This window comes from Microtus pennsylvanicus, chromosome 8 (assembly GCF_037038515.1).
Source record: "Microtus pennsylvanicus isolate mMicPen1 chromosome 8, mMicPen1.hap1, whole genome shotgun sequence".
In the NCBI taxonomy this organism is placed as follows: Eukaryota; Metazoa; Chordata; class Mammalia; order Rodentia; family Cricetidae; genus Microtus; species Microtus pennsylvanicus.
In genome coordinates, this window is record NC_134586.1 from 34,967,036 (window position 1) to 35,111,214 (window position 144,179).

Genomic DNA, 144,179 nt, shown 5'->3' on the forward strand with positions numbered 1-144,179 from the left:
TCACAGAAGATGTGAACCTGTAAATTTCTTCGAGGCTAATGTTGCTTGATGGAACAAGATCCCCCAAAAGGTCTCCATGAACCCTAAAAACACATCACCCAACAAAAGCAGGAAGCAGTTTGGAGAAAATTATGCTGAAATTCCCAAAATTATTGTTTATAAATACTTATTTTAATTTTAAAAGGTTTAGTTATAAATGTTTAATGGCCACAGTCAATTTCTGAAAAAAATAAGGAGGATATGATATATAGAGATAAATACTTTACATTGGTATAGACTCTGGTCTATGGATAGAAATTTAAGGTTGATTTGCTACACTGTGTATATGTATTTCTCTCTTTTTAAGGTATTATGTTTGTGGAGCTCATTTTAAAATATAATGTATAATTAAGAAATACAGATTAATAGGTAGTCATCTAAAATAATCAAACTTTTAATTATGTTAGATTTTCTAGATATGCAGAGATAAATTTCAGTTAGATAGACAACCTTCAATACTTCATAGACTTATAGAATATGGCAATTAAAATATTTTAAGAACTTAGACTTTTTTCAACAGTGAGACACATCTGCTTCTGGCAGAACCAATTACTTCATGAGGATAATGAGCATCAAAGAGGCTCCTTATGGAGTTTGCTAACCATTTGGGCAAGAAACTGCTCATGCCTGGAAAGCTTGATGTTATGCTGTATGAACTGGACATACAGGACCCACAAAGAAATGACTGCTGAATTGCCTAAAGAAGGTAAGATAGTCCTTTAGGTTTTCTGATTCATGAAACAGCTTGCCAGACATTCTACAGGACATAGAAGAAAGTGACTGATAAACTGCAAATAAAGGTGAAACAGAATTTCAAATTTCCTGCTTTATAAAAATGTCTGCCGAAGGCTATGGGTCTGGGCTGAAGATGGATGCCTCAACATTACAGAAGAATTTTGTTTGGGTGACTGTCTAGGCAGCAAGAAGTCTCTGTCAATTCTAGAATTTTGAAAGTTGCCTACAATGCACTTCCTGTTAACATAGGTAATATTATATCCTTCTGGGGTTTTTGATGGAGTTGAAGACAGATAGCTATAGTTATAGATCTCCTTAGTTATGACAAAAGATAAATTCGATATAAAACTTTAGACTCACAAAAATATTGTTAACTGGAATGCTTGATACTTGTTTTTATATGTAATTTTACTATGCTAAAGCTAAAACTTTCCTTTTTAATTAGAAAGAAAAGGGGAGATGATGTGAAATGTTCTTCTGCATATGTGTTGCTTTGATTGGCTAATAAATTAAGTTATGTTGGGCAGTGGTTTAGCAGAGTAAATCCAGGCAGGAAATCTGAATAGAGGTATAGAGTAGGCAGAGTCAGAGAGACACCATGTATCTGTCAAAAGAGACAGATGTGGGAACCTTATGGTAGGCCACAACCTCGTGGCAATACATAGGTTAATAGAAATGGGTTAATTTAAGATGTAAGAGTTAGTTAATATGAAGCCTGAGCTAGTAGGTCAAGCAGTGTTGTAATTAAGATAGTTTCTGTGTGATTGTTCGTGTCTGGGCAGCTGGGAAATGAACACAGTTTTTGGTTACATCAAGTCTATGTACTTCTGGGGTACATTGTTTTGCCCTGTTTCCTATGCATTTACAAGGCTCGACACCATGTTTTAGCCAAGGGAGATGTTGAGTAAGTGCTTGGCAAGTGGATAAATCAAAGAACCATCCTACTAGTGAATGAACTGTCCATTGTTTCAGAAACAACCATATAATGAGTAGTGAGTACTGCCCAGTTAATAGCCATATTAATCATATGGTTGGTTGAGAGCCTAAGAAGCTGACAGAACATCTCAAAAAATCACTAAAGCCTTCCTGGAGAAGCAGTGCTTTGCAGTGCTGAGAGTTAAAGGCAGATGTAATACCTGGGACATGTTTCAGGTAGAAGAAGACAAAATGTTGTATGTTTATATGCTGTGACCCAAGATGTTACAGTCACCTCCTCTGAGGACAGGACCACATAGGAAATGCACTGAGCAAACTGCATCTTCTCCTCTGGCCTAAGGAGCATGATTCTCATCCAGCCTTGATACCCAAAGGTCCCCAGGATGCTTGCCCATCCACTCCTCCCCTTTCTGTTATCAGCTGAAGATGAACTCTACACAGCTCTCTGTTAGTGCAGCCCAAATCATTTCCTTCTAGGGCAAAGGCTCACACTGCTTTGGAGCAATATTTCATAATTTATATATTTGATGAAGATCCAGAGTCTGTGCCAGCAGTCTGCAAAATCTAACATCCTGGGATCCATTAGCTATGCAAGTCACTTCTCTATTTTAAAACTTTCCATATTTGAACTTGTGGAAGCCCATCTTTCCCATCTATTAGAGTTTTCCCACAAAATGGTTTGTAAGTATCCGTCATTCCTCACAGCTGAAAAAGAAAGGGCCGGGACAGTAAAATCCTTTTAGATATTTACTTCAGGGATTACCATTTTATGTAGGCCTTTAAAAAAACATTTGTCTTATCTTGCCAGTAATTAAAATATCAAGACAAATGAGATTTTAGTAGAATTCTAATTACTTCAAGATGAGCACTGGTACTTGGCTTTGAGCCTGGGTGCATGCTGCAGCTTCCCCAGGCCTCCTATGAGCCTCATTCCTTGATCCTGGGACTCACCCTCTGACTCTGCTTTTGTGAGGTGCTCTTCTCCCAGGGTCATTTGCTCTGACTTCAACGTGCCTTGTTCTTATTGTTTTATTTATATGGGCTGCCTTCTGGTACTTTGGCAAGTGGACTTGGCTCTACTTCACCCGGGAGGTTTTTCTTTCTCATAGCTGCCTCTAATAGGGCCTCTGTCTTTAAAAGGAACCCAGTTTCTTGTCACTTGGAAGGTAGATGGTTTTCTTGCCCTGTCCCTGGCCTCTCTTCTTAGAGATGTCTGTCCCTCTCCCTCTTTATCGAATAAAGTTTTCATAAGACTAGGCTAGCCTCAAGTTTATATAGCTGAGGATGACTTTGGAGTCCTTCTGCCTCCACCTCTTGAGTGCTGGGCTTACAGGCATGTGCCATCACATCTGGTTTGTGTGGTGCTGCGGACTGTTTAACAGTCCTTTGCGCATGCTAGGCCAGCTCTCTATCAACTCAGCTTCATCCCCAGCTGCTATAGCTGTCTTTACTAATCTTCCCATCCCCAACAGAGGTTGGCCTCCTGGTGATGATGAGACACTGTTAGAGTATCATAGGGCTCTTGGCATAGGAATGGGTTGAGGCATAAACATTTAACCCAGAGTAGCTGACCAAAGTCATTTATAAAAATCCATAAAAAGAGACATTCCATTTGCACTGGGATCATTGGCTCCAAGAAAGATCATGAATCTATATGGTGCTGGCAGCCATGCCTAGGACACTCTGGGTGAGCATGATGGAGAAGACCAAAGGCAATGAGGAGAAATATCATAAATCAAAGGGATAGGTGGAGGAAAAAAGCTGAGTCTAAATTTGAAACTTGAGCTTCTGGATCTAGTTGTTCCTAAAGCTGGACTTTCTCTTGAAGCTGGACTTTCTCTTGAAGCTTGACTAGAAAAATAGATTCTAGAATGTACATCATCTCTCACCTTCTTTTGTGTATTTATATTGACTTGAACTAGGCTATCTTCTCTTATAACAAGAGATATATAAACATTATTTCTTCTAGCCATAAATCCAAATCTTTTTTGTCTATGGAGAACCAACATGACCTCAAAAAGAACAAAGAAACATAATGCCAGTGTCTGTAGTTCCTATTTCAGAAAAACCAGGAGTTTGAACACAGGATCTCTTTACATCTGACTAGTAGTATAGGACCCACTGTATACACTGACTGAAACAAAACAAAGCAAAACAAACTAACTGGCCAACCTACCTACCAACTAACAAACCAATCAACCAAACAGCCTATCTACCAACCAACAAACCAACCAGCCAACCTATCTACCAACCAACAACCAACCAACCAACCTAGATACCAACCAACAAACCTACCCCCTATAAACAAACCCTACCACTAACTAACTAACCTACCTACTTATCTACCACTAACCAACATACCTATCAACTAACAAACCAATCAACAAAACTACCTACCTACCTACCTACCTACCTACCTACCTACCTACCTACCTACCTACCTGCCAACCAACCAACCAACCAATCAACCAACCAACCAACCAACAAAACCAACCAACAAATAAACAACTCTTGCAGAGAATGCCCAGTCCTCAGCAGAACCTGCAGTCTTGGCTTGTAAGAAGCAGAGGAAGCTGTGACTAGGCATCTCCATGGCAATGGATGACCTTGTTATTCTCAGAACCTTCTCATGTTGGAAGACAAGCTTTTGGAGCACAAGTGGGATGACCCAGGGAGTCCTTCTCTCAGTGTCACTAGTGCTTGTGTGTTTATGGGACAGATTTGATGATAAATTGGAAGGATATTTAGGGCAGTGGATTTTAGATGCCCTCCTGCAAGGAAATGGTATGCGAGGTCACATACACACTAACTTTCAGCATGCATAGTTGTACGCTGTGCCATGAGGTTCCAGGTGACAAGAGGTTGTAGGCCCATATTTCTGTATGGCACGAGAGCCATTAGCCCGGTCTGAGCTGATCACGTAACTCTGCAGACAAGCTGTCTCTGTTTAACAATAGCCAGGATGTACTACTCCTAGTTTCTTTTGTTATAAATGTAGATTACCTGAGAAGAGATGTTGGCTGAAGCTGATGACGTAAGAGTTAAGATGTTTGGTGCTTCCTGTCTTTGAAATTTGGAGGATGTCTTATAGAGATGCTAATTCATGGCCTAGCTGACTGCTAGCATACAGGTAGATGCAGATGTGAGTGACTTGAGCCCAGGCACCCCGTTGCCTAGGAGACAGCCTAATGTGTTTTCCTGCTCAATTGATGTGATGGTATATAAGGTGTTTGGTGAATAAACGGGAGATCTTGGGAGAGAGATCTGGCCCTTCCATGATGACCGTGTAAGCTGCGTCAGTTTATTCCTCGCAACTCCATTCCAGTCTAGTTAGGGAATCTGTGTTGGACCCACACGGGCTTCGACAAGAGGTCACATCCAGGATGCTGCTCTCTTCAGATCATTTCATTGTTGTAATAGTTATTTTAGTCTTTGTACAAGGTCTTGCTCTGTGGTCCATCTGTCCTTGGACATTCCTGTCTTCCTCTTTCAAACTTCCAAGTCTTCAGGTGTCAGGCATGTGCTACCACCAGAACCTTTTACACTTTGTTCTCTTTATGTTTTGATGGTCTCCTACATATATAGATGTGTTGTGGTATGTTTACCTGGTGTGGGAAGTCCTTCTGTATATGTGTTTACCTTTATTGGCTAATGAATAAAGCTGTTTTGGCCAATGGCTTAGCAGAATATAGCTGCTGGAAGAGATCTATAGAGAGAAGAGTAGGCGAAGTCAGGGAGACACCATGTTGAAGGAGAAGGACACGCTGGAGCCTTACCTGGTAAACCACAGCCTCCTGGCAATACACAGATTAATAGAAATGGGTTAATTTAAGATGTAAGAACTAGCTAGAAATATCACTAAGCTACTGGCCAGACAGTATTGTAATTAATATAGTTTCTGTGTGATTATTCAGGTCTGGGTGTCTGGGAACGAGCGAGTAGTCTCCACTTACAAAGCATAGCCTCCGTTTACATTTACCCTCTATCACCTTCTCATATCCGCCTTACTTGCCTCGTCTGTGAGGCATATTTTCTCAGCCAGTCCCTCTGTGACTATGCCATGAGAGAAGAAGATTTCTCCAGTTATGATTAACAGTCACTAGATGCTTAGGAAGGCCGTGGGCTTCATGGCTACTCCATCCATTCATGATACAAAGTTGGGGCACAATCCATAGCTGGTATCCAAGGTATATCTATATCTATGTCTACATCTACTTCTATATCTATATGATGTGAGATTCCCCTCTGTATGCTGTGAATACCATTGGTTAATGAAGAAACTAGATTGGCCTTATAGGGTAGATAAGCAGGGAAAACTGAACTGAATGCTGGGAGAGAGGAGGCAGAGTCAGAGAGAAGCCATGTAGCCCTGCCAGAGAGAGAGAGAGAGAGAGAGAGAGAGAGAGAGAGAGAGAGAGAGAGAGAGAGAGAGAGAGAGAGAGAGAGATATGCTGGAACTTTACCAGGTAAGCCACAGCCTAGTGGCGATACATAGATTACTAGAAATGGGTTAAATAAGATGTAAGAGTTAGCAATAAGAAGTTAGAGATAATGGGCCAAGCAGTGATTTAATTAAAACAGTTTCTGTGTGATTATTTTGGGGCTAAGCAGCTGGGAACCAACAAGCAGCCTTCCTGCAACATATATCTATATCTATATCTATATCTATATCTATATCTATATCTATATCTATATCTATATCATCTATTCTGTGCATTCTTGACCTCAGGAATTTGAAATATTCATCTTCCCTAGAGACACCTCAGTAGCACAAAAGTATCTCTCAAGCATTTCTGGTGAACTTGATGTCAAAATCATATGTAAACTCATTATTTTCTACACTGAAAAATTAATTAAGAAATCTCTATTGGGGACTGAAGAGATAATTCAGTAGTTAAGAGTGCTTGCTGTCCTTGTGGAAGATCAGTATTTGGATCCCAGTACCCACACTGGGCAGCACACAACTGCCTGTAACTAAAGCTCCAAGAGATCTGATGTTCTCTTCTGGCCTCTATAGGTACCTGCACTCATGTGCACATCCTCACACATGATATACACATACATACTATCAAAAACCAGACTCTTTTGCTTTGTCAGTCATTAAAGACAATCACATGCCTTTTGTACTGTAACGATTACTAGTTAATGATAAAAATGATAACAAGTCACTGTTCTATTAGTTTAGTACACTGGACTTATGATCATTAGTGTGTATTTCTTTTACTATAAAGTCCCAAATTCATCATGAAGTGGTGGCCACATACACCTGCAGCAGCCTCAGCATCTGCTTTCTGCTTATCTAACTCTTGTCTGCGACAGGAAGTCTGGTGCATTCTCTCCAGGATATTCAGTACTGATGCATCTCTGAGAATGTTTCCTGGTACCCAAGTGACTCATGCCTGGATCAAAGCCTCATGCTGAACACCATCAACATTTTAAAATCTGTCAATCAAACAGTTTAAATGAACTGGAAAAATATAATGGCTTCAGAAATGTGTAGTCAGGTAAGTAAATTGAAGTGTGACCCTGGACTGCGATTTTTGTTTTATAAGCCATTATTGTGACCATTGGTGATGGTGGGTTAGGTCTGAGGATTCTAAGATAGCAATATTTGTGCATTCATTGCCTGATTCTGATGGCTGGCTTGTGGGATAAGAACATTCTTGTAGGAAGTCACATGCTAACATTCTCATGGGAGGCTATGGGTGTGATTCAGTGGTAGCACTTGCTTATCCCAGGGAGGCCCTGGCTCTATCCCTAGCGTGGTGAAGAAGGTTCAGGTGTGGTGGGGCCTGATGTCTGAAAAGCTTTTTAACCATTCTTCATTCCCTTCTCGGCACTTTTCATGTAAGTTTAAAGCTCTAGAAGCAGTAGAAAAAGAAAGCAACAGCAGAATTCCCCAACAAGGCTCTCTGTTCATTAGGGAAGTTAAGAAGCACCTTGGTGGAGAGGCCACAGCCAGCATCAAGCCATTTTTTCCCCTGGGAACAAAGCTATAAGAGCCACTTTATGTCACAGGAATTACCCCACCCTCACAAAGTAGGAAGCAGGGCTGCTTGGGAATAGGTGCATAGCCAACAGTGTCTGCTTCAGTCTGAAATCTCTATCTGTGATCTCCATCAGTGGGAACACGGTGCCTTTAGCAAAGTGAACCACAGCAGATCCCGGGCTATTTGCGCTTTCTGTTCCTTGCCAGGCTGTGTACAGAGGGCGAGGGAAATCGTGATGGTGAGATTATTGTAAGGAGGGCCATGGCTCATTCCACATTGCAAACATCTATCAAAATGTCACATTTTGTTCCCCATAAAAATGCACAATGCTTATTTGCTCATTAAGAATAAAATAAAATAAGAAAGAAAGAAGTTTGTAAATGGAGCTTTTCACCAACAAATAATTGCAGTTTGATAAGGGTGCTAGAGTGCTGTTGGCCTGGGGCTGACTGAGTACACAGACCAAGGGGCCAAGACAATGGAGTGATGAAGTTGGCAGCCACTCTCTCTGCTGATTCAGGGATGATACGATGCAACAAGGACCGTTGGGCATTGAATGCTTGTGTCTTTCTGATGCTGGTGCAGTGTCCCTCAGCTCCAGGTCCTCCTAGAAGAAGCAGAAATTAAGCATAATTAAGAAACCTGATTGCAAGTTAAAGAAATTTCAACTTCTATGCAAGAATCAGGGAGTTCCTGATTGTTCTTCAAGGCAAGAGTACACAGGAGAAGTGTGTGTGTGTGTTTGTGTGTCTATGTGTGTGCTAGTGGCTTATCTGGAAGTAGTGTAGCAGTGTCGAGATACTAAGGTCCGGCCAGAGAGAACATGAAGAAGCATTGCCTGTCTGCTAGGATATGTGCCAGGCAGGATATGACATTGGAGAGAATGGTGGAGTGGCATTGGACTGAGTGATACCACCAATGCAAAGGCAGGGCTATTTCTGGACTAGAGGAGCAGGGGTACGCTCCAGGAAGATATACTTGATGTCCTCCTGGTATGCAGAGGCAATCTAATCATTTTGGGTCTCAATAGGACAGATCATGCATCTCACCATCTCCCTGTCCATCTCTCACCAACTCTGGCTTGAGTATGTTTAAATGCTCCCATGGTTCCTATGACAGGGTCTCAGCTTTTATATTTCTCACTAGGGAGGAGCAGACTGGCCTTGTTCACTCTTCTTTTTGTGTTTCTGTCACACATTGTGCAATCCATCCTGTCTATGCTTCGTATTCATCCCTGTATTTCCAATATCAAAAACTGGGCATAGAATAAATGGACAAGGCTTCCTTCATGGGGTCTTTGTACATGATATCCATCTTTAACCCTTGACCCTTCTCTCTCTTTCAGATCAGGGTCCACTGTCGCAGGGGCACATTTTCTTTCTTTCTTTTTTAACATTCCTGACTAGGCCTAGTCTCTTTTTTCTGTGTGTGAATCTTCCTTTTATAGCTTGTACAGTAACTATAGTTTCACGTTGACCTGTAGATGGGTTTTTCTGAACCTGGTCTTCATAATCTGTAAAATTCATGGAAGAAGTGGCCACTGTTTTGGGGGGAGAGATATGCCCTGCACACAGCAAAGGACCAACAACCATAGTGCATATTGAACATTTCTAGGATGGATGGCTGGATGGCTGGCTTGCTGGCTAGGCAGATGGATGGATGGATGGATGGATGGATTGATAGATGAATATGTGATCATTCTTCTGTACTCAGGGGAAGTGTCTGTGAAATGGATGATGCCCCAGGAGCATCTTGTAAGGCATGCGAACTTTCAATAGATAACCAACTTGACCTTCAGGTAACTAAGAAGGAGCTAAATCATGGGGTGGGGTTTGTACCTATGTAAGAAAAAGAGGGAAGTACTGAGTTCTGAGACTGGAGACAGAGGGACCAAATTTCGGAAGGTTTCAAATGCTATAGTTGAAACCTGGTTCCTAATTTGACAAGCACTGAGGAGCCATGGGAGTTGATTGAGGACAAAGAAGTGCTTAGAACTTGTCTTTGAGATGGCCCAATAATGTTCAAAGCAGGGGTATGGGGGAGATGTGATGGAGGTGATACCCATCACTGTAGGAGAAATCCTAACAGTTTCATCAGAATTAAAAAGCACATAAATGGACTGGGGCAGAGAAGAGTCAGGGCAACAGATGGGAAATTTTAAGGAGAGTACTGATGACTAGAACGTGTACCCCTGGGGCCAGTGTCTTTTTCATTCTTGTATATCTGGTAGAAAAAGAAATGGTACTTAGTAATTGTGGGAAGAAAATAAATTTGAGGACTGAAAATACTCAGACCATAAAAGGGAGATAAAATTACACCCGTTGAACTTTGTATTTGGCTCACAAAATGTTCAGTTGGCAACATGTGAAAATTGAGAGATTTTAAAAGATTTATGTTTACTGGGCACCATGTATGTCCCACCACTGCTGCAGCTCCCAGCACTCTGCCAGGTCTTGCCCCCAGAAAGGCTCACCTGTGACCTGCTTAGATACTAGGACTGATGAGTTGAGCCTTTGACTCTAAAAAGATCATTAGCTCCAGTGACCCACATGCCTGAAAGGAATGAGACTGTTCAAGTAATTCAAGTAATTCCTCTCTCTCTCTCTCTCTCTCTCTCTCTCTCTCTCTCTCTCTCTCTCTCTCTCTCTCCTTCCCTCCCTCCCTCCCTCTCTCCATCTCTGTCTGTCTGTCTGTCTCTCTCTCCCTCCCTCCATCTCTCTGTCTCTCTGTCTCTCTGTCTCTCTCCTCTCTATGAGACTGTTAAACAAGGCATCCTATGGGATTGGAATTTCCTCCGAGGAACTTATCCTGGGAGAAGGAAAAGGCTGAATGAAGTTTGATGCCAGCCAGGGAGGGAATCTGTCACTCGGAGAGATTTCACACAGTGCAGAGATGACTTGATCTGTGTAGAGTCAGTGATGATGCATCAATGGCTGGGGCCATACCTTGGCCAGAGCTGCTTAGTTATGTACACTTCTTACATCCTAATTAAACCCAAGACTCTTCTAAGTAACCCAAAGATGGATTTTTGTTGGGGATTGCCAGATCTCCTTGTCCCTTTTCCATGTGTGGTCAAGTTAAACAATTTTTCTTTTTATGTTTTTCACTATTAATTTGGCTCATTTAATTGGCTTATTGAGGATGGATGGCTGAGCCTGGCTTGTTAGTGCTGCCAAGGCCCCAATCCTTAATTCTAGTAACATTTTTACTTTTGGATACCATGAAATATGGATATGTGTTTCTATCAGATATTTGAGAGCATGGGAAGAGCAATGGAGGAGAGGAATCTGGAGTCTGCTATAAGCACGTCTTATCATATTAGTATAAGATTATCATTAGTGTTTACTCATCTCCTGGCAGTACCAGATCAGGGTCTTGGTGATAACCACCTTTTCCAGAATTAGTGTCATGGTATAAATAATTAGACAAAATGTGTGTAAGTGTGAAATTCATAAACCTTTTATTGATATGTTTATCATGCCAACAGCATTATTTATTGCAGATTCAGATTCCACTTGAAAAAGAGGCAAACAAAAGAGAGTTGAGATCCCATCCTGCCCCTTGGAGAGATCCCTTGTCCAAGGGAAAAAAAAGCACAGCCTACAGCTACTTCATTGGATCCCTCAGAAATGCATTCTGGGAGATTTCTCTTAGGGTTCCCTTGCGGGACACCAGCCTGTCTTTTGTTGGCTGCAGTTGGAAAACAATAAATTCATTCTAAGACTTCTTAGAATCCCTCTGGTTTCAAAACTACGGACCCCCAAGGATCTACCACCCCTCAACCTAGAATATGCACTGCTTGCTGGCTGTTGCATTCGCCCCAGAGGACTGCTTCAGTCTCTTGGTGGGATCCAATAGACTCTGGCTGTGGGTGGGCAGCCCTTCAGGAGCGTTTGGACTTGCTACAAGTGGGGCACAGGAGCTGGCCCTTAGTGACAATGTATGCTCGGCCACTCAGCAGCTGCTCACAGCCCTCACAGATGAAGTGCTTCCGATGCCAGGCCAGGTCTTCCACGCGCTGGTAGTCTTCTGAGAAGATGATCTAAAGAGAGAGAGACAGAGGAAGAAAGGCGTGACTGAGGTTCTGGCCCTAAGTAGAGACAGTGTGTAGGGGATAAATTATGGGCTAGTTTAATTCCATCCCATGCTGTACTGTGACCTTTAAATGCCCCCACGAAGCACTCTGACATGATCTGAGGGTCATGGCTGTGTCTCAGTTTTTCAGACATGAAAAAGAAAAACTCTGCCACAGACAGGTTTTTATTTATCTGTCAGTGAAACTTTTGGGGCAAGTCCAGAGGACAGTTATTTTCTGAGCTGGGATTAAATAACTCAAGTGACCCTGGAAGACAATTAACAATGGGGAAGCAGACAGTGGCCATTTCCTAAGAACAAGAGACCACGGGTGGTCTGTTGGACCCAGAATAAAGTGACACCCTAAAATAACTCCAGAAGCTGAGAAAAGTCAGAATGGAGACCTGATTTAACGGGCTCGGAGCACAACAGGACGTGAGCCCGAGCTGTCACTGAGGTCTTTGACAGTCTTGTGACTTGGCAAATTATACCCACTTCTCTGTCACTCCATTTACATATAACCTCGCTTAAAAAATACTGTTGTATAAGGAGTCAAACTTGATTCTTCATACTTGCAGAGCAAGAGTTGACTCGCTGAGCTATCAGGGTGGCCCTTCTATAGCCAAACTCCAAAGCTCTGAGATGGTAAGCATGTGTCACCATTCTCAAATCAGGCCCATTTTGTAGAGGAGAAAATCTAGGCTTTGAGTACCCAGTGAAGTGGACCTCAATTTTCTTAAAGAAGAATACACTATCAGCAAAGCCACACCTATTTGCCTTCGGGTTGCGCTGTCAGCATGGCCACTCCCGCTTACTCCCATCTGCCTACCCTGACTCTCACCTCATCGCAGCCTGAGCATCGGGGTCGTAAGCTCTCACAGTAGTGGCGGCCGCACCAGGGTGCACCATCCTTCCAGAAGTAGATGAGGTCGACCAGTGGCTCTGAGCACTTGATACACACAAAGCAAGTGGGGTGCCACTGCTTGCTGTAGCCAGCCCTGTCAGCATAGACCACAGGGCTGTCAGCGGGAGCCGCTCCCTTGCAGAGCTCACAGACCTAGAAAGGATAGGAGAAAGAGGGACGTGTGATGTCGGTTTGAATCCCAGTTCCATCCTCTCTACCTCCTGTGTGACTTCGGACGAGTTAAAAGACTTCTCTGTTCTTTGGTTTTCCCATTTGCGAAGTGGCATAAATATATATTCTATATCTGAAGGGCTAAATAAAGTGACTTATCAAGCCCTGTGAGCCTCAGGTTGATTAGTCTCACCACCCTTGTGTCCTTGGAGTTACTGAGAGTTTCACAAAGTTTTTGTTGAAGGGGAAAACAGTGATAGTCACCTTAAGAGAAATGAAAACTGTGCTTCCTCACAATAATAGAAAAAGCTTATATGGCATGTTAGCATATCTGTTTTATGTCTGAAAACAACTGTATTTTCTAAAACGAAAACAATTTAGTGAGAGGAACAATTCAATATCTTTTAAATAACTCACTTAAGATGGCTGGATTCTCGTAACTACTCATATGTTTGTATGCCTTGTGCCGTTTTGGTTGAAAACTGTACAGGAACTCTGGCCTCACTCTGATAAGTTGGACTAGGAAGGGAGGAGTATTTTAATAGCTGTCCAAGAAAACAGGATGTGCGTCTTTGACTCTACATCAAAATTTAACAAGTGCCTTTTCTCAGAAGTTAGTCATGGACCTGAGATGGACCCTGGGTAAGGGAGCTTGCTGCCAAGCCTGATGACCTGAGTTTGACCCCTACGACCCACACAGTGGAAGGAAAGAACCGACTCTAACAAATTGTCCTCTGATCATACGTGTGTGACATGTATGCTGTGACACATGCGTGTGTCTCTCAAAAATATCAGCAAAAAATGTCACCACATATAGTATAAGGTCACACTTATATATATATATATTATATATTGCTCAACTTTAAATAGATTTCTTGTCCTGCATTGTCTTCTGATCAGCTTTTTGTTCTTGAACAGTTTGAGATTTACAGAAGAAAAAAAAAGCAGAGAATTCCCACACACGACATTCCATTTTTTCTGTTCTTGATTGACTCGTATTAACCAGGTACCTTTTCAATGAGCTAGTGGTTAACATGTCATTGAGGAACTTCATTAAGGTACCTTTAGATTTCAAGTGACCTCTTTCCTCTGTTCTGGGACACCACACTTAGCCTTCTGCTTTTGCAGGCTCCCCTTTGGGGGAAGGGGTAACAGTTTCTTAACATGTCTCTGTGTTTGTGGAACCTTGACAGTTTGAGGGAGCCAACAGACCTGGGTTCTGGGAACCACACTTGATTCCTCTGAAAGAGCAGTAAGAGTTCTTACTCCAGTCCCTACAGTAGACTTTTAACATATACCTCCCTATCTAAAGATGGCAAAATATAAATATTTTGGGAGTCAGATATTAGGTAAAAATGTGTGCCAATTGCAATCTGCTTGATGTCACAATCATGGGGTAACACTGAGATGAGGACCCCAGAGGCCAAGCAGGCTCTCCTCATCTACTACCAGGGGCATATGCTGTCACTATGCCTCCCAAGGAGGATTGCTGACTTTTGCTGAAGTAGGATGTTGATCTTGACCCCCTGGTTGAGAGTTGGTTGTCAGGTCTCTCCACAGCAAAGATGTGTTCCTCTTTCCATACTGCTCTTTTTGCAAGAAGTATACTCCATGTTCCTCATGTAATGAACCTTCCACTTTCTCAGGGTTCAAGTAAATACATATACTATGTGGAATCATATAAAACGTTGACCTCACAGGTTCCCCTAAAGGTATTTTGAGAACCATTGCATGACTTATCTCCTGGAGTTGTGAGTGTTGGACAGCATTCTTCTTACATACCAATCTACCTATCCATCCACCTATCTATCCATCCATCCACCCACCTAACTATCCATTTATCCACCCATTCATCCTTGCACACCTCCCTCTCTTCCTTCCATAGTTGTAACTTTGTCTTTTCCATTCTCTCAGGAATGGGAATTTGACAGACCTACAACATAAACTCTCTTGAGCCATTTTAAATCTTCTTCTCCTCCCTAAAGCCCTAGGATAATGATGGCTCTCGTGTCCCTAGGGCACATCTGTACCCTGCAGTGTGCTTGGGATGTTTTGCCTATTATGAATAACCTCACACATAACTGGTGGCTGTTTCTGAGTTAGGAAAACGGTTATTTTCCCTTCCAGAGACAACCGTGCCTCTGAGAGACTCGGTGACATGCTCAGTGATGCCCAATTTTCAGAAGACAAAGCTGGCATAAGAACCTAGCCAGCCTCCTCCACAGCTAGGTCTGTGGACTATGCGCTGTGGCTTTTACAGCTGGGGTCAGCAAACAGCTGCCTGGGGCTCCTCCAGTACAGCAAACATTTTATCCTCAAAAAGAACTCCATTCCCTTATTATTAGACCTAGGGTTTAAAAAAGACCCACATTTAAAGGCTACATTTTCAATTGCGTGAATAAATATGTCATGGAGATTTGTTTTCTCTCTTGTTGTGTAAAACGCTCACAAAGTGCTTAATTTTGGCTGTTGGCTCAGGACCCTACAATGTTTGCTGTCTTTGGTTTTTTTTTCTTCAGATGCTAATTTTAACTTACTAAATCCTGTCAGCCCCACTCCCAAATATTTATATTTTGCCATCTTTAGTTTAGGAGGTATATGTTAAAGTCTACTGTAGGGACTGGAGTAAGAACTCTTACTTCGCTTTCAGAGGAATTAAGTGTGGTTCCTAGCACCAAGTTCTGTTGGTCACAATTGCCAGTATCTCCTGCTCCAGGAGACCTTATGCCCTCTTCTGGCCTCTGCAGGCACATGCACACACATATGCATAAATTAGAAAAAAATGAAAGTTTACTATACTTTGGAATCAGAATATTCCTTACAGGCCCTATGTTGATGGCTTGGTTCTCAGCCTATGGGTATTATTGACGAGAGGTGGGGCCTCATAAGAGATCAGAAGGATGTGGCCTTGAAGGGGATGGTGGGATGCTCATTTTTTAACTCCTCTGCTCTCTGGTCACCATGTGATGAGCAGTTTTGTTCCACTACCATGATTCATCACCTGACCATATGCCCAAGGTGACAAGGGCAACTTACCATAGGGAGAAACCAAGGAAACTGTGATCTCAATGAACATTCTTCCCTTGTTAAGTCGATTCCTCCAAGTGTTTGTTAAAGTAACAGAAAACTGAACACTATTTCTATCTTATCTCTTTTAGTGATCTACTCAATATACTCTTGCACACTGGAGAGGAAATAAGAAGTAAAATGATGACAATTAGGATAAGGAAACCAAGTGAGACCATGGAACATAGCTTCCTGGAGCACAGTAGGTACCGAGTTAATATCTAGGCATGGAAGGCATTTGGTTATCTGGATGGATCTGAAGTGGACCCTCACTGACTGATAACAGACTTTAGAACATTCTAGTTTTTCAGCTTCACTTCTCTCCATTGAATGAAAGTGGGGAGCCCCTCAGTTAACTGAAAATGCTCTACCTCTTCCCATGACCGAGTGCCACCAGCCTGGGACTCATCAGAGGGTCAAAATCATAAGTGGTAGTCAGCTCTAGTCTCATACGCTGCCTGCTTTGCCCACTTGGGCCCTAAAAACCACATGGACAGGGCTGCTGGAGCATGCTGTGCATTTTCTGCCTAGCGTCTACGTTTTGTAGAATGAAATTTCCAGTCCTTTCCTCCCACACGGAAGGGACTGAATGGACTTACTGTTGGCTGACCACACACCAGATTCCCAGATGTTGCTTAACATGGAAGGAGAGGACAGGGATAAAGAAATGGCCTGGGGATGCTGGCAAGCACCTTGATGGCACACATAGAAAGGAGCTGCTGATATGGGCTTTTAAGAAAGGCAGTCTGAGTGGGTGCTCAAGGGTGACCCTGAAGTCATGTGGTAGATGGAAACTTTATTTGGGAGCCAATAGGAACCATTGCAGGTTCTGGAGGCCAGGAGTATGGGGGTGTGATTTGAGCTGTAGGCTAATAACCAGGGCAGGGAGCAGGAAGAAGGTCAGTTTCACAGACCTTGGTCACAGCCTGACCATCTAACAGTGCTTTGTCAGGTCCCTGCCTGAGGAATGTGCTCTCCGCCATGATTTTTGGGTGGCAGTTACTACCCTTCACCAGCTCTTTTTTTTTTTTTTTTTTTTTTTTTAGCAAACAATGTCATTGTCAGTTTGTACAAACATATAGTATGATGAGCCCCTTCAACATGACTGTTTGCTCTTTCTACCCCTGGGTGGCCTCCTCCTCTTCCTCCTCCTACTTCTTCTGTCTTCTTGGTTTTCTCAAAGGCTGGGGACTCTGGGGTTGTCCGGGTCTGGCAGTCTCATGGGCTCTCAGCCACCAGGTACAGGAATGAAGGATCAGACCCTACACCTACTTGGGCATTATGATCCTGGCTTCCCCGACCACCATCGTTGGTGAAGCTCCAGGGTGGTGGGGAGCCAAGCCCCGGAGTCAGGTGCCAGCATGATTGCGGTGTGACTTCGGGCAAGCTAGCCTCTTTATGTCTCAATTTTGCCATCTGTCAAATAGGGACAATGTTAGCAGCACCAGCATTTTAGGGTTATTGTATGAGTTCAGTGGATTTACTGGGGAGTTTGAAGGGCTCATTTATTGTCCAAACTGCTTCTCTCATAGGATAGAAAGTTGAGGCTCAGAGGGGTTAAATAACCCCTCCCCCCATAAGATGACCATGCCAGGGTGAGATCAGGGTTGGAGCTGCCTCTTCATTCCCATGATGCTATACCATGTGGACTCGCCCTGGATGCTCCTCCCATTCTTTGCATTTCCTGTACCCTTTGTCTCCAGCTGAGCAAGGTCAGAACTTCCACCCGGCTGATCGTCTTATGTCACAGTTCCATGCCCACTGACTCTTAGCCCTGGGCTTGTGGTCACGCTCTACTTCTCTAACCCTACCTGTTGGAGACCCTAGTTACCAGGCTTATTCTGCCTCATGTCCCTTGGAGGGCTTGCAGCCACACACTCTTCCACTCCCTTTCCCTATAGCAACTGATTCAGCAGGCCAGGAATTTGCAAGGTTCAAGGATATATGGGTACTGCCCCTGGCTGCACAGTGAGAAACCACCATGGAGAACGAACACCTGAGTGAGCTTTGTGTAAAGTCTGCCCTGTGGCTTGGGGACTACAGGCTAATTTGATTTCCTGGGGACGTTTACATTTTAACACTTTTCAAGGAAGCCCATTTGGCCATTCCTTGGACTTTTTGGTAAAGGAGGCGGGCAGAATTTCCTTGGGACTAGGGTAAAAGGCATTTAGAAAGTCATTTATCTTGAGCCTGGCAGCTGTATTTTGCTCCTGTTCCCAAGTGCCCAAACTCAGCTTGCTTGTGAGAGTGTTCCCAGTAGCTGCCAGAGAACCTTGTCTGCATAGCACTTTCCCTTGGGACAGGGGATGTGGGACAGAACCTTTCAGAGGTAGAATGAGTAGAAAGGAGGCTTTTGTCCATGCCCGTGACTTTCTATGACCTACTCACATAGTGCAAGGTGTTTAATTAAATAGTCAAAAGCAGTGTTATAATCCCAACACCCAGGAGACTAAGGCAGAAGGATCTCCACAACAAGCAAGAGACCATCCAGGGCAACAGAACAAGTAAATCAATAGGAAAAACACAAGTCCCCCCCCCCCAAAAAAAAAAAAGTCAAAATGAGCAATTTTGAGTATTCTGTGCTTGGGCCTAGGCAGTGTTTAAACATCTGATTTGAGAAAGGCAAGGGCGGTCCAACAAGATTGTTGGTAGCTGAGTCTTTGGGTCATGGGCTTCTTACTTTGGGATGTGTTCAGCTCACACTGGCATAGCCTTAGATATTCTTTCAATCAGCAGGACATCCCTTTCCCAGAGGAATCATGTCCCAGCCCAGTGTAACAGAATTGGTGGAGTGCCACCATAGCACATAAAGCAGAAGAGGGGTCGTCTTCTTATGACAAGGTTAGGTCATCGGAAGTGGAAAATATAAGTTGCCATGCACCCAGCACTGTCGGCTATCAGCCTTCTGACTCAGCAACATAGTTCAGCAGTCTTGGTGTTCACTCTTACAATGCTATGGCTGACCAGCAGCTGTGCCCCACTGCACTGTTCAGTGCCATCAGAGAAAACAGTATCTCTGGAGAATCTGGGAAAATATCAAGCTTCAAGACTCAATGTCACCCAAATCCCTTCCCCTTTTTTGTGATAGTGTCAATTTGTACAATCTTAAGCAGAGCTGCCACAAGTTAAGGATCACGTATGTAGCTTTTTCCTGGACTCTATTTCTAAAGACACACCCCGAGGACTCCTGAGAAGACAGAAGTTATAGCATCTGGAAGCTTCCATGCCAAGGTGATCATCACATGGAGAAAGTAGAGGAAGAGTCCCAAGGAGACCCTGCCTGACCAACCTAGCTGTGTGTTTCCCCCAGTACAGACCCCTGCCCAAGTAAAGCTGAGTGGATAGAGCCAAGATATCCCTATGGGGCTCTGGTCAAATGACTGATCTGAGAACAGGAATGATCTCATTGACATTAGCCACTTGGCCAGGACGGCTTGCTCCACAGCATAATGAAAGGACGACACTGAACAGGGACAACAGGGACACATGGGGTCATGTGGTTACAGCAAGACAGAGTATATCAGGTCATAGTAGGTTCAGGACAGTGGCCAAGGGCCACGCAGCTATTTAGAACTGTACCTAAGGACCAAGGTTCAGAGGGACTCATGGGCACAGAAAAACCTCTCTAGCCATAGTAATCTCTGCCTTGGGCTTGTCGGAAGCACATCCCAATCCTTCTGTCTCTCTCCTGGAAGGCTCTTATCCGAAAGCCTACCCAGTCTAAATCCAGAGAGCCTCGTGAAAATCTTACCATTGCACTCCAGTAAATATTAACACAAGGCCTTGAATTCAGGCACTGGCTTCACTCCCGTGCAAACACTCAACAACTTATTTATAAACAGCATCTCCCATGTCCTCTTATGGTGCTTAGTCCCCAGCTTTGCCTCTCAGCCTTGTGTCTGACAGATGGTACCACTCCCCCCAATTTTCAGACCTGGCATCGTTTCTGCAGGCTTAGCTGTCTTGAATTCTGTTTTCTTACACACTAATCTTCCCAAGACCACAGAGGGCACTGGAGGAGCATATTGAGTGCACAATGGTTAGGGCCCCAGGCCTGAAATGTGGTCAGTACAATGGCTTCATTCCTAGGGAAGCACAGGGGAAGCTGGGGCTTGTTCAAGCCTCAGTAATGGTGCTCTCTGGCTTGGAGGAAACTTGTTACCCATGGTGGCCATTACTGCTAACAGCCGTTTTACCAAGAGTGTTTTCTTGGAGCAGGTTGCAACTATGGGGTCTTTGCCCATGGAAGCTAAATATCACTGAGATGGGCACGAAGCACATAGACTTACTCTCATGATAGAAACAATAGTCTGCATTTATTCTCACATAAGTTCAAGGACCAGCTTGCTATAGAAAGTAAGTTACAAGGGATCTGATGTCTTCTTTTGGCTTTGACAGTCACTAGATACACACATGGTGCACATATATATGTGTAGGTGAGCATCTATACACATAAAAGTTTAAAAATAAATTATTTTAAGCTTGGAAACACACACACACACACATACATACGTGTGTGTGTGTGTATGTGTAAAAATTACAGGGTAATTTTTAGGATTAGATAAAACGACTTGGAAATTTCCTGGCATGGTACCTGACATAACTTAGGTAAAGAATGGCAGCTCACAATATTGTCACCTGTTGATTATCATCACCAACATCATCAGCATCACCATTTCATCATCATCACTAGGACCCTCACTGACACCAGGATCAACATTATCATCACTAGGACCATCGCCACCATCCCCATCATCATCACTGGCACCATTATCATCGCCATTGCTATGGTCATCGCAGTCTTTATCATCTACACCATCTTCATCACCATTCCTATGACCATCCCCACCATCATCACTAACACCGTCATTAATACCACCATCACAATCAACATCATTGATTAGCCTACGAAAGCAAAAAGCAGAAGAAAAAAGAAGAGAGACAAAACCCAAAATAGGGAAAATCTGAAGATGTTTTTTCTTTGCTCAGGATTAGCAAACTACATTTCTCCATGGATTAACTCCAGACCACTGCCTGTTTTTGTAAGTAAAGTTTTATTGGCTCACAGCCAGTCACTTGTTTAGATAGAGTTTATAGCAATGTGCTACAGAAGCTGAGTTGAGTAAAGGCGACAGGGACAGTAGGGCCTGCCAACTTCTATATATTCTCTCTCTGTCCTTTATTGAAAATAGCTTACCAGTGGCTGTTTTAGTCAATGGAATATTATGCAGCCCACTCAAAAGAGTGAAGAAAAATGACTGTAAAAGTCACATGGTCATATGGGAAAGTATTTATAGTATAAAAAGTGGAATAAAGGGATTTTTTTCCCTTGGAAAAATGATCTTTTTGAATGTCATTAAAATATCCCCACTGAGAAGGAAGCAGGCAGAGGCTGAGGAGCCTGGTTACCATGGTGATCTTGAGGGCTGCTCCCAAGTTCCCACCTATGGGTACCTGGGTCAGGGAAGCTGAAAAGACCAAGGTTGGCTGTGGCTTGGTGGTCTCACATGGATCTCCGCCACTTTATTCCAGCTCAGAAAGAAGTGGCCCACAGAGGGGCTGGGGTGGCTTCAAGTCCCCAAGCAGAGCTGGCAGGAAAAGCAGCCAGCCTGCATAGCCCACAAGCCAAACATCTGCTCCGACAAAGACTTGGAAGTCCCTTGCCCACAAATATGTCCCTTTTGGGATGGGCCGCAGCCTGAGCTGCCGGCAGCTGTAAGTTTCCATCTGAGAGGCCGTCCTATGTAGGAGGGTGGGGTCCAAGGCCTTCTGTGCCTCCCTTTGCATTTTTGTGGGGAGGTGGAGGAAAAAGAGTTTGCCTACTTCTGGCATCCCACTGGGTATCTCGGGATCTTAGGAATACATTCTCAGGACTGTGGGGAGCCTCCATTCCTCTTCATTGACTCTCTGTGGCTTGAGGTTTAGGGATGATCACCTGACCTGAGGAAGGGGCAAGGTGATGGTGGGAGTGGTGGGGGCCTGTGCTAAGAACGGTCAGCATCAGAGCTGAGAGTACGTTTCATCCTCTGTTTTGGCATCCTCTTCCCTTTCTTGGGTTTCAAGTGTGGGATGGTGGAAAGGCGGAAATGCCTGGGCACAGTGACCATGCTTGAGAACCCTGTATATTCAATTTCTGAGGGAACATTCACTGAGCTCTCTAAATACAGCGAAACTGCCTGCAGAACAGTAAGCAGTCAGAGCAAGCAGGCTGTGGCCCATCCAGCACAGACATTCGTAAATTCTGCCCTGCTGGGAGAGGTGAGGGTTGGGGCTCAGAGGGTGGGTGAGGGGCTTTGAGCAGACTGGTAGAGTCCAGTATGTTGCTGGAGTTCACAGCCCCGGGTCAGAGCTCCGAGATGCTCCTGAGACCCATGAGGAGAGACTTGGTCTGGGGCAGGGTGTTCTTCTGCTCTTCAGCACACAAAGAAAAGGGCCTTCTCAAGAAGGCCGGCCTTTGAGGGCTGTCAGGTGCTGTGGCTCACTCCAGACATTAACACTCAAATGTATTTTCCTTTCTAGGGGGCTCCGCTCAGGACTGCTCACACCACACTGCTAGTGATGACAAGACCTGGGTTCGAATCAGCCTACCACTCCTTAGCAAACTACCCTGGCTGTGTCCTAGGCTTTTTATCTGGGAAATTGGTCTGATAACCTTAATCCATCTCATGGTCATCACAAAGACTTAATGACATTTATTTTGTAGATTTTAAAATTTCTCCAAAGGCAGTGTAGAAAGTACTCTGGCATGACACTCCTCTGTGAGAGTGGAATGTTGGGGGTGGGGAGAACTAAGCAGTTTAATGGTCATTTGATGTGGGATTCCAGTCTGTATGCTGTGAATATGTTTTATTACCATTGGTTAATGAAGAAGCTGCTTTTGCCTATGGCAGGGTAGAATATAGGTAGGAAAACTAAAGTGAATGCAGGAAGAAAGAAGGCAGAGTCAGGCAGATGCCATGTAGCTGTCCAAGAAGCAAGAGGTAACAAAACATGAGCCTTGTGGTAAAATCTAAAATAATAGAAATGGGCTAATTTAAGATGTAAGAGTTAGTTAATAAGAAGCCTGATCTAATAGGCCAAACAGTGTTATAATTAATATAGTTTCTGTGTGATTATTCGGGTCTGGGTGGCTGGAAAACAAAAGAATAGTCTCCACTTACAGCCATTGATGCTATAATGAGGTTTTAGAGGAAGGTCATAGCTTAGCATATGAAGCCTTTGGGGCAATGAAGGCTGAATAGCAGCATGCATTATTGCATGGTGGGAGATCTTGAGGGGAAGAGGATCATGATTCAGTGTCAAGGGCAGTAGTGGGTGGTAGGGGGATCAAAAATAGTGTTGGATTCTATGCTTGTGTTTCTAGAATACAATGCAAAGTACCCTAAGAGTACCTAGTAGTATTTTTTTAAGGCAGGAATCCTTTAAGGTCACCCATGCATCCATGCATCCATGCATCCATCCATCCACCCATCCATCCATCCATTTATCCATCCATCCATCATCTGTCCATTTATTCATTCATGGGCTTCAGAGAGTGGTACAGGCCCACACTTGGCAGTGAGGCTGCTTTGAGACACAGCTTTATGGCCTGCTTTTCTCCTGAGTTGCCTTAATTGTGACTCTTTCTCCTGCTTTGAGGCGACAGACAGAGAACCCAGTTGTTTTCTTTTGGGACAAATAGCAAGCAGGGCACTTTAACTCAGCATCTTCTGCATACTGTTATGGAAATGGGATCTTAGACAATCTACATATTGTTTGTGCACCTGAAAGTCTACAATTCACCTGACTCTCATGAATATCAGGCAACTGTGTGAATTTAAAGAGATCCTGAAAGTCTGAGTAAAGCTTTGTGCTTAAGCCCTGTGAAAAGGGAATGCCACTATCTTCTTAGGCAAGACGCTATCCAAATTGTTCCCATCTTCCAGAGCCCGAATGCAGCTTGAACATTGATTTACTTGTTGAGCACCAGCTGTCTACATCAAAGATACCCACTGTAGATGTAGAAATGAACAAGCTCTCAGAATCTACAGAGTGGGACAGATGTGACCCCCCACTAATGACAAGTGAGTTTCCAGTTAAAACTGTATTTGGGATTGGGCAGCAAACTACATCTTTCAGAGGCATCAGACAAATTCATCCAAACAGTTTCTTCCTCATTCCTGCTCATTCCTGAGTGTGGAATATGCCCCTTAATGGCCAATATTGTTACTTAAATGCTTCCAAAATACCACAGATATTCCCCAGAGTTAAGTACAGGCATCTCAGAGCATCTTTGCTCTAGTTCCATGTTGAGCAAACATGCGGGGTTTAGTCAAGGACAAGACATGCTCTCAGAACAGCATCTCTCCCCTGGGAGAAGTCACAATGACATCAAGAGATTCTCTTCCAAGTCGGAATTCTTTAAAACTTGCTCTTTAAGGACAGACAGCTATTAAAGGGTGGATACCGGGCAGGATTGGGGTGGTGTGGGGGAGAACAGTTTATAAAACTAGTAGCTACTATGGTAACAAGATTTAGTTTCTTTGAACAGTCTTTCACAGATGTGAGTCTTTTAAGTATTACTGACAGGGCTTGGAGAGATGGCTCCAGTGCCTGAGTTTAGTTCCCAGCACCCACATCTGTCAGCTACAACCACCTGTAATTCTAACTTCAGGGAATTCAACCTTATCTTCTGGACTCCACAGGCGCCTTCATTCCCACATATATACACCTAAACAGACACACTATATATATGAAAAATATGTCTCACTGCTAAATAATAAGGAAAAACTCAAATCTTGGAATTCTCAGCTAAAAGACTATGAGGCTGTGACTCCTTGGATGGCAATTCCAAGTTGGGTCAAGTGGGGTAGATGGAACTGGGAGGTACTTAAAAAACCCACAGCCAGGAATGACAGGGTAGCCAGGCTCTTAGGCCATCTTTCTGTGGGTTGCTTGATTTACGAGAAAGACTGTTAGCCTCTTCCCTGCAAGACATATATCAGGGACATGATGGCTAATCTTGGTTGTCCATTTGGCTAGATTGAGGATTGTCCAGGGGATTAATAAAGCACTCCTCTAGGAATGTTGGCAAGGGCTTTTCTAAAGACCAGCACATCATGAAGGCCTTGACCTAGTAAATATGATGACATTGTTGGGAGGTGACAAAAGGTAGGAAATAAGGCCAACTGGATATGGGAAGTAGTCACTGGGGACCTGTCATAGAGGCTAGATCTTGCCTTGGTCCCTTCCTCTGTTCCCTCTCTCCACTTTCTGTCAACTGGGTGCTTCCTATCCACCTATGTGATCCCTCTCCTATGATGTTCTGCTCAAGCATACAGTGCCCAAAGACCACTGACTAAACCCTCAGAAACCAAAAGGCAAAATAGAACCTTCCTTTCTCAAATTGCTTATGTCAGGTAATCTGGCCACAGTGATGATGACCTGGTAAACAAAGGGGTCCCTGTGCTGGGACTTTTAGAGTCAAATGTTAAGTAGGGGTAGAAACATAGTGGCCATCATCCCCATGGTTCCACTCTTGGCCTGTGGAATAGCTTGAAGCAAATCCATCCACAGGAATTTCACCTCTGAAACCATGGTTTCTCTTTTGTATTTTCTCAAAATGCCCCCACTCCCACCTCCCACCCCAGGTATGTGAGTCTTTGGTACTGTTGCTAGGGAAAACTGGTAACCACACAGCTAGAATTATGTCCTATATCTGACCTACAACTTTCTCCTTTAGATCAAGTCCTCAGCCCAAAGTTCACACCAATGTGGGAGCAGTGACCTCCCCTTTGTTTGACTTCCTGGGGCTCAACAGATACATACATGAACAGTGTGAAACTCACCCTTTTTGGTTTCCCCAGGTTGTCATGCCATCATGTACATGGAACTGCTTTTACTCTTCCAATTGTGCCTTGTTTTTCTGAATAAGCTGGTTTTTTTTTTTTTTGTCTTTTTCGAGACAGGATTCTCTGTAGCTTTGGTGCCTGTCCCAGAACTAGCTCTTGTAGACCAGGCTGGCCTCGAACTCCCAGAGATCTGCCTGCCTCTGCCTCCCAAGTGCTGGGATTAAAGGCGTGTGCCACCACCGCCCGGCAGCTGTGTGTTTTTGTAAATGATCACTCCTTACGGGGGTACAAGGCTCTTTCTCAAAGTCTATGGTTTCTGTGTTTCTAAGTTATTTCACACATGTCAGGTTGAACCTTACCACATTCTCAGAGCCTGGCCCTACCCCAAGGGAGCCTAGATGCTTTTCTATAAGTTGTTACCATTTGTTCATTGGTGGCATTTTCCTAGAGCAATAGTTCTCAACCTTCCTAATGATGCAACCCTTTAATATAGTTCCTCATGTCGTGGTGACCCCAACTGTAAAATTATTTTCACTGCTACTTCTCAACTATAATTATACTACTTTTTATTGATTTTAATGTAAATATTTTTGGAGATAGAGGCTTGTCAAGGGGGTTGTGACTGTGGAGAACCCCTGTTCTAGACTATTATCCGTTCCATGGCACTAATCTGGTGGTATTTTCCATGAGTCACAAGTACCTGCCTCCTTCACTGAACACGAATAAACACACGAAAAGAGGAGAGTATGGCAAGATAGGGCCCTGGCAGCATAGCTCTGGCCTGGGGAGCTTCATCCAGACCAGAGGAGACAAGGGACACTCACATATTCCACTTCCTTGGATGGGTCACCCAGGCTGCCATTGGTGGTTGGCGCAGTGGTCTCTGTGCCCTCTGGCTTCTCCTGTGTCTTGCCTTCCTCTTTGGGCAAGCCTCCCTGGCCTGGAAGGGCCACTTCGCCCACCCCGAGGGCCTCACTCTTGTACTGCTTGACGAAGTCTTCCATTGCTTTCAGCTCACTTTCCACAAGTCCACGGCAGCGAGAAGGGTCCTGGTCATATATAGGGAGCTGATGCATGAGCTGACGTCGGCGGTAGAGGGCACCCTCAGTACCTGTCACAGGCTGCTTCTCCTTGGGGATGAGTTCCATGTACTGCAGGCCCTAGGGGGATGGAGTGGAAGAGATAATATCATATGGCTGTAGTTCATGGTCATAGAAGCTAAAACACAATCTACTTAAAACAAAATTGATGGGTTTCCACTGTGACCTGGGATTGAAATATAAGTATGTTTTCCCTGCCCATATCCATTCCTTCCTGCATGTGTTATGCATAAGTATGTATATTATGTATATATGTATTCACATGTGTGTACATGCATTCAGAGTCCAGAGGCCAACCTTGGCTGCTGTTCAAGTGCCATTGTCCTAGGTAGCGTTAGCTGTTGACTTGACACAGCCTAGAACCACTCCTAAAAGAGTCAGTTGAGTAACTGTCTTTATCAGGTTGGTGTATGGGCATTGAGGGATTGTCTTGACTGTTAATGGATGTAGGAAGGTCCAGCTCATTGAGGAAGGTACCATTCCTTGGGCAGATGCCTGCATAAGCTAACAAGCAAATTAGAACCCGTAGGTTCTGCTTTGAAATCCTCCTTAAGTTCCTGCCTTAACTTCCCTTAATCATGAATTATGATGTGGAAAGTATAAACTAAATAAACACTTTCCTCCCCTAAATTGCTCTTGGTTGGAGTGCTCTAGAACAGCAGCAGAAGGTAAATGAGGCCATCCATTCACCTTTTGTTTGAGACAAGGCCTCTCATTGGCCTTGGACTCACGACATAGGGTAGATTGGCTGGTCATCAAGCCCTGGGGATCTACTTATCTCTGCCCTTCCAGAACTGGGGTTCCATGTACCACCAGGTCTGCTTGTTTTTTTTAAAAAGTGGGTTCTGCAGGACTGAACTCAAGTTCTATCCTTGCAAAGCACGCACTTTAGTTACAGAACTGTCACCTTAGCCTCGTCGTGTTTATTTTCTACCTTAGTTTTTCTTTCACAAGTCACAAAGCAACACCTGTCTCTTATCTCCAGTAAGAATACATAGGTGAGAGAAAGAATGCAAAGGAGAGATGCACACTGTGTCACTTGTATGTGCACACTCTGTCGCTTGTATGTGCTGAGATGCTACTGGATCTTTTCCTTGGCTCTAGAGGCATGGATGTAAGCCTGTGTCTGAATTCATCAACCTGTAGGCCCAGGGGATCCCTGCTCTGTACTATGCCGTCCTCTGACTGACACAGAATTTAAGAACTCTCTTTGGAGATTTTACGAAGCCAGCACACATACCAGGCAGGTGCTCTACCGTGGTGCTACCAGTGTTGACAGGTGAGAAAGAGGCACAGACTTACACCTGTTAGCTGGCTCTCCATTTGCTCACCGACTAGGCACGGCGGGGCTGGTAGATGACTGCATTATTTGCTGCCCATTTCCCCATACGCTACTGTGATTTTCACTTTGGGGTGACACTAGGAAGAGAAGGGGTATCTGTCTGCTCATTTCAATTTCTGTCAGAATGGAAATGAAGATCAATCGGCTTTGTCACCTGGTGTGAAGTGATTGTGACAAGTGAGACAGTTAACAGGCATTGCCAGCTTGACTGGATTTCGAGTCACCAGGGAAACACAATTTGGGGTGTGTCTAGGAGAGTGTTTCTCGGAAGGTTTAACTGAGGAAAGAAGGTCTACCCAGAATGTGGGTGGTACTATCCTTCAACTGTGGGTCTCAGAGAGAAAAAAAAAGCTAGCTGAGCACCTGCCTTTCTCTCGCTCTCTGCTTCTCGGCTGCAGAAGTGATGTGACCAATCTCCTAGAGTTTCTGCTGCTTCAATTCTACTCTGATGGGCTGTACCCTCAAACCATGAGACACAAGAAGCCCTTTCCTCCATTATGCTATGTTTAGTTGGTATTTTGTTTCAACAACATGAAAAAGGAGAAAAGTAAGTTTGCTTCTTCCACCAAAGCAAAGTCACTACTTTCAACCTCTTCTGTGTTATTACTTGCTGGGCAGTAACCAGATGACAAAACCGTTACAGAATCATGGCAGCAGAAATGCAGAGAGGCTGACCTCACTTGACCTGGACCTACAAGGGACTGTCTTCTCTCTGGTCCTACAGTGGATGTGCTTTATTGCTACTTCGGCTGATGCTCATAAATGAAAAATCCTGGTCATCTCTTCTGTACTTAGAAGCTTTGGCCAGCTTCATATGTGTATATGTCTATGTGTGTGTGTGTGTGTGTGTGCACATATGTGTTTACCTTCTAATGTAACCATCTACTCTGCAAGGGCAGTTGTCCCTTAGAGTTTAGCAGCAAGAATGAAGGTTCTGGATTTATCCCATCTTAGGTTGAGATTCTGGTCCTAGGCACGCTAGCTTCAGCCTCCTTGACACTCTCTCTGTGCACATATTTCTCAGTTGTAAAGTGATCACCGAGCAAGTCCAGCAGGCTCTGGGATTCGGTGACAGGCCTACAGTGCCTACATCATGCTGCTAGCATCCTTTCCCCTGCTTTCCTATCGGCGGCTTCCCTCCTTTGGAAACACACCTCCAATTAGCTGCCGTGTTTGTCAACAGTGTGCAAGAAGCTGCTGGAAAGCTCACTAAAATGTAGGCTAGCAAGCAGCAGTCCCCAGTTCCTCGGGGCAATCGTGGCATCCAAGAAACTGCATGCTTGCTATGAGCCTCAGTCACAGAGGCAGAAATGTTAAGACCTGACACTACTGTCATGGTTTGAATGTGGAATGTCTCCCATGGCTCATGTGTCCCAAAACTGGGTTCCCTGCTGGTGGTGTTACTTTGGGAGAGTTGTGAAGGCTTTGGGAGGCATATCACATAAGGGGATATGCCTCGGGATTTACAGCCTTCGAGTTCCAACATTCTCTCTCTGTTTCCTGCTGTACCGTGAATGGCCATTGGCCATACGCTCGCACTGCCACAGGCAGGAGCCATGCCTGCCACCATGCCTTTCCTGCCTTGATGGCTATACCCTTTCAAAATGTGAGTCACGATCAATCCTCCTTCTTGAGCCGATCCCGACATTTGTTCTGTCATAGCAAGAAGGGGAATGCTGACCATGACTGCTTCTCAATGAAACCCCAGCAAGAAACAAGTGTGTGAGAGGAATCAACCGGGACCCCAAACACCTAGCAGGAGAACGTAGGCAAGGCAAGTTCCTGGCGCTTTGGGATTTTGGAAACACATGAATTCTCCTAGAAGAAATGCTGTGACTATTAGTAGCACCTCAGAGGGGCTTGTGTGAGCTTTTACTTGCGAGAGGCATTGCCACAGAGTCTCATTTTTGGTGAAAACAAAACTCATTTTAGATTTGCCAGCTTTGTGGGGTGGATTTTGTTCCCTTCCAAATGGAACATTTTGATTTCATTTTCCTCATGGGCAAGACCCCTGATTAAAAGAAAAATCAATCTAGTTTAAAATAGCTTTTCTTAGAAAAAGTATAATTATATCATTATGGGACTATGGTATTTCATGATTTGTTAATTTTAAAATATGTGTCAGCACCTCTAAGAGTAGAATCGCCCGGGTCTCAAGTCACTAGCACTCCCCCGTCTATGTGACTGGGTAATTATCTGGATATTAATGTATTTACAGATGACTATGGTTTCCTTCACAGCCAGAGCTCTGCTTAATAGGTCTCAGGGATGGGGAGGTTAGAGGGGTGACAAGGGTCAAGGCCACAGTACAAGAAACTGAGAGGCAAGTTGCTTATTCTGGGTGACTTTTTTATCTCTTCCCTGTACCTTATCATCAACTTGCCTGGCTCCCACAGGTCCTCCTCTGTGAACCCAGCTGGCCCAAGTCTAGCCCCCATTCAGAGCTAGAATCACTTGGAATTATGGGGGATTAACATGTAAACTTCCATTGAAAACCACAGTGAGCAGCCAAAGCTGCTATCAGATGCTAGTGAACAGGGGTGTCACACTGTGAGTGGCGACTGTCCTCAGAGATGAATGAGTTAGGGATTTGTTTTCCTTCTTGGTGCTATTGGGTGGTGGTGGACACTTAAAACAGGTGGAGTGTAATGTAACCTTGCAGGCCCCCTCTGAGTCTCAGTTTCCCTCTAGGTACCTGACTGCCATGACAGTATTTGTCCAACCCGTTGGGAAATTATACAAGGCTATGGGGTGAAATACTCTTAGTCTGGTTATCAGTGCATAGCAGTGCTTGATACAGGGGCACAGACAGGCTGATGGCCACCAACTTGGAGGGCTGATAGAGTTCTCTAGTTTTCATTTTCGTAGGGAAGGATGACGGGCAGCCAGATTCTGCCCTACTTCCAAAATTTAATCAGGCTCGACCACTTGGAAATGAAAACAGAGAAGGGAGGGTGAACTAATAGAGTGCTGGCTAATGCCAGAACTGAGACCAGTCAGCTGCGGAGCAGACAGGAGGGCTTTGTAGTCAGGCAGTTTTACAATGCAGCCTTCACCATGACCCTCTGATGGCTGCCCCTGATTAGACGGGGAGCAGCATATCCGGGGCTTTCACCAGCTGCTTCCCGATACCTCAAAGCAGCTCTTTATGACTTGATGGCTTGTGTGCAGCTGACTTTGTGAGTACTAACTGATGGTTTGCATACCCAGGGAGCTGAGGGTAGACCGGATTTCCGGATCCCTTGGCATGCCCTGGTTCTGCCACTGCTTTGATGCCATCATCAGCCCCTGCTTCACCTGGACAACTTGCAAAAGCCACTCTTTGTGTCTTGTTGTAAGGGAATCTGCCTTGCAGGTGGTGGAGTTCATGAACACTTAGTAGGTATTCATTCATTCATTCATTCATTCATTCATCTAAGATCAAGGGGCTTCCCTTGTCTGAGGAGGGAGGATGGCTCCTCTGTTTTTCCATAGGCTTGTTGAGGGTTCCAGATCATTGCCTATGGAAATAAACATCTTTCAGAGAAAAAAAAAAAAGAGCATTCAGAGAACTGTGATAAACCATGCCCCTGTTCAGAAATGAGGAGCCCCAAAGACACAGTGAATGGCCCTGTACAGAACTGGAAATCCCTCAAGAGTTCATATGAAGACCTCTCTGCATTCTGTGAACGAGAAAAACAGAGGCCTAGACTGTCTTTGTGTCATTACCGGACAAAGGAACAGAGCTAAAACTGTGGCCATTTCTACCTCATCACTGAGTTTCAGGAAACCATGACACAGCTCATACTTAACAGAGTAGGAAAAACCAATTCTTACCAGTTTCTGGGTGACTCCTGGAGGAGCCCACTCATAGGTTATGGTGTCAAAGGTGGGGTCTTTGCCGGTGGCGATGGGATTGGTCATGATCATGCGGTTCCTCTTATAGATGCGGATGCCGTCTCCACCTTTCACCCGGGCAGTGAGAGTGGTGTACTTGGAGTCCATCAGCAGGCGCCCGATTTTCCGATCGTCATCCAGGTCGGAGCTCAGGCAGTGCTCCTCCTGGCTGCACTTACAAGACTTGCATATTTTCCTGGGGGACAGTAGAAAGAAGTGAGGTCATCCTCCAGAGATGACATGCTTTGGCAGTAACATTATCTATCGTTTTGTACCCAAGCACAGAGTTTCACTTTATTAACCTTGAAAGACTGACAGCAGACAGGCAAGGTCTTTGGGACAGAGAATAGCATTGGGGCAGCACACTTGTCTCTTTCTGTCTCGTTCTGGGGAACTCAGAATGCAAATATCATCTGAGAAGGTTGTGTTCCATGTTTGTTGTAAACAAGAGCTGCGGTTTCCTCTTGGTGGTTACCATGGCAAAAACAAATTTATTCAAAATGGATGTGTGTGGAGTGTAGTTTGAACCTGGCCCCTGACTTTCTTTTTACAAATAAAGTTTTATTGAAACACAGCATATTCATTTATTTGTATGTCTACCCTTGGTTGCTTTGGGGGCTAGAACAGCACAGTTGAATAGTTACAACAGAGGCCTTCTGATACTCAAAGCCCAAAATATTTATTACTTGGCCCTTTACAAAAGAAAGGTATGCTAAGTTCTCCACTCTTAAGGATCATTAAAATTGTCTCCTGTGATTCATGAGCTGCATAAGCTCTGGTTGAAATTCTTCAGCATGCCCACTGAAGTGAGATCTGGTGGGAATTTTCTTCAGCTTTGTGGACAGAAGCCAGGGGGAAGGGAGTGAACTGAGTAAAACCTTCCAGCTGGGGAGATTGATGTCCAGGGAGGGTGGCTCTGTCAGGGGCCCAGGAGGAGGAAATACATTCTGGGCAAGTTTCAAGTTCACTTGAAAGCCCTGGTGCCTCTCTCTCTGACAATTAATAAAAGAAAGTGTTTGACTGTTTTGTGTCATGCTGTTAAGGTTTGGAACTCCAAGAGAGTTCCGGGGTGTGAGAAGGAAAGTGTTCTCCCCTCCCCTCACAGGTCTGTCACCATAGGTTTGCTGTACGGTGTCTCAGACGCCCCAGTGCATGCAATTTAAGAGACTGTTTAAAAAAATGTGAGCAATGTTAAGACCAACGGCAGGGACTAGGGCAACGCAAGGGGGCTTATCTGTGGATGCATTATGGGGTCCAAGCAACGTGAAAGAGCCCTGTTTGCTTTTACACCTGGCTGTCACAGGTATCAATGGATAGACAGTCTTACAGCCATGGTCACTTGCTTCAGATCATGTCCCTAAGTTGGTAGTTAGCAATGTTGGCAGTTTTTATCATCGTGGTTGGAGGCAGGGTGCCCCTGTCATCTAGTTGATAAAAGCCTTGGATGTAGTTCAGCCTCCCTCTTGCTGCCCCAGTACTTCACAAGCCTGTGGTGTGGGTGGGGTTGAAAAGCGCATTTCATCTGAAGAGGAGGTTTAACTGGAACCTCCAAGGAGCTCACAACTGGCAGGACAGGAGAGGGAAGTGTAACACAAAAGAGGAGAAGGCTGAACAGCAATAAGTTACAGGGCACGGGATATTTCTGCCACCCTTGACTCACTCCCAAATGTGAGTAGGTAGGACACAGATGTGAGTTTAGTGCTCTGTGCTCTGGAGTCTTGTAGGGTCTGGAAACCCTTGAGTTAAGGAAGCCTGGAAATAAACCCTATTTTTTTTTTTTAGCATCAGGTTGCATCTTGTTGGAAGGACTGTTCACATCTGGGCTACTGCACATCTGGGGTACTGCCACATGAGAAGAGTTAAATCTATGACCTGAAGGATTCATCCCAGCACCATGGAAGACAAAGGACCTTAAGAGCACCACAGGGTGCACATGAGAAGTCTTTTCTCTTTGACCCCACAGGAAGGAGTCTCCTGTTATGTGCAAGTGGACATCTCAGTCACAATCCATTGGATTCTCTCACCTCTCCTTATGAGAGGCAGACCAGAAGGCTGCTGATGGATGGTGTTAGTCATTTTCACTTGAGAGCTAACAACAGGAGAAGTGGAAAGAAAAGCCCAGTGTGTTGCGACACAGGGCAGCCGCGTCTCCAAGTCTTTTGCGTTCTACTTGGCCCCCTGGTCTCTCTATACCCTACTTGAGGACCTGGATGTGGAGCTGCTCTGGGCTGCTTTGGTCAGTGTGGGATCCCAGGATGCTACTCCAGTCACTGGGAATGCAAACCATTTGAGACGGAGAACATGAGGATAATCTTTGGGGATGTGTCCAGGATACTTCCTCTGATAGTTATGCTCTTCTTACTGCTGGACACACTGCTTCACTGTGACAGTTGAGGCAGACACCTTCCCACTCTGCCCTAGATCTTGTTAGGTACCCATATTGTGAGGGACATATACACTACCCCAAAGAACCTAAGTAGCATTAGTGTGGCCAGTTCCTCCTCTCTTTTATGAATAGATATGGGCTTTCCTTTCAAACCAGATTGACTGAAATTAAGTTATTTAAGTAACTGCTGTGATTTGAATATAAAATATCCTGCATAGACTCAGATGTTTGGATAATTGGCCCCCTAACTGATGATGATGTTTATGGGGTTATAAAACTTTCGGAAGTAGAGCTTTGCCAAAGGAAGAGTATCACTGGGGGCGGGCTTTGAAATTTTATAGCCAGTCCCCACTTCCTGTTTTCTCTCCATTCTGGACTGCTGGCACAATGTGATGGGCCAGCTTCATGTTCCTGCTGCCACGCTTCCCCCACCAAGATGGGCTCTATACACCTTCTAGAACTGTGAGCCCAAATGAACTTTTTCTCTTAAAGTTGCTTTAGTTGCTGTATTTATCACAGCAAGAGAAATTAAACAAATGCAGCATCTTCATAGTTGGCTGTCAAAACTGGGACATGAAGATGTGTGGAAGTGTGTCCTCCCGGGATGCTGAGACAGCACTGCATCAACATGGTTGAGTTTAAGCTCCTCATGCAATGCAAGGAAGGCTGGACGGTGGTGGCGCACGCCTTTAATCCCAGCACTCGGGAGGCAGAGGCAGGCGGATCTCTGTGAGTTTGAGGCCAGCCTGGTCTACAAGAGCTAGTTCCAGGACATGAACCAAAAAGCTACGGAGAAACCCTGTCTTCAAAATCCAAAAAAAAAAAAAAAAGAAAAAATTAAAAAAAACAATGCAAGGAGACTTAATTTCCTAGGAAGCATGAAGGATAGGGCCAGATTGCTCTGCCTCCGTAAACAACTGACTACCAAACCACAAACACTAAGGGATTGTAGGTGGCAGAAACCCAGGACTGACCCTTGTGCACGGAGCGAGCATTTACTCCCGGTCTCAGGAAGTTTACAAAGTGATCCACAAAGAGTTGCAGAGATTCCTCAATATTGTCTGAGACCGATTTAAAAAAGGAAGATGAAAGGAAGATTCAAAACTAGTAGAGTTGACATGGTGGAGAGGGTAACTTCCCTTCAGACTACAATCTGCTCAAATTGCTAAAACAGGAATGGATGGAGTCCTTGCTGCTGAGATCAAGTCAGCTGAAGAGCGACGTTATAAGGGGACAGAGGCCTGGGTTATATGACTTCCAAGGTCCCTTCGATGTGGAAGACCATGTGGGCTCCTCTGAGGCTAAGGCTGAGGCTGGTCAGGAAATGGAATGGAGCAAAGGAACGGGGAAGTGCTACAGAGCTCACAATCCACCATAGTGCAGATGTTTACGAGCTTGAGACTGCATTTCTTTCAGGCCTAAGTTCAAATCACGTCAGTTAGCGAATTCTCTCCAGTTACCCACCTTCCCTGTACATACTTGCAGAAAGGAGAAATATTATCTAATATATGATGTTGATTAACATTTCTTTATAGAAGAGTTTGCTTATTAATAAGTAGGTTGTTTTCTTTTGAGATAGGGTCTTATGCATAGCAGATATTTTGCAACGACAATCTCACCATGAATGTTAACATCTTAGGAAAGCCCTGGGGAATTTTGATCTGCATTGCATGTCCAAGCTATAATAAAACACTGATAATAAAAGCTCTTGGTTTGCTATGGTGGTCTATGGAGTGTGGCCTCTATCTCTGTGGTGGCAGACACAGTCACCCAGTTTGTGCCCTGCATAACTCTAGAACAACTGTCTGCCTAGATACTGGCATGATGATTGCCTGGACATTATGTTTGTTGGCAGCCTCCACATTGTTTCAAAGTCCTCAGAGATAAAGGAAGAAAGAAGACAAATTCCAGAACTCTAGCCAGACCCGACACTCCTCATGGAAGGATAGGAATCACAGGTTCTGGTTTCCCAGTACTGTGGATGGAATGCCTCTGACTACATGCACGCGTGCATGCCTGTGCGTGCATGTGGGTGTGAGTGTGTGTGTGTCTCTATGTGAAGTCAGAAGGCAACTTTCGGGGTCATTTTTCAGGTGCCGTCTTTCCTGTTATTTGAGACAAGGCTTCTCATTGCTTTAGAAGTTGCGAAGAAGTTCTACTGGAATTTGCTGAGGAGACTAGCTGGGTGGCCAGGAAGCACCAGGGATCCTCCTCTCTTTGCCTCCTCAGAGACATTTGCCTTTCGGGAAGGGAGATCAAGTCCTCATGCTTTCAAGCCAAGCACTTTCCTGGCAGAACTCTCTCTCTCTGCTTCTACTTTTGGCCTCTATTTCAGGAGCCACACCTAGGTTAAAATCCACCCCAGAGATGCTACTTCAGTGAGGTGAGACCAAGGCCATCTTCAGACCTGAGAGTCGACAGCCCTTCCCCCTAGACATCCCCAAATCCATCTTTCCATAGTCATCTGTTGTGGCTTATATGTAAAATCTCCCCACTAGGCTCCTATGTTCAAATGCTTGGTCCCAGCTGGTAGCTGTTTTATGAAGTTATAGAAACGTTAAGAGGTGGGGCCTTGCTGGAGGAAATGGGTCCACAGGAGTTGCGTCCTTGGGGTTCTCATAGCCAGGCTCTCTCCTTCCTGTCTGGCCTTTGCTTCCTGTTCCACCAAAATGCAAGGAATACCAATGGCACACTCCTGCCATCATGCCTTCCTTTGCATGGCTAATGGTGTCCCCTCCAATCACTAGCCAAAAGAAGACTCTTCCTTCCTTAAATCACTTATTGTTATAGATGTTTGATCACAGCAAGAAAAAAAAATTCTTGCTGGATCAGGCTTGATAGCATCTACCTTAAAATGGTTTCTGAAATGCAAAGCAGCTTTCCCTATCTTTGCTCCCCAAGTTCTTTACAACATTATCCATCCCTGAATCAGAACAAGAAGAGGGCTTCATTCCCCAGCTGCCCTTCCTAGCATGCATCCTCCAACCCCGTGCCAACAGAGAGAACCACCCACATTTTTGGAAAGGACAATCAAGTAACAAAAGCAGGCAGAGTCCCCTTGAGCAAATCCATTACCTCCACGAATGAGGCTCGAAGCCGGAGCACATTCCCTTGCACCGCAGACAAGCTACACCCCTTGCCGACTGCTGCTGGCCCAGGGACATCTGGAAAAGGAGGCACAGAGAGGGTGTTTTCTTTCACATTGACCTCTGGGAGACTTGGCATAACAGCAAAGGGCCTGCGTGGGGTTCAAAGGGCTCCTGATCAATACGCTGCCACTCACTGTTTACTGGGAACAGAGAAGAACATCCGGGAATGGGGCCATAGGCGGCAAGTGTTGAAGGGTGGGGCCCTTCCTAATAAAAGCTCTACTGGGGCTCCCCGCCAGGCTCCAAGGCTGTCTCTGAGTGCCAGGGCTGTCTGGAAAGATTGCTACGAGGGGCCATCTGCTTCTTTCCCCACCTTCACTCCTGTCTTAATCTGTCTATCACTGGAATGGAATCTTCCAGCGTCTCCTTCATTGCCTTCTGATTTATTGATAGGATGTGACCGAACCAACACTCCAGGCACAAACAAAGGAACATGCCTTAGCTGTTTATGGCTCAGAGCAGGACTTAAATATTTTGCTAATGTACCAAAAACAATCTCATGAGCCTTTGAAATCTCCTCTCCCGGGAGGGAAAACACACAAGGCAACTTTTGTTCTTCATTACAAGCCCTAGGAAACAGGAGTGCCTTTGGCTGCCATTGCTGCTGTGATTAGATTCAGTGGCTCTGGTGGGGTCCTCAAACCAGCAACTTTACTGACAAGCTCACCAGAAATGCAAAATCCCTGGCCCCTTTTTATCACACTGCCCTTTAACAGAATCCCCAGACATTTATTACATTAGAATCGGAGAGGTGGCGGGTTAGTGATGGATCTGCAGGCTGAGAAACTTAACCTAGCTTTCCCCTGGCGATGGGGGAAGGGAAAACCTGGTAGAGGTGTGTGAACCATCTTGTTCTTATCGGAAGCAGGCAGGGCTCAACCCATTAGAAATATAAAGGAATATGTTCTTCATCTTGACAAATGCACAGGAGGCATAGCATTTGCTTAGTGTCCACTCTGTGCCTTGCATGGGGGCTTTAGTATTGGAGGCTGTATGCCCAAAAGGGATGCACAAGCCAGGGGATCTGGAGAGGGAAGCTCATACTTCTCACTCAATTTTGCAAACCGCTGCTGAGTAGCAGCGAGGGATAGGTTGCGGTGCCAGACTGTGATTTGGACATAAATGTCAGAAGTATTGAAGAAGGCATCAATTCTTAAACCCATATGGGAGGAACAGGGAGGCTTCTTCAACTAGGCCCCTTGGAGATTTAGACTGTGTAGGTTGAATGGACAGAAAATGGTGGAAAGGGAAGCCTGGCAGTGGGAAGAGGCAAGCTGTGAGGAGAACAAGTGGTAGAATGTGTATTGTGCTGTCACAAATTGAGTGTGCTTCTGGGGACTTTTGTGGTTCACTGTATTGTGGTGTGTGTCACACACACACACACACACACACACACACACACACACACACACACACACACTCACGAAGGCCAGAAGACCATGATGGGTATTGTTTCTCCACAGGCACAACCCACACTGTTTATGTGAAAGAGTCTTATCCTGTGGTGAACTCACAGCACAGGCGCAGGCCCAGGCTAGACTGTCTAGAGAGCTCAGGGTATCTATTTGTTTCTGCCTTATGTACTACCACACTGGCTTTTGTTTATGTGGGACCTGGAGATAAAACTCAGGTCCTTGTGCTTGTAAGGCAAGAAATTTTGGGACTTTTCTATAGCCCTCTGTTTGGTTTTAAAAGCGTGTGTGGAGGTGGGGGAGGGGAGGGACCTGGTGAAGTTTGTAGGTGAACCTACCCTCACTGATCCTTTACAATATCTCCCTCCTGCACCCACATCTCCCAACAGTTAGACCAGCAGTTTTGTGGGCATTCAGAGGGCAGTGTCCTTATATTTGTGTCTGATTAGTGCTAAAATCATGTTATACATGCCCCCACCCCTGGAAATGGGTCTTACTATGTGATCTATTCTGGCCCCAAGCATGAGATCCTCTTGCCTTAGCCCCTTGAGGGTTAAGATTACAGATCTATGCTAAGTGTGAGCATTGAGATGGTTCAGGTCACTTACTAACCATTTTCTTAAGTTGGGGGCCGCGTTCCATAGACAGAGCTTTGTTCCTTAAGTTATTGGCCTGTGTCTGTGCTTGCATCCACCTCTCCTCGTCCTCCTCCCCACACCTCAAATTATACGAGCTGAAATATAGCAATCTTTCCACACTTACTACTCGAGTGGTTCCAAGTGTGCTTAATTCACAAATAAGGCTTCATTGTTGGAGTGTTTCAGCTACACCCAGAGGCCTGGAAAGAAGTCATTCACGGAAGCATTTCCTAAGTGGCACGGCAGGCCTGTGCAGAGCTGATCTTCTAATGAGGGGCTATTTAACGGTCCTCCCAGAAGAGGATTAGTTTTGAGGGCTGATCTGGAGCGGAGCCTCAGTGTGGCTGCTAACTCCCGTTTGGTTGAGAAAGAGTGATGTAAGACAGGGCTGTTCCTCAGCGTGACAGCCTGTGATGTGGTGACCAGACTCCCTGTGCTAGGTCTGGCATTTATCAGCTATGCCTGTAACTGGATGCAAGCCATTGTTCTGCCTAGATCAGGTTTCTGCTTTGTCAAACAAGAAAACCACCTGGGTGGGGCTGCCTGGCTTGTGTCCCCCAGAGCATTCATTTGGGAGATGTTACAGAGTAGCTCATGGCAGCAGAGTGGAAGTGAGGATCACGTGAGCGAACACAAATGGCGGGCACCGGACGTGCGAAGGCGGCTAACCTTTAAGTTGCCAGCCTGTGCTAGCTGGAACAAGAGAGTAGGAGAGTGGGCCCCTGTTTCAGGGAGAAGGGCCCTGGTGTGGGGTCAGGCTGGGCTGGTTTTAGTGCTACTTTTGTCCTAATCTCTTATTGTACAGGACCAATGGCTGGGTTTGTTGAGTCTTTCTCTTCCTGACCTACTGGGATAATAGGAACCCAACATGCCTCATGGAGTTGCCAAGAAGGTTAAATGAGACACTGGGAAGGATTTAACACACACTTATTATGTACTGTGTATTTACTGTTGTCATTAGATCTTGTGAAAGACAGCTCAAAAGACCTTGAATTGAATGTTCTGGAACTTTCTTTCAAGCTTTCGCTTCCATGGGGACTTCTGGGGGAACTAATTTTGGAAGGGCAGACCCCATATGTTTTTCATTCTCTACTTTTTTCCTTACCTATTTGTTGTCTCTGTGATTTGATTTAAAAAAATAAAAAAAACAAACAAACAAGCAAACAAAACAAAGCACAAGGCCAAAGCAGGCTCCATACTTTGTGATTAAGCAAGGCTGATTTTAGCCTTTGTCCTTGAGAAACTCTTTTGGTTTTGTTCTGCTTTCTATTAATTAAACTTGTTTGTTGGCAATCTCATACACATATAATGAAAGCATTCTCCCTCACCCCCATCCTCTCTCATCTCCCCTTCTATTAGGTCAACCATCCCCCCCCCCCCCGCCCTTCCCTACCAATCTTTTTCCCACGTCACATCATTTTGTTTTGTGAGCTAGAGTTTTAACCAGGGTTGTGCGTGTATAACCATTGTTTGAACCTGGTGGGTACACAACCGAAAAGAGTGAGACACCACTTCCTAGACTCTCTCAGTAGTTGATAGTTCAGCAAGAGGGCCAGGGCTTTATGAACTCCTCCCCCATTTGTGGCTGGCTGCACATAGGCAAGGCTCATGCAGGCCCAATGCAGGTCTCTGCAAACGGCTGTCATACTTGATAACCTCTTTCAGCAAGCCGTTCCTAACGAAGAAAGGCCCCTGTTTTCAAGCATGTGATGATGGAGGAGGTCTATCCTTGGGCCAGGTAGTCATAGCTATGTAGGCCCAGGATGCAGAATGTAGTCTCCAGCAGGCCAGTGGGCCAGTTTCCATGACAACAAAAGTTCGAGGAAAGCAAAACAAATAGCCTTGCAAGGAAGAGCTACATTTGGGCAGTCAGGCCATGCATGTAACTAGTTTTCTGGCTGACTGTTCTACACAGTAAACAGTCACTTGTTCACTGCATGCCGTTCACTGGAGCCAGGCAGACCCAAGGATCTTCAACACAGAGGAAATGATGACCTTGTTGATTGAGGAGGGGGAGGGGAATTAGCCCGCAGCAGAGCTCCAAATAAGAGCCTCTGGTTTATAAACAGTGCCCGTCTCTGAAGGAGATGCTGTTGACGGATGGCACTGTGTCTCCCAGCCTCTCCCAGGAGCTGAGTATAGACGCTTAAGGGGACCATCCCTTTAACAAAGGTTTCTTAGAATGCAGCATCTAATCAGCCTTTTCTCTTGAGGGAAAGAAAATACATTTTGACAACTGTTTTTGGCTCTGGTTTGGTAGGATGTGGTACATGTAATATAAATTCTTAGAATTGAATCTTGCATTTATTTTTTATTTTCCTGTTTTTTTTTCCATCCAAATCAAAGCTTCCTCTCCCTCCCCTTTTCCCACTCCACCCTACCTCCTTTAAAGACTTAGGTCTTCAAAGGACTTAGGTAGTTACTCGATATATAGGGAGCAAGAGACAGCCTGGGGTCTCTAATCTCCTTTAAACATTTGCTTTTTGGTGAACTTCTAGGGGAAGTCTCTCTCTCTCTCTCTCTCTCTCTCTCTCTCTGTGTGTGTGTGTGTGTGTGTGTGTGTGTGTGTGTGCACCCACGCATGTGGCAGCCAGAGGCTGGCACGGAGTACTTTCCTCTACTGTTCTCCACCTTCTTCTCTGAGCAACTGTCTATCACTGGAACAGCAGTTCACTAATTCAGCTAGGGTGTCTGGCCACTGAGTTCTGGGAACCCTCTTCTCCCCACCCTTGCCCTCACACCAGGGTTACAGGTATGCATCACCGCTCTTCACTGCCTGGATGGAATGTGAGTGCTGGCAATGCAAACCTGGGTCCTCGTGTTTGCTACTTTATGGACAAGACCATCTCCTTCACTCGCCAGGAACTGTGCTAATAACAAAGTGTTAACGCAGAGAATAATATGGGGTTGGGATGGAGAGGAATTTAAAAGGGACGACTGCAGTGTTCAGGGTGAGCGTGGGGATTAGAAAAGAGGTGTCCTGCTCAGTTTCTTTCTCCTTGCGGGACTCGCGTAAGATGAAAATGGCAGGAGGATACTGGTTTGTGGCTCGCCTGATTCATGTATCATGCAGTGGCATCCATTTCCCTCAACTCTAAGACTTAGTTACCCTGCATGCTGACTTGCAGTCATGGGTCCTGGGAGATAGAAATAACCTCTGTGTTTTTGAAAATTTCACTCCTCAGATTGTGATTTATTACCCTGTAAGACATTTAACTAGTTTTGTAATTGGTCACCCACCTTGTCCTAACATTAAATTACTATCTAAGACCTGGCTCCTTAAAGGGTTTTTGAGCTGGTCCTAAAATCTTCCAGGTTCTTTCATGTATGAGGAGGAGGCTCTCGCGATTATGGAACGGTCACAGTCTTACCCTCTGACAGTGGTCTATTTGTGCCTGCACATAACCCCGTGACTCTCCTCAGTGCTTCCTGAGGCAATATCTTTCAAATGAATGCTGGATTCGATCTGTCAGGGGATTGTTATAGGTAAGTCCTATAAATACAGGCCATTCAGGATCACTAGCTAACCTATTAGGTTACTTAAGTTGAACTCAAAGAAATTCCACTAGCAAACAGGGAATGAGAATGGAGATAAGAGGAGCAGGCTGAAGTTCTGAGAGGGTCCAGAAAGAGCAAGTATTACATTCAGCTAAACCAGTCCTAAAACCACCCCACTACTGGAAATAGTCCAATACCCACAGCACTGCTCTCCGCCAAGTGCCTTCACTTCTTTAATCACTCTTTGTTCACCCCTAGGATCAGCCTTTGAAGACTGCCGTTACTCCTAGTCTGCAGAATGTTCAGGAATATGGCCTTCTGGAGGAGGGAGGGGCTTCTAAATCCACTTCTGTGTTATGCTCTGTTTTTCTCGATGATCATGAATGTAGCTAACATTTATTGATACCCTTTTGTGCGAGCAAATGTCTAGCATTTACATACTATACTATTTCATATAAGCATTCTTCCAACCATACCAAAGAGGTCCTTTTTTATTACTTTCATTTCTAGATATCAATACTGAGGTCCAGAAATATCGAGGCTCTTATGGAAGATCCAAGAGTTTATGTGACTGAGCCATGATGCTGCACCAGGTAGGTTTATGTATGCTTTTAGCTCACCTGCTATTGGTCATCCCACCAAGAATACTATACTTTACATTTTAAAAGTCGGGGCACACCCCTTATCTTGCTTAGTCTTCATAGTGATCCCAGAAGGAAGGTATTTATCATTTTGCTCATGAGAAAAACAAGTCCATAGAACTGATGGGGCTTACTTCCTAAGACATAGTTCATACTTGGATTATGAAAACCCAGGTCTGACTCTCTACCATGCCAGAAGTCTCCAGATCCCAGACAGCTTCCACTGAAGGTGTCCTTGATTCTGGGAATCTGGGAACAAAAGGAGGAATGCAGGTCTGTAGGGTCATGAGGTCGTTGAGAAATAATAATTTGAGATATGTTTGTACATTTTTCTATGCTGTGAAATGTTTGTTTAATGATGCAAAGATGTGTTGCTTTCTTTTATGTTGCATTTGTTTAACTCTGTGAAGCTGTGTTACTATGCCTTTGTAAAACACCTTACTGGCCTAATAAAGAGCTGAATGGCCAAAGCTAGACAAGAGAGGAATAGTTAGAGCAGCCAGGCAGAGAGAATAAAAGGGATGAGGGTGAGTGAGAAAAGAAGGAGAGCACCAGGGGCCAGCCACCCAGCCACACCCAGCCACAGCCATGTAGTAAGAAGGGAAGACATAGAATAAAGAAAGGCAAAAAGCTCAGAGGCAAAATGTAGAGGAAGAGAAATGGGTTACCTTAAATTAGAAGAGCTGGCTAGAAGCAAGTCAAGTTAAGGCTGGACATTCATAAGTAAGAATAAGTTTCTGTGTATTTTTTGGGGGGGAGCTAGGTCTTCGGTTCCCAAAGGCAACAAACAAACAAACAAGCACACAACTACATGAGGTCCTAGGAAAGTTTGATTTAGGAGAAATAGAGTCGGGCTCAGATACAATTTCCTTGACCTCAGATTTCTACCACCTTCTCTTGTTTGGATCAATAAACTGAAAGATGTTCAAGGCAACAGATAGACTTCAAGTACAGAGGGAAAGGTCATAGTTAGAGGAAGTGTATCAGAGTCATGGATCACATATATTCTGCCTTTTCCTAGAAGCCTGGAAAGGGACCAGGTTGCTAATACCTAGTACAGCATCATGGATCTGGAGCTTGATCTTGGACCCACATGGTGGAGATGGTGGGACAGATGGTGGTTTGGGGACTACGTGCTAAAAGTCTACTGCTCAAAATTGTTAGTGCTTAACAAAAATAAGGGCTAACAAACTTTCTCCTTAGCCAAGAAGGAAGTCATTCCTGGATTCATTTCCAGCTCTTAGTAAGGATCCTTGGAGTTTGATGTCATTGGATGAGGTTCATGCTACGAGTTCAAATATATCCATTTCTATTTCCGTTTACTGTTGCCACTCAAATTCCTTTCTCAGTGCCTTTGTACCTGGGTCTCTGGAAGTCTTCAATGCACATTCTAAGCTTCTTTTCATAATTATCTAGCCCTCAGAGACCTTCAAGCCTACAAGTGGCTTGAGGTTCCACCTTTCTTATAATATACAGGAATAACAGCAGTTGTAGTAAGTGTAGTTATTCTTCATTACCTCTGTAGACCATAACCATGGATTCAACCAACCTTGGATTAAAATCTTGGATAGAGGCCCTGGTGAGATTGCTCAGTGGTTAAGAGCACAATAACTCTTCTAGAGGATCTGGATTCTGTTTCCAGAGTCCATGTGCAGGCTCATAACCATCTATAATTTCAGTCCCAAGGATCTGGTGCCTTTCCTGGCCTCCAAGGGCAATTCACACACATTGTGCACAGGCATACATGCAGGCAAAGCATCCATATGCATTAGCATAAATAAACACTAATGAACCATGGATAGAAGAAAATGTGTGTTTGTATAGATTTTTATCAATTTCGCATAGTATGGTACTGTATGAGATGTTGAGAGACAAGCACAGACCTTGTGCAAGGTGACACATTGTTTTCCTATAAGGGTTCTGAGAACCCTTGAATTTTGGTATCTGAGATATTCCCATAACTGATCCCTTACAGATACTGAGGTACAGACGTATTAGGTTTAGAGTTTTCTGGACAATATGCTGCAGCAAGTCTCGGAGGCAGGTGTATGTCAAGGAGTAGTCTCCTAGTTGTGGTGGTAACCACAGTGGCAGCACCTTGGAACTTGTGAGTCCTTGGGAATTGTGTGTGTGTGTGTGTGGTGTTTGTATGCATACCTATGTGTGCACATGTGGAGGCAAGAGGTTGACTTTAGACTTCTTCCTCTATCTCTGTTATATTTTTTGGGACAGAGTCTCTCACTGAGCCTGGAGCTTACTGCTTCTGCTACACTGGCTGATCAGTGAGCTCTGGGGGTCCCCCGGTCTTGCCTCCCCAGCACTGGAATTACAGGTTCACACAACAACAGATGGCCTTTTTACATGGATGGGTACTACAGATCTGAACTCAGGTCCTCATGAGTTTGAGGCAAGCACTTTACTAACTGAAGCATCTCTTCATCCCTGCTGATCTTTTAATACACCCAAGGCCTAGACTGAAACACAGGCCTTGGTCATAGGTGTCATTATATTTGGAAGTTCCCCAGGGAGTTCCAAGGTATAGACAAGATTGGGAGCCCTTCCATCTCAGCACAGTCCTTCTGTCTTAGTCCAACCCTCAGATGCTCCAACTCAGAACAGTTCTTCAGCCCATTGGTTTAATAATTTTCTTTCCTAAACCCTTGGATACAGTTGATAGGAATATAAGTTATAATAGTAGAATAGCCATTATGGAAAGCAGTATTAGGCTCCCAGTACTAGATATCTGTATCTATATAGCTGGAAAGAGATTATATATATATAGTGAACTATGAATGAAATAATGAAAGCGGTCACTACTAGAGGAGGTGGTTGCATCCCCATGTCTATTGCAGCTTTATTCACAATAGCCAAGATAAGGAATCAAGCTAGATGTGTGTCAACCAGTTGATGAATAAGCAACAGAATGGTGTGCGAACTCCTCCAGTAGAATGCTGTATATGTCATCCTTAGTGCATCCTTAATAAAAGAAATCCCAGGGAGACGACTTAGTGGTTAAGGGCACTTGCTACTTTCCAGAGGACTTGAGTTTCATTCACAGCAGTCATATAGGGCAGCTAAAAGTAGCCTGTAACTCCAGCTCTAGGGGATCCGATGCAATCTCCTAACCTCTACAGGCTCTGCACATGCATGCTCATGTGTGCATGCATGTATGCATGTGTGTAGTACAATAAATAATTAATATTATTTATCATCAATTGTTAATTAGTTAATTAATAATCAGTCAATAATAATATCTGCTGGTTTGGGCCACTCAGATGGACCCAGAAGCATTAGGTTAAATGAGTTAATCCGGGCACAGAAAGGCAGGGATTGCTCGTTCTTATGTAGGTATCCTAAGAGGGTCCCACAGAAACAGAGTGGATATTGAGTGCCAGGGTCTGGGTCTAGGGAAACGGGGAGATGGTCCTAAATGGGCACTAAGTGTGAGCTATACAATGAGAGTGCATCTGGGAGATCTAAAATACAGTGTTTTGATTATAATTTTGTACTTAGAATTTGCCAAAGCGTGGATCTTAGTTACTTTCATTACAAGGAGAAAGGTAACTGTGGGGGAGGTTCACGAGTCAAGGGGTTCGAAAATGTCCACAGAGACAGGAACGCAAACTTGCAGGCCTCATGTACATATAATCTGTATGCCAGTTCTACACTGAGGTAGTTCTACCTCGGTGAACTGTGCTTACATGTTAAACACGACATACTGATGTTGGGAAGGACGACAAAGAGAATCTGATTTTACCCCAGACTTGAACTGTACCAAAACTGAATGTGCACAAACTCTACTGAGGAAAATGAGTAGATGAACAAAAGGATGAAAACTAAGAAATTCCAAAGGAATGCTCCTTATACAGAGTAAAATATGTTTTGTGCAGCATTTGTTTTAAAAGCTGCATTTTAGAGCTAAAGTCAGACACAGCAAGGGACATCTGTAACCCCAGTGCTGGGGGTGGGGTAGGGTGTGGATCTTAGGAGGCTTTCTGGCCAGCCAGTCAAGCTAAAACGGTAAACTCCAGGTCTACCATTCTCAGCTACATAAGGAGTTTGAAACAAACTTGAGCTAAAGGCCTTGGTCTCAAAATTAATAAAATAACATTTAGGGAGGTGAGAATTTTCCTATTCAACTGCAGGTGGTCCGCAGAATAATTATGACACATATGAACCAACTGAACTAGAAGGAAAACAGTGATGCTTTACCCTGAAGCCCAGGTCAGGCATGGCAACCATCAGCTTCCCCCCCCCACCCCCCCGATTGTGATCCTCGTCTGTTGCTTCAAATGTCTCTAACAAACAACACACAAAGTTTTCCACTCCTAGAATTCTAAGCGCTGGACCAACAGAGCTAATCTCAGTTTTTGTTTAGTCTGTGAATTTTCAGCCTCACTACACAGTTCAGTGAAAGGATATCAGAGCTGAAGCGATTTATTCTCATCCATAATTATCTAGATGAGAACCTAAAATGCCCTGTATGGAGAATGTAGGAACCCATGTTCACACACAGGGGAGGGCGGAGGGAGAGGAGGGAGAGAGAGGGAGAGAGAGAGAGAGAGAACCAAAGATTGCCAAGAATGCTGTTATGTGTCCCCTAATAAAGACAAGGTCTTTGCCACTGTCTTGTGAGATTCAGCATTGTTCTAGAAGTAATTGGCATGGTTGGCTTCCTTGTCATGGTAAAGAACTCAGGTCAGATAATCATTCAGCTAAGGAGAAAGATAGCAGCCATTTCTATGCCTCCCCTTAGCTGCTGTCATGTTCTGAGTCAGTTCCCTCAAAGCCTGCTCAAGTGACTGATGGAACCCTCTAGAATACAGCTTATACCCACTCCTCCCATATTTGGGAAAATACTATTTTTTTTATGGCCATGGCCTAAAGTTTTTACTTGGGTATTTTCCAAAACCTGGGGAGTTGAGTGAAGAACAAACCAGAAGATGAACAGAGAATAACAATTCTTGAGAGTGGAAAAGGCAAGACTGGGAGAATTCATTTTGCAGTGCATTAGAGGAAAACATCTGGATACAAAGGAACACTGTTGTGTATAGGATCCACCTCCCTCCATACCCCACCCCTGGTCAGCTTTCACTGGGGCACAGGATCTGTCTCATGGAGGAGGAACTGGTCAGTGGGCATCCATACAGAAAAGAGCAAGTCCAGACTTAGATTACAGTGTGCTCTGAATAACTTCTTCTTCTTCTTCTTCTTCTTCTTCTTCTTCTTCTTCTTCTTCTTCTTCTTCTTCTTCTTCTTCTTCTTCTTCTTCTTCTTCTTCTTCTTCTTCTTCTTCTGTTATTATTATTACTACTGATGCTGTGCTAAGGCCTTGCACTTGGTGGAAAACTTACTTCTTTTTTAATTGTTGGGATACTTTAGTGTGGAAGCCTAAACCTTTGCCAAGACCCCGGAGGTTCTTGGGTAGAAGAATGAGAGAAACCTTCTCAGCCAGACCACTTCCTCCCAAACACCGCACCTCTTAAGAAAATAATAAAAAGCAGTGGCTCTCCATGCAAACTTGCAGTCATGGAGCTCATATGAGCCCAGTTTGGTTACTTCCTTCTAGAAGAGTTTCTCAATCCCCTCTACCCTAGAGCTGGGGAGGTGTGGGGGCTGCCATTAGCCTCAGGGAGGATGGAGGGTCTCAGTCAGTGGCAGCCTGGAGAAGAGACAGTCAGCACATTCTGGGGAAAGAGGAAGGGCTGTGGCTTCCCTGTGTCTGGTTAGAAGGACAATTACTGCATTTGGTACTTAAATTCCCAAGCTAGGTCCATGCCAGGGGAGGTGTTAGCATCCTGAAATGACAGCAAAGCCAGACTTCCTGAAAATGCTCCTCTTCAAGAAGGGCAGTCCATGTACCATGAATGACATGATGAGCTCAGTTAAGTTGCACTGAGGTAGAACAGGCAGACTGGAATTGCACGTATGTCTACTAGTAATGTCTACCTCTCCACACAAGCCCTAGGCTATAACAGAGAAAGTGCTTGCTTAACCAAAGTAGGAAGTTATCTATTCCGTTTTCTTTCTTTTCACTGTCATTTTACTTTGTACTTTTAGCTCCTGTATTTTTAAAAGATAGGGAAAATGATAAGACCCTCACCCAAGGTTTTACAGTTCTTAGAAAGTCCTGAGATGAGAGACACTGAGAAAGGAGAGCTATCAAAATTCTATGAACTGATCTGGACAGATGGATCCTCTCTTCTAGGCCTTGGCAAGAGCCCTTGAAAGTACATGCCTATATGTGGTCATCAAAAGACCCCTGAATCTTCCAGAGGTCAGGAGATTGGGGTTACTTTGACAAAGGTATTAGGGCAAGGTGCAAAGTTTCAACTCTTATACTGAGAAATTTGTTGCTGAGCGACCAGCTGCATGAGACAGCACATGGAAAAATCTAGGAACTCAGTCGTCCAAACCTTGGACACAGCCAGTTTTGTTTAACTTTCTATTGGCAGGGTGAGAACTGCAGTGATGGAGGGAGAGAGGAAGCCAGCCTCCTTGGCGGCCAGCAGCTTGCTGATAGCCCATGTTTACACACTGCAGTATCCAAAGCAGGCCCACAAATCTTATTTCTTGATACCCCACTGGATTGATGGGACAAGGTTTGTAAGACTGATCTCACATTTTCCTTTGGCACCAACTGCCTTTGAACTAGCTACCAACATTGCATGGGCTAATATGAAAAGAGAAATGTACAAGGCAAAGGGTCTTCTCATCAGTATCTTCTTCGTCTTACCTCTCGTGGGGGTTGCAAGTCTAATGCAGCCCAGGTTAGCCTAATATTCCCTGCATGGAAAAGGATGACTTTGAATTAGCTTTGACTCCACCTTCTGAGTGCATCACCATTCACGGTGTATGTTGTACTGGGGAATTGAACCCAGGGCTTTCTGAGTGCTAGGCAAGCACTTTATCAACTGAGCGACATCCCTACCCACCAGAGGACTTTGTTTTAAAAGACAGTATCTTACGCTGCAGCCCAGTCTAGTCCGGGCTATAGCCAGGCTAACCTTGAATTTATGCTAATATTCCTGCCTCAGTTGTCTCATGAACTCTATGATTACAGGCATTCACTCTACTATATCCCACTTGGGTGTTTGCTGTTGCTTTGGGTAGTGCTGGGGAATTGAATTCAGGGCCTCATGCAAGCTAGACAAGCCCTCTACCACAGATCTCCTAATCTATACCCTGACTTTTTTTCTTTTTAAATTGTTTTATTGAGCTATTCCCCTCCTTTCTTCCCTCCTCACCTTCTACCCTCTCCCATGATTCCCATGCTCCCTATTTACTCAGGAGATCTTTCTACTTTCCATGTAGATTAGATCCATGAATGGCTCTCTTAGGGACCTATTTGTTGTCTAGGTAGGTTCTCTGGGATTATGAATTGTAGGTTGTTTTTCTTTGCTTTATGTCTAAAATCCACTTATGAGTGAGTGCATATTATATTCGTCTTTATGGGTTTGGGTTACCTCATTCAATATGATGTTTTCTGGATCCATCCATTTGCCTGCAAATTTTAAGATGTCATCATTTTTTTCTGCTGTATAGTACTCCATTGTGTAAATGTACCACATCTTCTTTATTCATTCTTTGGTTGAGGGGCATTTAGGTTTTTTCCAGGTTATTTCTATGACAAATAATGCTGCTATGAACATAGCTGAGCACATGTCCTTATGGTACGATTGTGCAGCCTTTGGGCATATACCCAAAAGTGGTATTGCTGGCTCTTGAGGTAAGTTGTTTCCTAATTTTCTGAGAAATCATCATACTGATTTCCAAAGTTGTTTGCACTTTCACCAGCAATGGAGGAGTGTTCCCTTTACCCCACATCCTCTCCAGCATAACTTGTTACCAGTGTTTTTGATCTTGGCCCATCAAACACCCTGGTGTTTTCTAATGGATCTTGTGAGACACTTCCATCCCCACAGCATGGGTATACGTTATGAAGAGGAATCCTAGAGGTAGTAGCTGACCTGGCACTTCTGATCCCTTCCCTGGTGCTTCTTCCTCCAATGCAGCCCTACCTAGGAACATTTTCCTTCTTTGGCTCTGACCTGCAGCTTTGTGGATAACAGAGCACAGCTATACGGCCCTCACTATGACCCAGAAGTTGATCGGACTCCCTTGAGAATCTTATCCAAGTAGCTTGGGGGAAGTGAAGATAAGAAAAATAAGGTCCTTTTATGGGATCCCTTCCTCCCCCACACCCACACTTTATAAATGAGAACAAGCTGCTGGGGTTTCTGGGCCTGATGTCTTCAGGTTACACTCAGAGTCTAATTCATCTCATGGTTCTTAGATTTCAACTCTTCATAAACTTTGTTTCTAGTATAACTTTTAATCTTAAGTTTGGCTATATCTGTTCATTATACCTTCCAGTTTGGTGAGACACTTGTGTATTTAGCATTGTGCTATCTTAATAATGTAATCCTATAAGAATATAATTTCATGTGTGTGTGTGTGTGTGTCTGTGTGTGTGTGTGTGTGTGTGCGTGTGTGAATTCTAATTTTCAGGATGATATGCTTTCATTGGCCTTAGCTTAGGAAAGGGGCGGGGGCTGGAGAAAATCAAGCATGAAGGTTTTAAATCTTGCCTGTCTGAGTCTTAATACCTTGAAAGGAAACTTGCTGTTTAAATGTGTTTTGTAGCCCAGTTATTAAGTCTGCAGGTTTCACTATTCACTCCTGCTAGGAACCTCAAACTTAAATTGTAGGTTAGCTTATTGACAATGGAAGCTTTACACACTCACACACACACACACACACACACACACACACACACACACACACACACAGCACACCACACACACACACCACACACACACACACACACACACACACACACACACACACACACATGAGGCTGCCTTTAGGGAGGTGTTTCTCTGGTTTCAAAGGACACCATCTTATAAATGACTCCTCTTCTCTCTTTTTTGCTGACATTTTTAAAAACTGAATATCAAAGACAGCTTTTGAGCCTAAATATTTCATCCTTCCCTTGACTTCTGCACTGCATAAGGACCTAGTTGTACCCTAGGTACAGTTGGCTTTTGAATGTAAGAAAGCTGTAGATCTTTAGAGCTGAAAGGACCTTAAGAAGGTCATATGTCAATTTTTTTTCTAAGTCTAATTTTATAAAGCAGAAATTAGATGTAGGCATGGTGGCTTATTCCTATAATCATATACTGAGAAGGCAGAGGCAGGGGGCTCTATATGAGTGTGAGGCCAACCTGGTCTACATAGGGGGACCGTGTTTCAAATAAACAAACAAAAGCCAAACAAATGGCTTAGGGGGTAAGAGCAGTTGTAACACAAACTTTATGACCTGAAAACCGATTACTGGAACCCCTGGTAGAAGGAGAAACCAACTCTCAAAGGTTTTCTTCCAACTCCCATGTGTGTGCTGGAACATGTGCACACCTGTACTTATAAACACATGCATCACACATACACCACACATGCATGCACACACACACCCACATACCACACATGCATGCACACTCACACCCACACCACACACACACACACACTCCCACACCACACACACACACACACACACACACACACACACACACACACACACACACACACACACACACACAAATAATGATAAATAAAAGTAAGTAAAGACAAGCATAGAAAAAAAACCTTACCAATCAACCAAACAAGAAATGGACATTAGAGGTGGCCATTCACCTACAAACAACTCACTGTCAAGGTCTCACCTTTGAAATTTACTAGATGTGATTCAAATGAGAAAATCAAAACTATAGAACGCAAGGTAGTTTGCGGAAAATTTCATGTGTTCTTGTCATGTGCTCTTGGAGTACTTGTGCCTTTCACTTCTTTGTGGTACCCATCATGGTGAACCTCATCTTCTGCCCACTTTGATGACCTTTAACAACTCTTCCTGCTAGATTGCAAGTTCTAAGATGACAGAGTTTCAGGAGTCTAGTTCATTGGTCTACTGCTAGTCCCCAGAATGCCTTGCACATGGTAGCTCCTTAAAACACACTTTGGTTTAGGAAGTCCCTTTGCCAGCACTCTCAGTTTTTGTCTTTGTCTATGTTTCTTGGCATCAAAAACTAATACATTAGATGGTCCTTTTCTGTGACATTAGTCAGAGCCCTCTGAGCCCTGCTCAGCTGTCCCCTCTTCTCCCTGGTACTAGCACCGGCTCTTCTCTCCTGTTGGACTCCATCAAGTGGTTTCACCTCTCCCTTGCAGCTCCCGCCTCTACCCTCCTCAGATACTGGACTCTTGCGTGTAGACACATGAAACTGTCCCTTTTCTTCTTTGGCACCTGATCTCCATTTATGCTAGCTCCATCTATCTGTCTAGGCACCTGGGTCTAGTGCCAAATCTCAGCCAACCACTCAAGGCCAACTTGGAAAGAGCTGCTCCCCCTCCTTGTTTCAGAGATGGACGTTTCCTCACAGAGTGGTCCATTTCTACTTCAGGCCGTAGCTTACATGCCAGTACCCAGAATGTAAGAGACACTGCCTGGACAGGAAAACGCATTTGTCACTGTCTTCTGGAAAGTGACTTTGCAGGGAGGGAAGAACAGAGCATATTTCTATATAGAGACTCTGTCCCAGACTTTTCTAGGAAATAGAATATAGACAAGTACTGGGAAATAGTGAAAACCCAGGCCATCTGAGAGCGTTGTTAAATTGTGCAGGCTTTCGGTGGCATTTCTGGTCTTGGCGCACCAGCTCGGGATTATCTCTTTATCCACTCCTGCTGTGGGTGGCTCACAGAGTGTTGGGGAAGTTCTGTGCATGCTGGTGCTTGTGGCATTAAATGTAAACTCTGGATACTATTCGTGCTACCATGTAGCTCCAGAAAGTTCTTTCTGCCCTTTCAATCTCAGACTTTTGCGATTTCATTATACTTTTTCCTTTCTGGACACAGGATCTCACGTATCACAGACTGGCATTGAACTATTGGCTCTGTAGCTGCAAACCGCCTTGGACTTCAGATCCTCTTCCCCTGCTGGATGCTGGGATTACAGGTTTACATCACCACATTCAGCCTTATTAGACGTTTTGTATAATAGTATTGAGAATGAAACCTCGGATCCCATGTATAACAGGCATGCAACTCTACCCTTGACCTAATTCCCAGTCCTTTCTCATCTTTGAATAATGTGAATTATAGTCTTTAGCAGCTCCATGGCATCATTGTGAGAATCACACATAATGATACATATAAGATGTTTTGGGAAAACACAAAGTGTTTTGGAGATCGGGAGAAATCAAACCTCAGCTGTTTACAGAACCCCGTCTTCCTTCTTCATGGCCTTTGTCCTCTACATACCATCTGTGTGACTATCTGCTTATTTATAGTTACACAGATCACTTTTGGAGAACTTGTTTCTTGAAAAATAACTTTACCCCTGAAATGTATTTAAAATAGAAAGCAGCCGTAAGACATAGCAAATGGGGACGGGTTAAGAGTACTGGCTGCTCTTCTAGAGGGCATGGGTTTGGTTCCTAGAACCCACATGATGGCTGATAACAATCTGTAACTCCAGTTACAGGGTCCAACTCTCTCCTCCTACCTCTGTGGGCACCAAGCATGCAACAATATTCAGACATGGAAGTAGATAAAACAGTCCGTATACATAAAAAAAACCAGATAAACCTTTAAAAATAGAGTGAATAATGAAACAGCTTCATTACATTCTAATTCTATAAAATTTCCTTCTAAGCACTTTGGGTTGGCTCACGTGACTTTAGCATAAATCTAGTTAAATGTTTGAGAAGTCAGACATGTCAGTACCGGAAGACTTTCTTCCCAATAGAATCAGAAGTGTTTGTGATCTGAAGGGAGATAGAGTCTGGTCAATGTTCATGTTTGTGTATTGACTAAATTCAACCCACGAACAAATTTATATCCTAGACCTCAGGGAACTGCAAACATCCTAGGGAAGGAGGGAAGATCTAGGGCTGAATTTCCTGTCCTTCACCTTTGTCAGCGATTGAGCCTGCAACTGAAGCCATTCATATCATGCCTCTGAGCCTGAGTTCACCCTCTTGTAAAAGCAGATTCCTGTAAAGATGCGAGAAACTTTGACCTGATGCAATGCATAGCCCACTGCCGGTGCTTCGCCAGAGAAGTCAATATTCTTTATTCAGGAACAAGGATTCTAGTTTACCCTTTCATGAGGAGGGCAGCGTAGGGTTGAGAAGCCTGGGCTCTGAGGAGTACAGGATGGCTGCTAAGAAGCAGAGAAGACGGTTTGGGAGACATCTCTTTACCAGTAAAGACAAGAGGGCTGCTGCCTAGAATGTGAGAGTCTTGAAGTGTAATGGGTAGAAAAAACAAGAGGATAATGAAAGAAACTGGTGTAAGAGTGTAGTGGTTGTTTATGGATGTGCAGGTACATGTGTGTATACATGTACATATGAGAGAGAGGAGAGGGAGAGAGGAAGAAGGAGAGAGATGGGGAGAGGGGGAGAGAGAGAGGAAGAGGGGACAAAGGACAGAGGACACCCTGGAATTTCATTTCTCACCTTAATTTTGAGATGGTATATCTCACTGGGCTCCAACTTGCGTAGGCCAGGCTAGTTGGTCAACAAGACCCAGATACACCTGTCTCCGCTTCCCCACTACTGGGATTATAAGAGCATGACACCATGCCTGGTCGTTTTAAAAGACATGGGTTCTGGGGATTGAACTCAGGCCTTCATGTTTGCACTGCACCAACTAAATTGTCTCCCACCCCTGCTCTTTTTAAAGTAAAATTTTAAAACAACAATTAACTGAGCAAGCTCACTCAGAAAAAATTTTAATAGTGTTATCCATGCTTTCAAAACACTTTTCACCATGATCAGTGTGGTATTGAAGGCTTGGCTAAAATTATAAAGCACTAAGCCGCATTGATACTAAGCATTAAAAAAGAAAAAGAGGGTGGAATGCCAACTTCTAGTCTTCAAGATAAGAAGAAATACTACGGTCCAGAGCCGTCTCAGCATCTCCCATACTTCAAAGACACTGCAGTTGGCAGTGATTCCGCTGTTTCTCTAAGCTTGGTCAAGGTGGCTACAGAAAGACAAACTTCTGCAAACCCTCACAGATGGAACATTTCTACTGGCCTATTTTGGTATAAATATTCATCAAGGGGTAGAAAATTAAACTAGATATGGGTCGGAGCTAGAAGCCGTTTGGCCTCTATTTCAGCCAGCCTTCAGTCATTCTTCAAGAGGGCCAGCTCTTCTAAGATGTGACTGCTGTTGTTTGGAGACCAGGGCCAACTGTCTCCCCAGCCTATGGAAATCCCTGGAGTGTGTCTTCAGGGGACCTTGGGCTGGGAAGCGATGGCTGCTGGATTCACAGGAAGGCCCGAGTTGGTTCTCAGGAAACTGGAAATATATCAAGGTGGGGCTCGTCTGCATCCTGTGGCCATTGCTTTCATAGATAAGGGAAGATAATCTGACTTTGGACACAGTCATTAAAAATTCTGAGTTCGGTTTGGCATGCATCTCACTAGTTTCCTTCTTATCTTAAGATATATCCTGGATACCACCAAGGACAGCATCAAGGTGTCTGCCTCCCTCTACCCCTGCATCCCACGCCTCGTTTGCTGGTTCTGGTTTTAGCTCATGACTATAAAGGCCAGAGAGTCGGTAGTGCGGCATGGGGCCCCACCAAGGGAGAGGAGCATGGTTTTCTTTCTCTCTTATACATCTGTATCATACCCTCTACTGTGATGCTCCCTTTTTCTCTGGAATCCTCTCAGGAATGACTGTCTCTGTCAGGAGAAGGGGCAACTCTCCCGTTCCCTCATCTCCTTCTTGCCTGACTTTTCTCCATTCCACTGCCTTACTGCTCAGCCTTCCTGTGTTCTGCACTAACAGGGAACGCACAGAGGGGAGAGAGCACAATCAGGATATTTTGGTACAGGCATTAAAGCAAGCAAGTCAACAACTGCAGAAGTCCCTGGACCATTCTGAAGGTGACACATGTGTCCAGTGGGAAAGCAGATCAGTGTTAGGAGTTCAGAAAAGAGAGGGCCTGGTCTGAATTGCCTGCCTCACAGAAGATGAGTGCATAGAGAATAAGTCCCTCTCAACAAGAAGGTGTGTGTACAAGAAAGTCTCTCCGGGTAACTGGTGGCAGATCATTCAGGGCAGGCTGGCCATTGTCAGGTCCGTGAGAGAAGAGGGACCATCACTGAAATGGTAATTCCAGACTAATGGACTGGAGATCTAAAAGCCCCAGCAGCAGCTCCTTGAGGCAGACTTCTTCCTTAAAGTGGTATCTACTAGGATGCTACAGGAACTCAGCCCTCATTCCTACGGTTCCCTAATCATCTGCTCACAGATCTATCTTTATTCTTAATTATTGTCTCTTAAAACCAAAGCGAAACTCACACAGACCTTTCCTCCCTTTGTGCATGTATGATGTTGCCTGGGTGCATGCTGTATGTACATGTGTGTCCACGTGTGTTTGTCATGGCATGCATGTGGATGACAGAGGGCAGCCTTGGGTATTGGTCCTTCCCTTTCTTCCTCCTTGAGAGACAACAGAGACAACGTCTCTTGTTCACTGCTGCATATGCCAGACCAGCTGGCTGGCGAGCTTCTGGTTCTCCTGGACCCAACCTCATCTTCCAGAAGGATCACAGGGATTGCAGATGGGTGTGCTACTGTTCCTGGCTTTGGAGTTTAAAAATATTAAAAAATCTCAAGTATTCACTTGATTACTTTACATGTATATTCCCTAAGATCACTAACCAGATAAAATAAAGAAAACCTACATTCCAGAAAGTTTCCAAGTTCCCCTTTCTTAATAATAACCCTCTCTCAGAAAGATAGCTACTATTCTGAGTTCTAGCACTGTCGACTTCTTTTTCTCCCTGTCTTGAACATCATATAAAAGATATCCTACAGTACTATAAAATTTTGTTTCTTACTCCTTGTTTGAGGTTAACCATGTGGTTGTATACATTAGAATAAAAAAATTGCTTAGTAGTTTCTGTTATCTAAATAGCTATTCTCATGTTAATGGGGGATTTGAATTGTTTCCAATCAAGGTCTATTGCAGGTAAAAATCATTCCAGACACTTTTGTCTAAGTTTTATGTTGGACACCCATGGTCCTTTCTCTTAGACATATATCTCAAAGTGAAACTGCTGCAGGGGTAGCAGTTAAACCCCATGAGAAGCTACCTGCAGCTTCTGGTAGTATCATTTTATTTGTTTTATTCTCCCTGACAACATCATGTGACTTCTAGCTGCTCCCAGACCTGATAATATCTGACTTCATTTCAGCCTTCCCCAGAGTATCCAACACAATCTCATTATGCTTTTAATCTGTATTACTAATTGAAATAAAAATGTCAGACTCCCTTTTCTGCATGTACAAGCTATTAAGGCCTGTTCTTGATGTACTTTGTCCAGTCTTCGCTTTTAGGGGCTGGAGAGATAGCTTAGTGATTAAGAGCACTTGCTGCTCTTGCAGTTGACCCAGGTTCAGCTCTCAGCACCCACAGGGCAACTCTCAGCTGCCTGGATCTCCAGGCTCAGGGGATGTGATGCCCTCTTCTGGCCTCTACAAGCACCTGCATACACATGATACAATACTGATATGCAGGCATCCACATATATGTTGATCATTTAAGTAAAATGATTTTTTAAGTTACACATTTAGAATTAGTTTGTGGAAGATATCTATATAATCTGGATACAACTCTTTGTCAAATGCATCCATGTGTGTAACACATGAAACATGTTCTTTTTGTGCACTACCTTTCATCTCTTGGTAGTATCTTTTAGAGAAAGCAAGATAATTTTGATTGACAGTTTCTCATTTATTTGTTGCATATTCCCTCCAGACGAGAAGTCACAGAGGTACACAGTCTTGTATTGTACCTCTATTCCATTCTATTCTATTCTATTCTATTCTATTCTATTCTATTCTATTCTATTCTATTCTATCCTATCCTAGTTCTAGTTCTAGTTCTAGTTCTATTTCTACTCTACTCTACTCTATTCTATCCTATTCTAGCATTCCATGTGGTAATAAACTATGAACACCCTGTAATTACCTTGTGCAGGGGCTTGAGCAATGTCTTACTTGGGATGGTATTAACTGTGCAAGAATGAAGGTTTGATTCCAAGCGCACATATAAAATCTTGGTTTGGTGGTGCATGCTTCTGGGGAAGTGGAGATAGTTGGATCCCTATGGCTCACTGCCTTACATGTACATGTATATTTGCACACACACACACACACACACACACACACACACACACACACACACACCCCACATGACAAACTCTGTGTTATTTCTTTGATTTAACAGGAATTATTATTTCCTTCCTTAATCTTCTCAGGTTTTATGTTCATAGCTTCCCCACCTTTTTGTTAAACTGGGAACAACAGTGCCGAATTTTCTTAAGTATTGCCCAGGAGTGTAGGAGGTTTTCTCTTAGTAATTCATCGGTTATTATTATTATTATTATATTATTATTGGAGTTTCCATTTTAGAGTCCTCTCCTAAGAACAGGATTGTTGGTAGCACAGAAGTACATGAAGATAGACAGATAAAATCCCTCCCAGACAGAGAAATGACACAGCTTGCAAAAGTGGTCCCCAGATCAAACTTCAAGGAAGTCTGTGGAAAGCTTATGCTAGGTCTCCTAGAGCTGGAAGGTGACCCTGGAAATGGAAGCCTCGGCTTTCAAGCTGACTAATGTGAAAGACTTGGCATAAGAACTGGAAATAGAGTTTTAGGAAACAACTGGCCATGACCTGGAAGCAAAGAGAGCTGCTGGGGAGAAGCTATAGAGTCAGAGGTTCTAGTTCAAGAGAAGGAAGAGCTTTCTAAGGATCAGAGAAGTTAGTAAAACAAGAAAGCAAGCAAACAAAAAGCAGATCTATTCATGAGCTATTTCCACGGCTGCCCACGTCATCCTGCACTGATGGTTTTGGTTAGGCCGAATAGCGTTTTGTTTTTTGAGTCAGGGTCTCTGGTAGTCCCGGTGGACCTCCAGCTTATTATTTAGTTGAACTTCTGATGCTTCTGTCTCTACTACCAGAATCACCACACCTGGTTTATGCAGTGCTAGCAATGGAACCCAGGGCTTCAGGCATGTTAGCAACTGAGTCACATGCCTAGATACTGTGGCACCCTGATTTCTCCGATTCCTCTTCCTCCTCATTGTCTCTGTGCTGGGCCTGTCCATGCTAGACAAATAGTCTACAAATAGTCTGCTGAGCTACATTCCTGACCTATTAGTACTTCAACAAACTAGCATTGGGACCTTGAACAAGTCACTTGGCCTTGCTAGGTCTGTGGCCTCGTCCATCCAGCAAGAAAACTAAGACTCTCTGAGGTCTTTACCACCCTTTAAAAACTAATTTCAATTGTGTAAACGCAGAGCACAGGCATTATTCAAATAAGAAAACAGTGATTTTTTTCCCCCTGGGATGGTCCTAACCCTGGGCCCCTGGAAAGGTAGAGGTGGTGATTACAAGTCTAATTAGTTACAAATCTTATTCTGGGACTGTGTTTTCCTCCTGAGCTGTTGGGGCCTGTCGGCTGTGTAGGAGGACAGACTTGAGTTCCTCCATTAAATCTTACCCCTTTTTCAAGTCCTTGCAAATATAACTATGATGACTGTGTTTTCATTTCCCAAAAACTTGGCAGCAAATCATCAGGGTTTTTTCCGGGTCATATAGTCACATCCACCACACGTAACTAACAAAAATCAAGAACAGTCAGCTAGTGACGTTTTTATATTCAACCCTTGTACATTTCACTGTGTTTTGTCACTGGCTCTGAAATGCTTTAAGAAAGAATCCAAGTCAGAAGTCTGAAGAACGAACCATGTATTAGAAACCATTGTGATGTAAGATGCTGAGACTTGAGGACCAAGGATCTGCCTTTTAGAAGGCTGATTGTCATCTGCAGGGTGTATTAAGATATTTTCTCCATTGCCAATGTGGCCATCCCTACTATCTCGCCAGCCCGGTTGGTCTTCAATGAGAAAAAAGGAACACATTTTTAGATAAATAAAAGACACACAGCTGGAACGGAGCACTACAGCGGAATGCATTTCTTCACAGTTTGAGACAGCTGCTATCCCTAAGTTAGACAGCAAGTGTGATGGGGAATATTAGCATCAGATCTGGAAGGCAGAAAGCAGAATTGTGGCCTGGTCTGTGTCCATCCTCATCTTTCAACACACCATTCAAATTGCCTTCTTGGGGAGACTTCCCTGACCACTCTGGGGGAGATTAACTTCCTCTCATCTTCCTCAGAATCACTTTTCTACCTCCAGTCAGGACAATGCTGGGATGCTCGGATGGTTTCTCTTTGGAAATCATCAAGTTTGTGAGTCCTTTTCTTCCACTTCTCCACTCCCAGGCCAGCAAGTAATAACTGTGTAATACAACAAACTAAATGCTCACTCCTTTATCTCCTTTCCCTTCTTCTACCCTTCCTTCCTTCCTTCCTTCCTTCCTTCCTTCCTTCCTTCCTTCCTTCCTCCTTCCTTCCTTCCTTCCTTCCTTCCTTCCTTCCTTCCTTCCTTCCTTCCTTCCTTCCTTCCTTCCTTCCTTCCTTTAAGGTAGGACAGTCATCTGTCTATGTGTTACTTTCATTGGTTAATAAAGAAAACTGCCTTGGCTTTTGATAGGACAACAGCTTAGATAGGTGGAGTAGACAGAACAGGATGCTGGAAAAAAGAAGCAGAGTCAGGCAACCGCCATGAAGCTCCAGCCCAAGATGGATGTGGGTTAGAATCTTCCTGGTAAGCCACGACCCCATGGTGATACACAGATTACTAGATATGGGTTAAAACAAGATATGAGAGTTAGCCAAGAAGAGGCTAGATATAATGGGCCAGGCAGTGTTTAAATGAATACAGTTTGTGTGTTGTTATTTCCAGGGCTAAGCTAGCTGTGCGGAAGCCGGGAGGGATGAAAAGGAGGCCTGCTTGCCTCTCACTACCTTCCCTTTCTTCCTTCCTTCCTTCCTTCCTTCCTTCCTTCCTTCCTTCCTTCCTTCCTTCCTTCCCTCCTTCCTTTGACAAAGTCTGACAATATTGCCCCAGCAAAACTAGTACTTGTTATATAGCTTAGCCTGCCCTTGAAGTTGTGGCAATCCTCTTACTTCAACTTCCTGAATCTTAAGATTGCAGGTGTGAACAATCATGCTTAGCTTAAAAAAGAGTAAATTCTTATATTTGATCAAATCAAATGTGGGTAAAAGAGTTTCAGCAGCATAATATTTTATTGTCTATTTAAGATTTCACTCTTGTAATTTCTTCTAATGGTATGATAGCTGCATTTAACATAGTTGTTATATGTCAAGTGCTATGCTAAGGACTCAAAAGATCATTGTAAAGAAAGGGGTTTAAGATACATTTACTGATGAAGAAACTAAGGCTTCTTTCAAAAATGACTTACTCAAGACATAATAAAATGAGTAGCAGGTCTCAATTTGAGTCTTCTTTGTCTACTCTATTACCACACATATATGAATATATGCTTTTACATATATATGTATATATGTGTGTATGCACATAAGTATATATGTCTAATGCTGTTAAAGTTTTATTTGTGATGGGAAGGGACCTCTTGGCTATCTGATTGGAAAGCATCTCTTCTCACAATACTGTTTTAAATGCACAAGTTAAAATCCCAAAGAAAGTCAGTATTATTGAAATTATTTAAACACAAAAATTAAGAGCTGTGGATTAATAATATATGAGCCACTTCAAATATTATTAGGAAATATTGGTGGCTATCATCAATATCTTTTCAGAGGAAGAGTGAACATAAATGATGTATCCAAATTCAACTCAGTTAAATAATCACTGATATCCATTGGTATTTAAGGCCCAGGACTCATAAACTTTCAGGGCCTTTGCCTTCATTCCTAATAAGGAAGTCCTATCTTTCAATGAGAGAGGAAAAATATAAAGATGCAATAGTTTGGCTCACCAAGTTGCCTGGTAACCTCTGGTGTAGGCACAGATCTCTCATTAAAAACACATCTTTCTAATGATTGAGGAATATAGTTCAGTGACAGAAAAATCTGTCTAGAAACCTCAGGGCCCTGGGTATGATCCTTAGGACTGAAAAATAAAAGTAAAATGATTTGGCTCAAGATAGTGGCACACACCTGAAATTCTGGAACTTGGATGACCGAGGCAGAGAAATGAGTCAAGACCAGCCTCAACTAAAATGGGTGAGACCCCATTTGAATAAAGAAAAAGAAAAGTATCCCTGCCTTTACCTACCAAGGGGATTCCAAAAGAATCTCCCTTACATCGATCCCTACCCACTGTCCCTCTTGTCCGAGTCAAAGTACTCTTAAGAAGGAATCTAGATGGCTGCGCAGCCAGCTGAGGTGGGGAACGTAAGAGTGCCTTGGGAGGTGGGTGGCTGTCCTCCAGGATGGGGACAAAGCTGGGATCTTCTTTCCTTCTACCTCCTGTAGCCAGCAGATTACTTGAGCCTGTCACCTTGATGGTCAGGCTCATGAATCAGTAGCTAGAAATGGCATTTAGTCATGTGGCCCAAATAGATGCTGTCTTCTTAAGGACAGGTTTCTTATAGGGCATTACTCAACCAGTAGCCCTTTCTCTGTTTTTTTCTTAATCCTTTGGTGCCCCTGAAATCAACACAATGAAAAAAAAAATACAACCCAGGGAACAGCAGCCTTTGAGGACATGTACTTAGACAGACAATTGGTCTACTTCTCTATCAGCATGAATGCTAAAACTAGGTACTGGTGGGACCCAGGAGCTACTTTTTAACTCTGTTTCTGATGGTTGCTTTCCTAAGAGTCCTGCTTAGGATATAAAACGTGGGTAAAGAAATGACACGCTCCACTGTTAAAGTAAGGTAGCATGTTCGGGGTTCCTCAAAGGTACACAGTCTGAGAGATGTGAGGATAGCCAGGAAAAGAGGATTAGGGTGCACACATACACACACACACACATGAATGTGTGTGTGTGGGGGGGAGTCAAGAAATACATAGAATCTAGAACATCAATACTATCGTGCCTTTCTTTGATCATATGAAAAATGAACTCCAGATTCGAGTAGGCATGGTAGGAATCCCAGAGCTTTTGAATTCATTGTATTGTATAGTATGACCAGATAGTGGATGAAACCTAGTAATTGTTAAATAAATATTTGCACAGAAATAGATAAGTGGATTTCCTCGCCTTTGCAGGCAAAGGATCTTAGGGTGAGTGCCTGGTAGGGTCACAATGGTGGGGTTGGACAAGGCGAAGTCTCCTGTTGAAAGGTTGGCAATGAGAGATTAAGACGGACTGCTGCTATTTCCATGATTTTGCATATGGTGCGGCCTGAGCATATTTATGGCCGGATCAAGTTTAGCTACAAAGAGAAGGTCCTGCAATCTGATAGCTTACAAGCCGCCACATGTGATGTAGGCAAACTGAACTTGCTCTTCCAACATTCCAGCGCTTAATGACCTATGAGATTTTTGCTTTGTGCCGATGAGAGGGAATGCCAATAACAGCAAGGGGGACAGGTTTATTGCTTACTTACCTCGTTAAACTAGCTTTTAAATGGAGAACTACTATTAGCCCGTGTTCTAAAATGAGGGGTTAGATGTTCAGCAAGGATAAATAACTGGGCAAAAATTGTGGACCTGGTAAACAACAGAATTAAGTTTTATCTCTAGATCACTATGGTTGAAATATGTGGGTCTCCCCACCCAGTGTGTACATGTATGAGTATGTGCACACATATACATATCAAGTGTTTTCTTTAGGAACTCTCTGCCATATTTTATGAGACAATATCTCTGATTGGGACCTAAAGGCTCGCCAAGGGGTCTAGACTGATTGGTCAGTAAGTCCCAGAGATTCTCTTGTCTGGGCCTAGGACAGCTGTAGGAGTATAGGAGAGACCACCATTTGAGTCTCTTCATCTCTTTGGCACAATGATTCATTTGCATTTGTCTCCATAGACAGTTTTGTTTTTTCACAGGATCAAATGTTTTAAAATAATGGAGAAAAAATTCAATCTATGAACAAACCACACAGATTTTCAAAAGCCGCCTAGGCCTGGACATCCATAGTTTTTGCCCTTTAAAGTAGAGAGTGGCTAATTTGATTTCTTCCCCTTTAGCAATATTATGTCATTTTAAAGCATGTCCTTGTGGGATCCTGGGCTGTGGTTTTCTTGTCCTGATTCATATATTACTGGGCAAAGCATGAGTCAAACTGACCAAGCATGTTGAGATGTACATTCTCCAGGGAAGCTAATGCTCACACTAATATAGCCTGGAATCTTTGGGTCTAGTATCTCCAGGATTTATTTTAAGAATCAGGATAATAGGGTAATAATGTGATTCCTTGAATGGTTCCTGTACAAGATTCTTAACTATGGAATATCACCAGCCTTCTAGAAAATCAGGAAGAATACAGAAAGTTCATGTTGTATCCCTAGAAATGGCTGGGAATCGAAGAGGATGACAGTATCCTCCTGGGGGTGCTCACATATATCACAGAAGAACAGACGCCTGGTGACATTGGGCAACTTCTGGGAAGTTGTTCCCCAGACTATCACCGAGTTTAGTGAGCTGGGAGAACTTAGTATATGTGTGAAGCTACCCTCTTTGGATAGATGAGCTTAGGCTGTGTGATCTGAGAGACCCGGTTTTGACTTCTTAACCTGTTAAACACATGGTCTAAATCCACTCAGATGTGGAAAGGACACTTTTGTATTCACTTGGTGATTTTGATCATGTTGTTGTCGGAGTCCATGGCAGGCAACCTGAGCATTCAGGAGGGAGTCTACCCTTTCTCTCATTTACTTTCCCCCAAACTTGTCTGTCTTAACAGAGAGCAGACAAGTCTCCTGGGAGGAAGGAATCCAAACAGTTGATAATAGTAAGAACAAACACAGTCTTTTTGAGGGGGGGGGGGGAAGGTGGACAGGTTCATTTCTCAGAGAAAAGAGCAGACTCCAGCTACAGAACTGATGTGAGAATTTTGCGCTTTGTGATTGCCTTGTCATTTCTGAATTTGTAAAAGCTGGGATCTGGGCTGACAGAGCGGCTCAGCAGGGAAAGGTACTCGCCATCAAGCCAGATGTCCCCAGTCTGAACTGAGAACCTATGTAACAGAGAGAAGCAACTCCTGAAAGTTGTCCTCCTACATGTGCGCTATGACATGTGCACACCCCCCCCCAAATAAATAATAAATAAAAATAATTAAAAATAACAGATGTCTCCCTCAAGTATCTAACCTTTGAAACCAAATATAGATGTGTCAACTATTAAAAAGAATCTCAGCTTCCACAGACCCCTACTTTACCTTTGGCTCCGAGAGAAATTCCGCAGATGGCATTTCCTAAATCTCCAAGAAATGTATGCTATTGACATGCATGACACCAAAAATGTTCTAAGTGTAGTCAAGGAAGCCCCCTGATATTGACAGGAATTTTAGAGAAGTGGCTTTTGACCCTACACCTGTCAAGGGGGCGACAGCTGCTGACCAGATCCTCTTGCTGTAATATAAAGGAAGAAGAGGACAGTCTCAAAGGAAAGTCGTGAAGGGCAGCAGTTGTCTCTTCCTCTGCAGTGCTCTAGAAGGCTCCTGGACAAGTCTGCTTTCCTGAGAATGGAGCATTAGGCCTGTTTTGCCACAATCACTTGTTTAGGAGATGGTCTGACGTAAAAGGCAGCAGAGAATGAAAGTAGAAGGAAACTGGATTTTTATCTAACTTCTGCCACTTCTTAGGAAAATGATCTGTGCAATAGTCCTCCAGTGAGCAAATGCCTGAAAGAAGAATAGTGGCGACTAGTTCATTAGTTCATTGATTTTGAGGTGCTTGGGGTAGCATCCAGGGTCTCAAGTGTGCTGGGCATAGGCTTTACCTCTGAGGTGCATTCCAAACCCACCACAGGCCTGTATTAACTGCAGTGATTCAGCCACCTGCTAGAAAAAATGAATGTTTCAAGGGTGCTGGGTAAGTGGTGGTGAGATAAGAGCATGCCAGGCCTGCTGTGAGTCATGGCGAGTCTCTGCTTTATTATACATAGGCTATTTTGAATATGTGAGTCGGGAAGGCAGGGTGATTCTTCCACCCCAGGCCAGCACTAGGCTTCTTCTGGAACACAGTCGGCTCACTGGCGTCTCCTCCTGAGAGTGCTCAGAGTACAGGCACAAGAGACACGCAGGAGCTGGGTGGTCTGGCTTTCTGCTCAAAGGAGCTCAGCTTGCTCTTGTCCTGCCTCAGCAAGCCTGCAGTCATGTGCCCGGAAGACCTCGCTCCCACCTCCGCAGGTGGCTGATGCCCTGCTACCGCAGGTTACCTGGGATCCCCTTGCTGAGCCTCTTCAGACACACCTGTGTGTTAGAATGAGCACCTGCCCTGTGCAGAGTCACAGTTTTCCCAAAAAGACTTAGAGAGGGCTGGCGAAATGACCCAGCCAGTAAAAGTGTTTGCCCCAGCAGCCTCACTGTCTGAGTCTGATCCTTTGTACTCACAGTGGAAGGGGAGGACTACTGCCTGAGGGTTGTCCTCTACCTCTGCACATGTGCTGTGGCACACACACACACACACACACACACACACACACACACCAATAAAATAAAAAACAACCTTGGTTAATTTCCCCCTTTGAGCTCCTTTTGGGGACAAGCTGTTTTATACACCTATGGGCATACCTCCAACGTGTTGGCTATTAAGGTCTTTAAGTGACAGCTTAATATGTTTTTTAAGAGTGGGGGAGCCAGTGACATTCTTGAAGAGTCCTGTTTGTGTTGGACTGGCCTGCCCAAATCATGTGCCAGAAATTTTGCACACGGCAAGAATTAGAGGTGAAAACAGGAAGGGCTTTGGATGTAGATGAGAACAATCCTGGATCGCCCAGATAGCCACGAAGCATATAATGTGGAGCAATAATATGTAGAGAAAGATGTCTAGTTGAACCTGGACATAAAACTGGTTATCCCATCTCTTACTGCTGCGTGGGTGTTATGTGGAGTAACAGAGCTCTTTAGAGCCAGCACGTTGGCACATGCAGCAGTTTTGAATCTCTAATCTAGTCCATTCTAAATCCCTACAAAGGTCTTCTGGCTATCAGGGCATCTTTCAGAGCCTATTAGGCTTCTAGGCACTGCTCCAGCAACCCCTGGTCAGTACTTTGACTCCTCTGAGCCTCAGTTTCCACATCTAAAAGGTGATGAAGAGCTCCAAGTGCTACCCACCAGGCCCCCAACTCTATATCTCTGGGGTGAACTGCTCACTGAGTGACCATCCAGGTTCAGAAGGAGAGACGTGATTCTGCATGGACGCACTTTCTATGTATCAGGTGAGAATGGAAATGAGATCATTGGTCTTTGCTCCAGATTACTAAGGGGTGTGGGGCACAACTGCCTTAGGTATAGCTGAATGCAAGTTTGGTTACTATTTCCTTGGGACAGCAAAAATTAAAGCATGTACCTTCTTGTATCCACATGCTTTCAAAATGAAAATCACCACTAAACATCCTGATAGCTGATTTTGTGTGCCTCTGTGTGTGAATATATTATACATGTCCACATGTGCACAGGGGTGTGTGTGTGTGTACAAGTAGCTGTGGTGGGTGATGACCTAAGACCAACCTTGACTACTTTTTTTCTCCAGAGCCATCCACTTTGTGTTTTTGAGACAGGGTCACTCACTGGAACCTGGCCAGCAAGTCCCAGGGATCTGTCTGTCTCTACCTCTCGAGTGCTGAGATCATACAGATATGCCATGACTCTTTATGCGGGCACTAAAGGTTGAACTCAGGTCCTTATGATTGTGTGGCCAACACTTTACCAAATTAACGGTCTTCCCAGTCTCACTGATTTCTACCAAGTGCTTTGCTGCTTCGCCTTTAATATATATCACCTCACTAATCATCACAGTTAGTGTGAGAAGTCAATGCCATTATTGACTCTAGGACACCAACACCACCAACACAGAAGTTAATCACATTGCTCTAGTGCACATCTAGTAAGTGGTGGAGCTGGGATTTGAACTCAGATCTGATGCCCAAATCTGTGGCAGTAGAATGCTTAATAAGCATCAGAAGAACAAATTTGTCCTAGTGATTGGTTCCACCTAGAGACAGGCATTTGGCCTTCTAGGCTCTTTTTCTGCCAAGGAATGTTGGCAGTTTCACCATGCCCAGGGACCTGCCTGTCCTGGGGGGAATATCTTCTCTTCCAAGAGAAAAGCAAATGATGGCTCAAGAGCCAGTGGCTTGGGATTGTTCCCCAGCCTCTGCCCCTGTGAATGAGAGCATGCACCCCACAGCTAGAGAGGCCGGCAGCCTGTCTGGGCTTAGTCACGTGATCTCCAAGGCCACTTCAGTCTGGGATTTTATATTTTCTCTTGAAGACCTTTTTATGACTTCCCAGCTGCTGGGGATTCCCACCCCTCCCAGTCCTTGGGGGACAGGGCAATGGGGACACCGCAATCCATTTCACATTCTGTAAATAAGCCCTTCGCAACTCGGAGTCTGAAACTGGTTCAGAATATCTAAGTGTGATCATGCTCCCCGAGGCCAAATGTTGTAAACCCCCACAGTTGCGGATTTTTAAAGTAAATATGCAGTAAACTCTTTCAGTGTGCTGTTGATAGGGCGCAGAATTTGGCCACTTCTGCACCATTCAGCAAGGCCCTCTTATCTCAGGCTCCTTCCCTTCCCTCCACTCTTGAGGTTGAAGACATTGGTTAATCCACCCTGTGGTGATCTTCCCCAATGGTTGAAATTCCAAGAGGTAAAAAAATAGCAGCCCTTTCATCTCTGCCCGCTTCATTCTTTCTCTAAGCCTGTAATTGGATCTAAATGGAAAATAAAACCTTTGCAGACCAAGGAAGTTGGCACTAGGCAGGGACAAGAAGAGGAACATGTTCCATCTCTGACCCAGAGAATCACACCCTCCTATGCAAGGGACAATCAAAACAAGGCTCTGTCCGATCATAGCCTGAGCTTTTGATGAAGGGAGGGGGTGCTTTTATAGACTTCATCTCTCATTCTATGATGTCAACCAGCTTATAGTAACACACTCCCAAATCATTTGACCTCTCTGAGGACAGAGAAATGCTGTCACACCCCTGCATTCTGGTACTTTGACCGAATTTGGGACAGCAATCCGAACATTCCATACCACAGCGCTACAAGTGGAGAGATGACCCCACAGGCACTCTGAGAAGTCACTGTGGGCTTAGCCGTCAGATAGTCTGCACTTGATTTGTTTTGAATCTCACTGTAGGCATGTGATGTAGATGCTAGATTGGAGCAGAGGTGAGAAAGGGTGAAGCCTGTCCTCAAATCATTGAGAAAAATACAGGGCAGTAAGAGCAAAGCCTGAATACAGCGGGAAACCACCAGGTATTCCCCTCACTCAGGTCTCATGTTCTGTGAATTCTGGAGGAGAGGGGACACTTGATTCTGCAAATAGTCCGGTGAATGCATCAGGGAGATGCCTGGATTAAGTCTGATTTGATGCCATGTGCAGAGGGATTCACTAGGCGGAGGATTGGGAGGGCAGGAGGTCTGGGACTTCCTCTCTCTCCCTCTTTTCTTCGTGTCCTCTCCTCATGTCTTTCTTTTTTTTTTTCTCTTGCCTCTCTACCTCCCACAAAGTGTCAGCAAAGGAGGACTTTGCCCTGTAAGATGAAATGTTCTGAAAGCAGAGCTTAATAATGGCTGCTTGGGGAGATTAAGCTACACCGTCAACATTGCTATTAAAACTGTTGGTCTGTCTCTCCTCCATATATCATAAATAGGGAAAGTGTGACTTGTTCGCTGTTGTACAGCTAAATTGTGGCAGACCCAGGGCCAGGGTTTGAACACTTCCGCCCCCAGGAGCTACCTTCCTGTGACCCTGTACTTCCTATTTCTCCATCTGGGAAGCATAGGTTTGTCACTGCTGCCTCCCTGTCCCCTATGTCTTCTCAAAGTCCAGTCTGCTGCCTTCAGGGTGCCTCAGGTAAGTAGGCAGTCAGCTTGGAGCTGTAGGCATAGCTTCTGGCCCCTCCTGCAGCAATTTACCCGTGACCTTCTGGGCTCTGGGCCAGCCTTTCTTGAAAGGGAAACGTGCAGACCCTGGGGACAGAAATTAGTTCCCCATGCTAGAACGGCTACCGCTGCCAACGGCACCAAAAGAAACTGTTCTGTGTTCTGGAGAAACCACACAACTTTGGGAGGGTAGCAAAGGGGGAGGGTGTGTATCACAGACTCCCAAACTTCACTAAAGCCACACCAGGAAAGCAGAGAAGCGGCGGGGACAGGGTGGGGAAAGCTAGGGCATTTCCCATGATCACAAACAAGCGCTTATCCCTGCGTCCTAAATTTTTACTTTAATTCACCTTTAATCAGCGTCAATAAAGAACCAAGACTCAGTGTAAATACTTTTCTTAACAATGGCTTAAAGAGTGGATTTGAGGGATGCGTCTGTTAACTCAAGTAAGTATAACCACCTAATTCTGCTTTTTGTGCCTTGTGTGGATTTGACGCATCCCTTGGGGTGTTTCTAGGTACTCTGTGCGACTGAGAGCAAGGGGAATGAGAGGATACACCAATACAGAGGGATCTCGGCTCACCTTTTGTACTCTGGGGTTGAGGTCCTTAGCCACCTTCGCCATCCTAGGAATGCAGAAACAGCTCCTGGCTTCTCAGACAGGGGCGGGAGGGTGTGCAGGAGGGACACTGCAGCTGATGGGTCAAGTTCAGGTTTGTGCGCTCAGTCGGCTGCTCTGGGCTCTGCACAGAGCCGCCGTCTGCTTTAATTGGAGAGCGGGACTCCCTCTAAAACGTCCCCAGCCAATGCGAGTGGGCGCCCATTGGGGGCCAGCCAATCAGAGCAAAAGGCTGCTCCCCTCCTTTAGGGTGGCCTCTGCACGGAGGCTGAGAATGCAGCTAAGTTCTACCCTGACGTCAGTGCAGCAGGCGGCTCTGCCACCTAGGGCTCACATCTGTCCCCTAGGCGGCAGGAATCCCTTTCCACGCCCTTCTCCTTTAAAGGGCAAGGAGCAGAGGGAGGGGCAGATGAGACCCAGGCAAATCCATTCAGGTCAAAAGAGAGAGCAAATAGAAAAGAGCCAAGGTATTTTTAGAGAGCTGGCTCCAAAAATAAATGCTGAGCAGTGCTCTCTGCCCACCCTCTTCCTCCTTGTCTAGGGGTACAAGAGGCACGTGGTCAGCAGAAGCCTGGATCGACCCTAAGCTGGGTAAGGTCTCTAGTTACCAGAGAGAAGAGACTTTAGTAAATTAACATTTCTTAAAAACAACAATAATAACAAAAAAGTTTAAAATGACTTTTTAATAACGTGTTTGGCCTTCTCTTCTCAGGGGAAGAGAATACAATATGTTTTTACATTCTCTCTCTCTCTCTCTCTCTCTCTCTCTCTCTCTCTCTCTCTCTCTCTCTCTCTCTGTGTGTGTGTGTGTGTGCGCGCGCGCGTGCGTGCGCGTGCACATGTATATATAATACAACACTTAATGTGGACTTCAGGGAATGGCTTGGAGAAGTCAGTTCTCCCCTTCTACCACATGGATTCCCAGCATCGAACTCAGATCATCAGGTTTGGCAGCAAGCGCCCTTACCCAGGGAGCCATTTCAATATTATAGCATCAGAATTACTTCATGTAGTATGATTATCATGCCAACTAGGAAGATGAGGAGACACCAAAGTTGCACTCTGCAACAAGACTTGACCTAACCTGTGAAGGCGAGAACAGAACTGGCCCCCGGGGAAGGAGCTCAAGACTGTAAAAGACTGACTGTGAAAATTCGTAATTTTTACATAAATTGAGTCTTGCAGGTCTGGATGAGCAAGAGCCTATCTGATTTTTCTCCTCCTTGAAATGAACTGTCCACGTTACATCTGATAACAATACCTGTAAGTTGGCCAGGATTGCTTGGCTATGCCAAGCTGTTTCTGAGTCCCCAATGCTGTCTGAGGAAGCTCCCAGACTTGGATTTCCCTGTCCTCTTTTATATGAGGCAGTCTTCCTTTATCTTCCATGAGATGAGGTGGTCTTTCTACAACCCACATTGGCAAGATTGCCTACCAGAAGCCAGGGCTCCAGTATGTTAAGTGGAAGATTGGTTGTAGGAGGCCCAACACTGACCTTAAAGTACATCCTTTAGTGTTGATTCCTTGGGGGTTGGGACTGTGGGTCACATACTGAAACTTCCTTATCAGAAGCTTTCTGTTGCCTAATCCTTCATCTTCTTCAAGAATCTCAAATCATCCCTACCCCTTTCTGACTCAAACGGTGATTCCTCTTTCCTATTCCTGGAAAAGACTATGCATTGGTGATTTTACCTCCTCCCACCCCTGCCCTAAGATGGCAGAGAGCCTATTTCTTTCTCACAGGTTTCTGCTATAATTAGTTTTGTTTATTCCTAGCTCTAAGTTCAACTATCAAGCACGTAAGGGAAGTTGAGGGCCCATTAGTTGGATAGATGAATAAAGATCTGGTTCTGGTGCGTCTCTCTCTTTCTCTCTGTCTCTCTGTCTCTCTGTCTCTCTGTCTCTCTCTCTCTCTCTCTCTCTCTCTCTCTCTCTGTGTGTGTGTGTGTGTGTGTGTGTGTGTGTGTGTTCATGAGGAGACCAGAGGACATCATTGGCTATTGTTTGTCAAGGGCTGGCAATCTATGGCAATGTCTCTTACTGGCCTGGACTTTGCCCAGTAGGTTTGGCTGGTTGGCTAGTGAACTCCTAGGGATCCACCTGTCTCTGCCTCCCTATTGCTGGGATTATGACCATGCTACTACACCAAGCTAATTTTACATAGGTTTTGAGGATTGAACCCAGGTTCTTGTGTTTACTAGTTGAGAGTTTTACAAACTAGGCAATCTTCCTAGCTGGGATTCTGACTTTTCATTAACACTCATCAGGCTTTGTCTGCTTTGTTCAGACTCCCAAGGCAGGCTCCATGTAAATATTAGACATCCACCTGGTCAACAGAAGCCTGGCCCTGGATGGAAGTTTTCCCATGAGCGACTCTCTCAGTAGCAAATTCTCAGAACAACAGTGCTAAAGAAAGACATCATGTCAGAAGTTTTCATGTCTCAGAGCAATGCGAACAGAAGCCAGGAGTGTAACAAAGGCAAGCTTTATCCCTTTCCGACCAGGCAGAGGCCTTCCCAGTGAAGTCACCGCCCCCTCCCTTTCCAGGCACTTTTCCTGTCTCATCTTGAGAAATCATTGTTCTGGGGATCATGGTAACTGCGTTAATTTGACACTGATAGGTTCAGCTACATTCCCTCCACTTCTCCTTACCTTTACCTCTATTTCCAGGTACATTGAAGGATGCAGATGTCATAGTATACTTCAATGTACCTGGAGACAGAGGTAAAGGTAAGGAGGTAAGGGTCTATTCTCAGAATAGAATACAAGAGCTGCTGTCTTCGGTGCCCAAACCACTGTTTCCTAGAGAAATACTATGGGCAAATGACAGATCCCTGCTGTCCTCTAGAACCTGTCCCCATTCCAGCTTATAATGCCAATTTCTATCATTCAAGTCCTGGAGAACCATGCACCAAAGGAGCTCCTATAGCCATGGACTTGTATGGCTGCTAAACTATTACAGCCTGTTATCATGGAGAGATTGTGACCACAGTAGCTCAGCATCATTGCAGCTTTGAGATATCTCCTCCTCTTCCTCCTCCTCCTCCTCCTCCTCCTCCTCCTCCTCCTCCTCCTCCTCCTCCTCCTCTTCTTCTTCTTCTTCTTCTTCTTCTTCTTCTTCTTCTTCTCTCTTTTTTCTTCCCCTCTCCTTCTCCTTCCTCCTCCTCCTCTCTCCCCTTTTCTGTGTATGGCGTATATGGGTACATACATGCCATACATGTGTGTGGAGGTCAATGGTCAAACATGTGTATGCCATATCCTTTTTTTTTGAGATAATGTCTCTTATTGAACCTGGATCTTGACACTGGACTGGGTAAGTCCCAGAGATTCTCTGTTTTTACATTTCTAGGGCTGGGATTATAAACATGTATGCCTCCATGCCTGGCTTTTCTCATGGGTACAGAGAATTGAATTCTGGTTCTTTTGCTTGTATAGTTTTATGCCTGTATGTACTTTAGGGATGGAATTCTTTACTTCTTTGGGGAAGAAAATAGAAATCTGGAAATGTATTTTTTTGGGGGGGTAACAGTAGAAAGGTCTGATTTTCTCAAGGTTCATTGTTTTGAGGTGCTGGAAACACCAATTCATTCACAAAGGAGTCTCAGGCACCTGCCTTAATCAAGCCCTGGCCTACTTGCTGGGGATACTCCATACATTAAAGAAAAATCCTTCTGCTTGGAGATTGTTGGTCCAATAACTAACACTAGGTCACTCTACCTTTTAAAACTTATATCTTACTAGATCTTGACCACTCAGAAAATGAAAGTTCAAAGGCCTTTCTTTATCAAAGATCACAGAACTAGAAATTGCCAGCACTGAAATTCAAATTCACAGTCTCAAATTTTAGGTGTTTTCACCTGTTCCATGTAACCTTCCCCTGACCCTGGTCGCTATTACAGAGGAGTGAGCCACTCTCAGGGAAAGGTAAGTACTTGGTTCAAGACAGTTCTATTCAACTAAAGATGCAAACACTGAATTGGGAGCTAATGTGGGCTCAGTCCTGAGGTTGAGCACACAATGGTAAACACAGCAGGGAGGGGGTTGTCCTCACAGGTTGCTCTCTAGTGGATGGACGCGATTTTCAGCCAGTGACTAGATATTTAGTTAATTAATTTGTTTTATGTGTATGGGTGTCTTGGCTGTGTAAAGTGCAGGTCTGTGGACCATGTGCATGCTTTATGCCGTTGGAGGCCAGAAGAGGACAGCCAATCCCCTGAATGAGTTATGGACAGTTGTGAGTCTCCATACGGGTGCTGGAATTTAAATCTGGGTTCTCCGGAACAGCATCCAAGCGCCCTTACCAACTTAGCCATCTCATCAACCTCTTCTGTTATTGTTATTGCTTTGTGTTACATCTTTGAAACATCTTATCCTCTCGGTACATCTCCCTCAAGATTAGCCTTACTGCAAAGGTTCAGTGGCCTCATGCGGCCAGCAGGGCTTCACTGCAGACTAAACAAAAGAAATTTAGCTGATAATAGACATTCCCCCATTGCCACCTGGTGAAATAATGGGCTATGAAGTCAGTTATGGATGGGTCTCCTATGGCCTCTGGTGCAGCTTGTACTAAGAGAGATTTTTGCCAACGTTACAAAGGCAGAGGGACGTTGAAGCAAGATTTGAACCCAGATTTCCTGGAGGCACACCAGATACTTTCATGCATCCCCACTGATTACAGTGTTTTTACCATTAGGGTGTAGTAAACATGGCCCAAGCTGTCTCCATGAGTGAACACGAATAATGACTTTTATTTGGTTATGAATTTTTTAGAACATCCTGTATTCATTAAAAACATCTACCACTTAAGGATTAGTAGATATAAATAATTCACAGACCACATAGTCTATTTTAATTAGCTGTTATAAATATGCATGAGTGACATCTGATAGCTTAATTTGTGTTAATTTCAACCCACATTTGTGCCATATATTTTGTGACTTGTCCACAACTTAAATTTTTTGGTTTCTTTCCTGCTATTTTCTTTTTACAGGAACTTTAATTTTAGAATAAAGATCTAATTTTCTCCAGATTTTTGGATAACCTCCCAGATCAAGAAAAGCTTTGCCTATAGGGTCAAAACATCTGGATTAAAAACCACAATTGTTGGATCCAACCAGCGTTCTGCTTCACAGTCTTTGACAGGGGTGGAGAAAGACATGAGGCGACTCTCTTTGAAAAGTACAATATGCCAGGAGCATAATGTTGAGCCTGATTCTGCTAACATCACTGAGCCTGACCCCCACCTTGCAACTCAAGTTTGCTGTAAGTTACTAGAAGTGACTGGTAAATTTGTCCTTGGTGTCAGCTTTGCAATCTACCTTAAGGTGCAATAGTAGCCTTTGCCCATTTAATCGGGTAAAGGGTATACAAAAAGAGAACAGGATGTATACCTAAAAATAGCTCCGAGAAAGGGAGAGAGGGAGAGAGAGAATGTGTGCTTGCTACAGCTCTATCTACCATGGATGAAGAAGTTAGAAGCTACTTGAGAATCTCATGGTCTCTTTAAACGGAAGATAATGATGGTTGTTGCCCTCTTACTGCAAATGCACGTACATTTTTCTTGCTCCATTTTCAGTACACAGAAGTTTAAAGTGGCTCGCCATTCTGGTACCTGCAAGTTACTTCTAACAAATACAAGATGGTGAAGGGGTTGGGAATCATGCCATGATTATGTTTCTTCTGGCACAGATAAGGGATTTTGCAGCTGGAATTAAGGTCTAGAATAAGCTACAGAGGGGAGCCTGGGCTGAGCCTAGGAGAAGAGAGCCCACTGCTGACAGAAATAGCCCTTCTTTCTGTCTTGCTGGATCTGAGGAATCAACCACCATCAGTTCTACATCTGCAAGAAAACGACTTCTTCCAACAGCAGATGAGCTTGGATGAAGAATGGAGCCTGTCTCCTGTCTCAGAGGAGGTCTTCTTGGATACCTCATGCCAGCTGACAGCTGGAACTAAGTCTTGTGAGGCCCTGAGCCAGGGACCCAATTAACCAGTTAAGTGTGCCTGAACTGCCCCCCCCCCAAACCATTGTAACAATGATTTAGACGTCTTTTTTACCCTTTCTCCTGTGTGTGTCTGCGTGTGCGTGCATGCGTGAACATGCTCCTCTATGTTGGTGCACAGCCTGAGGGGCTCAGAAGACAATCTCAGGTATCAGTCCCCACTTTCCCACTTGAGTCAGGACTTCTTGTTTGCTCCAGCTTTAGCCAGTCTAGCTGCCTTGCAAGGTTCCATGGATTTTCCCAGCTCTGCCATCCACTTCACCAAAGGGGCATTGGGATTACAGATATGTACTACCTTATCTGGCTGGCTCTTCCATAGGCTCTGGCTACCTGAATTCATATCCACACACTTGCTTGGCACATCTTCTCCCACTGAGACATCTTCCAAGCCTCCGACTTAAAAACAAACAAACAAAACTTTATGATAGTATGGAAGTGATGAACTTGACTTCACTGTTTGAACATTTATCTTTTCCTGGAGTTATCAGTTGATGGTCCAGCAGATTCTGCTGATGCTGGCCAGAAGCCTACAGCTCTTGGTCAGCCACACAATCTCAAGAGTGAGTGAATATCTATAATTGCTGAGCTGGGGCATTTATTTAAACTATTCATTTTCAGTTTAGAATGAATTTGTTGTGTTTACTTGAGATAGGTTGCGACTGTTGATGTCGTCAACTTGACAGAAACAAGAATCACCCAGGAGACATGTCTCTTCACATGTCTGTTAGGAATTGTCTAGATTAAGGAATTAAAATGGGAAGATCCATTGTAAATGAGGATGACACCACATCATGGGCTGTATATACTCTCAAGATGTATTCAAAGGAGATAGCCAGCTGAGTGCTGACAGTCATGACTCTCTGCTCCCTATGAGCAGCCACCTGAAGCTCCTGCCTCCAAACCACCCATGCGTGATGGACTGTACCCATCAACCCTTAAAGCAGAACAAACACATCTTCCCTGACATTGACTCTTAATGGTAATAAGCAGTAACTGACAGGGCTGTACCCCACTGGAAGCCAAGGGATGTGTAGATGTGAAAAGAACATGAAGGTGCTGGATCTTTGCTTATCTTTTACACCAAATAAAAGACCCAAGCAGCATCATTCCATAATCATTGAATTTGTGTTAAAGCTTTAGTTTTCTGTTACTTCTTAGGAAGAACAAGTTTGCTTTGTCTCTCTAAAAGTGACACTCCTGTGAGGTCTTATATCTTCCTTGGGCAGAAAATCATGTGAATGGGGTACCCATTCTTTTAATTGATTGATTTAGTTCTTTTTTTTTTTTCAGTGCTGGGAATGGAACCTCATGGACTTTCACATGCTAGTTAGATGTTATTCAACTGAGCCATATCTCTGGCCCAAGTATCTCCTTAAACAGCTTCCTTTGTCCTTAAGTTACTCTGTTAGTTACCTTTCTCACTGGTGTAACCAAATACTCAGGAAAGGCATCTTAAGGAACTAAGCAGATAGTTCAGTTCATAAACTTGATTGAGATGGGATAGTTTGTTTGTGGGCCTGTTAGTCCAAAAGTGTCTGGGGGGGGATTTCTCCTGTCTTTGTCAAGAGAAAGAGTTCTCACTGTCATGAGAACCTGAGTTCATATTCTGGGCAATGCATGCCTCAATATTAGGGAGGCAGAAACAAGAAGATCCCTGGAGCTTATTGGTCAGCCAGTCTAGCTAACTTCTGAGCTCCAAGGTTAAGCAGAGACCCCATTTAAAAAAAATCAAGTGGAGAATGATTGGTAAAGGCACCACCATGGACCTCTGATGGCCTTCATATGTACACATAACTGCATGAACACTCATACACGTGCCCTTGCCAAGCACGCTTGCGGCTCTGAGTTCCATCTCCTACACTCCAATAAGCAGAAACAGGCAAATGCTGGTTCTTATATGGCTTTTTCCTTTCCTCCTTTCCTCCTTAAACATTCAGAGTGGCTCTTCCTACCTGAAAGAGAAAAAGTCACAGGAAGGAAGTAAACACATGTCTATCTTGCTTTGCATCTGTAGTGTTTGATGAGTGAAGTTCTTGAGATGACCAAAGGCTGTCATTTGTATTTCCAGATAGAATCTAGAGCTCAGCCACGTCAATTTAGCTGCCAAAGGCCTCCCAGCTAGTGGGGGTACAAGTTCACACTGGGATCACTCAGGGAGTCCCTGATTTCTGGGTGAGAACCTTCTGGGCAAGGATGGGTCCCCCAAACTTTGGTGTTGATGTTTCTTGCATGGCCCTTGACTTCATCTTCTCTTCTTCCTCTAGCTCTGTGCCCAGAGGCAGATCCTCAGACTCCATTCATGTGTACTTTGCTGTCTTCTCATTGGGTCCAGCCAGTGGTAGAATATAAGTGCATATATTTATTCTCCTCTTGTCCTCCCTTGGCAGGATTTTGTGCTAGCCATGTCCCCCTCTGTGATGGTTAGTTATACTTGTCTACCTGACAATGCAGAATCACCTAGTAAGAGAGACTTGAAGTTGTGGTTATGAGCCATTAACAGCTGAGCTATCTTCCCTAACCTGAAAGAGTATTAATGAAGAATTGTCTAGATCACACTGGCCTCTGGTTCATGTCTGTGGGGGCTGTCTTGTTTATGTTAATTCATGTGAGCAGACATAGTCCATTTGGACAGAATCATTCCCTAAGAAGTGGGTCCTGTGCTACGTAAGTGTAGAAGGCTAGCTGAACACTAAGCATGCATGAATTTCTTTCTCTCTGCTCTTGACTGTGGCTATGATGTGATTAGCTGCTTCAAGTTCCACTGCCTTGACTTTTCAGAAGGCATAGACTTTAACCTGGAATTATGAACTAAAATAAGCCCTTTCTCCCTTAACCAGAACACCTACATATGCATAGTTCCCACGGAACAGTGATAACTCTGTTGCTTTGCCACTTCGGTTTTCTGCTTTTAGTTATTGCTGACTTTGGGTGCTCCCCTTTTCTTTAAGAAACTACTGGCCCCTTTTTCCTTCTTTATAATAAATCCCTTCATTATTTCCCTTCAGCAATCCCTTCTAGGATTCTAACTGTAACTCCGACCCAAAATGCAATGCTCCTCGTTTGGCTTGGTGTCTGCAAGCTCTTTGGCAGACTCCCTGTGATCTGTTTTGGATTCTTTGTGTTCTCTGTTATATATGAGTCAAGATAAGGATGTGAGGCTTGGTGATCAATGGGAACATGACAACCAGTTTGAAATGCTGGGAAGGTAAGGTGGGAAATGAGGTACCTTATAGCTTGGCTTGCTGGTTGCTTTGAAGTCACAAGGAAACCAACTGTGAAGTTATTCAGCCTTGGAGCGCTACTTCAGGCATGTAAGTCTTTTGTGCTTCAGTTTACCTATATTAAAAATAATGTAACTGGGTCCAGGATATGGCTAAGTGGTGGATAATTTGCCTAGCCTGCTGGAGACCCTGGGTTCCATGCCCAGGATCGTAAGAGAAAAAAAGTAGCTGGTTTGTAAACACAGCATATCTAGTGCAGAGACAACGGAAGGATGTGAAGAGCTTGGGAGATGCAGGCAGCTGTCACTGTCACCGTTTCCATGAGGCACGGCAAATGGCACCAGGGTACTGCAGGGTACCACCAGGTACCACAAACTGTAGCTCCTGGCTGATAAGGCCACAGGTGTACAACGCCTTCTTGCTCACCAAGAGTTTCCTTCCTCCTTTATAGTTTTCTCTTAGCTGAAAAATATTTTAATCCTAGGCCGTTAGCCTTATACTCAGGAATGCCTACACACAGAACCACTGTATAAACTCGGCTGAGGGTGTGCGAGGAGAATGTTATTAAAATAACTGTCAATAAATTTGTCTGCTTTGAGGAGTGGATGTGGGAATGTGGGGCTTAGATAAAAGCTTGGCATTACTGTCCATTTTTTGTTGCTATAACAAAATGCCCGAAACAAGGTAATTTATAGAGGATGGACTTATTTTAGCTGGTGGATTTAGGAGATGAGAGACCTAGGGGCGGGGGACTGCAATGTATTCAGCACATAGAAGGTGCAGGGAGCTTCAGGATACATGATTACACTGTGGAGCTCATTGTGTGGTGAAGCAGAAAACACCTCAGCTCTGCCCCCATTCCCAACTTCTCTCTCCTTTTTTCTTCCTCAATTCTGTCTCCCCTTCTTCTCACTCTTACTTCCTCCCCCTTTTCATTTTCTTCTTTCTCCTCCTCCTGTTCTTTTTTCTTTTTAATTATATTTAATTATTTAGTCTATGTGCAGAGATCTGGAGACAACATGTAGGAGCTGATTTTCTCCTTCTCCTTGGTGCATCTTGGAAATCAAAGCCATCAGGCATGACAGCAAGTACCTTTATGTACAGAGCAAACTCATTGACCCTCCCTTCTTCTTATATGATGCCACCATGGGGGTCTGTTAGAGGAGGCCACTTGTTGGTTCCAGGCTACTCAGCCCTGAAATAATCACATGGAAACTGTACTATTTAAAGCACTGCTTGGCCCATTAGCTCTAACTTCTTATTGACTAACTCTTACATATTAATTTAACTCATCTCCACTAATCTGTGTATTGTCACGTGGCTGTGGCTTACTGGGTAAAGTTCTGTCTGGCATCTGTCTCTGATGGAGTTACATGACTTCTCTCTGACTCCACCTCCTTTCTCCTACCATTCAGTTTTGTTTTTCCAGCCTAGCTCTACTCTACCCTATTAGGCCAAGCCAGTTTTCTTTATTAATCAATGGTAATCACTACACACAGAGGGGAATCCCACATCAGGGGTCCCATCCTTCTGATATCAATTCCGTTTTGATTTCATCTTGATTCTTTGGGGATTAGATTTGGGTATGAGACACCGGGGCTATCAGTGAAGTTTTCTGGACTGACTGAGCTTGAATCATTCTGTGATTAGCTGGCATGCAGTTTGCAAACAATGTGTAGAAAATACTTGCTTATGTTCAATGTGACCCAGTGGGTGGGAGATGTTGTCATGACTCACTAAGGGAAAAGAACATTCCGTAAGATTAAAGTTCAGTGATAGAGATCCAAATTCCTACTCTAGGAATCATTATGAGCCTTGGGGTCTGGAGGGGGTAGTGGTAGAGATGGATTAGTTTAGCAGGAGCTGTCTCATAGATTTTCAGTGGCTTGGTAAAGAGAGGACCTACCAACTTCAAAAGACATATTCAAAATAGTTGATATCAAGTGTGATTTCTGGGCCGCTGCTGAAATGACATGGCCAGCTTCTATCCATGCAAAGTTTCCTATGGTAGCTCCTTGAGGAAAGTGATCTAGTTCCCATTGCACTGAGCCCTGGTATTCAAGTTTGATTTCTGTTGCTGTGCAAAAATACTTTGATCAAAAAAACAGCTTGAGGAGCAAAGAGTTTATTTATATTTTCAGTTCACAGTCCATTTGAGGGGTAGTTCAGACAGAAACAGGAGGCAGGAACCATGAAGGAACACTGCTTGCTGAATTACTCTCAGGAGCACTGTCTGATAAAGCTCCCAATTGCCTGCCGAGACCACGGTACAACCTACAGTAGGCTAGCCCCTCCTCTTTCCATTAAGATTATCAAGATTGTTCCTCACAGACACTTTTATAGACCAACCTGGTAAAGACAGTTACTCAGTGGAGACTCATTTCAGGTGATTTTTGTGTGTGCTGAACAGACAGTTAATGCTAACTAGGATACCTGGAGACATGAAATAATTTTCCCATGGTCATGTAGCTGATTGAAAAGCCTTGATTTGAGCTTTCATGTGTCAAGATTCCAGTGTTAATACTATAAACCACAGCTAAAAACACCAGCAGCCCCTCCTGAGGTACTGGCCATGTGTCGTGATATTTCATTTGTATTTTAATAAATAAAGTCTGCCTAAAGATCAGAGAATAAAATAGCCCCACTACTTAACCTTAGAGATCAGGCAGTGGTAACACACACTTTTAATCCCAGTAGCCATATTCGTTTGCCACAGAAACCAGGTGATAGTGGTGCATGCCTTTAATCTTAGTACTAGAGCAGAATATAAAATGGGAGAAGACAGCTCCCATTCGGTCTCCTTCTGAGATTCCTGAAGGCAGGATCGCTATTTCAGACTGAAGAAGAGGTAAGAGCCAATGACTGACTGTTTTGCTTTTCTGACCTTCAGGTTGAACCCCAATATCTGTCTCTGGGTTTGTATTAATAATACTACAGCCATGTGCCAAGCAAATATAAATATACATATTTATGTATATATGATATTGAACCATTGCTTAGAAATGAAAATCTTTTCTCCTTCTTGCCACTTTCCAGCTATGGGCTGATTGTGAATATCCCTCAGTTGTCTAATTATGGATACCATTTATTCATTACTGTGCAGGTAAGAGTGTGCATGCATGTATTTATGAATATCAGTGTGCACATGTGTGTAAATGTGTGAAGAGGCCAGAAGTTGGCCTCAAGTGTCATTCCTCAGGACATCATCCCCATTGTTTTTCTGAGGCAGGGTCTTTCACTGGCCTGAGATTTGCTGATTTGGCTAGGTGGCTTCTCGGGGATCTGCCTGTCTCTCAGCCTGTCTCGAGGGCTGGTGTTACTAGTACACACCATCACACACACACGGCTTTGGTTTGGCTGTACATTCTGGGGATTGATATGAGGTCCTTGTGCTTTCTCAGCAGATGGACTGAGCTATCTATTCAGCTCTAGGGGACTGTTTAAAATAACATCGTATTTTTGAAGTAATCTGAACACAGGTAATGGAGAAAATCCAGCTTCTTAAGAGATCCCTCATCTATGAGAGGTAGAGGTAAATATTGTTGCATTCTTCACTCTGGGACAAACTGAAAAGACAGAAGGTATAAAAATCAGTATGCGGATACCTTCCTTGATAGCTTTCTCCATGACTGCACTTTCCATCCTGTTTGCCATATTGGCATTTTAATTTTCCAAGGCATCCTGAAACTTTCACCTGGTAACACCTCCCTGTGAGATGCTGCTAAAAATGCCTATGTGAATCATCTGGTCCCAAGAATGGCATGCACATGCTCTGTGGCTATCAGAAGAGGTGAGGTATCACCCACGAACTGGCATCACTTATGACTGAGATTCATTTCTATGGCTGGGCTTGAGGACCAAATTAGACTCTTGTTTTAAATGAGGGGATGTCTGATTTGGTCCACATTATGGCTCAACTCTGGATGTCCTCCACAAACTCAGCTGGTCCCCAGCTGGTGGTGTGGTTTGAGAGAATGCAGGGCCTGGTTGGTGGAGGTGGGTCATTGAGGGTGATCTTTTGTGGGTTGTGGCCAGTTCTGCTTCCAGCCTAGCTCTCCGCTCCTCGATCTGTGGTTCCTGCCCTGACTTCTTTCGGTGATGGACTGTGATGTAAGTTATATGATGACGTAATTCCTTTCTTCCCTTAAGTTGCTTTTGGTCAGTGCTTCATCTCATACCCAGAAATGAAACTAAGTCACACAGTGATGAGTCAAGTGTGTAATCCAGCCATTTCCTGTCGCCCAGCTTTCTTTAGGGATTAGAGTCCCTGTCTGAGGATCCCACACTGGTCTAGTCCTTTGTGCCCCACTCCATGCTTCAGCTTCCCTTCACCTTTTTGACTGTTGGATCACCCTGACGACTGTTGACTCTGGGTCCTCTCCAGTCTTCCTTCCGTTGGGTCTGACAGATGCTGGGGAGGAAAGTGTGGCTTTTCAGTCAGGAATGCCTAGGTTGTATTCATGATTTTCTGCGTCTCAGCTATTCAATCGTGGGCACTTTCATTTTATCCTGATTGTTCCAGCTGTGGAGTGGGACTGTAAGCCCGGGATGGACCCACTGAGAGGAGGGTGGGCATACAAAGTACCCCACTGCTGTTGGCCTACATAATAGCCATATGACACCATGATTTACTCTTTTTCCAAAATTCTCTTCTCTTATAATGTCCACCCAGTTATTCCTAGATTACAAATGGCTTAGAATAGCATTTGCCTCTATTGTTATCTTTCTCCCTAGTGCCCAACACCGCAACCTTGGCCTGATTCCCCAAGATGTTCCTGTACACACGGGTATAATAAGCAGTGGCTTCCGCACAGCCACCCAGGAAGCGACTGCTTAGTATAGTGCAAAGTACATTGTATTGGATACTTAATGCTCTAAGAGGAGACAGAGTTGGCAGAACCTCCAGGAATCCTGTCTCCCACATCTATCTGTGTCACCTGGGTAACATCTGCCATCCTCTGCTTGAGGCTGTCTGTGAGAATCCCTCTGCTCACTGACCTGTTCCAGGTATCTGGGGTCTCTCACTGTTGCTGGAGAATTGTTCGCAATGCCACTCCACTGTGCCAATAAAGACACCTTGAATTAAGGATAGAATCAGTGATTGGCTGACCAGGATTATCCATAAAGATGTTGGGGGACTAAGAAAGTTGGATAGACAGGAACAGGAAGAAAGAAGGAGGGGCTAAGGGAGATTTCGGGGTTTGGGATCAGAAAAATGTGGAGAATAAGGTCAGCTGATTGTCTCTCTGCTGTCCTTGGATTTATAAGGTTTTATCTCAATTTTAGAGTTTTATTAACACTAGAACAATTTAGGTAAACATAACATCTCACTATTATAAGTTTTCTTCTTAGTATGAGCTGACCTCTGCTGTACCAGTCTGTCTTTTGGGTCACCAACAAGATCCCAAATCATGACACAGAGACTTATTAGTTATGAATGCTCAGCCTTATCTTATGCTTGTCCCGCTAGCTCTTATAACTTCACTTGTTTTTCTTCATCTATGTTTGCCTCAGGGAGTTTTGCCTTGCTTTCCTTCTGGATATCTTGCTTTCACTGCTTCTCATGTCTGGCTGACTGGTGGCTGCCTGGCACCTGGCCCCAGGTGTGTCCCTCTCTCTCTTACTCATTTTCTTGTCCTTGTTCTCTTATTCTCTTTCTTTTTGAGACTAGATTTCTCCTGCTATTTATTCTGTCTGCCAACCCCAACTATCCTTTCTCTGCCTACCTACTGGCCATCCAGTTCTTGATCAGACGAATAAGGTGTCTTAGGCAGGCAAGGTGAAACAGCAACAGGTCTGTAAGTAAGCATGCATCCTTACATCATTAAACAAATGCAACATAAGCAGATAGAACACACCTTTACACAGCTAAAGTAATGTTCCAGACCTCAAACGAGTGTAACACATCTTAAACAAATACTCTACAAAAATCTGCCTTTCAGAAAACGTCACTCATCTGTCCCGTTCCTGCCTTCATGGTGTATCCGAAAGGCTTTGTTCTTATGTACGTGAAGATAGTGAATCTACTAGAAGACTGCGATCAGGGCTGGGGAGACAGCTCAGCTGGTAAGGTGCTCACGTTGCAAACGCAAGGACATGAGTTTAATTCCCAGAACTAACATATAAAATAGCCAGGCATTGTGGAACTTACATGTAAGCCCAGTGATAGCGAGATAGAAGGCAGAAATAGATAGATCTCTGAGGCTCACTGGTCAGCTAGCCAAGCCTACTAGTTGAGTTCCTGGTCAGGGAGAGACCCTGTTTCGAGAGAAAACAAGATGCAAGGCATTCAACAAAGAGCGACTGAACTTGTCTACTCTTCTCCATACTCATGCACACATATGTGCACATGTACTTGCACACTGATAACCATGCATGCATGCATGAACACACACACACATGCATGAAAAATGTGATTATGTCTTCAAGAGGTCTTTCCCCCTATTTATAGAATATAGAAATAATTTTCTTTCTTTTAGCTGTCAGGAGATGTCCTCCAGGTATGTATATATAGTTTTCTTTCTCTTAAGTGTGTTCCATCCCACTTTGGGTGACAAGGGCCATTTTATGATGTGCAGAGTTGTAAGAATGTCTGTTTATAAGACAGGCAGACTTGGTTCAAATCTCTGTTGACCACCTGCTCAGTTCAACTACCTGTGAAATAAAGGCAGCCTTATCAAGCTCCTGGCACTGGGCATGTGGGCCACATGTACAGATGTCTGTAGAACATGCACTGCAATGCTTCACTTGGGAAATGCAAGTGGTGGCTGATTTGCTAATTGCCAGGTAGGGAGTGGCCATCCTGTTTGTTTACTTTAGGAAAATCTCCTTAGTGACCTTTAAGGCCATGCTCAGCATACTCAGCGTGGGTGTGCGGGTCTTCTTTCTTTGTGAATAAAGTGGCATTAAGTGTCTCCCTTAAACCCATTATAGTCACAGACGTTTAGAGGAAGTTTGATAGTTCAATGTTCACTTTAAACCTATCAGTTCAAGGCAAGTTGCAATTAAAAAAAAAATCATTCAGACTTTCTTTAGCTAACCCTGGGCACTGTAGAGACCTCTGGGGAAGCAGTGGAATGCCCAGACAGTCGTGGGCAGTACTCCAGAGCAGCTGAAAGATGAGTGTGTCCATGGCTGATGCACAGACTATGTAGACACCAAATCCCCCTGACAAAGTCCAGCAATGCTTCGTCGATGATCATCCTTCTCGAAAGACCGGATGAGCTCACCCAGAAGAAGGGGTAGGTGAGAGATTTCAGGAAAGATTCTTAGTTATCCAAAATCAAGTTGTAAAAACTCTGGGGGTTGAGGGCTCCTGTTGATGTCCCCACTTGTTGTCATAACCCCAGAGACATGGCTTGCTGGTGATGTCATCTGACATGAATAGATGTGCCAAAGCCAGAAGCTGCCAGACAGATCCTGGATTGTGATGGAAGGTGAGAGGGACGTGCAAATTGTGTACCACGTGAGCATGGAGTGAGTCATGCTTTCCTGTAGGGCATTATCACCTATCCCAGCACTGACTGCAACTCCTCAAGATATTCAAAAATAACCATCATCTATCTCTGAACAACTCACTCCAAGCTGAGATCTAACATTTAGTTAGGCTCATGTTGTGTCATGAATGCAAAATACCTTCATCTGACTCAGTTCCACGGGCATGATCAACCCCAATCTCATAGTTCATTCATTATTTCCATCAATGGAAACAGCTATTCATTCATCTGGTCTAACATTGCTCCATGCTTCATTCCATCTGCCATTTCATGGGTCGGTCCATTAATTGTCCAGTCTTTCACTAACTGGACAAATAACTTTTGTGCTTTCTTTCTGTGTGCCTTGCTGTGCTGAGCACTGGGCAGGCAGCAGTGAACTAAGGCAGATACAGGACTGGCTATTCTGGAGAAGACAGACCCTGTAAACAAGTAATTGCAACAAAAGGTGATGAATGGGGAGGATTGTGACAGGGAGGGTAGGAGCCTTGCAGCAAAAATTCACTTTGGCAAGAGCTTTAAAAGTTTTCTATTACCCCAAAGTTGAGATTCCAGTGGCTTAGCTTCTAGAGTGTCTACATAAATAACCGCGAACACTCCTTAGAAAGAAGAGTGAACATTTGTGCAGCGTGTGCCAGGTGGCTGGGCATAGAGCCAAAGCCTCTACCAAGATAGTCACACTTAATCCTCCCGACAATCCTGAGTCTCCCCATTTTGCAGATGAGGAAGCTGAAGCTCAGAGAGAGCAGCAGCTTTTCCACTAGGAGCAGAGCTCTAATGAGTGGGATTTCATTCTCTTTGCCGTACCAGTCCCCTGAACTGGAAAAGCTTGACAAAGGGTGTCAAGAATTCGGGGTAGGAAGCATCTTTGGACCTTCTTAGTTTCCTCCCAAGATCCCGCAATAAGGTTTCCATCCCACGAGGACAAATGTAAGAATGTAGGTGACCAGGCAAGAGAGTATTTTTGGGGAAAGCCATGTTCTGCCTCCCAGAAAGCGTGAGAAAGTTTGTCGGGAAGTTCCTTGCAATCATGGAGAGTCCTTAAGCAATGCAACCCAGAAACGAATCAATCTTAGGCTCATGTGCACATTTTGGATGTCGCTAGGATAAAGTAAACCAAACTAGAGAGCTTAATGTCCACATGACATCTCCATTTGGTTGTAAAGCACTCTATTACACACGCTCTCTTTCCTTTACAATGATAAAAAAGGAAGTGAGTCAGTCATTTTTACAAAAATAGTCCTGCATTTCAAAAGAAAACAAACTTTTCAAAGAATGTAGGCTTCTATTTTTTTCCCCTTAATTCCTTACGTCTCCTTCCGTCAACTTAGTGATAGGGTCCATCGGTCCAGATGTTTGATCACTTTTGAGCTAATTTGGTGATGTTCACATTTAATTTAGAAATGACTCATGCACAACATGAGTAGTTGCCTATGTCTGGCCAGAGTTAGGGACAATCACCAAAGATGAGAGTGACTAGGGCTTGCCCGTGAGTGACCTGTCTTCTGTTATTTGAGATGTGACTGAATGGCTGCAATGACAGGGGTGGCGTCAGTGTGACTGTGAATGCCATGGTTAGTTCTTTTCGTAGCTGCTCTTATGTGTCCCATGTAGGCTGAGGTGTATCTGTCCTCATGGGCACTGCTCACCCAGTACTACGTATTCCAAGGAAGACTGAACAATATGTGTCTCCAAGGATCTCCTCGTAGGTTCTTCTTGATCATTCTGTAGTTATTGAAGACTTAGACTATCAACTCTCTCCAATGAGGGGTTTCTTTTTGTATATGTATATTTATGTGTAGGTTGTGTGGGGGCTGGAGATCAACCTTGAATGCCATTCTTCAGAAGCGATCCACTTTGGATAATAGACAGGGTCTCTGTCAGGGACCTGTGGCATACTGATTTTGCTAGGTTGGATGGCCAGACAGCCCTAGGGAGCCCTTGTCTCCATCTCCCTATGCTGAAATTACAGATGTTTACCACTACTCCTGGCTTTTTACATGGGCTCTGGAGATCAACCTCGGGTCTTGGTGCTTGCAAGGCAAGTCCTTTGCCAACAAAGCTGTTTCTTTGGTGCTCTAGCTGGGTTTCTTTACCTGACTTCTCAGTCATCACTGAAGTCGTCTCTCCTTAACAGCAAGCCTCAGAGTTAGCTAATCTACGTCACGGTGCTATGGCTACAGCATGCCATGCGGGTTGTTAGAACTACTCTGCCAGTGTAGTTTTCCAGTAACAGCCACCAGCATGTCTGTTACTATGAAGATGTATGATTTGAAATTTGATGCCATAGACACTGGTTATGTCCTCTATCTGTCCCACCTCTTCCCATCTTCCCTCCAGTTCTGTATAGTACATGCTGTTGAAGAAGAGATCAAGGGTCACATGAGCAATGAAACTCCCTTGGGATCACACTGGTGGCAAATTTTAGAGGCAACATCTAAAATCACCTTCCATGCTCTTCACCTTGACAACCATATTTCTTGGCTTTAACATATATCCTAGATGGTTTTAATCATTGTTTTTTTTTAAAATCAATTTGACATAAGCTAGAGTCATCTGAGAAGAAGGAACCACAACTGAGAAATGCCTTTGGTGTGGGAGGTCCTTCTGTCTATATATTGCTGTTATTGGTTAATGAATAAAGAAACTGCCTTGGCCTGTTGATAGGGCAGAGCTTAAGTAGGCGGGGAAAACTGGACTGAATGCTGGGAGAAGGAAAGCAGAGAGAGAGCCACTATGGAGCCGCAGCCAGAGATAGACATGCTGAAACTTTGCTGGTAGGCCACGACCTTGTGGTGATATACAGATTAGTAGAAATGGGTTAAATTAATGTAAGAGTTAGCCATTAAGAAGCTAGAACTAATGGGCCAAGCAGTGATTTAATTAATACAGTTTCTGTATGATTATTTCGGGGTGGGCAACCGGGAATCAACAAGTCAACAAGCGGCCCTTCGCCAGCATGCCTTAACAGGACTTCATAGGATTTATCTGCAGGCAAACCTGTGGGACATTTTCTTGATTAATGATTGATGTAGGAGGGTCCAGCCCACTGTAGATGGTACCTCTCCTGGGAAGTGGTTCTGGATGTATAAAAAAGCAAACAACAAGGTGAGCAATCCAGTAAGCAAACACTCTTCTATGGTTTCTGTTCCATTTCCTGTCTTCAGGTTCCTGCCTTGGCTGCCTATGGTAATGAAATATAAGATAAATAATCAGTTTCCTCCCCCAAGTTGCTTTTTGTCATGATGTTTTATCACAGCAATAGAAACTCTAAGAAATCATCTTTTTTACCACCTTGTATTAGCTGTGTGCTTGTTTTCCTAATTTTATTAACTCATGTGGGTATGGCTGTAGGAGGAGACTTTGATCATGTGGCATTTTACCTGTCACTGTTTGCCATAGTATAAGTAATTCAGTAAAATAAATTCCATGAAATTAAATTGAAATGTTTGCACTTGTGTGGACTCAGAATGGAGAGTAGGGGAAAGTTCTGGATTCTTCATGGCTGGCCTTTTCTTTCTGAATTTCATGAGGGTGGGAATCATTTTCATTTAGTTCTCAGTGGCTACATGAGTTTTTTCTTAACTCTTATCATAATTTCAATTGTTCTAAAAAGGTTTTTCTAGGAATAGCCTGAGGGCAACTATAAAGTTTTCTGTAGGATTCATTACATTAGTTGAATAACTGTGATCTCAGACTGTGGAGGAGCTGTGGGTACATTTGGGAATTAGAGGTCACCCATGGTTTCCAACTATGTGGATACTTCCCTGAGTAGTGCTTCCCAGTATGACCAAGAGACTTAGGAGGGATTTCTCCAGTCCTGGGGACCACAATCTGGCTCTCCTCAGCCAGAATTTAAGGACTTTGAACTCTAGAAGCCCTGTGTAATGGACCATAATCCCACTTCAGAGATGACTACGTCTCTTTCATAGGCCCACCACAGTTTACCCTAGGGCCAACAAATAACTAAGAGCAGGCCATCCTAGTGTGTGTAGATGAAGTTTGAACCTCCCCACCTATGTAATATCCCTTAAGATACAGGGCAGAGTTATAAGTTGAAAGAAAAAGTGAAAATCAACCAGAAACTAGAGAGACACTCATGAGCTTGAAATTCAAACCTGATTTCCCATGTTGCTTTGAGATCAGTTGTCATGGGCGGGAGGAGAAAGCATATTTTTGTTTTACAGAATGTTAGCTTGATTTACAACTTGCACATATTTGGACATATATTATGTGGACCCTGCTTGTACCCATTTGCTCCAGCCCTCAAGTGGTAGGGATGGGCCTGTAAGCCACCACTATGTAATTAGCTGTCCTGGTTTGGGACTCAGGGGGTTTTCCCTGGGATACAGGATTTAAAATGCTGATAGAGAAAGTCCCAGACAAATCAGAGGGAGTTGAGTTATTCTCTCTAGATCTGTTTATAATCTAATAACTGCTACTAATATGTAGATCTAGACATGTTAGAATTCTTGTCTTGGGAACAACAACAATAAGACCTCAACAACTTTGGTTTATGCTTTTATCTTGGTGTATTATTAGAATTTCCCTGATGACAGTCCTGTTGTCTGAGTCAGAAAGAAATTCAAGGTCACTTGACCACAACCAGGCATTTTGTCTCCAGGGAAGGATAAAGCCTATGAGCAGTGGTGTTTGTAAAAGAGACACCACTCTTTGCGATGAGTATTCACTGGCCCCTGGACAAAGCCCCATGACAACCACTGCTGGATATCCAAGAAGACTCTATTCCTAGGACTTTTCTTCTGCAAGAGCAAAGAGATGGGGAAGGTGCTATACAACATTAGTCATGCCTGTCCTCAGTTCACGCTTCATCACAATGGGAGAATATGCTTCTTTCTAGCCAGTCTGCGGATGGCTAAAACTTACAAATGTTTAGAAGTGTTTGATGACTGAAAAAATGATTATCTGATAAAGTCTTTATTCATACTGAGAAAAACTAAGAAGTAGATGAAGCTAGTCAATCCATGAGGCTGCTTGATAATTTTGATATATTTGGGAATAAGACACTCATTCTCATTCATTAATTCGTGTATTCCTTCAGGAAATGATATCAAAAGCAGTAATATCCCAAGCAAAGAATCTGTAAGAGCAAAGTCCTTGTGGCAGGCACATACTTGTTTGGGGGTCTAAAAGCTGTCCAGAGAAATGGGCTGAGAGGAAGAAGAGGTGGATAAGATGAGTTCAGAGGTGGGCAGGAGCCATGACACCTTAGTGGCTACAGTAAATAGAGTTTAGGTGTGGTAAGTGCATTGGAACGACCATGCAGTAGTTAGAAAATGCCTCTTCCCCAAAGATACACACATCCCATCCCTGGAGCCATAAATATCAGAAGACAAGACAAAGCCAGGTTTTGTAGTCATGATGGTTAAGCATGTGGGTCCTCAGTGTAATCATGCACACACATCCCTGTTAGAGTGAGGAAGAGGAAGATATGACACAGAGAACAGGGGAGGGGGCATGCAATGATGGAGGCACAGAGTAAGGAATGTAGCCACAAGCTAGCCAATAATGGTAGCTTCTAGAAGCTGGAACAGGTCAGCAGCAGGCTCTGGATTTTCCAGGACAATTTTAGCTCAGTGAGATTGATTTAGTATTTCCAGCCTCCAGACCTGGGAGACAATAAATTTTTGTTGTCTCGATCCACTTGTGTTTGTAGTCATTACTTACAGCAGCTGAGAAGCTGGACCAGGCTGGTCTCAGCTTTCACGGACTTCAAGCATCTTTGGTTTCTGTTCTTCTGGGACCTCCTAATTGCTTCGTGGAGCAGAGAGCAGAGGAACAGGCATAGCAGTCGGGGATCAGTTGTGGGCCCTGGCAGGCAAGGTGTGAAGGGTGGAGAAGATGAAAAGGAAACAGCCCTTAGGGTTTTCCGTTGGCAGAGAGAGCGTCATCAAGAAAATAGACTTGGGGGTGGAGACATGGCTCAGTTTGTGAAGGACATGGTGTAAACAGGAAGACCTGAGCTCAGATCTCCAGAACTCTCATAAGAAAGAGAAGTACTCTGTGTTTACCTGAAACCCTAAAATTGGGGAGGAGGAATCAGGAGACTCTTCTGGCTTACTGGCCACCAGTCTAGTCAAACCAGCAAACTTCAGGTTTAGTGAGAGACCCTGACTCAGAATCTTAGGTGGAGAGCCATTGAGGAAGATGCTTAATGTTGATCCCTGGCCCCTACATGCATGTGTACACTTCTGCACACATACACATGTACCTATATATACTGCACATGCATGTGCATACATGAAAACACACACACAACCACAAACTCTGGAGTCACCATGATTTAGTGTGATCCCTAGTCTTACGTCAACTTGACACAAGCTAGAGTCATTTGGGAAGAGAGAACCTCAACCGAGAAAATTCCCTCACTGGACTGACCAGTTGATAAACTTGTAGGACATTTGCTTGCTTGATTATTAATGTGAGAGAGTCTAGCTCATTGTTGGCAGTTCCTCCTCTGGGCAGGTGCATCTGGGCGCTATAATAAAGCAGGCTGAGCAAGTCATGAAGAGCAAGGCAGTAAGCAGTGTTCCTTCATGACCTCTGCATTAGTTCCCAACTCCAGGTTCCTGCCCTGCAAGAGTTCTTGAGTGACTCCCTTCAGTGATGGACTGTTACCTCTAAATATAAGACTAATAAAACCTTTTCTTTCAAAGTTGCTTTTTGTTCATGGTGTTTTATCACAGCAATAGAAACCATAACTAAGACACTTAGTTTTAGGATAAGTACGCTTTTTTATCCAGAAGAAAATCCCAAAACAACAAAGTAATTTGAATTTTTTCTTTTTTTAAAAATTATGTGTGTGGGGCGATGGTGGCGCATGCCTTTAATCCCAGCACTCGGGAGGCAGAGGCAGGCGGATCTCTGTGAGTTCGAGACCAGCCAGGTCTACAGAGCTAGTTCCAGGACAGGCTCCAAAGCCACAGAGAAACCCTGTCTCGAAAAACCAAAAAAAAAAAAATTATGTGTGTGCATGTGAGTTTGTATGTGTAGGTATGTGCATGAGTAAAGGTGTCTATTGAGACTAGACTTGTCAGGTCCTCTAGAGCTGGAGTTAGCATTCACCATGGGTACTAGGAACCAAACTTAGGTCCTCTGCAAGCGCAGAGCACACTCTTAAGCACTGAGTTATCTCCAGTCCCTCAGCTCATTTCCCCAAGGAATCACAAAGGTCACCCGTCAAAAGATGGCAGGCTCTGTTTTCACCAGAGTGAATTCATGGGCAATGAAACTCTGGATTTGCTCAGGATACCTTTGCTCTTCTCCTCACCAGGCCCCCCACTCTGTTTATAGACAGTCTCAAAGCCTTAGCAGGGGTCAGAAGAATCATCTGATGATGCTTTCTACACCCCTTCAAAGGGAATTTTTGTGGCACTGTTGACTATGGGAGACACATACGAGATATTGCTTATCTGGATCATGATTGGTCTTTTAGGATGTCTCAGGGGTTTCCTGTGCTGATAAACAAACTCCACCAGGCATCTCCGTCTCAGAGAGCACACATGTTGCGGAAGTACGGCTTCAGAAAGTCTGACTCATCTGATCAGGGCATGGTCAAAGACAGCATGTCTAAACTTCCTTCATGTGGGGAGCATGGTAAAGCACGTTTGCATACAGTAGATCTGTGTGGAGCCCAGAGTTTGCACTTCTTTCCTTTCTTTTATAATTTATCTTTGTGAGTTGCAGGGAGGGTGCTCACACATGTGCTGGTGTGTGTGTGGTGGGGGTCAGAGGACAACATTGGGTGCTAACCCTCACTTTGCATATTTTTGAAGCAGTCTTTTGTTCTCACAGTGTGCAGTGGGTTAGCTGGCCTACGAATTCCTGTGGGTTTTCCTGCCTTCAACTCCCATCTTGCTGGGATTGGAGGTGCATGAAACCATGCCTGACTTCCTATAGGTTCGGAGAATCAGATCTTGGGTTCGGAACTTGTGTGGCCAGCTCTTTAATCCATTAAGCCATCTCCGCAGCCTGGGAGTTTGCGTTTCTGATGGATGGCAGGAGTTGCTCACATGATTGATACCCAGGTCGCATGTGGAATACCAAGGTTTCCAGGGATCATGCTCAGAGGTTTAAGAACCTGTGTGCCAAGGAGGAGTCTGACTTCAGCTCATCTGTTTCCACATGTGTGAGAAAACACAGGCAGCCCTGGATACATTCCCAAGCCCCCATACGACGGCCCAGCTGTGGTCCTGATTAAGCAGAGCGTTGTACATCGGGAAGCAGTGACACTCTGCGTTCTTCGCTGCTGAGCTCATCAAGGGCTCCCTGCCAAATGCAACAGAAGCCAGCTTTCCAGACTGGGTTATGAGGAGGCCATGGTTTGCCAGGCAGGTCCCTACCAACAATGCCAATTGTGGGCGAGACAACTTCCTCAGCTCAGCACAGCTCAGCAGTGTGTGTCTTGCTTGGGACACCAGGAGGCCTGGCATGCCACTTCTGGCATGTGATTTCCAGCACACAGGTCCGGCCATGCCCTGTACCCATTGGAGCCCTGCTCTGGCCCCTCTATCCCACAGGAGAAGGTCAAGCTCATTTGCCTGTCTCCAAACTCCACTTCCAGCTCCAGCCTTTGTTGTCTGCTGTCTCCTGGATGGAAACTCTATGAAGGAAGGTCTTCATCCAACCATTTATTGTCTTTTCTCTCCAGGCCGAAGATCTGACCATTTAATTAAGAAACCACCCTCATACTCAGGGGAAGGAATGCTACGGTACCAGGGAGAACAAGCCTGGAGAAGCAGCATTACCTTGTGGTTAAGGCTTTGGCACCAAGACATACATTGGGCCATCTCTGGGCCTCTGTTTTCTCACATGTAAAGGGGAGAAAATGGGCCTTTGTTTTGGACCCACTGAAAGAATTCAGTGAGACCACTTATTGAAAGTCTTAACTTTGCTCCAGGTATTTAATCAATGTTCAGATTTGCAAGATTTTACACAAGGTCCCAAGTTCAATCTCCAATTGCCAGCACCACACACACACACACACACACACACACACACACACACACACACACTGGACTTTGGAAAGATGGCTCAGCTGATGAAGTGCCCGCCTCACAGGAGGGACCAGGTTTGCATACCCCATCATCCACATTAAAAGTCAGACAAGTAAGCTTAAGTCTGTAACCCCACCTGCAGGGGTGAGGGTGGGGCTTAGGTGAATCCTTGAAGCTCACTGGCTAGTCATCTAGCCAATCAGTGAGAGGCAGGCTCAGTGAGAGACCCTTTCTCAGAAACATAAGGTGGAGAGCAACTGAGGAAGATAAGTGGCATTGGCTTCTTGCTCCTGTTTGTACACACATGCACACACACATATGGCACACATATATACACACTGTAAGAAATGCAAACAAAAACTCCACAATAGATCAGCAACTACTGACCACAATACTCATCCCTCCTTCATGTCCCCTTAGCTCTTCCTCAGCATCTTGGGGCCCCTGGAGAGGCTTAGCTCCTGGTGTTTCTTTGTAAGTGCAATTCCATGAGACTAGGAGTCCCAACTGTATGTCTGCGTCTGATTTTGAAAAGGATCAGCAGTTAGGGACTGTCCCTTTCGCTGCGTATCAGAAGCACTTTAAAAGGAAGAGAATTGAACCATTCAGGATCCCAGCCGGTAGGTCAAAAGGGAAACAAACAGGAATCTTCAGGTCCAAACATTTCCTCCACGTACTTTGTTTACCTTGGAGACCAAGCTCAACACAATTAGGTTTCAATGTCAATAACAGAATGGTTGCAAGCCCAGGACAGGGCAAGCCTTTTATAAAGCTGGCTTTTAGGGCCATAGCTACCACCTTCCTTTCTACTCTGGGGAAGGTGGCCTTGCTGTGGGGGGTGTGAAGTCGTTGGATTCCTGACACTATTATTACAACGTGGGGTGGGGATTAGCCATCAGTGCAGGATAGATATGATCTGAAGATGTGTATTTCCTAAGGTCCCACAAAGCACATCTATGGCTTACACCAAGATACATCAAAAAAGGAAAGAAAGAAAGAAAGAAAGAAAGAAAGAAAGAAAGAAAGAAAGGAAGGAAGGAAGGAAGGAAGAAAGAAAGAAAGAAAGAAAGAAAGAAAGAAAGAAAGAAAGAAAGAAAGAAAGAGAAGAAAATGTCAGGCTCTGGCTAGAGGTGTTCATCTACTTCATACATATTTTCCTAAGTACGTAGTATGTGCTAAGACATACAGACAGTAAACAGAACACACACACACAATTGCCCTTCTCCCTGGACCTCCTATCCAGGTAGAGGGCATCTTTAAGTCTTAAAAAATACTTGCTTCCCTGAGCTGTAATTCAGTGACACACAGGAAGGCTTGGGGGCGAGGCACCTGAAGATACTGTCTTATACGGCTTATTTTCTTTCTTCCAGACTATCATGGAAGCTCGGTAAGCACCCACACTTGAGCTATTCAGACTTCTCTTCTCGGTCTTAGAGTCCATCTTCCCTGCCTCCCCAGCTTCTGAGGGTTGAACATAAAGCAAGGGTCTGACTTCCTTATTTCTTTTTGTAAGGAGTGGATTTGCTAGCACTTTCAAAGATCATCACACTCCAGAATTCAGACTGAGGTTTCAATCAATTTCTTTTCTTTTCTTTTCTTTTCTTTATCTTTCTTTTATTTTTCCCAAGACAAGATTTCTCTATGTAGACCTGACTGTCTTGTAACTCACTCTGTATACAAGGCTGGCCTCAAACTCAGAGATCTTCCTGCCTTGCTGGGATTAAAGACGTGCACCACCACTGCCTGGCTTTGAGTAAATTTCTTTTCTCACCTTCTTCCTTGTCTCTAAACTCTGAGGGTGGCATGTGCAAGATTGTATCTTACAGTCTGTCCTTGTTGTTCTTATATTTTTTTTCTTGAAAAAACAGAGAGAAGTGACCACTTAACCCTCCCCCACTTCTCCCAGCTTTGGGGGCTCTGATGGGCTTGATTCTTTCCTTTTCCCCCAAAGGAAATGATTTGAGTAGTAATTTTTCTCTTTCTCTCTCTGTAAAGACACTGGCCTTGTTAGGACGCCTTAATCCCCTCCACCCACTGTTTACCTTCTTATCTGAAAATATTACGGGATCTGCCAATCTGCCAAAGGAAACAGAGACATGTTTTTGAGGCTGGAGACTTACTTTTTGAGCCTGCCAGTATTTATATGGCTTAAATGGCTCCTCTGTTCCTGGGGTCACGTGGGAGGAGCAAGCAAACTTTTACCAACAGTTGGGTGGAAGCCAGAGGCCAGGCCAGGTCAAATCCCACAGAAGACCAGGGCAGAGAGCAGGATGGGCATGGGGGAGGAAGGAAAGAGGAGGGCCCATGCATCTAGGCAGCTTCAAGAGTTCCCTATTCAAACAGCCTGTTCCCAACGTAACTGGGTCTTGTTTTCCACAGACAAGAGCTGAGCGCTGTTTAAAAGAACATACCCCACAAGAAGGGAAAAACTACATTTATTTGTAAGCTCAGGAGAGCCACAGACAGATTGGGAGCTGCGTCAAGAGATTTTCTTGCTTTTTAAACTTTTGACAATTTATTTACTGAATGTTATGAGTGTTTTGATTGTATGTATGTATGTATGTATGTATGTATGTATGTATGTGTACCCTGTGCATGTCCAGTGCTTGTGGACATTAGAAAAGGGTGTCAGATCGCTGGGGCCTGGCGATACAGATGATTTGAGCCACCATATGTGTGCTGGGATCCTGACCCAGGACCTCTGAAAGAGCAGTCAGTACTCTTAATCACTGAGCCTGCTCTCCATTCCCTGCACTGGCCATTTTCCGGTTTACTATTCAGTGACGTTAAATGTACTTAGTGTTATGTAGCACTATTTATATCTAGAATGTTCCTTATCTTCACAACCTGAACCTCCAAGGGCATTACACACTAACTTTCCAGTGCTTTCTTCCCTCCAGTCCCTGCCAGCCATCATCCTGGGTCATGTCTACGAACATAACCTTTTCAGGGACCTCTGAAATATATATTTTTAAATTGCTTCTCAGCTAGAGTGACTTGCTTTTTTATTTATTTTTTCTGGACTAGAACCTGGCACCTTGCATGTGGCAAGCAAGCACTCAACCACTGTGCTACACCTCCAGCACTTGCTTTACTCAGACAGGATCTCTGTCTATCTCAAGCTGGCTTTGAACTTGCAATCCTCTTGCCTAGACCTCCCGATGTTGGGATGACTGGCCTATACCACTCTGTCTGGGTGGGATTTGTTTCACAGGGGGTCATTCTTGTACTCTGGCATCACCAATGGAGACAATTCCTCAACTGAGGTTCCCTTTCCCCAGACAATGCTAGCTGTGTCAAGTTGACCAAAAGTTTGTTACTACATGCCCTAAGAGTGTAAAAGTGCTAAGTGGGAGACCATGATGGAGCACAGACACACTCAGAAACAGTTATTTTTTATGATTGATGTTTCTAGAAGTAAGCTCTGATGCTGGCCCAGTACATGTGTGTGTGTGTGTGTGTGTGTGTGTGTGTGTGTGTGTGTGTGTATGTTTGGGGACAGAGTTCATTACCAAAGTATATTCCATGCTTCAAGGTTGCCATAGACTCATATGTCACCAGAGTCACTTGCAACTGTAAGATTTAGGTGTATGAAAGCCATATTCTTCAGAGCACTCTTTAAATGACTTATAATCACTTTTTTGGGAATGTGATTTGATCATAGTGTGTGGACACTGACAACATGAAGGAAGGCCTACTGATTAGGGATGGGGATCTGAAATGAGATAGGTTCAGATCTTGACTGTGTTGCTTACTGTGTATCTTAGTTAGGATTTCTCTAACAGTGTCATTCCCTTTGTGGGGCATTATTACATTGTATGTTCAGCCAGTCATTCAGTCTCCCTCAGCTTTATTACCTCCCATGAATGAAATGAGGATGACACCAGTTATGAGAAGATACTAGAGATGGTGTTTATAAAACTTAACCCAGAGACCAGAGAAACATTTATTTGGGGTGGCTCATTTACAGTTTCAGAGGTGTATCTATTATCATCATGGCAAGAAGCATGGCGGTATTCAGTCAGACATGGTGCTGGTTACATCTTGATCCAAAGGTAATAGGAAGTAGACTGTGTGTCACACTGAGGGAAGCTTGAGCAAAAGAGACCTCCAAGACTGCCCCACAGAGACACACTTCCTCTAACGAGACACACCTACTTCGACAAAACCACACCCTCTAACAGTGTCATTCCCTTTGGGGGGCATTATTACATTGTTGTTCAGCCAGTCATTCAGCCTCCCTAAGCTTTATTACCTCCCATGAACGAAATGAGGATGACACCAGTTATGAGAAGATACCAGAGATGGTGTTTATAAAACTTAACCCAGGAGAGACAGGAGCTACCCTGTAGTTGAACAATTGAGAAGCTCTTGTGATGGATTGTAGCACCAGTGTGAACCGTGGCTTTTAGGTAAGCCTGGCTTCCACTCTGGGCTCCCTACTCAGCAACTGTGCAGTCTAGTTAGGGCTAGTTAGGTCTTTGGTCAACTTGCTACAAGCTCAAGTCACCTGGGAAGAAGGAACCTCAACTGAGAAATTTCCTTCATCTGATTGACTTACTGGTATATCTATAGGGAATTTTCTTGATTAATGATTGGTGGGGGAGGGTTCAGTTAACTGTGGCATAAAAGATGCCACCCTGGGCATAAAAGATGGTCCCTGGATGTAGAAGAAAGCAGGCCTAGCAAACTATAGGGAGCAAGCCAGTAAGTGGAATTGCTCTACAGCCTCTGCTTCAGTTCCTGCCTCCAGGTTCCTGCTTGAGTTTCTGACCTGGCATAGTTCAGTGATGGACTGTGGTATAGAAGTGCAATCCAGACAGACTTTGCTTTCTCCAAGTTGCTTTTGGTCAGCACTTCTATTCTAGCAACAGAAAGCAAACTGGGACAGGGTATTGCTTCACGTTTTAAGACTTCTATCTGTAAACTGAGTGTAAATATACAACATTAGGAATATGATTAAGGTTATTTATATAAACCACTAGCTATAGTGCCTAGTGTACAGCAAGCCCCAAACAACAGTTCTCTCTCTCTTCTCTCTCCTCCTCCCTCTCTCCCTCTAGTTGTCATTCCATTCTTTCTTTCTTATCTCATAGCTAAGTATTCCCTGATTATGGCACTGATGTGAGGTGGATAGTACAGCCTCATTCTGAGATTCCTGGAGGCAGGATCACCATTTTGGATTGAGGTGAAAGCCAGTGGCTGACTGTTTTGCTTTTCCACTTTCAGGTTGAACCCCAATATCTGTCTCTGGGTTTCTATTAGTCATGCTACAGTACTGTTATGTCTCAGACAAGCTAGGATAATTGGGACTGAGAATGAAGGGTATATTACTGTATGTCTAAGACTCTGTCCAATTAATACTGAAAATATCTGTGTACCTACGTCTGGCTACCCAGAAATTTCTTTAATTTCTTATTTCAAGGGCATTCGACCTAAAAGATGCATGCCTCTGGGATGCCAACAGGAGGCCAAGTGCTCTATGACCAGGAGTAGCCTCCACCTTCCCTATCACCATACAGTGTGTAACTCCCATGCCTTGTCTCATCATCCAGGTCCCCAGTACACATGGCACTTTACTGACATGTCCCCCATCTAAGAAAGAACCCAGGGAACAGCTAGTGTACAGCAAAACTGGATGGATGATCTGAGCCTGAAGCAAATCATTCCCTTCAGGTAAATAGCATCCCATCACTTTCTGCCAGATTGGGCTACTCTAGTCTGACACTATACCCTTTATTTTCAGCCCCAATTAACCTGGACCATTGCCATGTCTCTATCTTCTGATCCTAATGCCCAAACCATTATTTTTTGTTCACATCTTATCTCCCATCCTACCCGTAGCATCTTCAGTATCACCTGACTCCAGGGCTCAGCTTGCTGTAGAGAAGTGGAACCCTCCCTACTGCCAGCATGGTTTCCCCAAAATATATTTCCCTCCCTCTAATTAAGTCCTGAAAATCCAAGACCATGATGGTGATACCCACAAAAACAGCTGACCTGAGCTAATGAGAGCTCACTGACTCTGGACTGAGGGCAGGGGAACCCACGTAGGACCAAACTAGGCCCATTGAATGTGAGGCTTGGGCGGTCTGTGGGGCCACTGGCAGTGCGACCAGGATTTATCCCTGTTGCTTGAACTGGCATCTAGGGGCACAATCTCTTTGGAGGGATACCTTGCTTAGCCTAGATATTCGGGGGAGGGCCTTGGTTTTGCCTTGAAGCGAAATGTCAGACTTTGCTGACTTCCCTTTGGAAACCTTACTCTTTCTAAGGAGTGGATAACGGAGTGCGGTGGGGATCAGGGTGAGGCAAAAGGAGGGGAGGGAGTGGGGCTGGGGATAGCTATGTAAAATGAGAAAACACTGTATTTTAAAAATCTTAATTAAAAAATGTAAAAAAAATGAAAATCCTCCTTCACCATAAGGCACCAGGATATCAGAAGGCGTATGTTGCAAGTGAAATAGTTTATTCAGGCAACCAAAGCCCACCGATGTTCAATGCACCAGGCTGCTATTACTGGGTAACAAATAAGCCCAGAGTCTTCCATTTTGCAACAAGAAGTGTTTCATTCACTAGGAATCATATATCAGCTTAAGTGGACAAGTTAGGTCTGTTTCACTTGGGTTCACTCTGGGACCAGGCTGAAGGGGAATCAAGTCCCTGGAGAAGTGCAGGGATGACTAAGTGTATGTACATCTCAAGGCCTTGCTCAAATACATCTGCTAGTATCCTTTTGACCAAAGCGCAAATCACACAAAGGCGTAGCATTACCCAGTGTGCCTTTTGTGGAAGAACTTCCTGGCTTCATGAAAAAGGGGCTCTGGAAATAGGGAGTGCTAAAGAAGTAGGGTCAATAGTTCACTTGATGATTACCGTTAACATGTTTGCATCAACTAGATGGCTTAGTCCAGGCATAGCAGGAATGAAGGGTCTGGTAAACAGGACTCATAAGATTCACGAAGGGATACACAAAAGCAATAGATTCTCCAAAAAAGGTTGTAAGCTGGACACTTGGAGACTATGAGAGGGTACTAGAGATGGAAACTGTATCCCTCAAACTTGGTCATGCATCAGGATCACCTGCAAGGCTTTCTTGCATGGAATAGTGAACTCATCTTTGGTGGTTTGAATGAGGTGACTCCCACAGTCTCATATATTTCAATATTTGGCCCCCAGTTGGTGATGCTTTTTGTGTAGCATTAGAAGGTGTAGCTTTGCAGGAATAATAATACCACTGGAAAAGGAGAGACAATGAGAGTTTTAAAGTCTTGCACTTTAAAACTAGTTCGCAGTCTGTTTCCTGCTTGTGGATCAGCTTCCTATTCTAAGCTCCATGCTTCCACTATGTTGTCCTGAATCTTATCTCTGGAACCATGAGTCCCAGTAAACTCTTTCTTCTATAAGTTGTTCTATAAGGGCTGGAGAAGTGTTTGGAATCAGATCATGATTGGTGTTATCTCATTTCCTCCTAACATTGTGAACTGAGAACTCTCTAGGTTTCAGTCTTTAGTTGTGTGTGGTGGACATATCTGTAATCCAAGGCTTTGAGAGGCTGAGGCAGAAGGACCATGAGTTCAATGACAGCATCAACCACATAGTATTTAAGAACCGGTCTCTTGGAAAATAACGAATAAGGAAAAATAAAAAAAAGGGGCAGAAATAAAAAACTGGTTCTTAAATCAGTAAGGATCAGTTTATTCAATGTGCAAATGCCGAAAGATTTAAGCCACTCTGCCGATCTTTTCCCACACACCAGCCTGGGACTGTCCCCTTCGAGAATTCAGCTATCAGCACCCAGCTCCTCTGAAGGAGAGTCCCAGGAGATGATCAGAATTTCAGTGACAGAATAACTCCACATGCTCAACCCATGTGTAAACTGCCTTCTGCTCCCATGGTGAAGTTTGAAGCTGTCCATAAATATTTGGAAAAAGTGCCACTAAATTCCCAGGGCCAAGGAGGGGTCAGATCTTGTGTTGAGAGTTGGAACAAATACTGGCTATCATGGAGACATAGTCTCTAACCATGACTGAGAATGCAGTGGCTGGAGTTAGACATCAACTAGACGTGAATTGCTATGCTGGATGACCACACAGCTTCCATGAGGCTCAGTTGCTACATCTTTAAAGTGGGATAGACAATTATGTAAGCACATTTTAGGATGTCATTAGGATTAAACCAGTCAACACTGGTAAAGCACCATGAGAGAGTGAAAGAAAAATGTTATTATAAAGGCATCTGGAAATATCTGATCAACAGGTTAGACATGTTGTTTCTTTCTGAGATCCTTATAAGATGTAAGGAACCTGTTGGTTGTGTTAGGTTTTTCTTTTCTGGTATGTTGTGTGGCACTGTTACTGGGGAGACATAAATAAATGTCTACTCATTCCAGGTAGGGAACCAATAACAGACCAAAGTATGGATACCACCAAAGTACAAGTTGGTAAAGCAATGATTTTTCTTGGGGTTACTTACAGGAATGTGGGTGAGGGGTGACTTAATGAGCAGAAATGACACAGACAGTTGCATCATCAAAGCCTGCCCCAAAATAGGTTATGGCTTATGCAAGCTGGAACCATGGGGCATATTACACAGTCTATAGGCAGCTTAACAGGTTGGAGAGTATCATTTCCATATAGATCAGTTGTATGCAGGTCAGTTCTTCTAGGCAGCTAATCTTGTCTGAGAGTGTCTCTTAGAGTCCTTACTATTTACATATGCCTATGAGGCAGAGCATAGCAAAACTGGTCAGTTTCAGGCACTTCCTGAAGTATTTGGGCTGTTTACTTCTTGGGTTTATGGAGCTTCCTTGCAAGGTAGAATGCTTCATCTTCTTTTAGAACATCCTGTTACACCTCTTTGTAAACACTTTGTGTCTTATTAAAATTTCTTTCCAAGATGCAAGGTTTTAATCTTTGAGAAAAATGATATAAAACCTAGCAAAATAGTTAACATAATTAACATAAAGGGGGAAAGATACATTTTGTCTCATGGTTTTGGAGATTTTAGTCTACAGTTATTGTCTTTCTTCATTCTGGGCTCGTGGAGAGACAGAGCATCATGGAGGTAGGAAGCTGTGGAGGAGAAAGCTGTTATCTAAGAGTAACAAGAATCACAGGCTGAGGGAAGGGTCTGGGGCCATAGATGGACTTTCTTCTTCCACCTAGATCCCATACCATAGTGCTTCCAGAATCTCCCAAAACAGTTCTATGAAGTGGTGACTCAATGTGCAACACGTGAGTCTACAAGGGCATTTCACATCTAGACCATAGCACACATTCATTAAATGAGTTGCTTCTTTGTCCTTTCCTGTAATCAAATACAAGAGGCTATAGGGCACATCTCATGCAAACTACCATACCTTGTCTCAAAAAACAAGGTGAAGGTTGATCTTTGGCATCTTTTCACACACGTGCGTGTGCGCACACACACACACACATACAAACACACACACACATCAAAATGATGACGGTATCACTGTTTCTATTAGAGTAATTGTAAAAATCAACAACTTACTAAGGCCATACTACCAACTTGAGTGTAAATTATGCACTCCAGTGCCTGGTCCTTAGGGGATGCTCTTTGCAGAAGAGGTGGCCATTGATTAATATTTTGCCATCTCTACCATGATATTGCTTATCACAGAGCTCACCTCTAACAGTCATACAACTTGGTCCCTTCTGCTAAAGTATGAATGAGAGCCTGACTTATACTCTGTCATGGTTAGTTTTTATTGCTGATTTGACAAAAACCTGGGTCATCTGGGAGGAAGGAAACTTAATTGCAGAATTGATTCAATCAGCTTGGCCTGTAGGCATGCCTGTCTTGATTTCCAAATGTGGTAGGAGGGCCCAGTCCACTATGGGTAACTTCATCCCTGGGTAGATGAGTCTAGGTTATACAAGAAAGCTACTGGACATGAGCCAGAGAGCAAGGCAGTAAGCAGCATTCCCCTGTTGTTTCTTCTTCAGGTCCTTCCTGAGTTTATGCTCTGGCTTGCCTTGATTATGGACTGTGACCTGGAAGCATATGCTGAAATAAATACCATACTTCCCAAGTTGGTGTTGAAATATTCTTTCATAGCAACAGAATGAAATTCGAATATCCTGTTAGTTATTGAGACATAGATTGAGGATTTGAGTCCACTGCCTGATCAGAAGAAGGATTAGGAATAGGTTATGGTTTAAGTCTGAATGTCTTTGGACTTTTAGGAGGTGAGGGTCTAGCTAGCAGAAGTGAGTTGTTGGGGATAGGCCTTGAAGGTTATATCAATTCCTATTGAACTCTCTGCTTCCTGGTCTACCAAGCTTTAACAAGCACACATCACATGTCCCTGCCACCATGGACAGATCCACTATGCTACCATATCTTCTTCACTATGCTGGACTATTCCTTCTGAAACCAAGAGCCAAAATGTTGTCTCCTTTAAGCTGCTGCTGCTGGTCATGAGAAAAGTCACAAACACAGTGGAGGGATGTTTACTATCAGGAGGAGCCTGCTACATGGCAAACATCGCATCACTTAATATGCTTGCAAGGAGAAATGATTTTTGTTTCACCTCTGTGTGTGTGTATGTGTGTGTTTGTTTGCACGCGCGTGTGTGTGATACTTCCTCTAGTGAAGTTTCCTCAGGAACCAGCCACCTTGAGTTTTGAAATAGGATTTCTCATTGGCCAGAAGAGCACCTAATTGGCTAGACTGGATGGCTAGTGAACCCAGGGATCTACCAGTGTCTACCTCCCCAGTGTTTTGGTTACAAATTCAAGCTGCCATGCCTGGCTGTTTGTCCATGAGTCCTGAGAACTGAAGTCAGATCCTCATATTACAAGGCAAACACTTTACTGACTGAGACATCTCAAACACTTTACTGACTGAGACATCTCCCCAGCTCTCTCACCTCCTGTTTGAAGATAATATGACTTAGGGAAGTGTGGTGACAGGCCCAACTTCACATCACTAGTCATTGGCTATGCTGAATTTGAACCCAAAGATCAGAGAGAATGTGTCCCTTGGTCCCCTTGGTGGTATCACTTTATCTCACCTGGGCTCCTCTTTCTTGTGACTTGTGATGAGGCTGTTTTTTTTTTTTTTTTAGGATTCGTTCAAGAGCCCTGTGAAACAACAAGTAGAGACTTGCTGATCACAGTGCATCTCATGGCAGCTGGCCCAGCCCTTGCCCTCTAACCCCTGGCCATAAGACCAGTGGCACATCCAATGTCTTGAACAGTGGCCTAAAAAAACAGAGGGGTCCTGCTCTGGGCCTCTGGGGTTGTTTATATGGAACTGCTCAGACCATGCCCCCGGAATGCCTGAAGCCATAGTCGGCTGTGGAGAGAAAATAGCATCCAGTACTCCATTTCTGGGCACCACGCTGACACATTCCAAAACATGAACAGTCCATTTTAGCTCATGAGTGCATTAACTGTGAGCCGTGGAAAAGCAGCCCTGCTCGTTGAGTGCTCACATTCCTCTTACGAGCTTTTGGGTCAGAGTCTGTGTTCAAAGAAGTTCTGGATTTTACTTCTTTATCTGCATGGCCAGAAAGCCTAAGAGAACAAGGTGCCATCCTGAGGTACCTGTGTAAACAGTGCCAGAAATATAATGACTTGAGTTTTCAGACCTAAAAGATTCAATGAGAAGAGTTCTCTGAATTCTGGCTCAATAGAAACAGCAACTTTATTTCTCAAGTCTTGTAAGGAGCCAAAGACTAGAAAAACTTCCTTATTCACAGTTCACTCATTCCTTCATCCATAAAATATTGTGGATGTCTACCATGTTTAAGCATTTGGCAGTCTAGGTGGTTGGATAAGTTAGATGCAATTCTCATTGCCAGAAAACATAGTCTAGCTGGGGAAGAGATTTCATTAAACAACCTTATAAACACATCTAATATTGCAAATTCCTAAAAAAGAAAATGCATGCTTCAAAGAACACACCTAATAAATGGAGTTGCTCATAATTCTCCTTGGGGGTGCCATTCAACAAAGAGGTGCCATTTGAATAATGCAGTGGAGAATGAAGGTGGGTAGGCCAGAGAATTCCATGTAGGAGCATAGACAAGACTAAAAATAATATGGCTTCATTGAGAGTGAGGAGATTAGCATGGTGGACTGTTGAATGCAAATGAGAATATGGGACAGGAAGCAATCAGTGAAGAAATCTCAGTCAGGTCCTGGGAGACCAAGGTAGAGCAATTGGGAGGCACCAAATGACTTTCTAACACCATGTAATGTGAATGATGCTATAATATGTTAATGCTTGTATAAAGAGATAGATGTTGATCTTTTTGTTTGACATTTGAGCACTACAAAAAGACCAGATGTGTATTAGAATTCATTAGTCTTCTTAGACTACATTATACCACGGTAATGTTCTAGCCTCATTTCTATTATTGGGGCAAAGAGGCTTTGGAGGAGAAAAACATTATTTCATTTACAATTGTAGGTCACAGTCCTTTATTGAGGGAAGTCAAGCTAGGAACAGGAAGGTAGGCCTGCTTACTACTCCACACATCATTACTTCTGACCACGGAATTCCTTTGTAGCCAAAGACACAGCAGGAACTTATGGAGGGTGTTGCATGGAGACTGGAAGGAAGATTCATGTCAAGATACCTTTCTTACATAGTTCAGGACCATTCACCTAGGGAATGGTGCTACCCATAGTGGGCTTGAACCTTTTATATCCATTACTAATCAAAGCTATTCCCCTCAGACATGTCCACCGACCAACCTGATCTAGGCATTTCCTCAACTGTGAGTCTTTTCCCAGATGACTTTAGGTTATGTCAAATTGTCAGTTATCTGAGACAGATATTATATAACCCTGAAGTATCAGAGGCTTACAGAATAAAGTGCTATACACTGGGTGAGATTTATTTCTGCCCTTCCCCCATCTCTACTCTGGGCCTCAGAATGATGGAGGAGAGGCTCTCCTTAGACCCAGAAGAAAGAAGACAGAGCCAATCATGAGCTGATCATTTTTGCTATTTATTATTGTTATTAGTAGTAAGATAATGATGATGATGATGATGATGATTACTTGAGATGATGGTATAGTTACATCATTCTTTATTCCCTTTCCTCACTCAAACCCCATATCACATATCCTTCCTTGCTCCCTTTCATATTAATTTCCTATTTCATTAATTGTTGTTACACAAAGACATATATACACAAATACATAAATCCAACCTGCTTAATCTTATATTGTTACTTGTATGTATTATTTCAGGGATAAACATTTGGTGTTGGATAATCAGTTGGTGTGCCCTTTCCTAAGGAAGACTATTTGTTCTTACTCTCAGCATCTCTTAGTTACCTGTAGTTCTTCATGTAGGTTCAAGGCCTCCTGAGCTCCCCTAGCCCCTATCCATATTAGCGTGTCTATTATTATTATTATTGTATTATTATCTGTATTCAGCTCATATTTAGAGAGTAATGCTGGTGAAACCTTATGGGTATAGCTTCTGACATTCCTAGGAGACACACTCTTATAGCAAACACTGTTCTTTTTGCTCTTACAATCTTTCTGCCCATTTTTCAGCAATGACTTTCAAGACTTAGGTATAGGTGTTGTGTTAGAGATGTATCCTCTGGGAATATGATCTATGACTCTACATTTTTATTGGCTGTGATTTTTGGTGATGATTTCTATCTGTCACAAAGATAGGTTTGATAAACAGTGAATCTTTTCCTAAGATGAATTTCTATGTATGCCAGCATGTGTGTATTGTGTAAATCTCAGTGCACTGTAGAGGGACCGACACTACTGCCATTTCCTCTTTGAACAACAACAAAGTACCTGAAATGCCCAAGTTTTCTCAATAGTGATTTATTTTATTTATTTTTCTCCTTGACTCTTGAAACTTTAAATGTTACATCACTTAGGCAATGCAGAAGACTATTCCAGAAAGAGGGAACTAACATGTTCTCTCATGTAACCACTGGTGCCGATGAACTGAGATCAGTGTCCACCTTTCTCTGGTCTTGGATTGCTGAATTATCAGAATTTGTCAATGATCTGGTCTCATAGAGATTTCTCAGCTCAGTCCCTGAATTTCATTCTTTCCAGTGAGCTGTGAGACTGGGAAAAGGATAAGGAGGAAGAGATGACGTCAACTAGATAGTTTTGCGAAAGGAGGAAAGAGATGCATCAGGTAACCCCCGAATTCTGAGGAATTTGTAAAGTACGCATGACAAGTGGTATTCCCTTGGCAGTGTACTCTTCTTAGACCCTCAGTAAAATTGGCTTTATTGTCCAGTTGCTTGTGATAGGGAAGAGATATGTGTGTCTATGTATTTCCATACATGAGTGTGTCAGCTTATGCATGCAGTGGTGAAGTCAGGTTGAACTTGACTGTAATAAAACAGCAGGTTTCTATGAAAGCCAAATACATTTAGGTGCCTATGTTAAACAGTTCAGTAGGGTTAGCATGCAGTGTAAGATGTGAGCCATTGAAGGATATGAAAATAAAGAGGGAGGCATGACAATGGTGGGGAGCCATGGACAGTAAGCTGAGAACTTGGCCTTGAGTACACAATGTTGAACGCATTTTCGAGTGTTCAAGACCGGAATAATATGGGGGACTGGAGATGAGAACCAACACCTTTTGGTAAAAGTACCTAAACATCCTCACATGCCCTTGAGGGAACCTGCCAACACTGGTGTAGCTGTGGATGAGAGAAAAGTGGAGAGAATCTGATTTAGATTCAAGATAAACAGCATGGTCTTTTTTTTTTCTTTTTAAAATAAAAACTGCCATATCTCTACATGGTGTTGCCATGGCAAGAAGTATTTTCATCTGTTGCAAGAACAGAAAGCTGCATCAAACAGAAAGAAATAGCCAAAACGAAGGCTTGAACTATCTTTGGGCTATCCTAAGTTAGCAACGTTTTAATTTCTTCATGTTTATATGAGAGGAATGAGAAAAATGAAAGGTCTCAATGACCTATTTCTTCCATTTTCCCATTGAGTGTGCAAACATGCTTAAAATCCATGGAATGGAGGACACTGGCCAAACAAACAACCACTTGCTGAATGAGGGGTGGTACTTGCGTGGTACCTCTGCAGCCCGAGGGCTGTTGCCACGCTCCCCTCCCTTTCCATCACCTTTTTTTGTTTGATTTTGTTCATCTCATTTCTTGTCTGTCAAGGGTATCCATTGCAGGTATATTTCATTTGTTGCCATTGACTTTTTAAGGGGCCTCCTTAGGTGCCAGTAAATTCTGGAAGACTTCAAAGAGGACATACGGAACTTTCCAACAAAAACAGTTTTAAAAAGAAACATATTCATAATGTCAGAATAAGGAAAGCAGAGTCAGAACTCGGACAGCGTTGCTGGACCCAACCTAGGTGTCTGATAAAATGGTTAGTTCTAGGGTACTAGTGATGTTACGGGTTGGAATTAAAACAAATTAGAACCCTTGACCTCTGGGAACTGAAGTCTCCTGCTGAATGCACCAGAAATCAGGGAAGCAAATAGTATTTTGTTAGGAAGCCTGGATCCTCTGTGACCCATAGTCATGACCTTAAATGTGACACAGTCATTGAGGCTGAGGACAGTAGGCATTGGCAGTTCCAGGCAGCAAAAGGCTGAAGCGTTAGGTCTTATATTTTCTGAACAGCTTAACAAGTTCAGCCTGTGAAGCACCCATCTGAGAGATTGATGTATACCATCCCAGTGTTACTTCCTGCCTATGAAGTGCCCATCTGAGAGAGAGATGGATACCATACCAGGGTTACTTCCTGCCTGTCTTTTGTAGTTGCTCTTGCTAGTTCACACTAATAAAAATGGGCCTGAAGGGCAGAGGGCACAGGCTAGAAGTCAATGGACAACAATTCATTTCATGGTGGGAATGTGGGTGTGATTATATTCTCATGGCTAGTGATGTATCTTCTTAGATTTTTGTGGAAGACATGGGCCACATGGGGATGCTTTCTTGGGATAGCTGTAGGCAAGGCGATATGTAGAAGGCCATTAAATGCCTGCGTAGTGCTAGAATGGCATCCAATGTAATTCAGCGCTCACTTGGTGAGTATCTATTTGTGTTAGGCAAAGTGAAAGACTGGAGAATGTAAAGAGAAATGGCTTTAAACTGTCCCCTTAATTGTGATGTGTAGATATGGATTGCCATTAAAGTCAGAATCCTGCCATGTCATAGGTCCTGGAGCTGAATACTTTTCCCCATTTAGTTCTCATGGAACTGCTATTGGTCAATGTTATTATTACCACCATTTTCCACAGGAAATAGGTCCTGAAAGCCTAAAGACTCTCCTATGCTTCCATATTAGTAGGTGTTGGAGCAAAGGTTGAACATGGACTGTCTTTCTCCATGGTGTGTGTTTTAGCATTTATTCTTGTAGAAGAGCTGAGGGTCTATGTAGGCTATAGAAACAAGGACATAGTGGCCTTGGAGAAGAAATATTAGTTACCAGGTAGTCCAGACATATGGCAGTGGAGAGCAAGTCTGCCTTTGATAGAGAAACAGCAAGGGTTTAGAGCATATGGAAAGAGTCTGTTGAGGGGCTGGAGAGATGACTCGGTAGGTAAGAAAACTTACTACTCTTCTAGAGAACTCTAGTTTGGGTCTCCAGACCTCATGCTTAGTGGCTCACAACTACCTGTAGCTCTAGGTCCAGTGATTTCATGTGTTACATACACACATATATGTAAATAAAATATGAAAGTATTTTTAAAAGAGTCTGGCGGTAGCTCAAGTATCTGTGAGAAGAGGCCAGGGACAAATGATTATGTTTACAGCAAGTCTTTGAGGGTCAGCTGCTGCTAAAGACCATATCTTGGTGACCATCTATTGCTGGCCATCTATGGATAACTAAGATTAGACCAAGACCCCACTCTTATGGAGTTCTTTTTGAACTGCACATGTCATTAAGCAAATATCATATGGCAGTCTTATGAGAAATCAGATTGACAAATGCTCCTGTAGCCTGGTATTTGCATACTTGGTGCCTAACTGGTGCTGTCTGGGGAGACCCAGGGATTATGGCCTTGCTGGAGGAAGTATGTCATTGGAGACATGTTGATAGAGGTTTCTGTCCCGTCTGGTCCTGCAGCTGTTTATTCCCAAAGAAATACACAGAGACTTACATTAATTATAAACTAGTTGGCCCAGTAGCTCAGGCCTTTGTTATTAACTAATTCTTACATCTTAAATTAGTTCATTATTTGTGTCTATGTTAGCCACATGGCTTGGTAACTTTTATCAGTGATGCATTCTCTTCTTTCTTCTTCTGTGTCTGGATTACGACGGCAGACTCTTTCCTCTTCCCTGAATTCTCCAGTTCTCATTGCCCTGCCTATACTTCCAGCCTAGTTGCCCCACCTATATGTCCTACCTGGCTATTGGCCAGTCAGTGTTTTATTAAAATACAAATAACAAAATTTTACAGCCTATAAGACCATTGTCCCACAGCAGGGATAGACTTTCAGAGTTCTAAAGTTATTCCCAGTTTTCTCTCTGCTCTTGTCTGTGGTCAGAGTTGTTCTGTCTCAGCTACTGTTCCAGATTCTTGTCCCTTTGCTCTGCCATTGTGGATTCTAATCCTCAGGAACCATAAGCCCAATCAAAGCCCCTCTTCTGTGTGTTTCTATAGTCATGACATTTTATTACAGCAATAGAAAAGCAACAATAAGAAGACCTTATGAAATCTATGATGGGCCTGACCTCTCTGACAAAGTAACATTCAAGTTGGGCTCTGAAGATGGAGACTGAGGTAGCTGTGCAAGAACCAGCTGTGTTGAACAGCAAGGGAAAAGGACAGACAGAGGGAGCATGGAGTCACAGACTACTTCTAAATCAAATGTTCATAGCATGTGTTCCTATGTTTATCACATGGTCTTTGTAGAGGGTGTGATGTGTTTTGTGTTGTGTCTCCTGTAGACTTGTGCAGAAAACTCATAATTGGGGTCTCCTATGGGTTCTCACTTCCACAAAGCCATTTAGGATCTCAGCGCCACTCTTTTCCAAACTCTTAGTCAACTTGGCATGCTTAATGATGCCAGTATTTGTTGCGATGTGCCTGCTGCATTCATTCTGCTGTGTCCCCATGCCAACTGGCCCTCTCTGGATTTGTGACCTTCTCAACAAAGGATGCCATTTCATACTGTTGCTTTGTTTTCACTGGGGCCATGGAAAGTACAACTTCATTAGCGGTCTCCCTAAGTGGGGGGAAGTTTTCTTCACTGACATCATCTCAGGGCTGTCAGTTCTCATTAACAAAACAGGACGCCTTTTTGCATCCACCCACCCTACTCCTGGTCTGCCATTCTTGGAATAGATTCTTGTTTAGCAGAGAGAGGAGACAACAGTACTGCACAGACTTCTCAGTTGACTCCTACCTGCCAAAGAAAAACTACCAGGAATCAAGAGGAAGTGACAGAGCCAAGTCACAGCTCTCTCCCAGCTCCTCCATGTCCTAGGCCTTGTCGCAGGACCCCCTCTGCCTTGCCTCTCATTAACCCTCCTCTTCTCTTTTCTGTCATTGGCGGTCATGTGAGTGAGAGCCAATGAATATGTGATCTATTGCTGACCAATACTGCCTTACGAGCCTTAGCCTTGTAGAAGACTATGGGCAGATAATCTGGGTGAGGCTGCAGAGCCTGGGGTGAGGTCTTGTGATGGAAGATGGAAGAAGAAAACCTCCCTTTCTGTTGATGAGCTGGGAAGGATGTAGATAGACCTGCAGTTGTTTAGGTACTGCCTTCTTTAAAGTAGAATTGAGAGATTAATTGAGTCACTACTGAAAGTTTATTTTTTCTTTCTTTACGTTCAGTTTTAGAGATCTTAACAATGAGGATGCATTCTGAGACACCCATTGCATGGTGACTCAATCTTTGTGTGAATGTCATAGAATGTGCTTAGGAAACTTAAGGCAGCAATGATGTCAATAGATGATGTCACCTTTTGAAACCAGCGTTCTGTTGTAATAGGAGCGGCGGGGCTACGTCCCCGGCACCCGGCCGCCCGCACGGCTAGCTTTACCCGAAATAATTACACGGAAACTGTATTCTTTTAAACACTGCCTGACCCATTAGTTTCAGTTTCTTATTGGCTAGCTCTTACATATCGATCTAACCCATTTCTATTAATCTGTGTAGCCCACGAGCTGGCTTACCAGGAATGATCTTAACCCGCGTCTGTCTGGAGTGGGAGAATCATGGCGACTCCTTGACTCAGCTTCTTTCTCCCAGCATTCTGTTCTGTTTATTCCGTCTACCAAAGGGTTGGCCTATCAAATGGGTCTAGGCAGTTTCTTTATTAATAAGAAATCACTCCCACATCAGCATTCCATTTATTGTTTGTTGTTGACCAAAATGTCATCTAATGAAAACTTGAAACCAGACAAACATGGGTTTCTCTACTCTATGAACCAGTTAATATAAGTTGGAAGCCAGTTTAAGTGCTAGTTTGCTGTTTCTTGCAGCTTACACCTGCCCTTGCTGGCTTTTTCCTCTTGACTCAGAAAACCTGCTCAATGCCAGGCACACAGTCACGAAAGCACAGTGGCCAAGTCCTTTTCTCCTCCTTCTATCCCCTTCCTAGCCAGCAGAGTCTCTGATGCTCAGTGCTGGCTTCTCCATGGAGCCATTGTCAAACTTTATTCCCCACGGTAGACTGTATCCAATTAGCCCTGTCTTTCATGTGTGTTTCGTTTTTCTTATTTTCCCTTCCTTTTGTTTTGTATCTTTTAAACAAGTTTTGACTAGTTAAAAAGAGGCATCTTTCTGTCCCCACCACAGTGGAGTGTGAGGAGAAAGATACTGGAGAGGGGGCAGGAGTGTTATCAGAAACAAAAACAAGACAGGAGAATCCTAATGACTGTCAATTTCATGTGATACCTCAGGACCACAGCAAGGCACTGGCAGGGAAAAAAACCTGGGAATCCAGACTTGGTGGCAGAAGCCTGTACTCCTAGCTACTTGGGAGGCAGAGGCATGAGGACCACAAACCTTAGAGACTTCTGAGCTTCATAATGCCAGAATAATCTAGAGCCAGCATGGATAACGTAGTAAGGTTTGTTTAAAAACAAAAATGAATCAGACAACCCAAGATATGGCCCTGGGTAGAGTGCTCGCCTAGTGTGACTGAGGCTACTGCTATTCAAAAATGAAAAAAAAAAAATAGTTGAGGTTACGTCTGGAAGCATTGGCATCATGCATGATTGAGTTTTACTACAATCATTTACTGCAGGTCTTCCTTAGCCCAGCTTCCTACATTGTGTGTTGCAGACCTGAGCTGGGGTTGCATAACTGAATGTGTGTGTGTGTGTGTGTGTGTGTGTGTGTGTGTGTGTGTGTGTGGCAGGTCACAATATGTCTGGCAGCAATAAATGGTTTCTACATTCTCAGCAACCAAAATTAAATTCAAAATCAAACAGCTCACATTCACTACAGCCTTGATTCTGTACATGGGACAAGTGCACTTTTGACCTCGTGTGCCCATCACGTCCCACGACAATGGATGTTGCCTGAAAGGCAGGTCTCTGCTCAGATTCAAGATTCTCATATATTATAAATTGCAGGGTTTTGTATTATACATTAAAACTTTTCCGAGCTTAAAGAAACTTAATGGTTTAACTATAGAAAACAAAGGATTTTGAAATATTTTCTACCATCATTCTTTACCATGTAAGGATCAAGTGAGTGTATTTTTGGATTGTATTGTGCTAAAATGTTTGATTTTAAAAGTTATCGTTTAAGTCACCGAGTTGAGTCTCTCTCACACACATACACACATGCAAAATCACTAGATTAATTTTGACTTGAGATTAAGATAGAACTTCCAACAATGTCTGAAATGGCCCTACACATACTTGGGCCATTGCATAATATGTTTTTATTCAAAGAGGAATGGACAGTTATTAAGTAAAGATGTTGATCAACTATGAAAAACATTGGTGATTCTCCCTGCTCTGCGATTTTAAGTTTTCGGCCAAGATTTAATTCTTTATGTAAAAATAAACAAGCACATTCTCCTCACTAGTGTGCAAAGTTCAAGACCCAAATTCTCCAGAACGCAAAAAAACTAGATGCATCTACATGAGTTTTTATTGTTCTAAACTAGTACACGTTTTATTTTATTCCAATTAAAAATTTCTTCCCAAATTTACCCAAGAGCTCAACTTCCTAAAGTTATAGAACACTAAAGACAGCAAGCCATGAGAAACAAAATGATTGAAATTTATCTGTCTCTTTCATCATCCTTACACTAATAGGACTTCTGATTGTTATTGTTATCATTATGTTTCCCTCAATGTTATCTCCCTCCAAAGGTCTCATCACTAACAAGTTTCACTCATTCCAACAAATACCAGTCTACCTTATTCTAAAATAGATAGTACTTATCCATTCCCCTAAAGATGAACATAATCTTTGTACTGATTTGCCTTATTATTTTCATTGAATCAACAAACTTCCTAGGTCTTCTACCTCATACCATTACACCTACCACCCTACTGTCCATAACCTATCTTTAATAAATGCTAAAATTATATATATATGTGTGTGTGTGATTGTGTGTGTGTGTCAAAATATGGTTTTACGATAAACCATTTATTTATTATTGGTAATTGATATGCATACTTATTTTATATGCTTGTATATTTATGGTTGTATAAAAATTTCTTAGATGGGGGCTAGAGAGATGGTTCAGCAGTCAAGAGGGCCTATTGCTTTTGTGGAGGCCCAGGATTCAGTTCCTAGCACCCAATTGTTCCAGTTGTAGGGGATCTGATGCCCTCTTCTGGACTTTTCAGGCTCCCACACACATGCTGTTCCTTTGGCAAGTGACTTCCAGCTACTCCCAGTCTGGGAATCTTTGTTTGGATTCATGGAGGACTGTGTTTAAGAGTTCTTTACATTTGCTTACTGGGTGACAGAGTTCATTTTCTGGTACTATAAAAAGATACATGGCACATAGCTGTGTATGAAAAATAGAAGTAAGTTCACATGGTTCTCAGTTCTGGAGACTGGAAAGTCCGAGGGAATAGAGCCAACATATCCTCAGCTTCCAGGTGGGGCGCTTCCTGGCTTAATATCTTAAGAGTGGTGGCTTCATGTGATGACCGAGAACAAGAGAGCCAAATAGTATTTGTTTTTATAACACAACTGTTTTGTCAAGAATCCATTCATCCATGCATTCATGAATGGATAAGTCCATTCATAAGGGCAGAGTGCTCCTGGCCTACTTACCTCAATAAAATATGATTAATGTATGACTTGGGTCATAAGGTAATAGTGAAATTTCAATGCACAGTGCATGCAGAATACTTTGCATAGTGCCCTCTGCTCCTCTTCATGCTCTAACCACCTACTCCGTGCTTTCGCATATCATTATGAACAGTTATGAGGTCTTTAGGGCCAGGAAGAGGGAGAAGCTACTTCCAGAGTTCTGGAGGGCTGACAGTTGATGCCTCCGTCAAGAGAGAGGAACTCTGGGCTCCCACCTAGCATTTCTAATAATCTTTTTTTTTTTTGCCATAAATAGTTCAAAAATGAAAGCAAAATGTAAGAATGTGTGAGTCCTGCCCAAGAATGTATGCTATGTTCTTTTAAAAGGAAATGTCAACAGAGAGTTGGGTGACAACCAGTCTCACGCCGCCCTTTCCAACAAAGCAGAGGCCATTCCTTGGAAACTATTTATAAAGGCTCTTATCTGAGGGAAGTTAATTCTAGGCTTTCTTCTAATTCAGAGGACAGGAGGGTCAACTCATTAGCTATAACAAGCCTTTTGGAATGGGCATTGCAAAGTTGGAAGGACATGGCCATTCCCGTGAGAGTGCTGTTTGGTTGGCTACCATGAGGCAGCTGGGAGTATGAGATGCCACGGTTTACACTCTACTGCCTCTTGGCACAGGGTGATATTTCTGAGTTCAGACCTCAGTTTGCTTATCTGTAAAGTGGGCATGATGATTCTGAGCTTCCTAATAAGACAGACATGAGGATTGAGTCTACAGGACACACTCTGTGCAGTGACTGATTCACCTGTCTTTCCTGGGTGTTGTGACTTTTCATCTTCCTCTTCTTCCTTCTCTTCTTTCTTTCATTTCCCCTTCCCCTTTCCACCTTTCTCCTCCCTGCTTTCTCTTCCTCTTTTTAAGTGACCCTCTTGTCGTCTGTCTGTGACTGTTTCGATCATTGCCTCTAACGATTCTCCTTCTTTGTAACTGTATTATGACTGCTATCTCTGGTGTACTTTGAGCGACATCCATCTTCATGGCTGTTCTAATCCTAAGAGTAGTGCCTCAGTTAATATCACTAGATCACTCTGTAAATGAGAAAAGGACTTGCCTAATGGTGATGCCGTTGTGGTGGAAATGCCTGCAAGAGGGAGGGATTACAAGGAAAATCCAGAAGCCAGAGCAAGGGGATGGTAGGCAGAGACTTGGCCCATCTCTAAATCCCTGCTTGAGATAACTACCCTAGGAATTTCCTGAATTCTAATGTCCTCTAGGTAAACGGCCCTAATGATCTAAGAAACTTTTACTAGGTCCCACTTCTAAACATACTACATCTAGGATGAAACTTTCCATGTAAAAACCCTGGGTGACAAACTCAAACCATATGCAAAAGATGGCAGAGATGGTGAACACTCATATTCGAGCCTGCTGGGTTATGAGCCCATGCTTACTTGGTGACCATCTTTTTTTTTTTTTTTTACCTGCCAAAATTTATTTTCAGACATTCTTCACACAGAAGTTCCTACCCAATTCTTGTAGGCAGAATTTTCTTTTTATTTATTTATTTATTTATTTATTTATTTATTTATTTATTTATTTATTAAGGATTTCTGCCTCCTCCCCGCAACCGCCTCCCATCTTTGTAGCCTTAGGGAAATGACTTTACCACTTCGAGCCTCTGCCATTGAATTCAATGACTGCTTAAGCATTCAGTGCCAGGCATTCAGTGCCTGGCAAAGTTAAGGAGAGTCACTCTTTGTGTCCTGGAGGAGGCACTGGGGTAGATTGTTTGGAGTGTCTTCCTCCTGCTCCCGAAGAGCATGAAGCAGGGTAAAAACCTCCTTCAGAGTCCTCCATCTTTCTTCCTGTAAAGTCAAACCATAATGGCACCAAGATTTTCAGGCATGGTGACAGTAGTGACCTATGATTTCACAGCCTAAGCCTTTTACTCACACTGTTACTATGGATACACTGAGCAAGAACACCCAACAGTGGCTTTGGAGAGCTCTAGGGGCTGTCCTATCCAAACATCACATAAAAGAAGAAACTGAAGCCTAGGGGCATAATTACTTCAGACCAGTGGGGTGGTGATGGTGTGAATGGGTGGATAAGAAAGAATAGACTCTGAAGCCAGACTCCAAATACCTGGATCTTGTTTATACTGCATACATATGGGACTTCAGACCAGTTGCTCAAGGTGTCTGTCCCCGTTCTTTACTTATATTCATGGCCCCTGAAACACTTAGTACTGTGGGTATTCCAGTGAGTTAATGTGTGAGGCTGTGTTGCCACATCCCACATGTCAGCAGTATCCTCTAGTTTCTAACCCATAGTATCACTATTAATTGGCATGAACTTGTAATCAAATCCTCATAGTATTGTTTTGTTCTGCCTACCACACTTTACCAAGCTCCTGGGGCCCCAGGCTGTCATAGTGTAGGCTTTCTAGAAGCAGATCCTTAGATATGCATTTTTGCTTATTTCTTTGTTAAGCTTCAACTCCACTGGAAAAAAAAAACAGAAAAGAATGTGGGCTGAGGTGTTTTGCATGGCCAACAGGGGCCCCTCATTCCAGTAGAAGGGTCAGAAGCAGTGGAGGGGCTTGATGTCTGCAGAATGGCCATACTGATGCAACCACGTTTGGGTCAGAATTTAGAGAACTATTGAAACCATATGGAATGTATAAAGACAGGTTTCCTGATCATGATTCTCTAAGCAACATAGTGCAACAGCTATTTGTATAACATTTATATTGTATTAAATATTTTTAGTCAGCCAGAGATGATATGGTGTGTTTGGGAAGATATGCAGGTTTCATGCAAATATCTCCCATTTAATGCAAGGGATTTAAGGTTGCTAGGATTCAGGTATTCAAGGAGACCCATCCTAGAATCAGTCTTTCTGGACCACAAAGAGACAACTGTGCTGTCCACAGTATAGAAGTAACCCGGCCTGTCTTGGTATAGGTTAATCTCCAAGGGCCATGACCATGGCTGGGACAGCTATGCAGCTCAAGTAGGCCCAAAGACCTGGAGGCAGAAGACTTTCCTCCTCTGATGGATATGGAGGATATGGGTTAACACAAACACGCCGAGACATGTGCCTATGTAGCTGTTGGGTCTAAAGATACTGTTGACAGACGTTTCTATCCTGCCTGGTCCCACAGTCATGTGGTCCCCAAGAAACACACAGAGGTCTACATTAATTATAAACTGGTTGGCTTATTAGATCGAAAGAAAGAGAGTAATTGGGATGGGGTGGGACAGAAATCTCTGTCAAAAAATGGCACAAATGTCGACAGCTAAATCCACTTAAAAACTGAGAGAGTTTGGGAAGTAATTCTAGACATAAAAGAACACAGTTAAGCTTGGCTTCTTGGTAGCAACATTTTCTCAGGTGGGCTCTGCTAGAGGTAAGCGTGTCTCATTTAAGAGAGATTTCCTGTCTCAGCCCCACCATGGAACACTTAAATGGTGTTGATGAATAGCTGACCACATGCTTTTTGGTGGTAGCAGGGAACCTGAAACTCCATAGAGTTGTGGCAATAAACATAGCTCTAGCTGGTACCTCCACCATGAGGCTAGACTTTCAGAATGCCAAGGAATAGGGTGGATCCAGCCGACAAAATGACAGCTTAATTCTAGCCATATGGCTTAGCAAATTAAAGACTAATGTGGTCAGAAAAAGGAATATACAGTAAAGAAATAGGTAGGTTTGGAAGAAAAAAGAAAAAGAATAAAGTCCTGAGAGAGAGAGAGAGAGAGAGAGAGAGAGAGAGAGAGAGAGAGAGTCTCTTCACAGCAATAGAAACCCTAATTATGGTTGATGTCTACAATTCCAGAATTTGGGAAGTAGAGGCAGGATAATCAGAAATTCAAGTTCATCCTTGGATGTAAAGCTAGTTGAAGGCCATTCTGGACTACATGACACTGTCTTAAAGTATAAAAGGAAAGAAGGAAAGAAGGCAGGTGGGAAGGAAGGAAGGTAGGAAAGAGAATTGATAGAAGGAACCAGCAAGTAAAATAGTAAACATGGATATCATTTTGGTCAAGTCCCTAGCCTCAGCTAGAGGAGATTTGGCATGCACAGCATGCCTGGATTGAGGAAAGGCAAAATGGACTTCCTGCTTTTGCACTGGTTCACCATGTAGATATGAACTCCTGGCAAGCCCACCTCTATAGACTTTCCTGTAGTGGTTCAGGACTATCTTCTGAAGAAATTGTGAATGACAACTGGTGGAAACAATATGATGAAGGAGAAGACTGTCCACTCATTTCCCAGCTGCCCAGACCCAAATAATCACACAGCAACTTTATTAATTACAACACTGTTTGGCCAATGACTCAGGCATATTTCTAACTAGCTCTTACATCTTAAGTTCACCCATTTCTATTATTCTATATTCTACCATGAGGCTCATGGTTTGTTACCTCTTGCTTCTTGGGCAGCTCCATGGCATCTGCCTCCTTTGGCAGCTATGTGGCATCTCCCTGACTCTACATACTTTCTCTCTTTCTTTATCTCTGTTCTGATTTCCTGCCTGGCTTTACTCTGCTAAGCCATTGGCCAAAAGAGCTTCTTTATTAACCAATGGTAACGCAACATATTCACAGCATATAGAGGGGAATTCCACATCAATATGATTAAAAGCTAGGTGGAGGAGGGAAAATGACTGAAAGCTAAGTGGAGGAGGAAACATGACTTCAGTGTGACAGAGACTTCAGAGTCTGGAGGGGGAGAGCCTAGGCATGTCTACTGCAAACCTTGGCTTTCCTTTAAATAGATGCCTCGGTTGGGGTCAACATCAAGGTTTCAGTATTCACACTGTTGTTATCATAGGAAAGCAGTGTGTATTCTGTGTACTGTAAGATCTTTGGCAGTATCCCTGCTGGTGACAACCCATCGATGTCACTCAAGTATGGTAAGCAAAAATGTCTTCATGTGGAACCAGGTGTCTTCTAGCAAGCAATTCACCACACTGGGAACCTCAATCAAGGTCACCAGCCTTCCCTACCAGAGGGTGAACTTCAGGGCTATACTGAAATATCAAAAATTTATTCCATAGAGTTTTATTTGAGTTGAGAGATCCATGGTTGCTGATTGACGGCAGAGGCTAAATCTTGAAGAGACTGGCTGCTCTTGCTTTCAACCATAGATACCTTGGTCTCTGCCTCTTGAGTCCTTTTTATTTCTTTTAGCTTCCATCTGACCCTCAGACTCAGTCACCCTGTGTCCTTTAATAAATCCCTGCTTCAGTTAACCCAAATCTGTTTCTGTTGTCTCCCATGAAAGAACTTCACAGACACAATGATTAATCTATTCAATTTTACGACTTGGTAACAGTCATTTAAGACTGGAAAATTTCCAGACACAGAATAGAGGGGAGACCTGCATTTGACCATGGTTGCTTCTTCTTGTCTCTATGTTTCCAGTCTTCCTATTTCTCACATTTGTGTATATTCTTTAGGCAATTTCTTGTCACTCCAGGGGATGCTGAGTTAGTTAAATAAAGTACTCAACCATCTCTTCTTTTGCATATGTGTGTGATGTATGTGTGTGCATACAAGTTTGTGAGCATGTGTGCCTGCATATGTGTGTGTATAGCCATGTGCCCATGTGTATAGGCCAGAGATAAACACGGGATATCTTCTAGTATTGCTCTTTACCTCAGTTTTTGAGACAAAGTCTGTTGTAGGAAATCTTAGAGAACTCATTTATTTGGTTAAACAGGCTAGCTAGCAAGCCCCAAGGTTCCATCTGTGCACACTACCGTGCCTGGCTTTTATGTGAGTGCTGGGACTTGAACTCAGGCCCTCCTGCTTGTGAAGCAAACACCAAGCCCTCTTGCAGCCTCTCAGTGATACTCTTCAGGAAAGCTCTTTGCTTTATGACTTCTCTGGGTATTGGTAGTGGGATCATCTTTAACCCTAGGACTCATCAATTCATAAGGAGACATCAACTCATAAAGAGACCCAGATCTGCGTTTCTCCATGTTTCACATGTGTGTAATTCTCTCTCTCCAAAAAAGGAATTGTTCTCTTTTTTCTGGGTCTTGGAGAGCTTCCATTCTGTTTTTCCTGGAAAGCTATCTACAACCCTGGAATGGTTCCACTTTCAGGGATGTGTAGCAGAGACCATTATTGATGTTGGTGATGGCTCTATCAGAGTGTTTGAAGCCTAAAGGCTGAGTCCCCACATCCTTTCCAGCACGCTCCTGATGTGCCCCTTTCTCCTAACTATGATGTATAGCTTTCCAGCTTCTCGTGGGGCTTGTCCTGCACTGCAACAGAAGCAGTCTGTCAGTCGTCAGGGAAACATCATATCCTTAGGTTGGAATTGCTAGGAGACATTTGAATTCATGGAAAATGGCCTTTGAAAATTTTTTCATTTAGAAAACGCCTTCCTTTAAAAAATATATAAATGTCTATTTCTGAAACTAAGAATTTTATATTGTTTTTTTTTCTACCTAACTGCTAGAAAGATCTTAGGTAGATTTGTTACTACTCATAGATTCTGGGTTATCTATCACACTATATATATCATATTTCTTAATTCCTTTTCCTTATGTGCATTCATTAAGACAGCATTTATTTATTAACAACATTGTGCTCTTTTAAAAATATAAGCTATTTCTGAGCTCTTTTGGGAAGGAATAGGGCATAGATTACACAATGCTATCCCCCAGCAGTCTTGGATATTCTTTTAGCTGATTGTACTTTTCTGCTTCTACAATTGGACCAGTTGTGGCACCTGGACCAGCCCCAGGCCCAAGGCAGGCACTCATTCATCACTTGATTATGGATGCTAAGTATATTCATGCTTGGTCCTTTGGATTAGACATGGTCATGAAGCAAGATACTTTGTTCATTTTAGAATAAGGGAAAGGGCAATGGAATTGAAGCAGTACCCCTAAATTGGTAACACAGGCAAGGGCTGCCACAAGACATGGGTGTGTTATATTTCTGTTTTATGTGACTGACCCAGTGTTTTAAGAAGTGATATAGCAAGTTAGGTGTTATGCTTGGAATCTTTCATGCCTAACATCCATCTAGGAGATTCTGACACAAATGGTTCAAGAACCATTTGGGAGCCTAGCCTGTTTAGATGCTCACCTTCCTAGACCTGGTTGGAGGGGGGAGGACCTTGGACTTCCCACAGGACAGGGAACCCTGACTGCTCTTTGGACTGGAGAGGGAGGGGGAGGGGAGTGGGGGTGGGGAGTGGGGGGGAAGGGAGGCAGGGAGGAGGCTAAAATTTTTAATAAAAAATGCAGAAGGCAGGCCTGATCTCAGCTACCTGGAAGGAAGGTTGAAATAGGAAGGTTGCAAGTTCAAAGCCCACCTGGGCACTTAGTGAGACCTCGTCTCAAACAAAATCAACCTCACCAAACAACAAACAAGTAGAGAAAGAACCTGAAATATATTAAAAATGCAGAAATAAAGGATTGAATTTTTGAGAGTTATCTGGGCATAGGTATCTTCTAGGAATGATGTCTGGACTTTGTCCCCTGATGGTCTCATTGAGCAGGTCTAGGACCAGGCCAAGGAACCTGTCTTTGGAATAGTCATTTCAGGTCAGGGGTCAGGAGGACATGTTTCTATTCCTATTGCACTGGACAGCAAGCTCTCCAAGAGCAAACAATTGCTTGCCCACGACCTAACCAGACTAGAGCAGTGGCTTCAGCTTGGAGGAACTCTGACAATTGACCTGTGCAGGGTTTACACCTAGACTGTCAATTCCATAGGCAGAGGGTGCAGAAGAGCCAGCTTAGGAAGGGGGGGTGTTATCAGCCTGTTGTTTTACCCAGCGATCTGTAGTGGAGAAGTCAGGGTGGCCTTGATATTCTTCATAAGGTACAGCATTATCTAAAATGAAAGCAGTGGGTAGGAGATGCAGCTCAGCGATAGAGTGCTTGAAGACCTAGGTTCATCTCTAAGCACTGCAAACAAAAACTTAAACTAATAAATAGTAAGCAAGATGTTGGTCTGTACTTGTGGTGTACAGAGGGAAAACACTCTTTAGAGTCCGTGGGTATACTGTGGTAGAAAGTGAAGGTAACCTTCACTTAGCACCTACTGTATACCAGATCACATTAATCACATCATTCATTAGCTTGTTAAACACTGACACCTTATGATATAGCAAAGATACCAATGTTTTAAAAGTTGTATATATATATATGTGTGTGTGTGTGTGTGTGTGTGTGTGTGTGTGTGTGTATGTATATATGTATATGAGTGAGTATCTGCATGTATTTTCCCCGTGTGTATGCAGTGCTCCATAGAGGCCAGAGAGGGCACCAGGTACCTTGCAGTTAGAGTTAAAGACTGTTGTGAACTGTCCTGTGGGTGCTGGGAACTGAACCCAGCTTCTCTCAAGAGCAACAAGTTCTCTTTCTTAATGATAAATAAAACTGAACAGAAAGGGACTTCCTTCTTTTTGCCAGAGTGACCTGATGTCTCTTTAGCCACCAGTGTCTACGAGACTACATACTACAAGATCCCCACTGTAATGTTGTCCCACTACATCTTAAGATGGCCCTCCATCCTATTGGGCAACGCCCACCCCTGGTAACATGGAATTCAAGTTTTGCAGTTTCTCAGTGTAACATCCCCTCCCGCTGGAGCCAAGCCAGCGCAGCTCCCGCGTGACATACTGTTTGCTCTGTGTCTCTGATATGTGCCTGGTGTAATATTTACCAACTGGTCGACTCTGTGGACAGAGCAGGCAGTGAGACTGTCTGTGTTTGCTCCACGTTGCTTCCTGGCTGGGCCCATTTCCATGGCAACGGGCCTTCCTGTCAGCAGGCTTGAAGGAAGGCACAAAGGACCACACTGTTGGGGACTGCTGCCTGTGGGCCAATGGGCTTGAGTTGTCCTCTTGGCTCTTTAACAAGAGGAGTAAAGCCTTCTCTGGAGCTTTTCCTCTTTACTTTCCTGTGTCCTGAAAGCAATCTATTTGGCTTTGTGTTTTACATCCTGCAGGAAGGTTGGATTCTATGATTTACGGGTGGTGAGGAAAGGGTGGGGGAGGGAGAAGTAGGGATGACCCTCCAAGGGACGCCATGGGATCCTCTGGTTTTGTTTGGTTTGGTTTGGTTTACAGGGCAGCAATGCAAGTTTGACCTGCCAGGTGTTCTTCTCTTCTGGAAGCTCTCTCACCTACCCTTCCTGTTTGCAATTTAGAAAGTTCTGCAGGAAGGGAATATCCCCTCCTCATCCCCGGCTCTCCCCTTCCCGACTGACCCTAAACTGGCAGAGAACAAAATTGTCCCTCTCTTGGAAGAAATTCTGGTGTCCCTCTTATCCGAAGCTAAGCATTGAGGCCCCTACCATGTCACAGGATGCCCCACAAACCAATAGGTCCATCAATGACTGGTGGAGACCAAATACCAGCTACCTATGTGGCCCTCCATCATCTGGTAGCCAGTTTCACATAGCAAAAACAAGCAGCTGACATTAATTTTAACAGTATATTTTATTGAGCTAAATATATCCCAAATATTATCATCTCCACAGGCAAACAATACAAAAACATTTAGCTTTCTCTCTTCTCACTGAGTCTCCAAAATCTGGAAGGTATTTTACACTTGGCACACATCTTGGTCTAGACTAGCCACATCACCAAGTGGCTCCTGGCACTGGGGCTAGTCCACCCTGCATTACTTTTCCAGCTTCCTCCTGGTCCAGAGTCCCAACTTCCCAGGGTACCAGGCACCGCAAATACTGTAGGATTTCCACATCTTTTGTGCATATGTCTCAGTATTTACTGTTTCTCTTGCTTGACATGCATTTCTCTAAGCAGCCTTTAATTCCTCTTTGCAATGCTGTGACATAAATTTTCAGTCACTTCCCCTGGACTCTCTTCTTCATTCCCCCGCTATCTTTTTTTCCTCTCAAGCACAGCCCTAAGTCTGCTTGTCATGGTCTTTTCTGTTCCAGGAATAGGTCTAAAATCAAGCACATGCCTCACGTCTTGGCCATCCTGGGCCTCCTGCGTGAGTGAGGTGGGAGCTGATCTTGGGCTAGGATGCTGCCGTTTTCCTGCTGGAGTCAGGATTCTGCTCCGCCAGACTACTCCACACCACCACTGCCCCCTCCTCCTGCACCCGAGGGACCAAGTGTGGCCCTAAGTAGGCATGCTATGTCTCTTCATGTTTTCTCGGTACCCTCACATTTTTTCTTACTTCCTAAATTAAACAAAACACATATGGAAAGTATCACGTGACTTCTGGGGAGATAAGAGCAAGCCTCTGTTTACTCCAAATAGGGCATAGATGACTGACCAAAACAAGGATTCCACCCAGGTCTAGTGCCATGAAACAGTGGGTTTATTGGGGGTAACTTCAGAATCATGGGTGAGGGTAACTTACAGGAGCATGAGTGACAAAGCAGCTGTGTTACCAAAGCTCACCCTGCTTGGATGAAGACTCAAGAAAACCGCATCCCTGGAGCTCCTTGATCAACTTGTAGGCTGCTCCATGGAAGACAGGAGAAGCCCCAACAACTGTTTACAGCCTGCATACTCCTGGAGGGTAGCATGTGTCGGAGTCTTGTAAATCTCAGAGTTCCCAGGGCCCCAAGATTAATGAGCTTTTTCTATTTTAAAAGGTTTGTTTTTTCACTTCTGTGTCTCTCCTGCTTGTCTTTATGTGCACCACATGTGTGCAGTGCCTGCCAGTGGCCAGAAGAGGGCACCAGAACACCTGGAACTAGAGTTACAGGCATTGTGCGCAGTTGTGTGGGTGCTGGGACCTGAAACCAGGTCTTTTGCAAGAGTGGCCAGTGCTCTGAATGGATGAGCCATCTGTCCAGCACCATTCACCTGCTTCTTGAGCCTTCCATGCTTCATTAGTTCAATGAGTATTATGAGTCTCCCACAACCCTCTAGGTGGGAATGTTTCAATTTGTAAGGAATAACTACACAACAGAGAGTCAGGGTATCTGATGAGTAATGACATTGGGAAGTGAAATACAGTGATGAAAACCACATGTACAATCCCTTTGATAGAGTGTAGCCTATAAAATATAAGTCAAAGTAATCAAAGAAATATGACCCAGCCTTTACCCACGGAATCTGAAACTAGTGTGTTAATGAGATGTCTTTGTTCTCATGTTCTTTGGTGCATCCTTTGCATGAAGGCAAAAGCTGGAGCAGCCGAGGTGTTCATCAGTGCACTCATGGGTAGAGCATATTGCTACCTGTCACTGATGGATTGCTGGATTCCTGCTTAGCCTTGAAGAGAAGGGGCTCCAGTCACTTATGATAATCCCGGAGCAACTGGACACAGGACTGTGATACAGGCACAAAAGACAGGCCCAGTGTGTTCTCACTCTGGAGTCGGAAGCAATAGAACTCAGAAGCAGAGAGGAGAGCCTTGACTGTAGAAATGGTGGTGGTGGGAGCTTGAGTTGAAGGGGTGTGGCAGTCAGAAAGTAAAAAATCTTGGGGCTGAAGAAATGGTCCAGTGGTTAAGGGCACTTGTTCTGTTTTCAGAGGACCTGGGTTCAATTCCCCGCACCTACATGGCAGCTCACAACCATCTGTAACTCCAGTTTCAGGGTACTGGGTCCTCTTTACTATTAATGCCCCTTTGCTTCTTGGGGAAGTACATGCCTTGATCATTTCCATCAACTGTTAGACTTCGCTGTTGTAAAATTGATGGCTAGGGATGAATAGAGATGTTTGTATCTGTTAGAGCTCTGTCAGGGTGACTTATGGCTACAGTGATCTTCACCCACATATATTCTTGGGGCATATGTCTTGATGTAGATGGGAGCGATGTGGGCTCCATCCAAGATCAGCCACTTCCTAGCTGAATGACCTTGAGCAGGAAACAGTCTTTCAGATCTCAGTGTTCTCATCTGTAAAGTGGGGGTAACAGCCGGACTGTCCTGGGGAGATGCTGAAGATACTGTGTTTGAACACTAGATTGCATTTGAATAGCAAACACATGGCTGAAACTTACCATCTTCTGAGAGCTTCTTCTCAATGTCCTCTGTTTGTATTAAATACAAAATACACTCATTTTAGTGGCTGAAAAAACAAACAAACAAAAAACCAAAATCACCACTGCTATGCTTGGGCTACAGTCATCTGTACATAGCTTAACTTTAGCATCAAGATTCCCTGGCTTCCTCTTGGTATCCAGCACGGTTTGTATTTGGCGCCATCTAGTGGCTAGATGAGGTAGTTGTCAGAGTGGATGGCAAAGCCCCAGTTTTGCTTGTGTCTCCTCTTTTCTTTGCCCTGTCCCAGGTTCCATCTTCTGAACTTGAACAACCAACATACAATTGGAACCCACCATCTCCTAAGTTCTTCTTTTGACATCCCCTCTTTAGTACTAAATTAAAAAGCCATAAAAGAGGGAAACCATGGCCCCTCACCTCCTTTTTTGGAGTTAGAGTTAGGTAATACTTGTGGTTGGTTGGTATTAGCCTAGTACCGTTTAAATTTTACTCCAGGTAGCTGGATATGTGATCAACTAATGTAACAGATATCATGTTATGGCGAATTCAATGTAAGATCATGGGGCAAGATAGATAGCCACATAAGGGACTGAAAAGTCCTGCTCCTCAGGAGCCAACCAGGTTCCTTTTTAAGATGGGTTTTTTTTTTAATGGTACAGATCTCAGGATGCAAGCCAGGCTGGTTCAAGTGAGGAGGTTCTTGTGTGAAATAGTTGCTAGAGAAAGGAACAAGATGGCTTCTCTTCAACAGACTGTTCATTCTTGCAGCTGATTTACATTGTGCCAGGCACCAAACATGCCTCCCTCCTGCTCAAACAAGCTCTCGCAGGTTGCCCAACTGCAGGACTGTCTTTGACATGCTTGAAGGAGGAGTGGCAGTTGGGTAAAGTATGTCAGTGGAATTGCTTGTCTCGGTTTGCTTGGATGAAGCCTGGACCTTGAATCCAGAGATACGCTGGTTTCAATCTTGTCAAAATGGCAGATGTCCTATGAAATGCCTGTCCATGGGCCTGTGTCTCCTCCTAGTGTCTACCACATAGAACTGCTGTGAGATCACAGAGAATGGCATAGGTGGGATCAGTAACACAGACAGCTGTGCTCACGACACTCGGTTCATAATTCTAACCTGGAAAGTCTTGCCGAGGATGCTACAAAGTTCCAGGCAACCATGGAAGGTAGTCCTCATACATGCGGGAGATGGACACTCCATAAACACTGGCATCTCCTGGCTCACGCTTAGTGTCTGCTTCCTCCCACCCTTGCATATTCTTTCTTCTTCCTACCTTTTCCATCACGTTAAAGAGGCGTGAGAGGATAGCTTTATCCCTAGAGAGGATAGCTTCATGGGGGGAGATGGTTTGTCTTCTCCTAGAAGATGTACATTTTACAAGAAGACTCTGTATTTGGATCCAAGGGAATGAATTCATAATGTTAAAATTTCAAACCCAGAGGCTTGGAAAAGCTTTACCAGTCCAGGCACCATGTCCTATGAATGAGGGCTCCTGTTTTACAATCAACACCAGTAATTGACAACTATGAAGGAGTTGGCACAGTGTCAGATGCATGGTACAGACATTGATGTTATGGTTATTTGAGATTGTATGTATGTTGGTTTGTTTGTTGGTGGAGACTGCTCATTCATTCCTGGCTACCCAGACTTGAAATTATCACACAGAAACTATTCTTACAACATTGCTTCATCAATATCTTAGGCAAATTCCTGGCTAACTCATATCTTAAATTACCCCATTTCTATTCATCTGAAAATCTCCATGTGACTGTTGCCTACCGGTAAGGTTCAGTCCAGCATCTGTTTCCTGTGGCCGCTACATGGCGTCTCTTTTTGACTCCACCTACTCTTTCTCTATATCTCTTTCAGCCTGATTATATTCTGTTAAGCCATTGGCCAAAAGTAGCTTCTTTATTAACCAATGGCAATAAAACATATTAACAGCATACAGAGAGGAATCCTACATCACCTCCCCCTTTCCATCTAAATGAAAAGGAAACATTGCAAGATTACGTACAATAAAGCAGTTATCAAGCAAGAATTATAGTTACAATATTTATACCTACTTTATCTTTTATCATAATTAAGGAAAACTATAACTATTCTTTAACCCCATTCAAGACTCCAGAAGGATACAATATCATGTGATTGGTGTCCTCACAAAAGTCATTCCATGGAGAACCCCTGCCCCTTCCGCCATGAGGAGACATGGAGAGAAAGGGAAGGGGGCATTTGTGGACTAGGAAGTGGAAACTCTCTAGATACTGGAAAAAAAATGCTTTCCAAATTTTAACTTCTCTTCACTGAGAGCAGTGAGTTTTTGCTGTTATAGGTACCCAGCCTACAGCAGTTTGTCATACAGTACACACTGGGATGAGAGAATCCAACTGCTGGGACCTGAAAATCTTGAGATTGTCTAACAAGAAGGGGCCATGATTGATGTAACCCTTGCTTTAATGTGTTCCTGAGACATTGGGAATGTTGCATCTAAAACCTTGGAGTCAGTACTTGGTACTCTTGGCCCTGATCTGTGTTACTAGTGGGGACAGGGATTTCTCTAGCCTTGCTGGGCTGTCCTCCTGGTGTGTGTGTGTGTGTGTGTGTGTGTGTGTGTGTGCGTGCAGGTGTGAGTGTGTAGGTGCACATGTCTTTGTGTATGTTGGTAGGTGATAACCTCAGATATCACTCTCCAGGCACTGTCCACCTTCTTTTGGAGACAGGGTCTCTCATTCACTGGTCTAGAACTTGCCAAGCAGTCTAGGCTTGCTGGCCAGTGAGCCTTGGGGATCTGTCCATCTCTGCCTGCTTAGTACAGAGATTCATGGGGGCATACCACCACTTTGGGCCTTAAAAAAAATAAAAGGTGTGAACTCAGGCCTTCATGCTTGGAGAGCTAGAACTTTTCCAACTGAGCTATCTCCCCAGCCCTGGCTTCTTGTTCTTAGCATTACTGTATCTATTTAGTCCCAAGTCCTAGATTTTTCTGCTATAACCAGTACTGTATGGAAAACAGTGACCATATGGGCTGCCTAAATGCTCAGCAAACATGGTAGCTATTCACTGACTGGTCAGGAATGCAGGTCACTCTGTAGCCACATAGACCCATGGATCGCTATGGCCTCAGCTCTCTGCATCCCCGGCTGCCTTCCTTCACCTGCTTGTCTCCTAGCCTCTTCCCATCCATTCCCAGGCTCAACATCTGCCTCACTTTCCCTCCTCTTCCTCCGTGTGTGAGCATGTGCAGCTGGGTTCATTTTGTGAGCATGCATGTGGAGGAGGGCTGCTCTTCTTTCTTTCTCTTCTCTTTCCCTCTTTCCCCTCACATCCTTCCTATGCTCCACGAGGCTGCAGCGCCCTGAAGACAGTTCTTAAGCAGACTGTTTTCACCTATTCTGATGGCCAATACCCCCCACAATTTTCCTGTTATTTTGATGCTTGTGGGACTATGCTGATACTCCTTACATGTCCTTCGGTCTTTGGCAAATCTGTCATACGACTTACACACTCCCGCCCTCATTACCCCTTCTATACTTCCCTGCCTTAAACCTGGGGGTGTGGAAGCTTCCAAAATCCCAGGAAAAGATGCCTCACACCCTTACACAGCTCTGCCACCTACAGAGTTAAGCCACACTCCTGGAGGGATTGTTCAGTTAGGCGCTGAGGAATTGTGAACATTCAAAGCCCCTTTTGGCAGGCTGGGGTACCACTTCTCCTTGAAGCCTCTTTGAAATGCAAAGTGGAGTGGAGGCATCTCAACTTGGAAGATGAATGCTTCCAACAGCAGCAGTCCCATTCAGCTCCCAGTCTGCCTTCTGACACGTTCATTATATCGATTGCTGGCTGCTTGTTTGCCTTTGTGGTCACCTCTCCCTAATTGGCTGCTCTTTGCTTTTCCTGCCCTCACAGAAACCTGGGCTTTGTCTGGAAACAAGCTGCAATTCAATGTATCAGCAATGCTGTGTGAGAGGGGCCTGGAAGCCAGTCTGCTTCTCCAGGGAGTGGGCTGAGGATGGGCATATCTGCAATTCCAAGTTCTTTCCTTCTGGAGGGCTCTGGGGCTCTGGGTTTCATGTGGGTTCAGGGCCTGCATGTGCTTTGGGTATGAGCAGTTAGACAAGCTGATCATACAGTACAGAGGAGAGGTAACCGAGCCATGTGATAGGAAGTAGATTAATAGAAGCAAGCTAATTTGACTTATAAGAGCTAGTTGGGAAAAAGCCTAAGCTAAGCTTTTATAATTAATAATAAGTCCCTGTGTCTGTTGAGCCAAGTCCGTGGGGGACCCTATAAGACCACTGGAGAGACTTACTCACTGAAATCCAAAAGCAAGGTTTATTATCGTGCACAAGTACAAACCGGTAGGGCCCTCATCAGCACAGCAGCAAGAGGAGTTACCCTACCCTTCTAGAGAGCACGATTTAAAGGCAAAAACCAGGAAAGTTACATTAGCAGGGTTTGGGGTGACGGGTTAAATCCTGATTGGCTCATGTCTAGGGACTTTTCACAGATTTTTATTTTCAAACCTCACCCCACCTGTTGCTCATCAAGTTTTCTTATCAGCTGACCTCCGGGTGGGGATATTCTCTGGTCATCTGTACTTTCCAGGTGGCTACCTTGTTACTTTTCCCCTAGCCATTTCTGAGGACTAGAAAGTTTTATGGAAAATAGCTTACACAAAACACAAGATGGAGGCGGAGGACAAAACGAGGAACTTTGGCTTCTCAATGTCATTATTTGGGGAGTGGTGATCCAAAGATCCCATAAGAAAGCTTGCGACAGTTTTCTGCTGTAAACTTTGTAGATTGTCTGACTTGAGCCATGCCTGCTTCTCAGTCCCTGTCTGGACACTGGGGGACCTTTTGTGCTCCTTCCTCTCGATGTCTGGTCTGCAGAATGGTAATAGTAATGGTGGCAGATGTGTGCGCACCTTCAGATGCACTGGGAACCAATCAAGATTGAGATCAAGAGCTGCCAGGGGCTGAGGAGGCCCACGGCTAAGCCTGACATGGAGGTTGTTCTCAGAACAACAGCCAGGGCTGCTCAGACCTGATGCTTTGAGATGATCGGTTCTACTGTGGGTCTTCTGGGTGGGGGAGCACTTTTCCAGGTGTGGTAGGAAGTTCTAAACTCCACTTGCATCCCGAGTGAGTGACTGGTATGCCATTGATCCGCTGGGTTACCTTAGACAAATAGCTTGACATTTCTGTGCTTTATTTCCTTGTCTTTAAAATGTGGAAGACCACACAAAGTGAGTCTCTCTATTCAGGAAGCTGGAAGCCTGAAATCCTTCTAAATTATCTTTTACCACTAATGGAATACCAGAGGTCCACGGCCTATGATTCAGCTTGTCTTGCTTTCTTTACTTCACAACGAGAACAAATTCATAATAGTGATAAGTTTTTCACCAATAAATAAGTTTTTCATAATAAATAACAAAATGGTTAAAACCTAAGGATTGCTCCCCCTCCTTTGTCAATAAAAGTGGTCTCATTTTAGAAAAAAAGTACATTTTGATTTGAATGAAAAATGCCACCCATGGACTCCGGTATTTGAACCCCATATGCCCAGTTAGTGCTGCAGTTTGGGGAGTGGATGGGGCCTTGTTGGAGAAAGTAGGAGCTGGCTTGGGGGTTGCTAGCTTGGCCTCACTTCCAGTTCACTCTCTCTGCTTCCTGCATGTGGCTGAAGATAAGGTCTCCCAGCTTCCTGCTTCTGGCCCACCTGCCATACCTACCCTGCATTATGGACTCTACCCCTAGAACTGTGATCACAAATAGAATCTTTTTTTTTCTCTTGAAAATTGCCTTGGTCAGGGCATTTTATCACAACAATGAAGAGTAATACACATTAATTTGTCTTTTGTGCATAGCTGTCCCTCTCTTGCTGGATTTACACACAGACAGGCTAGGCTCCCTTGGGTGGGTGGGTCCCATTCCTGAGATGAGGTGCCCAGAATCTTGTTGGCACAGGGTTGGAAAGAAGCATTAGCACACAGAGCAGGTCCAAATTGGCAACCTTGAGAAAACTGGATGAAGTCTCTTTAGGTCCCCATAGGCAAAGGAGTCAGGCTTAGGCCTGCTTTAAAATTCTTTGCAAACTGACCAAGGCCAGAAAGATGTTGGCAATATAATTAAGAAATTAGTTTAACCTGAGGTTCATTAGCAAACCTCATTTCTGAGACCATGCATCTTTGTACCTACCCTTGGGCAAACCCCTTCCCAGATGGCCACCAGCCCAGCTCAGGATGCTTCCTACAGATTTCTGGGCTACCTCCTGGCCAACTGTTCCTGAAAGATGGGCCTGAGGACTCCAGCATTTACTTTTGGGACCCTCTGCCTCTGACAGCTGTGGCTGGCTTTGGTACTCCCAGGCTTTCAGTCAGTTGGACATGACATTTAGATTCTCTTAGGTGACCACAATGGTTTGCTTTTCATAATGGCAAAGCAAATGGAAGTAGATTAGAGACTTGCAGAGCCATTGCACATTGAGAAGAGCTTGTCTACCCATGAGGACTAGGGAAAGAATGTTGTCTGGAGGACCAGGCAAAATTATTAGGAAGGACTATAAAGATGCTGAAGAGGACAACATTTGAAGTACTTCCTAGAAACCTATTGCACCCATTTTTTTTTTCTAGACAGGGTTTCTCTGTAGCTTTGGAGCCTGTCCTGGAACTCCCTTTGTAGACCAGTCTGGCCTCAAACTCACAGAGATCTGCCTGCCTCTGCCTCCCGAGTGCTGGGATTAAAGGCGTGCGCCACCACTGCCCGGTTCCCATTTTGCAGGCAAAGAAACCCAGGATGTAGGGCTCTATGACTTGACCTTCATGTACTTAACATATCCATCCATACATTTTGAGTGTGAAGTTACATGATGACAGTGGGGGTAAAGACAATATGGAGAAAGCAAAGTGGTGTAGGGGCAACGGACAGCAGCAATGGTACCAAGAGGGCCAGAAAGATGGCTCAGCAGGCAAATGTCATGGTAAAAATAAAATGGCGCCATTCCCCGAGTGGCTGCAGGGGGCCATGAGGGGCAGCGAGTCCCAGGCAGGGAGCCACATGGCAAGTGAGAGACCTCGGCAGGGCAGCCAGTCCCACCTAGGAGCGACAGCTGTGGCGGGTGAGAGACAGAGACCTATTATGCACACCATGCAGAGAAAGTGGGTATTTATTTAGTTGGTTATTGAGGGGAAAGGGAAAGGGGGAAGAGAAGAAGGGAGAAGAGCAGAGAGGCAGAGAGAGAGAGAGAGAGAGAGAGAGAGAGAGAGAGAGAGGAGGGGTGAGGGGAGAAGTGGGGAGAAGAAAGCTAGGCAGAAGCTGCCTCTTTAAGAGAGAGACAGAAAGGAAGGAACTCAGACTGGAAGCAGAAGGAAGATCTGCTTGCCTCAGCAAATCGGGGAGGGTGTGGATGGGGCTTGTCTCTTAAAGGAACAGGACAGATCATTACATTCCCATCTCATTTTTTTATTTTATAATAAAAAGACAGGAGATTAGGCACAACAGGTTAAAGGAATTGGGATGGCGGATTCTCAAGACTGCTTCCTGCTTATTTGTGGGTGTCATCTTGCTGGGGGGAAACCTGAGAAATCTGGGTGCTGGTAACATCTGATGGGGTAGCTGGTCTCTTTGCTCCTGTCTGGTGTTTGTGGTATGGAAATGTCTGGTGTCTTTTACACCTGTTTAAGGTATTGGCAAAACAAAGGACAAAGTTAATTTTAGGAAAAAAAATTTAGGACCGAGGAATTCAGAGGGTTGTATCTGACCTGTTTAAGGCAGATCCTTTAATTTTGCTCCTTGGAACTCACAAGAATTTTTGGGGTTTGTTAAAACATAAGATTTAGACAACAACATATTTATATTACAATGACTTTGGCAGATATTTTTGCATAATGGAAGTATTTTTAAGACTAAGAAATGCAGCATGAGAAATTTGATAACTTGTATTTGTCCTCACACCTTTAAAACTTGCAGGTACACACCTTAATAACTTGTATTTGTAATTTACTGAAATTTGTTTGGTGAGGCTATCCTTTTAAACTGACAAAACCTCTCAGCTGTCAAACTGCATTAGAGATCTTTGAGAATGATAAAATTTTACTTGAGTTACTGATTAAAAAATGATGAAGAACTTACTTGATTGGCACCTAGAGCTACTCTTTAGGGTCCTCTATGGTTGCTAAAGGTTGCATTTGCCTTTCACTGTTTAGTGCAGGGCCGGCCAGGCTCCAGAAAGTCCCGTGGGCTAAGAAACCTGTAGGAAGACAAGTCTACCTTGACATGAGCAGCTAGGCTGTCAATTCTGGCAATTCTGTCCACTGTCTGGTGATCTTCAGTTTAAATGAAAGGCAGTTTTGCCTAGTGGTCAGGGCTTGGCAGTTGAATTGAATTGCAAATGGATGTTGTTTTGTGCCCATTTGTCTTCTGTCTTCTTTGGAGGAAATAGAGTGCTGCTGCTAGAGCTAACCTGTCTCTTTTTATTATAAACAGTTTTTAAATAATTAAATATTTAAATGCCATATTCTCCAGATCTCTAAGCAGTTGAGGGCTGTTTACTGGGTATAGATGAGTTATAACTATAGTATAGAATGTACCTGGAGAGCTGGGTCTGAGCTTGACTGTACTGGCTCTCAACTTTAACTTAAGGTAAAGCAGGGTTGGATTAAGAGACTTAAAAGTACATATCAATGTAAAACATGAGAATTACTGCTTTGTAGTCTGTAATGAGATACAATGAATTGTACATTTACTATAACTAGACAATTATAATATTTAACAGTAAACATAGGTGTATTTAAGTTACATGTATGCACGCACACAGTGAAGTGGATTGGGTGTACTGAATGCCCTAGGTGGGCCCTACCAAAGGCATGCCACTGCGCAAAACACACATGTAATAGAGTCAGCACTGGGGGACCAGTCAGGGAATACCTCAGTAAAGATGGCAGGACTTGGTCACCTGTCCTGGCTCTCAGTTAAGATGGCAGTGAAGTCACCTGACCTCAGTTAAGCTGGTGATAAGACTACCTGATCTCAGTCAAAATGGCAGCAATCACAAGTTGTGTGGAGAAACCATGTTTTTTGAGCCATCGGAGTTTTAAGCATAATAACAAGAAAGACCTAGAGGCATGATCTGCCCTGTTGCTGAGCCCTTGCACCACAAGCTGCAGCAGGGGACAAAGGCTAGACCTGAAAACAGCTGCCTCACGGATCTGACTAATCTTGTCATTTCTGTGGGATCAGTGGTAGTGGTGGCAGGGATAGTTTGAGGAAAAGCAGAGCCAGTGGGACACCAGCAGATCATTTACAGGTGGGTGGCTGATAGTTTGCGCGCTTATACCATAGTTGAAAATGGGAAAACCCACGAAAACACCCAACGAACACCACAGTGCCTATCGAAGGATGTCTTCTTTCCACAGGCAGGGTGTTAAAGCATGACTGGCTCCAGTCTGGGCGGCTTGGAAGCCAGAGGCTAGAGGCTGCTCTGAGACATCTCTCATGGCCACGGCGGGGACCACTTATGAGTGGTTCAAAGGAAAAGAAATAGAGAGGAGAAAGAAAAATCCGAGAGAACCTGGGCCCCAAATAGAATGTACCACATAGCTTGTGCAGTGCTAGCATGGGAGGACCAACTCTGGGTAGTCCAATTATGTTTTTAAGCTATGAGAAATAACCAGAGATGAATGTCAGAGAAGAGCTCAACTATAGCCGTGGTTGGGATTGGAAGGGGAAAATTCACCACCAAAGCCACTGGTGTGCATAGAGGTCAGTATTCAGGCAGATAGAACACGGGGCTGTTGTAAAGAAACCTGGTTCTTGAGCCCAGGGTTCCACACATCCTCAACCGGCTCACCTGAGGGCTGGAGGGAATGTGGAGAGAGCCTGGCTGAGCCAAGAGCACCAAATGTCATGGTAAAAGTAAAATGCTGTGGTTCTCTGAGGGGTTCAGCAGCAGGCCACTAGGGCCAGCAGGTCTTTAGGCAGGGAGCCACACAGCAGGTGAGAGACCTTGGCAGGGCAGCCACTCCTACAAGGAGCCACAGCCATGGTGGGTAGAGACAGAGACCTATTAGTCACGTCATGCACGGAAAGTGGGTATTTATTTAGTGGGTTATGGAGGGGAAAGGGAAAGAGGGTAAGGGGAGAAGGGAGAAGAGAAAAGAGCAGAGAAGCAGAAAGAGAAAGAGGAAGAGAAACAGAGAGAGAGGAGGAAGGGGTGAAGTGGGCAGAAGGGAGTGAGGCAGAAGCTGCCTCTTTGGGAGAGAGACAGAAAGGAAGAAACTCAGGCTGGAAGCAGAGGAAGATCTGCTTGCCTAAGCAGAAAGGGGAGGGAGTGGGCAGGGCTTGTCTCTTAAAGGGACAGAACAGACTATTACAGCAAACATAGTAGCCACTGGGGCCTGAGGTCCCAAATTCCATTCCTAAAACCCCACATGGAAAGCCAGGCTGGTACCATGCACCTGCAATCCCAGCACTCCCACTGAGAGGTGGGAGGTGGAGGCAGACCAGCACTTGGAAACTCCCAGACAGGCTAACAGGTGTGGAGTTCTTAGTGGAGCTGCAGAAACACAGAGAGAATCCCTGCTTCAACTGGGTGGAAGAGAAAGCTAAACCCAGAAAGTTCTCTCCTGATCTCCACACACAGGTGCTAGTGTATGTGTGCTCCCCCCCCCCAGATACATTTACACATATAGAAATTCTACCTGGTCTAGTCTGGGGGATTTCTGCCCACCAGAAAGTGTGGGACGGTCTGTCTCAGTCTTTCTGTCTCCATTGCAGTCCCCACAGCCCTCTGGCATGGGAAAGCTGGTTTCTCCTAGGGCTGCTTCCAAGATTTGGAGAGCTGTGGAGCTTGGTCTGAGCCTAGCTATCCACTTGGTACTTTCTAGATGGTTCTGTGACCCTTGAGGGTCCCAGAACAGACACATGGCTGACTCTGTCATTCCCATGATTTTGGTACCCCCTCCCCCCTCCTCACCTCAGTTAGAGCTCCAGTCAGCTCCCAGAAGCAAAGTCTCCCAGTCAACCCCACCCCTGCCCACCAGTGGCAATGAGTCCTGAAGAATCTTCTGGCCTGAGCTGCTTGTTAGTCCTTGGGACCATGTTGCCTGTCACAACCACCCATGAGCAAAGAGAGGAATTAAATCTTCAAGTTGTACATTATTCAGAGAACATTGGCTGGTGAAGGGAATGAATGGACCAACACACTCACATTGTTCTCTCTCATCTCCAGCCTTATAGAGGTGGGGGCACAAAGGCAAGCAGTCTGTTCAGGAACTCGATCAGCCACCGCCTTGGGTTCCTCATTATCATCCCCTGAAGTCTTCCCTTATTCTCTGATTGTCTGGAATGAGGTCCTTCTTGGAATATGACCTAGTCACTGTCAGGGCTGTGCTGTTCACACCATCTGGGTTGAAAGTTACCTCAGTAAAAGCTACATCAACAGGGCTGTGTTAGGGCTCTCCAGAGGAACGGGACCATCATGTTGGATACACATTTAAAGGACATTTATTCGATTGACCTGGTTAGTCTAACCATGATCATCTCACACTGACGGACTGGGAACCCACCTACATTTGCTCAGAACATGAGGTAAGTGTCTCAGAAGTCCCAGTCTGGCACTGCAGTCTTGGAGAGCCACTGGTCTTCAGACTCTATTGGTAAGCTGATGATGGGTCTGAATACTGGTGAAGGACTGCAGCAGCAGCAGAGACAAGGTAACTAAACTCACAAACAAGAGTGGAAGCAAGCGGGCATCAGATACAACCCTTTCTCCTGTCCCTGTATCTAGACTGCCACTGGAAGGCAGCACCCACATTTATGGTACATTCACATTTATTGCGGGAGTCTTCTTACTTCAGATATCTAA

At 44.0% G+C, this 144,179-nt stretch overlaps 1 protein-coding gene across 2 annotated transcripts; it reads right to left on the reverse strand.

Moving 5' to 3' along the window:
• Positions 1–11,143: 11,143 nt before the first annotated feature.
• Lmcd1 (LIM and cysteine rich domains 1) lies at positions 11,144–72,522 on the reverse strand. 2 transcript variants are annotated; one of them, XM_075983269.1, is made up of 6 exons: positions 72,368–72,522; positions 37,525–37,613; positions 32,004–32,259; positions 26,570–26,905; positions 12,616–12,831; positions 11,144–11,742 (listed from the first exon to the last, which is right to left on the reverse strand). In XM_075983269.1, the coding sequence occupies exons 1-6, from the start codon at positions 72,407–72,409 to the stop codon at positions 11,584–11,586; spliced, it is 1,098 nt and encodes a 365-aa protein (XP_075839384.1). In that variant the 5' UTR covers positions 72,410–72,522; the 3' UTR covers positions 11,144–11,583. The 2 variants fall into 2 exon arrangements, with proteins under 2 accessions (XP_075839384.1, XP_075839385.1); XM_075983270.1 differs by lacking the exon at positions 37,525–37,613 and having other exon boundaries at positions 11,495–11,742; positions 72,368–72,498.
• Positions 72,523–144,179: the final 71,657 nt, after the last annotated feature.

Bases quoted from the DNA above. Each gene is read 5' to 3' on its own strand.
- Lmcd1 (XM_075983269.1), bottom strand. From the start codon at position 72,409: ATGGCGAAGGTGGCTAAGGACCTCAACCCCAGAGTACAAAAG. The intron at 37,614-72,367 runs GTGAGCCGAGAT...CTCCTTTTCCAG, and splicing joins TCAACCCCAGAGTACAAAAG to ATGTCCCTGGGCCAGCAGCA. The intron at 32,260-37,524 runs GTAATGGATTTG...ACTGTCCCCCAG, and splicing joins TTCGAGCCTCATTCGTGGAG to GAAAATATGCAAGTCTTGTA.